Source organism: Urocampus carinirostris, chromosome 6 (assembly GCF_059441175.1).
Source record: "Urocampus carinirostris isolate Australia breed hairy pipefish chromosome 6, RoL_Ucar_1.0, whole genome shotgun sequence".
In the NCBI taxonomy this organism is placed as follows: domain Eukaryota; kingdom Metazoa; phylum Chordata; class Actinopteri; order Syngnathiformes; family Syngnathidae; genus Urocampus; species Urocampus carinirostris.
This window is the reverse complement of record NC_142354.1, coordinates 38,135,939-38,280,117: the sequence shown is the minus strand read 5'-3', so window position 1 is coordinate 38,280,117 and position 144,179 is coordinate 38,135,939. Positions and strand designations below refer to the sequence as shown.

Below are 144,179 nucleotides of genomic sequence, written 5' to 3'. Positions count from 1 at the left end.
TTCCTCATCCCTTCTGCAAGTACTGACCTAGGGGGGGTAAAAAACATTGAATCGATTACCTTAAGGATGAGACTGTTAATTATAATGATCTAAGTGTCGAAAAGAGTTGTTTAGGATTTGCAGGTTTTGGGAAAAACTAATTACCTTAACTCACTTCTATGAACACCGCTTTTAAATGTCTAGCACAATTAAGGCCAAATATAATTCTTTTGAAAGACGATTTGTACCACGGACTGCAAAGGGGTGGTGGGCAGTGTTCCCTCTAAGCTGCGCGCGTGTGCAATTGGGCACTGCTCGCACATTCTCAGCGCACAAGAAAATCTAGCCAGCGCACAAAAATGAGGGCTCAAAATTACTAATTAAGACGCGACTTGAGTCAAAGTTACAGTGCTTGAAGGTAAAAATACACGGGTTCCCCCGACGTTGTGCCCTAAATGCGGTATTTTGAAGTCGAGTCGAAGTAGAACGAAGTTGAGTAAAGTTAGTAGAGTTTGTCGAGAATCGGCATCTTCGGCTCGGCTCACTAAAAGGAACCGGCTTTTTCGGGTCCTAAATGGCTCTTCGGGTTGTTTTTGCTTCTTTAATCCCAACATGACCAAATATAATGTAAAAAAAGGGGGGAATAGAACAAAAAAAATACCAAAATGAAAAAGTAATGAAAAGCTGAGAAAAAAAGAAACAAAAGGAAGAAAAAAAAGAAGGAAACATTTAGAAAAAAGCCAGAAAAAAAGAAAAGAAAGAAATGTAGGAAAAAAGTAAATAGAGAACAAAGAGAAAAACAGCTCGGAAAAAATAAACACAATGAGTAGAAAAAACACCTGGAAAAAAAGAAGAAAAAGTTTGTGCTGCATTCAAATAATTTCCAATTATATCAAGTGAATCTTGTTGCCAACATTGTACTTCCACTAAAAAATGTAAATGAAATGAAATGATCTTCATTTATATAGCGCTTTTCAAGTCAATGACTTCCCAAAGCGCTTTACAATGTGCTCCACATTTCCCAATAGCGGCCTTGCAGCCATGTAAGGCGCTAACCTGCTTATTGGGGGTATCAGGGGTTCAGTGTCTTATCCAAGGACACTTCGACATGTAACACGGACGAGCCGGGATTCGAACTGGGAACTTGATCCCAAGACGAGCTCTCTACCTCCTGAGCTACTGCCGCTGAAGAGCCGTTTAGGACGCGAAAGAGCCGGTTCCTTTTACTGAGCCGAGCCGAAGAAGCCGGTTCTCGACAAACTCTACTAACTTCACTCAAATGTGATTAAGTACAGTTCTGTATCTTGCAACCGACTAAATAAGCCCCCAAAAATGTTAATATTATGCGACAAAATATATCAGGAAACAAAAAGAAATGGATATCTTGTGAAAGAATTGTAAGAACAAACGACGTTTGTAGGCCGTACAACCTTTGCAATAGTACATGAGTCAATTCATTCAAAAGAGAAAAAGAATTTTGCATTGCCGGAAAGTCAGCAAAATGTAACTTGATGTCAAGTTTTGGACATGTTTGATAATTAATTATCTTGCCACACTTGGGATTATGGTTGCTCACTGTTGTTTCAAGCGTTGCTCACCGACTTTGTGTGAACGCTCAGACCCGTGGAAATCTACAGGGAACATTGGTGGTGGGTGGGGTGATAGAATTGGGCATTTCTGAATCCTTACATCCTCACTTTACAACTACAAACTACAAGGATACAACTCATGGTAGGAGGGTTATGGGAAAGGCTAATAGTTTTAAATGAATGTGCTTTTTTTCTCCTGGCCTGATTCGTGACACAAACAGAAGTACCTTTCACTCTTTGTGTACGGGATGGCGGACTTTTGCTTGGTCACTAATGTCCGACACAGGGACCGGTGAAGAAAAGAAGGGAGTGTGTCAGCGATTTAGCTGGTAGAGTTTTGGCACGCTCAGCTGAGTCAGACGACGGGAGGCGCTTTGCAGTGAATTGAGAACTTCGATGGGACAGAAAAATTGGCATTAATCCTTAGTGCAAGCTCCTGCTTTAACCAGCAGTTGCTAGTTTGTTTTTTGTTTGCACCCAACAGCCAAAAATAAGTAAATTAATGACAGACAACCCCCAAAGTATCACCCCAAACAAGAGGGGTCAGAACTAGAAATCATGGCCATGTTGGCTCAAAACACAGACACTTGACAGACTCAAACCCATCTGGAGGGACAAAAAACATATCAGTGAAATAAAAAATCAGACTCATGCAAGCGCTCGTTACTTCCATCTTCCTCTACACTTACGATACATGGACTCTCACAGCAAAGCTGGAAAGTTAATTCCAGGCCATGAAGATGCAATACGACACATAGGCATTAGCCACATAGCCCAAAAGGAAACACCAACAGAGGGCAAATTGGCCCCTACGAAGAATAGAATAGAATATACCTTTATTGTCATTGTCACAAAATGGGTTTACATATTGTGACAACGAAATTGGGAATGACACTCCAGGTTCACACATTCACAGTGAGGTAAAGGAACCAAGAAGATAAGGGACAGAGAGGATAAGGTTATAGTTATAATTTACACAATATTTACACAAAGAAATGATGGCATGTAGGATGTTACATACAATTTGGTATCGTAAGGGTTTGTGCAATATGCATTTGGTGCAAAAATAGTCAACATAGTGCAAAAAAAGGTCAACATTGTGCAAGGTGAGCAGTAAACATAGTGCAAACAACATTGTGCAAGAAACATAGACATGAGTACCATTTTACGTTCGTATGAGGTAGTGTGTTTGCAAGCGTATTCAGTTTCTTGTGCGGTGTGTGTTTAGGGTGGTAATGGCTCTGGGGAAGAAACTGTCTCCGAGTCTGTTTGTTTTTGTGTGACCTGTAGCGCTTGCCGGAAGGCAGCAGGTCAAAGAGGTGGTGGCCGGGGTGAGAAAAGTCCTTGATGATGTTTTCTGCTCCGCTGAGGTAGCGAGAGCAGGCAATGTCCTCTAGACTGGGCAGAGAGCAACCGACGGTTTTCTGGGCTGTTTTGATGACCCTCTGGAGCGTTTTCCTATCTGCTTCTGTGCACCCAGCATACCACACTGTAATGCAGTACGTTAGAATGTTCTCCACTGTGGCTTTGTAAAAGGACACTTGGAACTGCTGTTTTAGATGATTAAGAACTGTTGTCAAATGTGTGCAGACAAAATTTGCATTTGCATCGTCACGTCACAAGATCATCCAAGATCGTTCTCCAGGGCACAGTCCAAGGGGGCAAGCCTCAATATGCCTGAAGCGATTTTGGCAAGAGCATGCAGTTTAGTAGAGATAATGCTGTGTGAGTTTATGTGACAAAACGTCTTTTTTGGCCAGACATGTTTATTTTGACATGCTATCCTCAATAGCAGTCGTCTCCAACGTGGGGCATGCTCACTAAGGACAGCTGAGGTGCCAGCACACCTGTTCTAAAAATAGCTCCTAAATGCTCGGTCTATGTGAATGTTTTAGCAAAATAATTTTTTAGGGATTGACAGAGTCTACGAAACCCTACTTCCAATATTAACCTGGTAATAATGTATCAACAACACAGTAATAACATGATACGTGGCAGTTTTAAAAATGCATGTCAAACTGGGTGCCCTTTACCCTGATAAGTCACAAAAAGAAGCTTGAAAAACGTCGGAGACCACTGCTCTACCGATCAATGAAAATGTCTGGTTCTCTACCCTTTGTCGATCATGAGATGTTTTGTCGACAAATGCTGTACAGTGGAACCTCGGTTTTCGAACGCCTCTCAGTTCGAACAAATCGGAGTCCGACCAAAAATTTCGAGAAATTCTTGCTTCGCTGTTCGGTCAAAAAATCGGAGTTCGAACGCCGGTAATGCGTGAGTGCTGAGCGGCGTACGGGTGGAGATCGTGTAGATCGCCCCCGACCCCTCGTGACTTACTGTTATCGCGTGCGGACGTGCCTCGTTTTGCTTTCGCTTTTAATATAGGTGTACGAAGTGTTTTAGCCCCTAATTATGCCTCAGAAGAAAGTCAGTGCAAGCAGCAAAGTTGCTACAGGTGAAAAAAGAAAAGTAGTGCGTACAACTATTGCATTTGAGAAAGAAATAATAGCAAACTATGAAGGAGGTGTGCGAGCGCCTTCTGCTGACCACCACAAAGGTAAGACATCCTATTCATAATTTTTTTTCTTTTTTCCTTTTTTTTAATTTTCACACGTTCATGTTAGCGTAATCTTTCGTACGGAAGATTACGATAACGCGAACGTACGATTAGCCTGGGTTAGCTTTAGTTTACGTTAAACATTCAGGGTGTTGGAACGGATTAAAACGATTTACATTATTTTTAATGGGAAAAAGGATTTCGGTAATCGAACAAATCGGTTTTCGAACAGGGTTCTGGAACGGATTATGGTCGAGAACCAAGGTTCCACTGTATTACTTAATAAGAAAAGACAACAACATCTGCTCTTAATAATAGCTTGTTTTTGTTCATATATTAGATAACGTCACTCAGTCAGCATCCCTGACATGTGTGAGAAGAAGATAAGTAAAAACTTAAAAAAACATAATAGTTTATGAGCAAACTAAAATATGATCACCCTATTTTCTAGACTATAAATCACATTTTTTTTCATAGATTAGCCAGGGGTGTGATTTATACTCCGGTGAGACTTATATGTAAAATTATTACCACAATATTATATCATCGAGTTTTAAATTGTTCTAACCGGTACTGTATAGAAGAAACTGTAAAGAAGGCGCCCTAGGCCTGCATTGATATTTTCAAACTTGCCCTGTCGTGGGTGGACATTTTTCGAAGTGGAAGGAGGAAGCGAAGCGAATGCCAGCATGTGTAGTCATACTTGATCAGGTTTGACATTAACAAATGTTTGAAGAAGAAAAAATGAAACACCTGATATGCAAGTTACCGTATTTTCCGCACTATAAGGCGCGCCGGGTTATAGGGCGCACCCCGAAAAAATAGTTTTTGGTCCTATATTTGACATACATAAGACACACCGGATTATAAGGCGCTACAATGGGAACGTCGACAAAACAGACAGATAGTTCAGTCCAACTTATTACCCCCTTAACATTCCCGAAGCTTGCAAAGACGCAAATACGTGTCGAGAACACGTGCGGATGCGGTGTCCGTACGATGTCACTCAAATGCATCGTTCCATCATTCGGAAGGTTAAAGTCTTGGGATTGAAGAAATGCCAACCATTCCTTAGTTTCTATTTTCTTTTTCGCTCGCAACTTTACTGTGCATATGACAATAAACACTTGGAATTGAGTTTAATTTAAAAATAGACACTCCATTCCATCCATTATCTGCACCGCTTATCACAGAAACATCTAGTTCAGTCCGAAACAAGATACGGGGAAAATATATAGCCGGAGTAGCTCACTGAAGTCGTTGTGTTCAATAATAATGTGCAGCCATGGTCCTCTTATATCCGTGAGTGTAGTAAATCCAGGAGAATAAAATATTTACAAATACAGAATAGTAAAAAATGCTTTCTCTATGCCGTCAACCACGTGCTATTCACATCTTTTTCGGCCAATTGCAGGCTTTGTTTTGCCGCTTAAGCCTATGCCAGCCTGTAAATGATAAAAAGGATCCGCCCCTTGACCTCCGAATAACTTTAGCCAATAGTTCTCGATTCAAATGATGATTGACACATTAGTTAGCCAATGAAACGCCGGTAAATAAATCCCAGCATACACCGCAGACTACTTGGCGTTCGGGGGAAAATCTAGTCGGCGGCTGCTTGCCTTAGTTGCAAGACTTTGCGACTTAATATTGATCCATAAATAAGGCGCACTGTATTATAAGGCGCATGGTCAGCTTTTGAAAAAAATAAAGGCTTTTAGGTGCGCCTTATGGTGCGGAAAATACGGTACTTGAATTTTACTCTTCTAGGTAATCTCTAGTTTACCAATTCCTTACAAAAAAGAAAAACCAAACAGATTAGCCTACATTTATCTGCAGACATTTTTTTGATTGAGCCATCTAATGTGGTTAGACGATAGTTAAAAAAACCCATGTTATAATTTGGAGGATCCTCAAAGAAAATTGATGTGAAAGGTCCTGTTCATCAATTGATTTTTTAATATGGTTTTCAAATAAACAAATCGATTTTGCGAAAAATTACATAGTCCAGGCATTTTCTGCGATGGGAAACTAGCTAGTTAGCATTCTCTTTTTTGGTTTCAAAATAGCAATTGTTTGCTTAGACCTGGACATTTCTCTTTTTATTAACTCAATATAATAATACTAATTGGTTCTGTTACATTGGCTGACTGGAAATCAATTACCGTATTTTCCGCACTATAAGGCGCACCTAAAAGCCTTTATTTTTTTCAAAAGCTGACCATGCGCCTTATAATACAGTGCGCCTTATATATGGATTAATATTAAGTCGCAAAGTCTTGCAACTAAGGCCAGCAGCCGCCGACTAGATTTTCCCCCGAAGGCGAAGTCGTCCGCGGTGTATGCTGGGATTTATTTACCGGCGTTTCATTTCCTAACCAATGTGTCAATCATCATTTTCATTTGAATCAGTCACTGTTGGCTAAAGTTATTCAGTGGTAAAGGGGGCGGATCCTTTTTATCATTTACAGGCTCGCATAGGCTAAAGGGGCGAAACAAAGCCTGCGATTGGCCGAAAAGATGAATGTGAATCACAGGTTGGGTTGCAGTACGGCGTAGAGAAAACCTTTTTTACTATTCTGTATTTGTAAATATTTTACTCTCCTGGATTTACTACACTCACGGTTGTTAGAAGACCATGGTTACGTATCATTATTGAACGTGATGGCTGCAAGAGAACTTAGGTGAGCTGTGCAGATTTATATTTTCCCGGGATCTTGTTTTAGAACGATCTTGATGTTTCTGTAATGAGTTTATTTTAAAACTAAATTCAATTCAAAGTGTTTATTGTCATATGCACAGTAAAGAACCCCGTTTCCCTGCACAATAAAATTCTTACTTTGCTGTCCACACAGTTGCCAGCAAAAAATTAAATGGAAACTAAGAAATGTTTGTTTGGTGACATCGTACGGACACCGCATCCGCACGTGTCTACGACACGTATTTGCTTCTTTGCAAGCTTAGGGAATGTTAAGGGGGTAATCAGTTGGACTGAACTATCTGACTGTTTTGTCGACGTTCCCATTGTAGCGCCTTATAATCCGGTGCGACTTATGTATGGAAAATATCGGACAAAAGACTATTTTTGGGGGGTGCGCCCTATAACCCGGTGCGCCTTATAGTGCGGAAATGAATGCACTTTAAAAAAATACTTAACTTTAATTATCTTCATTGTTTGAGACTTACATTGCAGAGGAAGGAGATGGCTATGCTATTTTTAATACCTGGACGAAAATAAATGTTATCTGCTAATTAAAGGTATGCTGCGGTGTGGTAAAGACATTAATTGGAAAACCATAGACCGCATCTAGCAATCATTTTTAATGGGCTTGCCCAAATTCAAACAAGACTTGATTATTAATACTCTGTCAGGCTCATTTTACTCAGTAATATTTATTTACCTCATTCCGGACTCTTAATTCAAAGAAAATCTGTTTTTTTTTGTTTTTTGGTGCCCTGCTTTCAATCGACCTGACGATTCTTTCCAACTGCTTAAAGAAAAAAACGATACTGGAACAAAACCCGAGCTCTCCGATTGAGAAAGGCTAGAGACACGCAGATTACGACTTTTTAGGCACACACGACCTTTTGTTGGATTTCGTGCTTTATCTTGCTGTTTCACAAGCTTGGAGAAGAAGCAGTAGAAGAAGAATGGGCTTGAGAAAGCGTCGGTGTGCCTGCTAAACGTGCCAGTTCTCCAAAAAGGGCTACGTTGAGACACTCTCCAATGGCTGTTGCCTTGGCGATAGAAAACCCTGGACCGATTCAAACTCACGAGTTCATGGAACCTGTTTTAAGGCATGTGAAGACATAACCCAAATGTTTGAAGTACTTCAAATACTGTAGGACATGGCAAGGACTGATTTTCGGGGCAAGTACAAATGCTAGATTACAATTCGATAGAGACAATTTCCTTTTTTTTAGGAGAGGACAATTTTGAATTGAATTTGATTAAATACATAATATTCATGATAAAAAAGTCATAATTTAAAACATAAAGTGTAAATCCTTGGAGCTTTCGTTCAACAGATGAATTAAGCCTTTTTATCATAGACTGTACTCCACAAGCAATCAGTTCAATACGTCTCAGCCGGTGTCAAGGGGCGGGGCTAGCTGGATGCCATGACAACCATGCAGGACATGACACAAGCGTTTGCTTGGCACTGGGATTGAGAGGACAGTGGAGTAAATTACCTAAACACTATGACAATACTGTATTTTCATTAGTATGAAGTGCAAACTGGCCTTTGAAGGGATTTTAAATCAATTAATCCATAAACATTGGCACAAACATGCTATATCACTCAGTGTTTACCGGTCTCATTGTTGAAGACGTCATTATAGTTACATACAGGGTTGGGTAGGGTTACTTTAACTCAGGGGTGTCTAACTAATTTTAGCTCGGGGGCCACACGATAGAACAAACATTCTGTTGGGGGCCGGACTAGTAGATTAAAGAGAAAGAAAAAGAGAGATAAAGAAATAAGAGTGAGAGGGAGGGAAAAGGAGAGGGCGGGATAAAGAAAGAAAAAGAGAGAGAGGGAGAGAGCGTGAGAAACAAAAAAGATAAAAAGTCGTGAGAGAGGGGGAAAAGAAAGGGAGAGGAAGAAAGAAATCCAAAGAGAAATAGAAAGACAGAAGGAGAGGAAAGAGAAAAGAAAGCACGAAAGGTAGGAAGAGAGAAAGAGAAAAGAGAGAAAAGGAAAAAAGGAAGTTAGAGCAAAAGAGGTTAAAAGACACAGAGAGAGAAAGAGACAAAGAGCAACAAAGGAAAAGAAAAAGAGAGACATAGAGAGTGAGAGTGACAGAGACAGAGAGTGGGAAAAACAGGGTGGAAAAGAGAGAGCGAGAGTGAGAGAGAGAGAAAGAAATACAAGTACAGTGTCATTGTGAGAGGCACCTGGCTTTGGCAACATCAAGTTGACATATTTCAACCTGCGGGTCGGTTTTCTCTTGCGCTTCTCTGAGTGTTGTCTCACGGGCCGGATTCAATCCCTTAGCGGGCCTGATCTGGCCCAGGGGCCGCCTGTTTGACACCCGTGCTTTAACTGGATTACTTTTAATTACTTTTGGATTACTCCAATACCAAATATGCTGATAAAAGACAAAATTAACTAAAAATGAATAAAATTACTAAGGCTTGGGGAGTAACGGAATACATAGAAAGGCAAAAATGATGTTGGCAAGCTATTTGGATTTATTTTCATTTTGTTTCTGTCGCATTTGATGTTAGTTTTGCCGGAGATCAAAGAGATCAAAGCCAGGAGAGAAAGCTTACCACGTGTTGTGAGTCATCATTGTATTCATATTTAGTTTCTTTTGTCTTTTATTAGCATATTTGGCATTGGAGTAATCCCAAAGTAATTGAAAGTAATCCAGTTAAAGTAACTCTACCCAACTCTGGTTACATAGAACACACTTGTTTCTAATTTTGTAATTGTTTTCTGCACTAGAAAAGGAAATTCACTAAAAAATGATCGAGTCAGAGGCCTAGATACTTCTATTTGTATGCTGCTAAATCACAAAAGACCCTAAAGGCCTACAACTTGCCCACAGAGGATACATGGAAACGACAACCCTTGTATGGGGACCGGAGGAAGGGATCAAATTATACCACTTTTAAAATCACTGTAGGATCAATTTTAAGGTGCTTTTACTTGTTTTAAAATTTCTTGATGGCCTTGGGCGATCCTATCCATCTGATTTGCTTTTATTATATCAGCCCTCGCGGTCCCTGAGGTCCTCTGGTAGGGGCTTGCTGACTGTTCCCAGGGTGAGGACCGAAACCTATAGTAAAGCAGCATTCAGCCACTTTGGTCCTCATCAATGGAACAGTATGCCGGAGGACACCATGTCTGCAGGGACCCTTGCTATGTTTAAGAGGGTGCTCAGTCATTTGTTATTTACAGACCCCGAAACTCAGTACTTTATTAGAATAGAAGAATAGAATAGAATTTACTTTTATTGTCATTCTTTGTAACCATGCACACAGAACGAAATGTCAGTTAAACTGTAGCGAGACGATGCAGCCGCAGCCAAATAGGGCGCCGCCATTTTAGACCCAACTGCTGTGTTGGGAGTCATTAGGTGACCAAACCCCCTAATTCCAACCCTTAATGCCGAGTGCCAAGCAGGGAGGCAATGAGTACCAATGTTGTAAGTCTTAGGTATGACTCGGCCGAGGCTTGAACCAGCGTCCTCGGCAGTGTTTTTTGCCTGGCGTTTCTTGAAAAAAAATGGCGGCAGTAGCTCAGGAGGTAGAGCGCTCATCTTGGGATCAAGGGATCCCAGTTTGAATCCTGGCTCGTCCGTTATATGTTGAAGTGTCCTTGGGTAAGACATTGAACCCCTAATACCCCCAATAAGCAGGTTAGCGCCTTACATGGCTGCAAGGCCGCTATTGGGAAATGTGGAGCACATTGTAAAGTGCTTTGGGAAGTCATTGACTTAAAATGCGCGATATAAATGCAGATCATTTCATTTCATTTATTCTATGATGTCTGCCTTTGCCGGCTTTTGACAATCGCTCGGAAATGCACGAGGCAAATGTCAACATAATGAGCAACAGCTCGACCTGTCAAAACTTTTTATAGGTGATTTTTTTCCCACAAATTCAGCCTAAGTTTGGGCTGGAGGCTGTGTCCTCCACTTTGTCATCCCTGAACGCCTCCTGCACAGCAGTATGTTTTTTCAGATATTTTCTATTATCTGTTCCTTTGTTTCGATGACCAGAAAAAGTATCTTCCTCTTCTTTTTTCCCTGTCCACTTTTCTGCATGTCTTTCGTGGGGTCCATTGTGAATGGTAGCTGTTTGTAGTGAAGGGAACACAAAAAGCATGCTGTGAAAGGGACACGAAGAGAAGGCTGGAATTAACGCATGTGAACCAGTTTGCCAGGTAGAACTCTGGGACTGTAAGTTTGACCTTTTATCCTGAAACACCCTTGTAATTACATGCAATATGTGTCCGTTAGGGTACTCTGTAACCTGACACTTTTCTATGTCGAGAAATTGTAATTAGAGGTACAGCTGAAGCGTCAAAGTCAGATTTGCTGTACCTCAGGGGTCCCTGTGTGTGGACTCTGTGTCGTTGAAGTCAGGATCCCATTTATCTTTGAACCGCAATGAACAATTTTTCCTCCATTTCCCAAAGTTTTTCCATGGCCGTTAGTTTGTTTACTTATGTAATGAAGAAGCGTTCGAAAACATTCACGGTCAAGTAAAAACAATGGTTTTAGTGGACCATTCTCCACACTGATTGAGTATGGCTGATGCCAAAGCAAAGAAAATGTGGTTAAGTAAAGAAAAAATGGTTTGATTCATCCCTCGCTGTGTCTTCCATGGAAGGGGATCCTCGCTTCCCATGTGATAGTTGCACCATCTGACAGGAAATGAAATAACCCACCGTCCATTGTTTGTGAAATGTCTTTCCTCTCTCTGACCTGTAGTTGCTGCTTCAATAAATTTACGAAAAAAAAAAAAACAATCATAGAATAAGCAATTAAAAAGACAACAACAAAGTTGCAAAAAATAAAATACTCGGACTAAAAATAACCATAGTGTCACGAAACGGAGCGGGAAACAGGAAAAAGGACCCATTCTAGTAGACGTACTCACAATTTATTGGGTGAAGGATGAGGAGAATGCGCACACTCGATCCGGGGATCGATGGTCGCGGAGTGGATTAGAAATCCAAACAAAAGACAAGTTGTCAAAAACAAACAAACCGATCAGACCAAAAAAACAAAACAGGATCAAATACGGGCAGATTCACAGAACTAGGCATTCAACAGGTTTTAACAGAAGTCTCACGGAGTTTAACCAGGTTTAACAAACGTTCCAGCAACGCACAGTACAAAGGAGCGCGCTTAAGTACTCCAAGAGCAATCAGTCCAATGCGTCTCAGCCGGTGTCAAGGGGCGGGGCCAGCTGGGCGCCATGACAACCGTGCAGGACATGACACATAGCTGTACATTATCCTTCAAAAACATAAATCCTACTCTCTCATAAACGTGTTTTCCAGGCATTCGAATACCTTCTCATTATGCAACACATGAACAGCTAATCCTATAATTCCAATAACCAAAACATATAAACATGCCTCTGGTGGTTAACAACCGTTCCCGAGCACGGAAGAATTCCGCCAGAATCAGAACAAACTTCTTGTCACTTTGATCCATTGGCAACGTTTTTGAAGGAAAACAACTTAACAAACCTGCGTCAGATGTAAAGTGCCTGGGAATGGCTTCCTGGAAAAAGGCCAAAGTCATAAGCAGCTGAGAGGGATTCAGATTTGTGCAGCTTTAGAAGGTCAAAACAGAGGTCTTATTGTGTGGCTGAACTGAAAAGAGTCATGGATTCATGGAGGGGCCGGCTTTCTCCTATTTTATGTTATTTCAATTGAAATGTGACCTCGCGTAAATTTGGCTAGTTCAGAGGTCAGCTGGTCAGGGACCCTGACGGAACAGCCAGTTAAAACATTTAGACGTGCCTCTGAATTTTCAGTATCCCCCCAGTGATTTAATGCAAACCAGCTAGCTAGATAGATAGATAGATAGATAGAAACTTTATTCATCCCCATAGGGAAATTCACACTTCCAGCAGTCTACCCCGTTGTTTATTAACAGATTAACATGATGCCCTAGGGGTGCTTGTAGCGGAGTGGGTGAGGTTACGCTAGTCCAAAAGTTCGACATCCCTGCGGCAGATGGAAATCCTTTCTTTGTGAAAATCCAGGGATACACCACCTCGTGTTAGCCTCTCCGATTCCCCCCGGCTTTCGTGTCTCTGTATAGTGGCGTTGAGGCCGGATAGCTCCGGGTAGCTCCGGGTGGCTACACGTTAGCGTCCGGAATGCTAAACGTGAGCCACGTTTCCGCAAAACACAGCAACTGCGCTCCCTGTGCGCTTCGATGTTTTCCACCAGCACTCGATGATCTTATTTGGTCGTGAGTCCGCATTTACCATGATTACGGATGGTACCGAAGACTTATAACGCCACTAGCCGCTTAGCTAGCTCTGGCTCTTCTTCCACGATAGGCCCCTTCATCACGCCGGCACGAGAATTCTTCAGGGCAAGGAGTTGATTCCTTGAATACACGCATTTTTGTGCGCTAAAACCCATGTCCATAGGATAGAAGTAATCCATAGTGTAGTTGTCAAAACGGGAAGAAAAAACACAGAAGATAGGAGCAGACAATAAAACAATAGGGCAGCTGCTGGAAAAGGCAGCCGCTCGTGGCAGCGCCGCTTTGATCTTTGAAGAAGAAGAAGAAGAAGAAGCTAATTGAAGAATTTAGGACACCTAGTTTGAAACGAAACGAAATGAACGCAAGCTATGTCAACAGGGGGAGACAGAATGAGAAGGCTGATAGGTCACCAGATTGCTTAGATGAAAGGAAAAGCAAACTGAAGGCCAGGGGAAAAGGAGTGCAACTTCCAACCTATTCTCTTGAGGGGGTAACAGTGTGGGATGTAGAGAGAAAAAACACCTCAGAGTGTTTGATCCTCTTGGCCACAAAACATTTACGGTTGCCTCTGTTAGGTTGGCACATGTGTTCTCAAATACAGTGGAACCTCAGTTCGAACAAATCGGAGTCCGACCAAAAATTTTGAGAAATTCTCGCCCCGCTGTTCGGTCAAAAAATCGGAGTTCGAACGCGGGTTATGCGTGAGTGCGTACGCTAGGGTGCGATGCTGAGCGACGTACGGGTGTAGATCGCTCTGTTCGTGACCAACTGTTATTGCGTGCGGACGTGTTTCGTTTTGCTTTCGCTTTTAATATAGGTGTACCAAGTGTTTTAGCCCCTAATTATGCCTCAGAAGAAAGTCAGTGCAAGCAGCAAAGTTGCTACAGGTAAAAAAAAGAAGAGTAGTGCGTACAACTATTGCATTTAAGAAAGAAATAATAGCAAAATATGAAGAAGGTGTGCTGATCTTGCTAGGGAATACCCCACCGTCCACCTGTGCCTTCTGCTGACCACAACAAAGGTAAGAAATCCTATTCATTATTCTTTATCGTTTTTTTGTTTTTTTTTACACGTTCAGGTTAGCGTAATCTTTCGTACGGAAGATTATGATAACGCTAACGTACGATTAGCCTGGGTTCGCTTTGTTTATGTTAAACATTCAAGTTAAACATTCAGGGTGTTGGAACGGAGCCACCTTTCCAATGAAGCGCTAGCCACTTGTTGTGGAGACCCGGGTGCTAAATGACTTGGAAACGACCTGATTTTTTTATTTTTACACATTCATGTTAGCGTAATCTTTCGTACGGAAGATTACGATAACGCGAACGTACGATTAGCCTGGGTTAGCTTGATGTTTACGTTAAACATTCAGGGTAAACATTCAGGGTGTTGGAACGGATTAAAACGATTTACATTATTTTTAATGGGAAAAATTGTTTCGGTGATCGAACAAATCGGTTTTCGAACAGGGTTCTGGAACGGATTATGGTCGAGAACCGAGGTTCCACTGTACGGTGAAATTTCTGTGCTCTTGTCAGAAAATAGGATTGCCTTTGGTTTGTGAGTCAAACCCAAGTCAAATGATATCAAAATGGCACGCAGATTCATTTCAAATTAATGTTAGAAAGTTCACACAAGTGTACAGAATGTACGTAATAAGGTTGTGTACTGTGAGATTCTTTATTAGTGTGTGTGAAAGAGTTGACATAGCTCAATGAAGCCTGAGAATCCCTGCCACTGTAGCACATTGATGACTTCATACCAGTAAACTTATATGTTTTCCCAGTATTTAAAATGTTTTTCGATTACCGTAAATTCCGGACTATAAGCCGCTACTTTTTTCCCAAACCTTCAACCCTGCGGCTTATTCAGTGATGTGGCCAATTTATGTAATTTTTCTAACAGCCGCCAGCGGCGGTCGAGTACAAAAAGTAAGATTTAGACCGGTGCAATATATGCGCCGAGGAAGACTGCAACTTCTTAGCTTGTGTACAAATTAAATTAGCGCAGACATATCCTCATCATGCAAATTGCAAAAAGAAAGGCACATGACGTAGCTTTTAAGCTAAAAGCAAACGAGCAGTCTGATAAAGAAGGAAACAGAGCCCCTGCATGTAAACTTCAATTTGCGAGCGTGTTTTAAATTAAGGGAGCGTGAGACGACGTCTATATGACAAACAAAGTCTCTTTCCAATACTGGGGAAGATGACTTTGATGACGTCAGTTAGGAGGAGGAGGATGAGGACAGTTTACACAAGTTTCTACAAATACGGTATGTTTTATTTTAACAGACCCGTTTACTGTGTTGCGAGCGTGTTGCTAGTAGCGTTTTGCTACGCTTCACAGACACGGTTTTGGATGAAAGTTATAATATTATAATTAAAGCTTTGAAAACTCTCTCGGTGTACCGTCTTTCTTTGTAAATATTTGTAACTGATGTATAATATGTATTTGCACCTGTATATTTTCGGAATGTATTTATTTGAGACACTTATTCTGATATGTTTTGCGAATTAAAAAAGAGGGGCGGAGCAAACGCGGGCTGATGGGAAGTGGGTAAAGGTGAGTGAGACCTGTTGTCGCGGCGGACAATAATAATAATAATAATAATAATAATAACTTCCTTTGTATTGTCATTCTTTGTAACAATGTACACAGAACGAAATGTCGATACATCTGACCCGTTGTAGCGAGTCGATGCAGCCGCAGCCAGAGGGCGCCGCCATTATACCAATTAGGTATGTCTCGGTCGAGGCGCGAACCAGCGACCTCCCAGTCTCAAAGCGGGCACACTACCATCTAGGCTACTGAGCTGGTAATAGTGGATATATATTTTTCTCCACCCTTACCTTTGGAAATATAGACTTTTTTTCCTTGGATTAGTTTCAACGCGTACCCGGACTCTGCAGGTCTGCATCAAACGTTAAGTACCGGTATCATTTTCGGTTCATTTTGCCGGCTTTGCTTCTTGGACTGTCTACTTTATATTCGGTTACAATCGCGGGACTCAAAGCCAGGTTTGGGCTAATTTTGTGATTGTGTTACATGTTTTAATATGGGCGCATGCGGCTTATATACAGGTGCGGCTTGAGTAAGTACAAAATCGATTTTCCTGTTAAAATGTGGTGACTGTGGCTTATAATCAGGTGCACTCAATAGTGCGGAATTTACGGTAGTTCAAATTATATACGCTGTGTAGCAATTTTGTACATTTTTTTTTAAAGATACCGCTTTGTTTGAGTAACACTAAATTGTTTCTGTAGTGCACATTCACCTAACAGGCAAAAGGTCCCCAGTTCTAGACCAGGTGGAAAGATATGTTGGCCTGGAGAGGGATGGGTGCCATCAGGCTGTACTTGGTCAAGATACACCACAGAAAATGGTGCCCCCACGACCTTAGTGATTATGGGATCAACCAACTGACCAAATAAACTGCAAGTGGGGAATAAACTAAAGTCGTTTTACATAAATTATATGTGGTTTTATTCTACATAGTCTGTCTTGCTGTGAGTAAATAGAAGCCATGTTAATTACAGTGAGGTTTATTAATGTTTAATAAGGGGAATTGCGATCATTAATAAGGGGAGAAGGTAGTTAAGGATCAGATCAGATATGAAATGAAATGATCTGCATTTATATAGCGCTTTTCAAGTCAATGACTTCCCAAAGTGCTTTACAATGTGCTTCACATTTCCCAATAGCGGCCTTGTATTGCAGCCATGTAAGACGCTAACCTGCTTATTGGGGGTATTGGGGGTTCAGTGTCTTACCCAAGGACACTTTGACATGTAACACGGCGGAGCTGGGATTCGAACCTGCGATCCCTTGATCCCCAGACGAGCGCTTTACCTCCTAAGCTAATGCCGCCCGATATACTACCATGTGATATACTTTATTGTCATTCTTGTACACATGTATACAGAACAAAATGTCGATACATCTGACCCGCACAGTTTCCTTGAATATACAGATATGAATATGTAGTATTGAGTTGGAGTATTGAAAAGGGATTTTATGTACAACAGTGCATACAAATAAAAAGTTTGTAGAGTGAAAAACGCAAGTGGGGGGTCATATAATGTACAAAAAAATAATAATATGGATGTGCAATGGTAGGTAAATAATTACAGCTATGAGTACTGTACAGTAGTGCAAAGAGTGCAAGAGGAGCAGCTGAGCAGATGTGCAAAATGGGCAGTCAGGTAAACAAGTCACTATACAATAACAACAACAATGGAGTACGGTAGTGCAGAGGAGAACAGATGTGCAAAGGAGTGGCTAGGTGCAACAGAACTGCTAGTAGTGCAAGGACAAAAAAACAAAACAAACAGATGTACAGATTAGCAGCTGGGTAGGCTTGCTATGTGTGTGATTGACCGTTTAACAGTCTAATGGCCAGGGGGACGAAGCTGTTGCAGAACCTGGTGGTCCTGCCCCGCACACTGCAGTACCTCTTCCCAGAGGCTAGCAGAGTGAACAGTCCATGATGGGGGTGAGAGGGGTCCCTATTGATGTTTTTGGCTCGGTATAGGCAGCGCTTAAGGTTAACAGGTATTTGACTTTAACCAATTTGAATTTCAGATAAGATCAAGACGTAAACATTTAAATGCACCAATCTTGATTTTACAGCCAATCACTTATTCCAAATCATTGAAAAAGTTATTTTCAATGTACAAAAATCCTGATTTTCTGCCATACCCCAATTTGTTTTTTAATAAGATGTTCCATACACCTTCACTGTCTATTCCTCATCTCAGACACAAGTGGAAAAGATTGGTTTGTTTTATAAAGAACCAGACGATTACTAATCCGCCTAATAAAAACAAAAATGGACAGATAAATTGGTGCACCTACTACACTCCTATCTTTCTATCGGTTACAGATAACAAATCGAAAATCAGCAGAGTGTATGGACATATATAGTCCAAGTTATCAGAGTTTTCAGATAACCGTCCAACAACAAATACCCAAAACGATAACCCCTGTTTGCTGCTGCACTTTCAGGTGCAGATGGAAGTGAGCTGTCCGTTTTGACAGGAATGTTTTAGGCTAAGGGCTATCAACTCAATGACCTGCAGAGGCAACTCAAGAGAGCTCTTCAGCTGTGTACATGTGTAACCGCGGTGTACGTGTCCCACCAAAGATCCACATTCACGCTGGACTGGATGATGAGGTTTTTATTATTACAGTTTCTGCAAATGGATGAGTCACAACATTAGCTTTTTCTGCTGGGTTTGATCTCTTTGATCTCTTTGTAGTACTCTGGTTAAACTGACAACAAAGCATATCAAAGAGCTGTCTTTTAACTTTACAGAAAATACATTTTAGAATATCACAATACATTTATAAATCTTTGCATTTTAACAAGATACTTTTAACAAGAGATCGTATAGTGGATTTTTAACGTTTACAATGAATTCAACATGTTTTTCTTTACTCTGAATTTTAACCAACATCATCCTTTTTTAATGTATATGAAAAAATAGGAATAAAAACAATAATGAGTATAAAAATGGGTACAATTTACCTGCAAATGGATGAGTCACAACATTAGCTTTTTCTGCTGGGTTTGATCTCTTTGATCTCTACAAGGGGAATTAATATTTAGTAAAACAGAAACAAAACGAAAATAAATCAAAACAGCTTGACAATATCAATCACATTACTATGCATGGTGAGAGATTTGTCAGCTGGGGTTATAATGTTTAAAATTAACTTATTTTGTGGAGCACCAAAAGATATGTCTTACCTTTGTAGTACTCTGGTTAAACTGACAAAACCCCGCCTCCTGGTCACATGTTAGAAGCCAAAACCAAACCCCACCCCATACCAGCAGATGGCACTGTTGGACTCAGCATTGCAGGACATTTACCAAAAACTATACACATATTTTAGCAGGAATTTCAATAAAATAAAAGTTATTATTACACCCGTTACATACACCCCCCTGAAATTCTGCTAAATATGGGTGTGCTACACTAAACAGAAAAAAAATCACATGCCAAAAAGGCAAATACTGATGAAAAAGAGGACACGAAAACTGGTACAGTATTACAAGGAACAAACTGAAGTGCATGTCAGTTCTAAAACTCTCCCAAAAAGGAGTGTGAAAAGAAAGGAGGCGAGCAAACTCCTAACTAAGCACAGACTCAAAGATGCCTGTTACATCTCTGAAATATCAAACATTGTTCCTGTAGTTGTAAGTGCTCACATAGGCACAATTCTTGTTTCTTACTCAAGCTTTGTTACTCAAACTGAAAGTGCATCTCTACTGAACTTAAACTAGGAACTTGCAGATATTGCGGACAGATGATTGTCACCTACCACATGGTCATTCATCTGACAAATAAGACGACTAGGAGGCCTGATGGACTGGCGGACCCTAAGACCATAACGGTCAGGTTGAGCACAATTAACCTGAGCTTGAAGGTCTGGGACAGTCAAGTCTAAACAGTCAGTATCAGGGGAGTCTGCGTCCGGATGGTCAGGGTTCAATGGGGTCTCGTCTGGGAGACCCATACCCAAAGGGATCATGTTTTCAGAGCACTGTGATGGGCTTTCCGTATTGTCACTTGAAGTATGGTCAACATCTTGTTCGGGGATGTGCTGACTTCCTCGACTGGATGTATCAACACTGCGAGAGTCGGACTGGGCATCAGATCTGCTGTCTAGTGAGTTATCCTCTACCTCTGGATGAACTTGCTCTTCACCTGCCTGTATCACCCAGTTTACTGTACGGACATCAGTGTCTTCAACCGCGTCAGGTAAATCAGGGCATACATCACTTCCATGCATAGCAGCGTCAGACTCTGAGTGTTCAGATTCGCTGGCCAGATCATCCTCTAAGGGCAAGAAGCTAACAGAGAGCAGCAAATTCCTGTGAACTACCTTTTCTTTGCCCGTCAGACAATCCTTGACTCTGTAGACATTGAGATCAGGCTTGACTGATATGACTTCATACGGGGTTGACTCCCACTTATCTGCAACTTTGCGTTTCCCCGGGACACCTCTGTTGGCGATCAACACCCGGTCTCCCACGACGAGAGGTGATCCTTTGGCCCTACGGTTGTACAGCTTGGCATGACGAGTCTGTTCTCTGAGAGTATTCCTCTGTACAATTTGAGCAGCTTCATGTAGATCTTTCTTCAGATGGCGTACAAAGTCAGAGTAGCTGACAACAGCATCATTGGTATTAGCATGTTGGAACATGACATCGACAGGGAGACGAGGGATCCTACCAAACACTAGGTAAAACGGTGCAAACCCTGTTGTCTCATGCTCTGTGCAGTTATAGCAGAATGTGAGCTGCTGCAGCATTTGTGGCCACTTTGCTTTGGGCTGAGGGGGAAGGGTTCTGATCATATCTCCCAATGTTCGGTTGAATCGTTCTGCGATGCCATTTCCCATGGGGTGGTACGGAGTGGTATGGGATTTCTGCACCCCTGCCATCTCTAGAAGCTCTTTGATCAGTTTGCTCTCAAAATTAGCTCCCTGATCAGAGTGGATACGCCGTGGGAAACCATAGACAAGGAAGAAATCCTGCCACAGACGGCGAGCAACTTGTTTGGCGGTTTGATTTCTGCAAGGGAAGGCGTGCGCCATCTTGGAGAAATGATCAGTTACGACCAGGACATCTACAGACTTGTTCTCTTGCTCAGCAGTCCAAAAGTCTATACAAACCAACTCCATAGGCTCAGAGGTGACTATGTTCTTGAGTGGTGCACGGTTGTGTGGTTCCGGTGTTTTCCCTACTACACAGCGCTGACAGGATTTGACATAATTCACAACATCACGTTCCATGCCATTCCAGAAGAATCGTTGCCTCACCAGAGACAAAGTACGGTTCTGGCCTTGGTGACCTGCTGAGTCATGTAAACCTTGAAGGACTTTCTGTTTCAATGAATCAGGCACCACAAACTGGAAGATTTTCTTGGCCATGTGAGGATCTTTCCTTATTTTGTAGAGCATGCCATTCTGTATGGTGAGTCTGCTCCAATGCTTCAGTAGTTTCATCACACTAGGCGACTCGACAGCTCTCTCACGCCTGGTAGGTCTCTTGTGTCTATGCACAAAGTACATGGTCCTGCTTATTGTGTTGTCCTGTTCTTGTAAACCAACAAGCTGACTCTGTGGGAGTGCCGTTGACTGATCTCCCTTCTGCAGAAGATTGACGTTGGCGTCTGTTCCCATCACTTGACCCACGCCACCAGTGGACTGAGCACTGAAGACAGCAGCAACCTCTTCTGATGTCACAGAACCATTGGAGCCTGATGGAATTGCCCTTTTTACTGACTCGTCTGATGTCCCAGCACTCTCGTCTACAACAGCGTGACAATTGTTGGATACTCTGAACACCTCTTGCACAGTACTGTTGTTCACCCTGTTGACTTGGTCCAAGAGCGAAGTATAGGGCTCGGTAACAAGGCGATGACCCACACATGACCGTACAAATGGCTCACGGCTCAGAGCGTCGGCTACGATGTTCTTTGGTCCGGGAATGTACTTCAGGTCAAAATTGTATGCAGCTAGCTTCGCTACCCACCGCTGTTCACACGCATCAAGTCTTGGTTTGGTCAAAATGTATGTAAGTGGGTTATTGTCGGTCCACGTGGTAAAGTGTCTTCCTTTCAACCAATGGCTGAATTTATCACATACCGCCCATTTCAAGGCAAGAAATTCGAGCCTGTGTGCAGGGTAGTTGAGCTGGGAGCGAGAGAGCGTCTTACTTGCAAAGGCGACTGGTCTGGCTACTTTTCCACCAGGTGGCAGCTGTGACAGGACTGCTCCAATCCCATCAAAGGATGCGTCGACAGCCAGAATAAACGGCGCATCAAAATCTGGGTGGGCCAGAGTGACACCTGTCACGAGGTCGTGCTTCAGTGTTTCAAAGGCGTTCTGGCATGCATCGGACCAATCTGCAGGCGTCAGCTTCACTTGACCTTTCTTGCGGGCTCTCTTGCGCTTATGCTTGTCACCAGATTCAGATGTGAGCCTGAACAGAGGTTTTGCCTTCGCAGAACATGCTTCAATGAAGCTTTGGAAATACATCACCATGCCTAGAAAAGATCTGATTTTACTAGGGCATGGCGTCTTGCCATCCGACTCCATTAGATCAGCGACTTGTACGTCATTTATCGCTCTCACTTTCTCGGGGTCAGTCCGAATTCCATCCTCACTGATGACATGCCCAAGAAATTTCACAGTCCGTCTGAGGAAAAAACACTTTTTGGGTGCGAGCTTGAGGTTGTGTTCCTTAAGGCGAGTAAACACCATCTGCAGGCGTTGGAGTGCAACTTCCTCTGTGGGGGCAAACACCATCAGATCGTCGAGGTAACATAATAGGCTCATGAAATTCTGATCACCAAATATTGACATCATCATCCTCATAAATGTTGCTGGGCTGTTGCAAAGTCCCTGAGGGAGCCGGTTGTACTCGTGAAGGCCGAATGGTGAGGAGAATGCCGTGTACTTTTTGTCGTCAGGGTGCAAGGGGACATTGTAGTAGCCTGACGTCAGATCCATTGTGGAGAAAAAGGCATTTCCCCCAAGTGCGGCCAAAGCATCAGCTTGATGCGGTAGTGGGTAGGCATCCTTTATGGTTCTTGCATTAAGCCTTCTGAAATCAGTACATACCCTTAGTTCTCCATTCCGCTTCCATATGAGAACAAGCGCAGATGCATAGTCGCTAGTCGACTTCTGAATAATTCCTTTCTCTTCCATCTCGTTCAGAGTCGTCCTCAGTTTTTCATACTGACTTGGTGGTATACGTCTGTAGGGTAGACGGAACGGCTTATCATCAACAAGGTGGATACGATGTACAAACTCTTTGGCCTCTCCACAGTCCATCTTATGGCGAGAAAAGATTGACTCGAATTGTTCGATGATATGAAGGAGCTTGTCTTTACACTGCAGCGAAACCTCACATGACTTCAGGTCAATGTCTTGCAGTCCCAGAGCTTCCAATGCACGCATCATGTCCTCTTCTGACCTGGGTCGGACCTCTTTGCTCTGTACACTCTGCACGTTGCACTTGACCTCCTCTGCATTGGGCAGGTCTTCCGCTGCGATACAAGGAGACACATCTGCAATTTTCCTGTTTCTTCTCAGCACCACAACTCTGTCCGTGGGATTAAAGACTTTAACAGGCACCCATCCATCTCCCCAGAGTGGAGTAACAACTCGTCCGACAAGGACTTGTCTGGGCGCAGCCTTAGATTGGGTTGGCTCAACGACCACTGTGCTGCCCGCTGATGCCCCGGCCAACTCAGGTAACTTGCCCCAAATAACGTACTCGGTCCGTGGATTCAGCGTCACGCAACTCTTGATCTTAACTGTCCCTACCTTGTCTGGAATGCAATCACCTCTCCATCTCTCTGTGTTGGAAAGCATTGACAGGAATTGACTGTGGTTATCGGACAGACCGTTGTCAGGAGTGGAAACTAATCTCCAATAGCCATCAGTACTTTTCAATTGAGTCAAAATATATTTGATGGCATTGCTGCCAAGGATCATCTGTTCTGTCTGGCCTGGCACCACCATTACTGGTATTATCATTTGGCACCCGTAAACTGTGACGTGAATGTCGTACATATCTCTGGGAGAAACTTGGTGTCCACCGCAGCCTACAATGACATAATCATCGGCCGTGTAACTCATCATATCAGGGAATTGCTGCAGGAGGGACTTAGCCGTGTCCTCACTTACTGTACAAGCCATCGACCCACTGTCCAACAGCGCTCTGAAAGTGGGGCCTTCTTGCACAAGTACAGGTGTGTAAAACAGTTCGTCAGTCTCCGCTATTCTCTGAAACCCCTGAAAGATCAGCTTCTTCGATGGAGGTATCTTGTTGCTATACATCTCATAAATTGATTTATTATCTTGCATGTCAGGCTTCACATTAGTGGTGGGAGGTATACTCAGTTGATCTGCACTGTTCTCCCCTAAGCGCAGATCAGTTAGTTTCCCTGAGGCAGCGGGACAACTTTCGTCACTGGACAATCACGTCGAGAATGTCCTGGGGCATGGCAGTGAAAGCAAAGGTTTTTGTCTCGGCAATGAGAGAGAGCACTGTGGTCGACTTCTTTGCAAATGATACATGGCTTGTCAGTGAAACCATTAATTCTGTCTCCAGGTCGCCTGGTTGGAGCTCGCCTTCTCCCTTGAAACTGGTTTGAGGTAACACGTATCAGAACCTTCTCCAACATACTAATAACGTCCGTTAGAGAGACATACTGTGGGCTCGAAGTCTGAGGTGGCTCGTGCATGAGGGTTGGACCATGGTTCACCTCAGCTTTGTGTACGGCAATTTCCGCTCGATTCGCAGGTTGTTGTAGGGAATCTGCTTTGTAGCTCTTCTCAGCGTGGTATTCATTCAGCACCTCTAGTACCTCACATGCTGACCACTTTTCGATGGTTTTTGATCTGTAAGTGAGTGCCAGTTCCTTGCATGGGCAGTTCCTAATAAACATGCGAGTGACCTCTATTTCAGGGTTGTCAAATGTTTTGCCCTGCTCACTCAAGCACTCAGAGGCAAGGTCAGCTGCTCTGTTTAGTCTCAGCCAGTAGTCATAGGGGTCCTCCTGGTGTTTGGGCAAAGTTGAATAAAAGTCAGCTAAAGGGACAGCAGAGTACTTGGTACAGCTAAAGTGTTTCCTGAGGAGACTATAAATCATGTCAGGGCGGGTATAGACGTCTATATTACTGTTTCTAATGCCAAACCTAACTACATCTTTAGCTTTTCCTCTCAAATGCATTTGGATTTCCTCTGCTTGCTCTTCAAGTCTCACATTACTCTTCTTAATAAATGTCTTCATTAGATCTTCCCACTCATGTAATTTTATTGAGTCTGAGCCATCCCCATTAAATGATGGTGGTTCTTTAACCTTTCTCTGTGTAACCACCTGAACCTGTGTTACATCTGACACATAACCTGGCTTACTCAATGTGTTTGCTACATCTTGTGTGGCAGCAGCGCTAGGAGCTACTGTATTGTGTGACTGTATACGTGAGAAAATGCTATCAGCCAATGTATGTCCTATCTCCTGAATAACATTTGTCATCTGATCAGCTACACCCTCAGAAATGGCACTCGTGCTCTGATTAAACATGTTTCAAATATGTAAATGAGTCAAAATCACAAAATAAATCAGGAGCCTGCGTAACACGTCACTGTATAGCAATTTTAAATACTGTGAGCTGATGGCATCATGAAACAATGTGGCAGGTAGGACAGTCCTCGGTTCGGAGAGTTTGATAGAAGTCACGGGTCACGGCACCAATGTAACCGCGGTGTACGTGTCCCACCAAAGATCCACATTCACGCTGGACTGGATGATGAGGTTTTTATTATTACAGTTTCTGCAAATGGATGAGTCACAACATTAGCTTTTTCTGCTGGGTTTGATCTCTTTGATCTCTTTGTAGTACTCTGGTTAAACTGACAACAAAGCATATCAAAGAGCTGTCTTTTCACTTTACAGAAAATACATTTTAGAATATCACAATACATTTATAAATCTTTGCATTTTAACAAGATACTTTTAACAAGAGATCGTATAGTGGATTTTTAACGTTTACAATGAATTCAACATGTTTTTCTTTACTCTGAATTTTAACCAACATCATCCTTTTTTAATGTATATGAAAAAATAGGAATAAAAACAATAATGAGTATAAAAATGGGTACAATTTACCTGCAAATGGATGAGTCACAACATTAGCTTTTTCTGCTGGGTTTGATCTCTTTGATCTCTACAAGGGGAATTAATATTTAGTAAAACAGAAACAAAACGAAAATAAATCAAAACAGCTTGACAATATCAATCACATTACTATGCATGGTGAGAGATTTGTCAGCTGGGGTTATAATGTTTAAAATTAACTTATTTTGTGGAGCACCAAAAGATATGTCTTACCTTTGTAGTACTCTGGTTAAACTGACAAAACCCCGCCTCCTGGTCACATGTTAGAAGCCAAAACCAAACCCCACCCCATACCAGCAGATGGCACTGTTGGACTCAGCATTGCAGGACATTTACCAAAAACTATACACATATTTTAGCAGGAATTTCAATAAAATAAAAGTTATTATTACACCCGTTACACATGCTCAAATGTAGAGTTGGGTAGGGTTACTTTAACTTGATTACTTTCAACTACTTTTGGATTACTCTAATACCAAATATGCTAACAAAAGACAAAAGAAACTAAATATGAATAAAATTACTAAATTTTGTGCAGGCTTGGGGAGTAACGGAATACAGTGGAACCTCGGTTCTCGACCATAATCCGTTCCAGAACCCTGTTCGAAAACCGATTTGTTCAATCACCAAAATCGTTTTTCCCATTAAAAGTAATGTAAAATTGTTTTAATCCGTTTCAGCACCCTGAATGTTTACCATGAACGTAAACATGAAGCTAACCCAGGCTAATCGTACGTTAGCGTTAGCGTAATATTCCGTACGAAAGATTACACTAACATGAACGTGTAAAAATAAAAAAAAGGATTATGAATAGGATTTCTTACCTTTGTTGTGGACGGTGGGGAGAGAAAAATCATCAAAAGTTTTTCAACCTCATCCAAAACTTGCGGCAGTTGCTTGCTTATAGCGCTAACTTCCTTAGCCGCATCACTCGATTTCACAGCCTCCTTATTCTTTACTGTCGTACTGATAGTAGATTAAGCCATGCTGTATTCACTAGCAAGATCGGAAATTCGTACACCTCTTTCATATTGAGCTATCATGTCTTTCTTAAAGGCAATAGTTGGACGTACAACTTGTCTTTTTTCACCTGTCCTGCTTGCACCTACCTTCTTCGGAGCATAATTAGGGGCTAAGAGGTAAGTATTAGTTTCAGGAGCGAGCAGCAGCAAGTCAACTGCAGGAGAGAGAGTGGGAAAGGTGAGATGGCACAACATTCAGGTAACTTAAAATTAGTTTTACCTGGTTATTTCAGTATGAGAAATTATTTTCCCCCCATTTTCCACTTATTGAAACATAAATTTTTTGTTTGTTTGTTTGTACATGATTCAAATTGAATCGTTTCTTCCGGCGCCGTCACGAATGGCAGCCACTCCAGCAGCTCCCGTGTTATTTTCGATTGTTCTCGATTGTTTGTTCTCAGCTCAGGGATGCTGCTGGAAATGTGAATTTCCCTTCGGGGATGAACAAAGTATCTATCTATCTATCTATCTATCTATCTAAAACACCCGTACGCCGCTCAGCATCGCACCCTAGCGTACCGGCGTTCGAACTCCGATTTTTTGACCAAACAGCGAAGCAAGAATTTCTCGAAATTTTTGGTCGAACACCGATTTGTACGAACTGAGAGGCGTTCGAAAACCGAGGTTCCACTGTACATGGAACGGCAAAAATGATGTTGGCAATCTGTTTGGATTTATTTTCATCTTGTTTCTGTCGCATTTTATGTTAGTTTTGCCGGAGATCAAAGCCAGGAGAGAAAGCTTACCACGTGTTGTGAGTCATAATTTTATTCATATTTAGTTTCTTTTGTCTTTTGTTAGCATATTTGGTATTGGAGTAATCCAAAAGTAATTGAAAGTAATCCAGTTAAAGTAACCCTACCCAAGCCTGCTCATATGCACCAAACATCAAGAAGCCAATACAAATTAAAGGTAACAGAACTACATAAAAGGAGCAGTCGACAAAACGGTGGCAACTTTTAAAATTGTGATATATTCCCAGTACAGTCTGTGCCATTAACTTTACGACAGAAGCAAATTCCAACATGCAAAGTTTAGGTTTGTCAGTGGGCTGTTAGTGTTGACCGGTGAATAATAAGACCTCTTTTCCTATTAGATAGATAGATAGATAGATAGATAGATAGATAGATAGATAGATAGATAGATACTTTATTCATCCCCGCAGGGAAATTCACATTTCCAGCAGCATCCCTGCGCTGAGAACAATACAATAATAAAGCCAAAAGAATACAATATACAACTACCCAATGTGACGTGCTAATACCCACTGTAGCGTGTTATAGAGAGTATCTAGATAGTGCTACACAGAATACATATTGCAGTAAAATTCGGTAATATGAAACGTAGGAGGTGTGGTTTAATGTGGGCCTTTACTCTGCCGGGTGGAGTTAAAGAGCCTCATGGCATGAGGAAGAAAAGATCTCTTCAGTCTGTCCGTGGTACAAGACAGTGAGAGCAGTCTGTCGCTGAAGTTGCTCTTCTGTCTGGATATAATGCTGTGTAGTGGATGTGATGAATTGTCCATGACTGTGTTGGCAGTCCAGTCCAGTTTGTTGTCCAGCTGCACACCCAGGTATTTGTAGGTCTGGACAAATTCTACACATTCTCCTTTGATGGTTACAGGAACCGGGTGAGTTCTTGTTCTCCTGAAGTCCACCACCATCTCCCTGGTCTTGGTGGTGTTTAGGTGCAGGTGGTTTGCGTCGCTCCATTGGACAAAGTCCTCAATGAATTTCCTGTACTCCTCCTCCTGACCACTTCAATTTAGAAGCAAAAACATATAAGTCGCACCTGGAGTAAAAGTCACATTTTGGGGGGGGGGAATCCAAAACCAAAATGCTGTGGCTTGTAATACTGCAGAATCTGATTTTCTTTTCGGTGCCATTTTGGTTCAGCTCTTCTCAGTTGTTTTTATAAATTACGGGCAATGTTGAAATGATCACCACAGGCCGAGACCGCCCTCTTGCGGTTTAGTTTGAAAATTACTTGGGAAGTGATATAATAATGTATTAATGATTTCACACGTAAGGTTTAGTGTGAAAATAACATAAAATTATACAATAATGTCAATGTCATGGACCAGGAACGGAGACGGGACCCAATTGCGTTCGTTTTACTCAGCTTTTATTAAGAAAGAGAACAGTGCTTGCATCCACGATCCGATGATCGTCGGTCACAGGTAGCAGATAGCAGGAACGCGGAAGTGGCACTTCCGTGTCGAGCGAGGGTAGTCATTAGCAGCAAGGAAAACTGGTCGGAGAAACAGGTCCAGAAAATAGACCGGCAACAGGTACCAGGCCGGAAACAGGGCAGGATAGTGTCGGATAGTACAAAAGCTTGCCTAGCTGGGAGGGTAGGTTTGCAGTCGGTCTGACGGGTTCTTTTCGGAAGAAAGGAGTTTAAAAAGAGTCCAACAGCCAATCAGGTCCCATAGCTGTTGGCACCAACGGGGCAGCCACAAATGCCATGAATCAGTAATCATGACAGTCAAACCTTCCTGAGTGGAGTTTGCATGTTCTCCCCATGCTTGCATGGGTTTCCTCCGGGCATTCCGGTTTCCTCCCACATTGCAAAAACATGCATTTCAGGTGAATTGGCCGGTCCAAATTGTCCCTAGGTGTGAATGAGCGAGTGTGTTGTCCGTCTCTGTGTGTGCCCTGCGATTGGCTTGCAACCAGTTCAGGGTGTCCCCTGCCCACTGCCCGAGGCTAGCTGTGATGGGCTCCAGCACCCCCGCGACCCTACTGAGGATAAGCGGTGCAGATAATGGATGGATGGAGGGATATAATAATGTGTTCACCATTTTCCACATAAGTTGCAGTGAGCATTAGCTACACCCCCCGCTGAACTATGAAAAAAACCCTCTTATTTATAGTCCGGAAAATATTGTACATTGCAAACTTTGCAAGTAGAAAAAAAGGATGGAAATATGGCTATTAAAACTGTTTCAGAACGAAATTCAAGAGATTCAAACCAAAAAAGCAGCAATATAACCAAAATATAAATACTGTATAATAATGTCAGCGAGACCACTAATTTACCATTCATTACACAGTATATTAAAAGTAACGTGAGTAATTCAGATAAAGTATCAGTCGCCCATTGGCTTTGTTGCCACAGTGACAAGGGATTCACAGGGTTTGTTCAGGAACAGTAACATAGTCACGTGTTTGATTGCAGCTAAATGAATTTTGCTGGGTTAGCTATTTTCATATGTTTGGGCAAATTTATGGTGTTGCCACCAAAGCAGACAACTTTACCACACAAATTACACCTGGCATTGTACCCTTTTCTGTTGTTCGAAAAAAAAAAAAAAACAGTCCACCTCACGCTGCTGTTTCTGTTTACCACTGGTAGGGGTGGGCACATAGATTTGGCCATGTCTTCTGCCTCGCAGGCAGAATACAGCAGAGGGGCAGTTGGAGAGGGGTGCTGAAAGTTTACCTGTCAGTCACGACTCATGTATAACCCTAGAAAGTGGCCGAGGGAGAGAGAGGCTGCACTATCTACATAGAGAAGCGGCGCTTTGAGGAAATTGGTGGAGGCGCCAAGCAATGTTCCCTGTAATTTTCCACGGGTCTGAGCGTTCACACAAAGTCGGTGAGCAACGCTTGAAACAACAGTGAGCAACCATAATCCCAAGTGTTGCAAGATAATTCATTATCAAACATGACATCAAGTTACATTTTGCTGAGTTTCCGGCAATGCAAAATTATTTTTCTCTTTTGAATGAATTGAGTCATGTACTATTGCAAAAGTTGTACGGCCTACAAACGTCGTTTGTTCTTACAATTCTTTCACAAGATATCCATTTATTTTAATTTCCTGATATATTTTGTCGCATAATATTAACATTTTTGGGGGCTTATTTAGACGGTTGTAAGTTACAGAACTGTACTTAATCACATTTTTTAGTGGAAGTACAACGTTGGCAACACGATTTACTTGATATAATTGGAAATTATTTGAATACAACACAAACTCTTTCTTTTTTTTTCTGTGTTTTTTTCCACTTTTTTTTTAATTCCTTTAAAAAAAATCTCATTGTGTTTATTTTTTTCCGAGCTGTCACTTTTTTCTTTTTGTTCTCTATTTACTTTTTTCCCCTACATTTCTTTTTTCTATTTTTCTGGCTTTTTTTCTAAATGTTTCCTTTTTTTCCTCTTCCTTTTGTTTCTTTTTTTCTCAGCTTTTCACTACTTTTTCATTTTGGTATTTTTTTCTTTTTAGTTCTATTCCCCAATTCCTTTAAGTCATTTTGTGCATAATTTTACATAATATTTGGTCATATAGGGATGAAAGAAGCAAAAACAACCTGAAGAGCAGTTTAGGACCCGAAAGAGACGGTTCCTTTTAGTGAGCCAAGCCGAAAAAGCCGGTTCTCGACAAACTCTACTAACTTTACTCAACTTTGTTCTACTTCGACTCGGCTTCAAAATACCGCATTTAGGACACAACGTCAGGGGAACCTGTGTATTTTTACCTTCATGCACTGTAACTTTGACTTAATTCGCTTCTTAATTAATAATTTTGAGCCCTCATTTTTGTGTGCCGGCTAGATTTTCTTGTGCGCTGAGAATGTGCGAGCAGTGCGCAATTGCGCACGCGCGCAGCTTAGAGGGAACAATGGCGCCAAGTATCGATCCCAGGAGAGTAGTATCAATCCAAATCAAGTACTTGCTTAATATCAAAAATATATACATATATTTGGATGGATCTTCCCACCTTTATCTTCAAAGGCTAAACAAGTCCCAGGACTGTAACCCTCTTTGGGCTACCTGCCACTGTCGCAGAGTCCTCTTCCTCATAGTTTCCGTATCCTTGGTTTTAAGAGAAATCGCACCCCTTAGCCAGGACTCTTGGATCTTGTCTGCTCCTATTCGGAGTGCAGACGTCATTCAGTGTTTTAACAGCCAGTGCTGGGCTTGGCTTGGCACGAATTGCTGCCAACCGATTACATTCCGAATGTTTGGGAAGATGAATGACAGGACGCTCTGTGACCTTGCCCGACCAGACATGCGAGCTGTGAGCCAAGGGAAAAGTCGGGACAAAGAGATGGACTCCTTAATTCTATGCCGGAGAACAAGATCAATTGATCCTCCTCAAAAAGCGCTGTGTTCACAGTAAATTTCTTTCAGGAAACTCTCACTCCGGAGCATGTTAATAAATGTCTCCTTATTATAATGTGGACCAAAAGTATATGGTTCGTTTGGACCACCTGTATCAAAGTCAAGCCCCATGGGCAACATCAGGCCCCTGAGCAGGGTTGGGTAGGGTTACTTTAACTGGATTACTTTCAATTACTTTTGGATTACTCCAATACCAAATATGCTAATAAAAGACAAATGAAACTAAATATGTATACAATTATGACTCACAACACGTGGTAAGCTTTCTCTCCTGGCTTTGATCTCTCTGAGACATCAGTAAAAGCTTTGTGTGGCTTTATTTAGTCCCTGGGTTCTTTGGACATCACGTGAACTCCGAAAGCACAACCTAAACGCCTGAAACATAAAATTCAGTCACATTTGCCTAAAATGCAAAAGGTCCCCTGTTCGAGATGGAAACATTGGTTGGCTTTGAGAGGATGGGAGCCACCAGGCTGTACTTTCCCACGACACACCACAGTAGATGGTGCCCCTACGAGACTAGTGGTTAAGGGAACCACCATCCAACCTTCTGAGTAATATTTTTTCACAATGGTTCACTTTTTTTGGTTAAATTTGGTTCGGAATAGCTAGTGCTCATAGTACACCGCATCAGGGATTGGGGTCAGACTTCGTCGTGTAGATTTGAAGACTTTAATAACTTCAACCTCTATGAAACCTTGTCTGTCCTTTATAAACTAACCGTCATATAATGTAAATAAACTCTTTAACAAAACTCTATTTTGTGTCAACACGTGTGAGATCCCTTGTTTCCGTCACACCGGAACATGAAAGAACAGACCGACAACGTAGAGAAAGCGGAGTCTGGCTCCATAAAGAACTTAAATTTCTTTGTGACAGCACATGGCACACTCACACTGAGAGAATGGGACCCTTGGTTTCTTTATGACTTCACCAGCACGTGCTTACTGAGATCAAAGAACCTGAACAGTGGGGGGTGGTTTGTGTTCAAGTCAATTCCTATTTGTTCGTAAATGGTCTACATTTAAACAGCGCTTTTCAAGTCAATAAAGACTTCCCAAAGCGCTTTACAATGTGCTTCACACTTTCACACACATTCAAATACCAATAGAGGCCGTGCAGCCATGCAAGGCGCCAACCTGCTTATTGGGGGCTTAGGGATTCAGTGTCTTGCCCAAGGACACTTCGACATATAACACGGAGGAGCCGGGAATCGAACCTGCGATCTCTTGATCCCAAGACGAGCGCTCTACCTCCTGTATGGACCTTAATCACAAAAACTCTCAAAGTGCTGTACAAACCACCATTAAAATATCCCCTGATCTGAAAACCTACACGTGGGCAAGGAAAAAGGAAAAAAAACAAACTCATTTTTAGGAAAATTAAAAAACCTTGAGTAGGGGCATATGTGTCAAGTTGGCCGTTTTGGATATGTACATTTCTCAGAATTCAATGCAATGAAAATAACTTGTTTTTATATTCCTTAATATAAAAACAATCTTTCTCACACACACACATAAAGTTACGTTTCAAATATCAGTCTAATTAGATCTTTTATACGTTTAACAATCTTATATTATTTTATTTTGAAGTCGCGTTCATGTGTGTTCCTGTTTCCTGTGTCAATAAAAGGGCTTCCTACCGGAAGTAGCCAGTTCTGTCGAGGACAGTTGGTCAGACGGCCTGCCCGTCAGGGCTCTTCCGCTTGGGAAGTTTTATTTAACTTTATGCTTGTTTTTATTTGAGTAATTTTGCCAACATAGAGTTTATACAAGTTTTAACTTTAACAATATTAGGTAATCCCTCTTCCACGATGACCAGACCGCAATGGATGTTAAAAGGGCATTAACAGATACAAAGTCAAAATCAACATGAAATATTTGTTATAGCAGAAATCATGCAAAAGTCCAGTTGACTGCCACAACAATGGATGGATGGATGGATGGATGGATGGATGGACCTTAACCAGAGTCATAGGGGCACAATTTTCTTGGGTGTGTCTCATCCTTCTCCAGGCCAACCAATGGTTCCACCCGGTCTTGAACTGGGGACCTTTCGCATCAAGCTAGCTGTTTTAAAATTTAGACCCATGCAGCAGATTCTAGAACACAGGTGTCAAACAGGCAGCCCGCGGGCCAGATCAGGCCCGCCAAGGGATTAAATCCGGCCCGCGAGACAACACTCAGAGAAGCGCAAGACAAAAACAAGCTGCAGGTTGAAATATGTCCACTTGATGTTGCCAAAGCCAGGTGCCTCGAACAAAGACACCGTACTTGTATTTATTTCGCTCTCTCTCTCTCTCTTTCTCTGTCTGTGTCTCTCCCTCTCACTCTCTCTATCTTTCTCTCTCTGTCTCTGTATCTCTCTCTTTTCCACCCCCTTTCTCTCTTTCTGTCTCTTTCACTCTCTGTGTCTCTCTTTTTCTCTTCCTTTGTTGATCTTTGGCTCTCTTCTCTCTCTCTTCATACCCTTCGCGCTTTCTTCTCTCTTTTCTCTCCTTCTGTCTTTCTGTCTTTCTATTTCTCTTTGGATTTCTTTCTTCCTCTCCCTTTCTTTTCCTCCTCTCTCATGACTTTTTTATCATTTGTTTCTCATGCTCTCTCCCCCTCTCTCTTTTTCTTTCCTTTTCCCACCCTCTCTTCTTTTCCCTCCCTCTTTCTCTCATTTCTTTATCTCTTTTTCTTTCTCTTTAATCTACTAGTACGGCCCCCGACAGAATGTTTGTTCTATCGTGTGGCCCCCGAGTTACAATGAGTTTGACACCCCTGTTCTAGAATCTGGATGATGCCGTCCCAGGTGCAGGTTTGGTGGTTCAGAATCCATGCAGAGTGAAAGATCCAAGCCCATCCAGCCTTTTGAATAGAACAATAATGTTATGTACATTCTCCTTGAATTTAAGAAGTCTATAATAATCATAAAACTTGAAAACGTTTTTTTTTGTTTCTTTAAAATCTAACACGCCCTTTTGTGGCCTAATTGACCCATATTTGATCACCTCTAGAACAGACACTTTGAAACTGTGGCTGATTTCCCAATAATGACATCCTCGGTAATCGGTACCTTAAATTCCGTATATAAGCGGATATAAACTTTTGACACAGGTTTCAACCCTTCAGCTTGTGCAATAATATGGCTGATTTATGCAGTTTTTCTAACAGCCGCCAGGGGCGCCCAAGCAGTAAAGATAGGAGTGAGACAGGTGGAATATGTGTGTTGAGGAAGACGCATGTTTAATGTAACTTCACGCATTACCACGCATCGCAGCAAGGCATTAGGGCTAGGCTTTGTAGCGTATTATGAACTGACTGATAACGGATAATGGATAATGAATAACGAAGATAGAACAATAACCCTTAAAAATCCCATTTTGCATGAAGTTACGAGTCTGTTTATACGTAAACCAAAATAATATGGCGAAACGAACTGAATACAAAGCAACGTCCAACGAAGCAGAAATGTTTTAGTCGGATTTCTATTCATCTGTAGGCATTATTGTGCTTTTATTTTTTTTACACGGTTGGATTCTATGGATGGACGATCCTTGATTAACAAAGCCATTTTTGTAGACAGTCAAAGAAGTTGAAAACAATCAGGTGAGTTACGCTGGCTTCGTAGTTTTAGGGTATCTTGTTTTAGATTGATTGTGATGTTTGTCTGATGAGTATATTTTAAAATGGTCATCATATCGTAAATCCCACGAGTTTAAGATTTCCAATGATATGTTGCATGACGTATTTCAGTGACTGGTACAGACACGTATTTGTTTATCAAAAGTCCAGTGACCCACCGGCAGACCGGTGGAATTTTAATGAAATGTTATTAAAACTATTTCTCATATTATCTCATGTTTCAATATGGGCACGTGCGTCTTATAGTCAGGTGGGGCTCATGATTGTACCAAATGTTTTGTCCTTTAAAAATGTACTGGCTGCGGCTTATAATCAGGTGCGCTATAGTCCGGAATTTACAGTATATGCGTATAGCCTTCATTCATCAAAGTATTTTGAAAACATCTTATCGGCAGTGACAAGTTCTATTCTGTGCTGATTTCAATTGAAGAATATCACTGCTATGAACCATTTTCGAACTGCCCCACTTGGCAAAGAAATTAGAAAATGTGAACGATGCAATGTAAATTCAGATTAGCAACTTTTAACTCTGGCAGGTAATGAGTAAGTAGTACTGAGTGGTTGGATGTACTGCAGTGACCCCCCCAATGAAAGGATACCTTTGATGCATTTGTGTTTGGCTGGACCAGGACTCAAGCTGAGCAGAAAAAGGAAACAAACCTGTTTGTCTTGGATCAACCCAAGCCCGGAATCTTGGGAGTGTGCAGGTTGGGGAGGGTTAGGTAGGGTTCCTTTAACTTGATTACTTTCAATTACTTTTGGATTACTCCAACACCAAATATGCTAATAAAAGACAAAAGAAACTAAATATGAATAAAATGATGACTCACAACACGTGGTAAGCTTTCTCTCCTGGCTTTGATCTCTTTGATCTCCGGCAAAACTAACATAAAATGCGACAGAAACAAAATGAAAATAAATCCAAACAGCTTGCCAACATCATTTTTGCCGTTCCATGTATTGCTTTACTCCCCAAACCTGCACAAAATTTAGTAATTTTATTCATATTTAGTTTCTTTTGTCTTGTCTAGCATATTTGGTATTGGAGTAATCCAAAAGTAATTGAAAGTAATCAAGTTAAAGTAACCCTACCCAACCCTGAGGTTGCGCATGGCGTGTTTAGATGTATCGCGGAAAAGCTCAAGCCAAGAAAAAAATGTGTATATGACAGGTGGATGACGCAGATGCCCCTTGTCGCATTTTCTCTCATATATTAAAGTCATAATCTCTGAGGATTATTAGGGAGCAAAAGTGAATGGTGAAGTAAGTGGGGTGAAGTTTACAGACAGACCCAAACCCACAATGGTTGATTGCATAATCATAGCGGTCTAGGATTTTGCGTGAGTCAAGCATGGATTCTTGTGTCAAGCAGACAGTAAATATCAACGACAGGTTTAGGACCCGAAAGTGGGTCACTGAAGATAGTAAACAAAACCTTTAACAGGGTTTAATTAAGCAGTGTTCTCGTTTGCCCGCGTCCCTGCGTCTTAGACGCATTATTTTTGCTGGGGACGCATCGTGTCAAATCAAAGTGCGTTTTTTGACACGAAATTGTCATTATAATTTTTTAACAAAGATTTACCGCCCTTCAAACTTTTCGTCAGGCAGATCTGCCATTGTTGTTTTGGTCTCGCGGTTCGAGTTTTTGTCTGCACGCCGATCTCCAGTTCAAGTTGTGTAGTGAAAGTCTGTTTCTTTTTAGAGAACCGGCTTTTTCGGCTTAACTCATTAAAGAGAGCCGGCTCTCAAACGGCTCACTCTCTTTGATGCATTATATTACGAATGATTATGTTGTATTAAGAAGTTAGGAAAAAAAGGAAGTATAAAAGGAGAAAATGAAAAAAGACAGGTTTGTGGGCATCCCTTTTAATCCGTATATTACCAACAATAATTTAATGCACAAAATGAATTCATAATTTGAATAAGAAAATATTTTATTCTACTTAATTATATTTGCATGTATTTGTTCCTTCTACAGTGAACGTCCAAGCGACTTCATTTTTTAACTTTTTTTTACAATAAACCTCATTCATGTCGAGCAACAAAATGTTCATTAACAATATATATGATATAAGGAAACACATGTACAATATAACATGTTAAACTACATAAATAAACATGTTTGAAAAAAAAAAGATTTTTTTTTGTATATTGTAAGGGAAAATACGACAGTTTGTAAGGACATGAAGCACACTAAATTTTGGGGACCCATAGATCTCTGTTGGGACCCATGGATTTTTGATCATGCGAGTCCCCGGGACCCATCACTTTTCACAGGTAAAATGAACACTGATTAAGTTAGCATAGAACAGACATACAACAATTTGTTGTAACAGATATAGTGAAGCAAAAACATGTAACGTTTTCCAAGTCACACAACCAGGATCAGGAGACCATGTGAAAACAAAGTAATGGGGGTGGCTAGCTGTGGTATTCTGAACAATCAGAAGAGACCCTCAAAGGAGGGTCGCTATGGACACTGACAACACATAGCCGGGGAGATTACGTGAGAGGCTGCACGGAGCTCAGGTCCTATTTGCGAGCCAGTCAATCACAGAGGCATGTTGACCCAGCTGATCAGTGGCGAGAAAATTACTTCCGTGTGCATTTAAGTATTGTTCCTTATTTATTGGTATTGAGAGAAGCAAATAATGTATTTGGGGGAGTTGTTTTATATTTAAAAAAATGCTTGGGATCAATGTTCCCTATAATTTTCCACAAGTCTGAGCGTTCAGACAAAGTCGGTGAGCAAGGCTTGAAACAACAGTGAGCAACAGCAATCCCAAGTGTGGCAACTAAGTCATTATCAAACAAGTCCAAAACTTGACATCAAGTTACATTTTTCTGAGTTTCCGGCAATGCAAGAACTTTTTTCACTTTTGAATGAATTGACGAATGTACTGTTGCAAAGCTTGTACGGCCTACAAACGTCATTTGTTTTTATAATTCTTTCACAAGATATCCATTTTTTTTCCTGGTGTCTTTTGTCGCATAATACTAACATTTTTGGGGGCTTATTTAGTCGGTTGCACGATACACAACTGTATTTAATCACATTTTTAGTGGAAGTACAATGTTGGCAACAAGATTGACTTGGTATAATTGGAAATTATTTGAATGCAACACACATTTTTTCTTCCTTTTCCGTTTTTTTTCAATATTTTTTAATTCCTTTAAAATATTCTCATTGTGTTTACTTTTTTTTAGCTGTTCTCTTTTTCCTTTGTTTCTTTCTTTTCTTTTTTTCTGGCTTTTTCAGAATTTTTCCTTCTATTTTCTTTTCCTTTTGTTTCTTTTCTCTCAGCTTTTCACTACTTTTTCATTTTGGTATTTTTTTCTTTTTTGTTCTATTCCCCCTTCCGTTAAGTCATTTTGTGCATAATTTTACATACTGTTTTTTGTGCCGGAATTATTGCCGTTGTTATCACTTTCTGCATTATGTTTCGACTTGTTACTGACACCGAAGAAATTACCAATTTTGTGTTGATTTTCACCTTCCCTCGACGACAACCGCCACAACAATGACGTTATCTCGTTGGCTGAGATCGGCGTGCAGACGAAAACTCGAACCGCGAGACCAAAACAACAATGGCGGATCTGCCTGATGAAAGGTTTGGAGTGCGGTAAACCTTTTTAAAAAGAAAAAAATAATAATCGGTTAATAATGACAATTTTGTGTCAAAAAAGTTGCGTCCCGGGGACGCACGTTGATTTGACACTATGCTTCCCCAGCAAAAATGATGCGTCTAGGACGCAGGGACGCGGGCAAACGAGAACACTGCATGGGCCATAAAATTGTATTTGCATGTAGCGCACTGGCTAATGACTTGCTTGAAAAGGACATGACAAAATGTCCACCAAAGGCGCTTTTAACATCTAAAAAGGCTAAAAAAAGGGTGACGTTGTCTACCTTATTTTATTAGGTTGTATAACATTGACTCTTGTAGTGCTGTTAGAAACAATAATGTGCCACTTTAATTATTGCCAAATAATGCTTTCTATGCCTGGGTCCAATTAAAAGTTTTGAAATCCAAACAATAGAAAGTCAGCTAGCGTCACAGGGGAAAAGATTGCTCTACTTTAAGTTGCGTTCTGAGCATTACAGTCTGGTCGAGCCTTTGTTGGAGAAAAAAAAGACTTGTGTTTCCTTCTTTGCCATTATAATTGTTTTAGTTTCTTTTCAAGTATTTGTATTCGTCCTAGAAATACACACATTTTCCACAGAGGAAAGTAACATTGGTTATAGAATCTCCTTTTTGCCTACTTTGGAAAACTGGAATAGAACAAAGCTTTATCTATTTATTTTTTTGTTAAACAATGGAGGCAACACACTTTGACTACAGGCCTTGTGTTTTCTTCAAGATGTTTATGACGATTCCCTAACGGGGTTTAAATATTAAATAGTTTGTATTTCATTGAATTCGAGCTTAGTAGTTTCAGCCATTCTTGTGCTTATGGTATATTTAATAAATCAGGAAGACATTACAGTTTTTCACAAATTCTTTAGTACGTTACTCTGATCAAAGTGGGAACTCTCAAAACAGTTGGTCATTCCTCAAAACCCATTAAACCAGAAGCAAAACACCATGGTTTACAGACTGTGTCCTACTTACGAACAAGATCTAGTTCTTAAATTGAATGTGTTCGTAAGTTGCTTCAGTGCTATATTTTGTATGTCTAAGGTTAACCTGTATTGTTTTGTACTAAAAAATAAACATCTAATAAAATAACATGCTCTACAAAAATAAATAAAGTTAAGTTAAACTTATTTTTGAAAGATTAGCTTCAACAGTTAGGTGAAAAAAGCGTTCCGGCCATTTTCTCAACCGCATCAAGCTTTCTTATTCCGCTTTCATTTCTAAAGAAACGGCTTGCCTCCTCTTTACACTTTACACCAACCAAACTGAACGGATGTAAGAGATATTAAACAATAAAAATGTCAACGTTCTTAGCGCGCTGGAGATAGTATAGATATTGTATAGACAGTATAGAATGTTCACAAATGAACTAGGAAGAGGAAGCGGATTTCTTTTCTTTAGGGTGAATACTGGGTGACCTCTTAGCACCACTTGCCAGTAGTGGCGGAAAGAAGCACTACAGTAATGTCCTGTACTCGGAAAAAGGTGCACACAATACAAAATCTGATTTACAGCAATATTCGGATATTTTTCAACATCCCGAAGAAAATATTTGTTTCTACCCTTTGACGTAAGTCGAATGGTCATAAGTAGGGGAGCGACTGTATCTGCAAAAGCATTTTTTGAGCAAAATTACTAGTCCATCACTCAAATTAGATAGCTGTGTAAATGAACATGTCAGAATGGCTAGTCAAGATTTTATTGTGTACAGGCATCATGTTCTCAATGTAACAGATACTCTGGTGGAAGGCTTTTATGCTGAATATGGAAATGGTTGATGACAATTGTAAATGACACCTCTGAGTGTGGGAGATTGATTGCAAAAGACTGGACAAAACTCGGTTTATGCTTACAGTTTATACAATTTAGTGACAGATCATGTCATTGGAATATATCAAAATACTGCACAGAATATCCCACCCAAAATGTTTGAATGTGAACATAATTCATCACATCCACTCCACAGCATCATCTCCAAACGGAAGAGCAGCTTCAGCGACAGACTGCTGTCACAGTCTTGTTCCACGGACAGACTGAGGAGATCATTTCTTCCTCATGCCATGAGGCTCTTTAACTCCACCCGGAGGAGTAAAAGCCCACATTAAACAACACCCCCACATTGCATATCACCCTGTTTTTATTACAGTGAGTATTTTATGTAGCACTATTTAAATACTCTATATCAACACGTTACATTGGGTATTTATGTATTATATTCCTTTTACTTATTATTGTTGTATTTTCAACACAAGGATACTGCTGGAAGTGTGAATTTCCCTACAGGGATGAATAAAGTATCTATCTATCTATCTATCTATAAGACAATTGGCACTACTAAACATAGACTTCTGATGAGATTTATCCCATACCTCCCCCCATTTTACAAATCTTCACGGTCATCGTAAATGTTAGGTAACATAACTGTTCTGTTGGTGAAACAACTGAAGGATAAACAACACGGTTCATTCCCCAACATATTGGCTGCACACTTTTATTATAATGAGACATTTACCTGGTAGCAAATTACCAATTCCAGAGAAATTTGGAAAATAAGTTCTGAAAATGATTGACATATTCTAATACATGTTCAACTTTTTTTTGCATGTAAAGGCATATGCAATAAACTATTGACTAAATGTGGCGGGTTGTAAAACGAAACAAGCAGGGAATTTTACTAAAGTATTTGCATGGATATACAAAAACATCTGCATCTTGTTAAAAAAAATCAGAAGTTACAGTGTTGTGAGGTGTGAACAAGTAGTTTTGAGAATGTCAAGTCCGAGTAAAAAAAATGTACTAAAGCAATTGAAAAAAAACTGTATTATATAATTCACTGGCACCTTTGTTGTATTGTATTTAATTATTCAGCCAGTATAAACCATAAACATGATATATACAAGAAATCATTTGACACGCGAACTCTCAATAACGATAATATAATAGATTTAAAAGAATAGAGTAAAAAGGATATTGTAGTGTATAATACAATGTAATTATATAGAATAGTTTAAAAGGAAAGAATATGTAAATAACAAGACTAGAGTATAATAGGTCGGAGGAACGCCGTTGGCATAATAATACTATACATAATAACCTAATCAAGTCCCGTTAAACATACGAATAGCGGAAGGGTAAAAACTATCTTTAAGACGTGTAGTCTTGTTCACAATGGAGCGAAGACGGCGACCTGACGGCAGGTAATCAAAGTACCTGCGAGCAGGGTGACTGGGATCGCCTGTAATTTTTAGTATCCGTTTTCTAGTTCGATCGATGTAGATACTTTGCAGGGACGGGAGGCCAGTACCTATTTTTTCCTCTGCCGTCCTCACAACTGATTCCATCTTTGACAATTGTTTCTGATTGACGCGACCAAACTGTGATTGACCTAGTTAAAACGGATTCAATGATAGCACAATAAAAATTGACTAGAATGGATTGACGGACTTCGAATGATTTGAGTTGACGAGGGAAGTAGAGCCTTTGTCTGGCTGACTTTAGAATATCAATAGCATTGGCAGTCCATGTGGAGCAGCTGACAAGTAAGTACCCAAAAACTTAAATGAATATTATTTATCCTGTGCATAGAAAAAGTAAAATCGCAGATTACTTAAATATAGATGTGAGTATGTTTACCTCGTCTTATTTTAGTGTGTTTTGTGGGGTTGAAAAAGATCATGACTTTTGCATCTATTTTCACGGGGAAACAGAATTTGAGATACAAGCGTGTGTACAGTACAATTGCCAGTGGATTATATAATTGTGTCTCTTGTAAAATGTAATGGAATGTTTTGCATTTATATAGCACTTTTTAAGTCAATGAAGACCTCTCAAAGCCCTTTACAATTTGCTTCCACTTTCCCTTTTTTAAACACGCTAACTAACCCATAGCAGCGTGAGCCATGCTAATGGCTGCTCATTGGAGGCATTAGGGATTCAGTGTTTTGCCCAAGGACACTTCGACATATAACTTGGAGGAGCCGGGAATCAAACCTGCGACCCCTTGATCCCGAGACGAGCGTTTTACCTCCTGAGCTACTGCTACTAAACACATGAAGTACAACTTCAAACCTACTGTCAGAACCGGAACAGATAATAGACCCAAACGCGTAACATTTCACACAAAAGTTTATTGGGGTATCGAGGAAGTCAGGTCTGAGGAAACAAACGGCAGTGATCCGGTGATCGCTGGACAGGAGGAGCAAGCGGGTCACGGGATTGGAGCGTGATCGGAATGCGGAGGTGGATTTGCCGGGGCGGGAGATCGGAGCGTGGTCAAAGGGGCAAAGTGGGTCGATAGCCGGAGCGGGAGATCAGAGCGTGGTCGGTGGTCAAAAACGGGTCGTTAGCTGGAACGGGAGAATAGAGCGTGGTCAAATGGACAAAACGGGTCGATAGCCGGAGCGGGAGGTCAGAGCGTGGTCGTTGGTCAAAAACGGTTCAATAGCCGGAGACAAACGGGTAATCAGGAACAGACGAATAGGATATGAATGACGACGGGACTGATGGGAGTCAAAGTGCTTGCCTTGCGTATGCAGTAGTTCGCTGACGGACTGACAAGGAGTGATTGGAGTACTAAGTCTAAATAGGAGGTGAATCAATCAGGCAACGAACAGCAGCAATGAGTAACACCTAGTGACACCTACTAAATATTGATATAGTATTTTTATTATTTTATACGCTTTTATTGTTTATGACAATTCGCCAAAGGCACTTGTGACTTCAAGATTTGTAATGTTATTCTGAATGAATGGATTCCCACAAACAATCAAACATCTGACAAAATATCATCGTAGATCAGGGGAAATCTAATTCCAAATTTTCATTTCCCCCATTTGTCAGTGCAAATACTTTGGTTTCCCCTCACATTGTTATCTCAACATTTCCAAGGCGGGAGCCACACCTATTTTCTCTATTTGTTTTTCTTTTTAAATGTATAAACCCGTCTAGCATCCATTTACTCAAAACAAAAGGTAGCATGCTGTTTCAGCCCCTTGTGTTTGTTGCTTCAAGGCTTTTGGTAGCAAACATAGCAGATCAGAGTGGAGAATGGGACTGAATCTGGAGCGTCTTTCTAAGGTGGTGAAAGATCAATTGATCCAACATGTGGATACGTTTAATAAGTCATTGTTAGGAGGCTTAAAGGCAAGCGTGGATGCAATAGTCGGATATTGATTGGAAATGTTTTCTATGGCTGCAGAATTTTGGACATTCATGTGATGTCTGCACATCTACAATGACTACCATCTTGCTGCCTACATAGTTTGGAGGGTCAAAAGCAATGTTTACTTTAAGCAATCGCGCACTGCCTGCACATTCTCAGCGCACAAGAAAATCTATCCAGCGCAATGTTCCCTCTAAACTACGTGTGTGCGCAATTGCGCACTACCCAGAGCTTTGCCGCGCACAAGAAAATCTAGCCAGCTCACAAAAATCAGGGCTCGAAATTGCTAATTAAGAAGCGAATTAGGTCAAAGTTACAGGGCATGAAGGTAAAAATACACGGGTTTCCCTGACGCTGTGTTCTAAATGCGGTATTTTGATGTCAATGTCGAAGTAGAACGAAGTTGAGTAAAATCAGTAGAGTTTTTGAGAATCGGCTACTTCGGCTCGGCTCACTAAAAAGAACCGGCTCTTTCGGGTCCCAAAGGGCTCTTCAGGTTGTTTTTGCTTCTTTCATCCCTACACGACCAAATATTATGTAAAATTGTGCACAAAATGACTTAAAGGAAGGGGGGAAACTAGAACAAAAAAGAAAAAAATACCAAAATGAAAAAGTAGTGAAAAGCTGAGAAATAAGAAATGAAAGGAAGAGAAGAAAGAAGGAAATTTTCAGAAAAAAAGCCAGAAAAAAAGAAAAGAATGAAACAAAGGAAAAAAGTAAGTAGAGAACAAAAAGAAAAAACACCTAGGAAAAAAATAAACACAATGAGATTTTTTAAAGGAATTAAAGAAATAGAAAAAAAAACGGAAAAAGAAGAAAAAGTTTGTGTTGCATTCAAATAATTTAGAACAGAATATACCTTTATTGTCATTGTTACAACATGGGATATATTGTGACAACAAAATTGGACGTGGCACTCCAGTCCCACATTTTACAGTGAGGATATAAGGAATTATACCAATTTAATTCAATTATACCAAGTCAATCTTGTTGCCAACTAAAAAATGTGATTAAATACAGTTCTGTATCATGCAACCGACTAAATAAGCCACCCAAAAATGTTAGTATTATGCGACAAAAGACACCAAGGACAAAAAAAAATAGAAATCTTGTGAAAGAATTGTAAAAACAAATGACGTTTGTACGCCGTACAACCTTTGCAATAATACATTAGTCAATTCGTTCAAAAGTGAAACAATTTTATTGTGTTATCGGAAACTCAGCAAAAAGTAACGTGATGTCAAGTTTTGGACATGTTTGATAATGACTCAGTTGCCACACTTGGGATTGCCGTTGCTTACTGTTGTTTCAGGCGTTGATCACCGACTTTGTGTGAACGCGCAGACCCGTGGAAAATTACAGGGAACATTGGTGGAGTAATTTGAATACTTTCTGACAATTCTTTTGACGTACTGTATTTAGAGGTAAGATCGGGCCCAAAAAAAGCACCCGAACCCGACGCAGGCCCGGGGGGTATTAAACCCGACCCGGACCCGGCCCGACTAATTAACTGGATTTGCTGGCCCGGCCCGAGGGGGCCCGAAATGACATATTTTATTTATAAGGAGGGGTGATTTATGATAACAAATTAAACTCTGCCTTTTGTTACAACATCTAGGCCTAAGTTAAATAAAACTGTATAAACATTTACATCTTTTATATTTCTGTGTCTGCACTGCAATCTGTCATTGACGGTTTTTTTTTTGAGGTAGCGAAAACATTTAAAGGCGTCCGTCATTTTGACGACTTGATCATTGGGCCATAATCCACAGCAGCAGTAGTCGTACGCCTTTAAGATTTTAGCGCAGCACTTTCATTGAGAGGGGATGTTGACGTGTTGTGCCGACTCCTATGCAAATCCCCCCCCCCCCTGATCGTATTCTATATAAAACGCTTATTAAAACAATAAAGCGAGCTAATTATAATCATTGGGAGATCCTAGTCTATATAACGCGTTTATTTAAACAATAAAGCGCGATCGTATTCTACAGATTGCGTTTTTTAACGCGGATGAAAATCTCACCAACGTCAATGTACGCTTCCGACAAAAGCGATCGTATTCTATATAATACGCTTTAAAACAAAATAAAGCGAGCTAATTATAATCATTGGGAGATCGCGTTTATTTAAACAATAAAGCGCGATCGTATTTTACAAAATGCGTTTTTTTAACGCGGATGGAAAAGTCACCAACGTCACTGTACGCTATGATTTCCGCAACCACAACTAATTGTACACAAATAATGTTTATTTGATTTACTATAATATCCGTATGTAATGTCTTTTTTATTGTGAATGAAACCCTGGTTGCATTGGATCCCGCGGTGTAAACAAATTGTTGTTTTTTTCATTTAAAATCGGAGGGGGGGGAGGAATTTCCATAGGAGTCGGAAAAATAGCGATTACAGCTCCTTCTCCGTTTTATCCAAATTATTTATTTTATAACAAGTATTCCTTGGTCTAGTATCCATACATGGTTTAAGTATATATTTTTAATGAACATTTAACACATTATTAATTAATTTAAAAAAAAAAAAAAAAAAAAAAAAAAAAAAAAAAAAAAAAAGCAGGACCGAACCCGACCCGACCCGACCGTATGACTGACATTTCAGGGCCCGACCCGGCCCGAAATTGCCTCGGGTTCGGGTTCGGGTTCGGGCTCGGGCCATAAATCTTACCTCTAACTGTATTCATATTTTCGTGTTCTGGGGAGAGAGGGAGGCGGCTTTGAGAGCGGGCCCTCGTGTTATTGGCTGAAAGGGAGGTTGGGCCCCCTTGGGGGCCGAAAAACTCTCCAAGGGGCCGGCCTCCACGTTGCGTCAGCTCCACATACATATTCAACCCAAGCCGGCAGTAGGATGTAGTCGATATCTTCACGTCTCCGAAACAAGGAAAAACAAACGGGATAACCATCGCCACAAAGAGCGCCTACTATCTATTTCTTCCTACCAGGAAGATAAGCGAAGTGAACTGGAACGAAAACTATTTTAATTTTTATTTCGAAGAGTTTGAAAAACATAAAAGAAGGTTTTTTAGGGGCGGTGAAAAATCGCCGTCAACGTCAGTATAAAAAGGACATTCTTGATGTGAGACCTCAACGACGATTTAAAGAGTTTAAGAAGACGAGGACGTGCTTCCTTTTTTTCCTTTTAATAACCAAGAAGACGACGAAATAGCAGACGATAACGTTACCCTGCCTACTCTACCATGGATTCTGGAAAGGTAACTTTAGGGAAACTTACTTGTTTTTTTAACGTGTTTTCTTTCCCCCGAAGCGAGTTCAGTGAGTGCATGACATGAATTGTTCAGGAAGCAGTGATGCTCTTACGCGTGTGTGGTGACAGTCCCTCTCCGCACTTTCGTGTTAAAAAACACAATCTAACAAAAAAATATATATTTTGTTTTATATATTCTGACACGAGTTCTAATAATAAAGTAATGAAAAATAATAGTGCATTGTAATAATAGCGTAATGACAAGTAGTACGATGACATTTAGGCGCAACAAACCCCCCCCCCCCCCCCCCCCAAAGTGGCAATATATTCCATGGCATTGCTATGGAGTTTAACAGATAATAATAATAAGAAGCGTTTTAAACATACCATATCTTTCCAAAGCATCATTTCACAAAAAAAGACCTTTTTCTTTGTTTATGTTGGTTTGTACACATGCATTTTGTCTGTCACCTGATTCGACACAGTCAGTAAAACGTAGTCCTGATGGTAATTCCAGCTTGTTTTAGAGACCTGGCTCTTTCCACTCGGGTCACTAAAGAGCCGACTCTTTCGTCTCCGAACGGGCCTTCAGCTTATGTTTGTTTCTTTGATCAGTTTATTAAACTTGATTATGTCATGCTGACGGGGTTTAAAGCAGAAAAGGAAACACAAGACGAAACGATAGTACAAGAGAGAACATTTAGGTAATTAAATTGTCTGTGTTGTCATTGATATCAGCAACCTCAGTGGAAATGTTTAAATCTAAGCTTAAAACTCACTTCTACTCTATAGCATATGAATAACCTATACTTTTCGTGGTCAATATCTCTGTATTATTTGTGATTGCAACATCCTTTGCTGTCTGGTAATCCTGGAAGGGGGATACCGCATGTGCGGTCCCTTTTCAAGGTTTCTTCATTTTCCTGATGTTGAGGTTTTTGAGTTTTTCCTTGCCCTCATGTTGGTTCCAGATCAGGGGTTGGTGTAATAATAGTCTGAAAAAATAGTCTGTGTAATAACCTGTGAAGCCTTTTGAGATTAAGGGCTATACAAATAAAAATGACTTGACTTGACTTGAAACATTGTATGCAAGGAGACTAGTAATATCATTCCAGTGTAAACATGTAATAAACACTATAAAGAGAAAAAATATAAATGACTAAGGATAAATCGTCAAGAATATTTACAAGGTAGTGCTTAGAGCAGGGATTGGCACCTTTATGACTCAGAGAGCCATTAAAGCAAAATATTTTGATGTCATTTTTGGAAAGAGCCACACCATATGTTTTGAGACAGAATTCCATACCTGTCAATCTCCAGGGCTCCATGCCCTTACAAAATGTTATATTTTCCCTTACAAAATGATCTTACACCATATTTTATTTTCAAACGGGTTTATTTATGTAGTTTAACACGTTATATTGTACATGTGTTTCGTTATATCATATATATTGTTAGTTAACATTTTGTCGTGAGATACTGAGTTGCTCAACACAAATTTGAGGTTTATTATAAAAAAAGTTCAAAGATTAAGTAGCTTGGACGTTCACTGTAGAAGGAAAAAATACATGCAAATATAATTAGGTAGAATAATACATTTTCTTATTCGAATTATTAATTCATTTTCTGCATTTAATTATTGTTGGTAATATACTGATTAAAGGGATCACCACAAACCTGTCTCTTTTCATTTTCTCCTTTTATACTTTCTTTTTTTCTTATGTTCTTTATACAACAATAACGATTCGTAATATAATGCATCAAAGCAAGTGAGCCGTTTCAGAGCCGTCTCTCTTTAATGAGTTTAGCCAAAAAAGCCGGTCCTTTAAAAAGAGACGGACCTCCTTTCACGACAGAACTACCACATGAAATCCGAGGCCGCAGATGCATGCACACAGTAGCATTAAACCGCTCGCTTCGTTTGCAACGGGAAAAAAAACATACCGAGATAGAGGGAACCGCGGCAAACTCGTTTGACTTGATTGATTTGCCGTTTTGTCATAGTCGGTGTATACCGGATGGTACGCATAATCGACAAATTTGCGTTTTTCTGTACAGATTTTCTTGTACGTCGTACACGTCTTAAAATGCATAATAAACGTACTTTGTACGGCAAAAACTTACAGGTTGACCGGTATGGAATTCAACAAAACCGCTAAACCCACTCTCAAGACAAAACTTTATTTTTCAGCACATTTTATTTCATGTGTGATAATATGTATGAAATAAGAATGATGCCAGAGCCTGTGTCCACAATGTCAACTGAAATACCACTTTTAAACTTGTCTCCCTCCCGCAATTACTTAAGATTGTTGAAACTCATTTTGACCTTCATTTTTTTCATAAATAATGGCTTCAAAACAAGTGGTAAGCAGTTATTTTGTAAAAAAAACGCCCTAAAATCTTTCAAACAAAGATCCCGGCGTTTTTACTTACTTGTCTCTCTCCCGCAATTATTTAAGATTGTTGAAGCTCATTTTGACCTTCATTTTTTTTCATAAATAATGTCTTCAAAACAAGTGGTAAGCAGTTATTTTGTAAAAAAACGCCCTAAAATCTTTCAAACAAAGATCCTGGCGTTTTTACTTTCGGCGCAGGCTTTCTGCAGGGCGAGAGACAGGAGGGAGCGCTTGCTTTATTTGGTTAGCTCCACCCATCCGTACCGCTCACCCAGTCAAATTAGACTGGGTGCTCATCTCGTGTTATGGGGTATTTGCAGTGGATTTTCATCATAAGGTGTCTCAAAAGTCTCATCTCATCTCATCAGCTGCACCGCTTATCCTCAGTAGGGTCGCGGGGGTGCTGGAGCCCATCCCAGCAATCATCGGGCAGTGGGCAGGGGACACCCTGAACTGGTTGCCAGCCAATCTCAGGGCACACGGGGACAGACAACTCACTCGCTCAGTCACACCTAGGGACAATTTGGACCGGCCAATTCACCTGAAATGCATGTCTTTGGAATGTGGGAGGAAACCGGAGTGCCCGGAGGAAACCCACGCAAGCACGGGGAGAACATACAAACTCCGCACAGTAAGGTCGGGAGCTGGATTTGAACCCACGCAGGAGGTTCCACGACCTCAGAACTGTGCCGCACACGCGCTAACCACTGCGCCGCCGTGCTGCCCTGTCTCAAAAGTGAGCATGGATTATCATATGATCTTCCATATAAAGGATTCCTTCGCCATGTAAAGCCAAAATACGTTTTTTTTGGTGTGACACCTTGAGTAAGTTGTAGTTTAAAATCTACCCTCTATATACTTACTGTACAGTACCGTACTCCAACATAGGTTTTGCGACGCGTGAACATCATTAGGCTCCGATCAATCGAGTTTGGAACAATATGTAGAAAGTTTGATTGCTGTTCATTTTTCTCTGAGCCATACATACTCATAAAAAGAGCCATGTTTGGCTCCCGGACCATGGGTTTCCGACTGACACAAGTTCTAATAATAGTGCAATGAAAAACAATAGTATTTTATAATCAGGGTTGGGTAGGGTTACTTTAACTTGATTACTTTCAATTACTTTTGGATTACTTCAATACCAAATATGCTAATAAAAGACAAAATAAACTAAATATGAATAAAATTATGACTCACAACACGTGGTAAGCTGTCTCTCCTGGCTTTGATCTCCTTGATCTCCGGCAAAACTCACAAAAAATGCGACAGAAACAAAATGAAAATAAATCCAAACAGCTTGCCAACATCATTTTTGCCGTTCCATGTACTCCGTTACTCCCCAAGCCTGCACAAAATTTAGTAATTTTATTCATATTTAGTTTCTTTTGTCTTTTCTTAGCATATTTGGTATTGGAGTAATCCAAAAGTAATTGAAAGTAATCCAGTTAAAGTAACCCTACCCAACCCTGTTTGTAATAATAGGGCAATGACAAGAAGTACGATGACATTTAGGGGCAACAAAAAAAAATCCCCCCCAAAAGTAGCAAGGTATATATTTTTACAGTTCTGTAGCAGGGGATAAAATAAAAATAAAAGTAAAAAGCTAACACAGTGGAATATATTTTTACAGTATTATTTAACCAGTTTTTCTCGCAAAATAAGGAAAAACTATCCATCTACCTTGGTCTTATCCCTCAAGAGGGGTGACCGACAGCAAGACAAACACATACAAAAATTAAGAGAATTTATAAAAGTAGCAAAAAACACATACAAAATTTTTTAGACCATGGCCAACCCAAATACCCAAACACCCATACAAGTTAAGCACCTTGGCACCAGTACACCAGACCAGGTCTCAAGGCCAGACTAGTTGAGAAACACTGAACCGAAGACTCTGCAAGAGTTGGGTATCATTGATGTCATCCATCTTTTGGACTTTTTTTCTTTCTCAATTTTGTAAATTGAGATGAATCTTTTTTACATCACAGCAACATTTGCAAGGAATCCGGATTTAAATTCTTTCATGGATATATCACCAATGGTGATCCAACATGATTCCAAAAATTAAGTACATTTAAAAAAATCCATCATTTCTCTACACTAAACTCACATTTAATTTTTCACTCTACTGTCAGCTTTTAACTACTTTTAGAACCTTTTTCATATCAAGCAACTCCAAAGTTAAGAGACTCAAAATCTCTCACAGTCAACTTTTAACCACTTTAAATTTATAACCTTTTAATACTAAGCAACTCCAAAGCAACTCAGAATGTCCCAAAAACAAAATGTCAAGAACAGATGAGGTGCTGGCAGACCGGTTCTGAAAATATCTTACCAGTTTTGGATAGTCTTAATTTTCTTGTGAAATTACTCCTTTAGTGCGTGACTGAGTCTATTTAACGCTACTTCCAATAATTGACCTAGTAATAACATAGTAATAACATAATGTTACTTGTTACTTTAGAAATGCAATCAAACAGGGTGCCCTTTGCGTTGATTAGTCACGAAAAGCAGCTCTCAGCATAAAAAAGGTTTGAGACCCAAGTTCTATACCTGGCAGAAAGTGAGGTTCTATTCGTAATAACGAGATCAAACGAACAAAGAAAATGAGTTTTTATTGGTGGAAAGACTGAGAATAATATATTGTGGCAGGGTTGAGTTTGTCATGAGTGTAACGTTTTTATAGATAGATAGATAAATAGATACTTTATTCATCCCCACAGGGAAATTCACATTTCCAGCAGCATCCCTGTGCTGAGAACAATACAATAATAAAGCAAAAAGAATACAATATACAAATACCCACTTTATGATGACAATCAAAGGAAACATGAGAAAAATAAGGATTGTAAAGTCCGCACGACTATATGTGTGTTAGAAAGCTTATATAACTTGGATATTTGGAGTTCTTCACATGAAATGCATTGGACTTACATTCTGTTAATGTCTGGGTGCATTTTAATGTTGTTTGTCTGTTTCCTAATCTTTTTTATACTGCTTAAGAATTATGTCATATTATAAAATGAAAAACTCGTATCCCTTAAATATGATTTCTGGATAATTTAGTGTTGACATTGTTGACCTGTCAAGCCGTGTCCTGTTCATTTTTGTGAAACTAGCTGCATCTTGATGCACTTGAAAGCATTGTTATGTTTTGCATTTACAAGTCTATCATTTGTGTTGAATAGTGTTTTTTTTAATAGTTGTTGCTGACCCAGCATTTTTGCATTTGAACAGATCCCAGCTCACGGCTTGTTGCACCACCAGAGATTCACTTGCGCTATGTGACCTTTTTTTTTTCTGTTGGGAATTCAAATGCCGAAACTATTTTTACTTCTGGAGAAACCATAAAATCGGCTAATATTATTACCACAGAATGTTGTTCATCCAAACTACAAGGAAGAGCCTCTCAACTGTAGTCATAGTGCTTTATACGTTCAGGCTTGACATGCTGCTTGACTGGGAGATGTGGCTCTCCCAATCAGTGAATGTAACGCATGCACATAACTGCTTAGGTCTCCAAACAGGGGCGCTGAAGGGGAATGTGCAACGGTAGTGTGAATATTGTACATAATTGAATCCTGGACAATGAAGAGCTCTTCCAAAATAAAATAAAAAACGATTTGACAATCGCAAAATTGTATCTTCTGAAATGAGAATTTCAGTTTCAAAATGTGTATTCACTCTTTCCACTTCATTCCGGAAACTAGGAATTACACATGCCGATTCTATGGCATGCTATGGGAGTTTAACACTTAATAATAATAATCAGTTAATCAACTTCACTTGATGCTGAGGGTTTTCTGTTTGTTAATACTGAATTGTAATCAGAATCATCATTTAGAATTTCACTTGCTGAAGTTTCCAACTATTTTCCATACAAAGAAACACTCAAACAAACGCAAAATAGACAGGCTAAAGATCAGTTCAACTTCATATTTTGAAAAATAAAACGCGATATACTTAACTAGGAGTGTGGTGTAATGCAGTATGAATACAGGGGCAGTACAGATTCTGGTTGGCATAATGAAATGAAATGTGAAATGATCTGCATTTATATAGCGCTTTTCAAGTCACTTCCCAAAGCGCTTCACATTTCCCAATTGCGGCCGTGCAGCCATGTAAGGCGCTAACCTGCTTATTGGGGGTATTAGGGGTTCAGTGTCTTACCCAAGGACACTTCGACATGTAACACGGAGGAGCCGGCATTCGAACTGCGATCTCTTGATCCCAAGGCAAGCGCTCTACCTCCTGAGCCACTGCCACCCCGCATAAAAGGTTAGCAGAATCATCCCATTGCTCAGCAGTCTCATTCAACCCTTTGAATCTCTCCAGCATTTATTCACGAGCTAGAGCGTCGATCATTAGTGTTTTCAAAACATTTTTTCCTGGGCCACTTGGGAGCTCCAGTGTCTAAAAATTGTTCGAGCATAGGCTATGAGTCCAGCCCTTAGTACATAGAAAGCAGTTGTGTCCAAGTAGGGCAGTTCGATCTCCAATAAAACATTTTTAACATTATTAGGGTTATTAGGTCAATATTTTGATAGCGCATTCATTTTAACAACTCTGACTCCATGTATAGGCTTTAAGAAAGAAAAAAAAAGGTTCAAGGAGAACATGTGAGGTCTTATTTACAGTAGACTCTACACACTAAAGAATTGTTCTCCTAATTGTTTTGAAACGAAACAGCACTTTATCTGGTGTCAGATAATATTGTCTCCTCTTAAACAGAAAACCTTGTCGCCTCTGTTGAAACCGCTTGACAAGAAATGCGATGGGATATCAGATTTTTTTTGTGTGTGTCTAGCAAAGCAGACCCCCTCAAGATCAGAATTGACATTCATAAATGATTTGCCATCATTTAAACCCCTAGAGTAGAGGTCGGGAACCTTTTTTACTCAAAGAATATTTGAATTTTTTTTTTTTTAACGAATGCCATACAATATTTTTTAAGGCAAAATTCAGCTAAACAGCCGAACCCGCTCTCCAGTAAAAAGCTAACTCTTCAGCACAATTTTTTTCACTGTGTAAAGTTTGATGATTTAAATGTAAAATCTATGAAATAATGATAATGCAAGAGCCTGTGTCCCATGTCAATAAAAATATCCCACTTAAATTTAGTCTCCCACCTGCAGTTATTTATGCGTATTGAGGCTCATTTTGACTGCCATTTTTGTCCTAAATAATGGTTTCAAAACAAGTTGCAAGCAAAGTTCTTTTTTAAAAATGTCACAAAATACTGCAAACGGTGAGGCAAAAAGAAAGAGTGCGCTCCCTGTGTATAGCTCTGTCAATTCCTGCCGCGCGGCTTATCAAACTGCTCTAGATTATTTTCTAGAGCTTTTAGGTAAAGATTGTTTAGTGGCTTCTCATCATAAAGTGTCTCAACAATGAATATGGATTGTTAAATGTGCTTCCCCATAAAGGGTTGTTTAGCGATTTACAGCCACAACAGGGTGTGTTGGTGTGACACGTTGACTGTAAACTGTAATTAAAATTGTGTCTTATATATACTGGACTAAAACATTAGTACATTAGTATTGTGTGTCAATTGTCTCTATATGTACCAATATAACAAATAACTGCAAAAGTTTATTTGATTTCTGAGCCAGAAAAAAGCCATATAGGGCTCGGGAGCCATAGGTTCCCGACCCCTGCCCTAGAGGCTATGGAAAAATACTAGAACGAAACACTAAAGGAAAGAAGGTAAAACCTCGAAGGCTAAAGTTGTGCTACTCAAAAAATGCCATTATAGTGATGAAACAGTGTGAAAGTTCCTTCAATAGGATCGCAAGAAGATTTCTTCGAAAATTTGATTTCTCCTTGGCAACAGCTATGCCAAAGTGGCCTACCTCAGATCTTTGCATCATCTATACTTCTAACTTTCATTGTACTGGAATCTGAGATAAATGTTTTTTTAGCTGCTGTTTCTTTAGCCTTCTGCCCTTTTCTCCTGTGAGCCCCTTGAGCTCCCACACTTCTTGTCCTCATCTGTTGGAAGAATGGGAGTGATGGGAATTTTGGCTCCCAGTTACCACACACCAGCCCAATCAGAGGTCGTACAGTAGTACATAATCCATAAAGCAAAAGCTGATGCTTTTTCAAACCACCTACGATGCAGAAATGCTGATCTGCGGCCTTTGCTTTTTCCACGCAGAAACTTTAATTTATAGTGGTAGGTGGATCGATCCACATATCAATATTATCAATACCAAACAATTACCGTAAAATCCGGACTATAGAGCGCACCTGATTATAAGCCGCACGCACCACATTTTGCGGACATTATTGGTTTTGTCCTTACGCAAGCCGCACCTGTATATAAGCCGCACGCGCCAACATTTAAACATGTAACACAGTCACAAGTTTATCCCAAACCTGACTTTAGGTGCTGCGATTGTAACTTTTTTTTTGGTTTGAACAAATTTATTGACACTAATAACAGCAAACAAACAATGTGAGGTTTGAACAGCCCCTCTCGACAATCTTAACAGCAATCAAGCATATTCACAATTTCGTTATGTCTGACAATATGACGTTTTAACATTTTTTTCTGACATTTTTAACATCTTTGTTAGTGTCAATAGATCTGTCCAGGCCAAAGTCCCGCGATTGCTTTTTGATTGTAACAGCAAATATAGTACACAATCCATCCATCACAATTGGCAACATGAACGGAAAATGATACTGGTAGTTAGAATTTAATGAGAACCTTTAAAGTCCAGGTTCAGTTGAAAGTAATCCAATGAAAAAAATGTATATATCCAAAGTTAAGGGTGGGAAAAATATATATCCACTATTGTCCGCTGCAACAACAAAGAGATTTAACTTAGCTTTACTGCTCTACCCGTCAGCCCGCGTTTGCTCCGCCCCTTCTTTTTGATTTGCTCGTAGAAAACATCACAAAAGTCTACAAATAAATACATTACAAAAATATACAGTTGCAAATACATATTATACATGGTTACACATATTTACAAAGAAAGACGGTACACCGAGAGAGTTTTCAAAGCTTTAATAATAATATAACTCATCCCAATCCGTGCCTGTAAAAGGTACCACCACTCTACTCGTAACACGCTCGCAACGCACAAAGCGTAGCAGTTAAAAAAAGCCGTACCGCTATTGCGAAATTCACGGTAAACCGTCCTCCTTCTCCTCATAACTGTCGCCATCAAGGGCGTCTTCCTCATAATTGGAACGAACCTCTGTCCTCTGTCATACGGACAATTCGAACATAAACTGAGAGGATGCAGTCTACCTCGGCGCACAATTCCACCGGTCTAAATTTTACCTTCTGTACTCGAGTGCCGCTGGTGGCCGTTAGAAAAATTACATAAATTGGCCGCTTCACTGAATAAGCCGCAGGGCTGAACATTTGGGGGAAAAGTAGCGGCTTATAGTCCGGAATTTACGGTATTCAGAACGGATCAATACTATTGTCTGTTATCGATACTATCCTCCTCCACCAATTTCCTAAAAGCGCCATGGTGATTTTTACTACCCGCACTTGGCCACTAACTAAGTTTATACTTTTGAAACATGACTGAAGTCCAAATCTTTGTTCTCAACCCCGCCAGAAGCTAAAAACAACAGAGGAAAACAATAAGCGTAGCACAGTGTGAACTTTTTTATTCCAACTACAGAAGAGGACAATGGTAAACTGTACTGCTATTGTGGCAACACCACAAATTCACATAAACGCATGGAAACACTCTGTGGACAGCTACAAGCTGCAACCAAAAAATGTAAACATGCTACTGTTACAGAACGAAACCATGTGAATCTGTTGTCACAACGAAAACAGAGCAAATGTGAGACTCTTGACACTTTTTGCATTAGTTATTATTTTTGAAATGTTATGCAATTTAAGGTATTTTAGTTGTGTAGTTGACATTGAGGACATACAATTAAGGGAAAGCGAAAGTGTTTTCAAACCACAGAAGTTGCTGAGATGCTTCGCTGTGGCCCTTGCATCTTATGCAGGGAAACTTGTTATATATTGATTTCAGTAAGGATTTGGCAAGTGTAACTTGGCATCTGTTGGTTTGTTGATGTGTGTTGTTCTAAATGTAAGCGTTCAACACAACCAACTTACTCGCCACCGCTAATGAGCTGCACGTTGCAGGCTTCAGAGCTTAACTCTGAACAACGCTTTGTTTGTGCGCCCCTTTTGCAAAGAATAAAAATGCTTACTGTGGTTAAACGAAGCATCGACTCGGCTTATTTCAACGGGAAACTCGTGTGAGCTTTGGCTCGGTAGCTCACGTTTTTTGACATTCTGCACATGCTTGGAAAGGCCATTGTCCAGCACCACTGGTGTTTTCACTAAGTTAAATTTGTCAACTGAGTCAGTAAATCATGAGGGGACAAATAGAACCCCCTGACTTGTCACATGTACAAGATTTATTTTAAGATGAACATTATAACCAAGTTCTTGATGTATGCTGTAATGACTCCTATCAAGAAATATGACTTTTTGAGTTTATTTTTTGGTCCTTATTTGGAGCATTTGGCATATTGGAGGATTTAATCACCTTTTTAGTATACAGCGGTATCGCTTCATCCAAGTTTAATTCATTCCAGGATTGTGCTTGTAGCTCAAATTGCTTGTGTAATGAGAGTATTTTGCCCATATGAAATACAGCACTTAGAAAATAATTTGTCCGTTCCCAACCTCCTCAAAGCATCTAAGTTAGCCCTAAATATCGATAAAAAAACACATCTTTCCGATCACTGAAACATTCAAACAGTCATATAAATGAATAAATAGAGTAACAGTGTGCATTTTACCCCTGAAAAGTGATGGGTCCCGGGGACTCGCTTGCTAAAAAATCTATGGGTCCCAACAGAGATCTATGGGTCCCCAAAATTTAGTGTTATCGGGGTTGAAATTGTAAATCGGCGACAAATGTATAAATAAATATATAAGTCTATATATTCATTAAGTTTTGATCATCACAGATAATTGGTAATACAAAGCAGTTATCACTTCAGATTTTTCATTTCACAAAAATATTGTACATTTTACAAAGAAATATTGCTGAAATATTGTGTATATATTCATGCAGTTTGAATCACTTCAGATTTTTCAGTTCATATATTCTTTGTGGTTTGCTGTCCCGCCACAGTTGTAATGCCTTCTCAAGGTCCAATTGCAGCAACGGAATTTACATAGCTAATTTGTGGTTTTCATGTCGTTGTGCCGATCTAATGTGTTTTCTGAAAGTTTGTATTGCGAAATGATTTATGCAATCCATTTTTTTTTGGTCACGCTGGGTGCACGCATCACAGCACATGTAGCCTCCATTATCATCCTCATCGTAGCGTAAACAGGAGTATAATTTAGTCAATTTTGGCAGAAAAATCCTTTTCTTGTTAGGAGTATTCTTTTGTTTATTATCTTTCGTTGAATCGTTCGCTTCAAAACACGTGTTTTCCTTGCCTTCGCGGTCTTATGAAGAATTTCTCCGCTGTTTTTTCGTGCCGGAATTATTGCCGTTGTTACCAATTTCTGTATTATGTTTCGACTTATTATCGACACTGAAGAAATTACCAATTTTTTGTTGATTTGCACCTCATACCAATGTTTTTTTTGGAGGCATACTTCTCTTTCACTCGACAACCACCAAAACACTGACGTCATCTCGAAGCAACGAGATCTTGTTTGCCGAGATCGGCGCGAGACCAAAACAACAATGGCGGATATACCTGACGAAAAGTTTGGAGTGCGGGAAATCTTTGTTAAAAAAAAAAAAAGTAATCGGGTAATAATGACAATTTGGTGTCAAAAAAGTTGTGTCCCGGGGACGCACGTTGATTTGACACAATGCGTCCCCAGGAAAAATGATGCGTCTAGGACGCAGGGACGCGGGCAAATGAGAACACTGCATTATTGCAGTTGATTATAAGGGGGGTGCGGTTGTGATAGAGATGAGACTGTGATACGTAAGTACTTATTGTACACTTAAAATTAAAGCTATTAAAACTTTAAGAACGTACACATAAGTATTTTTTAAAGTACAGTGGAACCTCGGTTCTCGACCATAATCCGTTCCATTTCTTTGTACGAAAACTGATTTGTACGATCACCGAAGCCGTTTTTTCCCATTAAAAGTCATGTAAAATTGTTTTAATCCGTTCCAACACATGTTTATCTTGAATCTTTAATGTAAAGCTAACCCAGGCTAATCGTACGTTCGTGTTAGCGTAATCTTCCGTACGAAAGATTACCCTAACATGAATGTGTAAAAATAAAAAAATCAGGTCGTTTACACGTCATTTAGCACCAAGGTCTCCACAACAAGTGGTGAGCGGTTAAAGGAGAAAGAAAAGAATTATAATTAGGATTTCTTACCGGTCGGCAGAAGGCATGCTGTATTCCTGAAAGAAGGGAAACTCGCACACCTTCTTCATATTTTGCTATTCTTTCTTTCTTAAATGCAATAGTTGTACGCACTACTCCTCTTTTTTCACCTGTAGCAACTTTGCTGCTTGCACCAACCTTCTTCCGAGGCATAATTAGGGGTTAAAACACTCCCTTCACCGCTTTTGAAAAACGAAAACAGAAAAGGAGTGCGCGTTGCCGTGACAACAGTTCTTCACGAGGAGTGGGGGCAATCTACACTCGTACGCCGCTCAGCGTCGCCCCTAACGTACCGGCGTTCGAACTCCGATTTTTTTGAACGCAAAGCGAAGCAAGAATTTCTCGAAATTTTTGGTCGAGAACCGATTTGTTCGAACTGAGAGCCGTTCGAAAACCGAGGTTCCACTGTATACATTTCTTTTTTCCTGTTTCAGTTTGTATTTATCTTTTTGCTCTGCCCTATGAGCTGTACCCATAACGCTTTTAATTACTAAAGGTTGTTTAAAGAAAAGCTTAACTAAGGAGATTTGCAAATATGTAGTATCACTAAAAAGAGTAGTTCGAGCAGTCTCTAGGAATGGGCGTGACTTTGATTTTTCATCATATGTGGAGCAAATAAATCTCGTGCTTAGAGGTGCTCATACATAGAGGTATGACGGTATAAAGACATCCATCGTAAATGTGTTAATGGTCATTAGGGTTGTTTAAGCAGACTTTTTTTTTTACCTCAGTTTTAGTCTAAGTTTCTCTGGAGTATAATTAGTTTTAAAAGGGACTGTCTATTATTTAGCACCCCCTGGTTGTAAAATAATCGTAATTATAAAGAAAGCACAATATTGATACAAATAATAAGCAAAAGACATGAGCATTTTTAGAATGCAGTACTTTTAGGCATAGAAATTTGCATTAATTTTCCATAACATGAGATTTCACATACTGGGAGCTGACATAATTGACCCCAATCAAATGCAATGGGTCCCCCCAAACCATAAAACCTGAGGAAAGGGTGTCTTAAAAAAAAGAAAAAAATAGACAAAAAGGGTTCGGTTTGGTCACTTTGAGTCATCTGAGGCTGTACTCTTGTTTGTCTTTTTCAGCACTCATTTTCGGTTGCACTGAACAATACAGTGATATATAATAGTCAAATATTCTTTCTTTATTTTAATATAAAATTGTATTTGTGTACCAAACACTCAATATTTAAGTCTGATTTTCATAAAAAAAAAAAAATCATGTTTCACTTTAGAGTATCGTCCGCTGGTCCACCTAACATTTTCTTTATTTTCTTGTATTTATGTATTTATTTTCTTTTTAATCTAGTACAATGTTAGTGGATAAATTGTTAAACGATTGTTTTGTCTATTTGGACCCCAAAAAAATATATATATATTTATGTCCTGTTTTTTTAAATTTATGAATTCAAATGCCGATCGATTTAAATCCTTACCTAATACAGTTAACTACTTTTCATCTTCAACTGTTATCAAATTAAATTGTGTATTGATGAAAATATTTTCATTTAGTTTTTGGTAATGGAGTTTCTAACTACCACTAAATGTTGGAGCCAATGACAAATGCAAACAAATAATAAAGGCGACCCATGATGAACTGGACAGGATCTTCTTTATAGCTACGAGTTTTTATCAAAAAGTAACACAAAGGTAAACCTGACTGCAATCACTATGCATTCATGTGCCTCACATTTTCCAATAGTGGCCGTGCAGCCATGTAAGGCGCTAACCTGCTTATTGGGGGCATTAGGGGTTCAGTGTCTTACCCAAGGACACTTCGATATGTAACACGGAGGAGCCGGGATTCGAACTGCGATCTCTTGATCCCAAGACGAGCGCTCTACCTCCTGAGCTATTGATTTTGTTGTTAAAATTCTTCGTTTGTTCTAGGTGTGTCCGCTTCAAATGTTGCAATTTGAAACATATAGCTGGTATATGGCAATTGAAGAAGCTAATCTTTTATAGAGAGGTAATAAAAGCAAAACATGCAGAAATGTGGCCACACAAGTGCACACACCCTCTCTCGAGTGATAATGCGGCTGCTCAGAATTTCCCAATCGCATTTGTGGCTAAGCACATGTTGAAGAGCCTCTGATTTAACCTAAAAACATTTCAGAGTGTCGACTATTCTTCTTTGTGTTCTACAGGGTTCATATGGGTGCATGAAATCCTTGAAAATGCTTACATTTTAATGTTGTATTTTCCAGGAATAAAAAGTATTTGAATTTTGGTTGAAGTGGCTGTAGATGCTTCAAATTGTTTCTATTTTTCTCAACAAGTCTGCTTGAAAATGGTAATGCTCTCCGTAGACTGCTTTGCCATTACATTTCTTCTTCCCTTGTGCTTAACGGCAGCTGACATTAGTTTGTATGGTGTTTTAATGCGGAGCATTATCAGCCATACGTGTTGCGCCCAAGAGGACATGCTATACCTAAGTGAGGCACTATGAAGTGTTCATTAGTGCAAGGATTACGCATCAAATATAGACATTTATAATTGGCGATGCAAGAAATTAACTTCCTACAACTGAACATGTAATTAACGCAACGCCTATAGAGGGAGATTTGTCTAAAAAATATTTACACACATATTGTTCGGATCCAAAAAGATCCAAGAATCCTATGTCCTGATAAATGCACACTCAAGATAAAAAAAAATCGGATATGTAAATCACAGATGTATTTGTGGCTCTGCAAAATACCTGATTTACACCAAATTTCTTCATATGAGGGTACCCGAGAAATTAGAAATAATTTCTTCATATAAGGGTACCCGAGAAATTAGAAAATTGGCTTCGAAAGTCTTTAAAAAGTACTTGATTTGGGAGATGAAAAAGGGTCACGAGTAGAAGCCTGAAATGCACTTATTTATGCGAGCTCTTATTTTGAATATATGATAAATAAAGAATAGAAATCCTCCATCTAGTTTGACAAAAAATATGGACCCAAAGCATAAAAATCCCCCAACTGTGGGGCATTTCCCAATTGTACAAATTTCTTTTGTTGACGATGTTGTGTCATTCGTGCCAACATTTCCTTTTGGAAGGTATGTTCCAGTTTTAATACCAGTGATCGCTGGTTAATAATGAGCACAGCCACATTGTGCAAATGATTTCATTGAGTTACTTTGTAAGTGACACACTTGTTGGATTTGTACAGTTTATAGACCACATTTATTTTGCAAAAAGAGCTGAGCTGCTTTATCTTAAAGTATTTATCTTCAATGAACATGAAAGTGTAAGACTTGTACATTGTACATGTTTGGAAGGACAGATTTGGTAGCCAATGGACTTGTGTATTTAAAGCCGAAGTCAACCAAAGAAATTTCCTAAAAATAAAATTTTATGGACCCCTAATATTCTAAAAGCGTTGTTTTGATTAATATTATATTTTAAGAATATTAGACAAAACCCTCTTTGTTTTTATAGATCCCTGGGGCCAGCTAATTTGTGGAAGCTCTTGAATGAAGATGGCGTCACAGTTTCTCAGGCTTCAGCTAATGACAAATTTTGTTCCACCTACTTTCTGAAGAAGAGCCCTGATTGTTTTTTTTATAAAAACAAGTCAGGTCAAATCATGTTTATTTGTATAGCCATTAATCACGGGGGGGTCTCAAAGAAAGGGCTCCACAGACTGTGATGCAAACTACAGGCTATTATTACACCATCCCCTGATCTAAAACCTATATGAGGGCAAGGAAAAACTCAAAACCTCTGCATAAGGAAAATGAAAAGACCTTGAGAAGGGACCGCACATGAGGTAATCCTTCTTCCAGGCTGCAATAGACCTTGCATTAACAAACAATACACAGACATTGTCAACATTAAATATAGAATATGAGCGTAGTTTGAACCTAGATTTTAATAGTTCCACTGAGGTTGCAGATTGAATCTCAGAGGGAAAGCATTCCACAGCACTGGGGCCCGAATGGAGAGCGCTCTTGAACCTGCGGATCTCTTCTTGGCTCTTGGGATCACTAGTAGGCCAGCATTTTCAGAGCAAAGGCTCCAGACAGAGCCATAGGGTGAAATCTGAAAGTTATGAGGGAGCAAGTCCATGCATAATTTTGTACAATACCAACAGAACCTTAAAATCACGTCTTAAGCTGCCAGGGAGCCAATGCAGGATAGCTAAAATCAGGGTAATGCGATCAAACCTTCTTGTCTTAGTTGAAACCCTCGCTGCGGCTCATGATGCTGGACTTTGGGAGACCGGAGAGCAGTACAATACAGTTATTCCAGACGGGGGTAACATACTCATGAATTATAATCTCTGCTTTTTTTGCAACGTTACGAAGATTACATTTGTCAATGTTCAGAGCAGTGTTTGAGAACAAGTCACGGCATTTAGATGGACCAATAATTGAAATTTCAGTCTTTTCAGATGAATATTTTTTCTAAACTCATAGTATACTAAGAAAAACCTCTTTAGACTCATACATGAATACAACACCACAATGACATGCAACCAGGGTAGGTAGGTGAGGCTGTGCCTCAGCTGTCTTCATGGGCGAATGAAATTCAAACTATATTTATCTGTTCTAGTTATTCATGGTTTTTTCAAATTTAACTTCACAATTCTTGGATTTTCCTTTTTCAAAATTGCTGAATTTTCACATTATTTTATGAATGTTATTAATACAATTAGCATCGGCTCGCTACAACGGGTCAGGTGTATCGACATTTCGTTCTTACAAAGAATGACAATACAAAGGAAATTATTATTATTATTATTATTAACTTAGTACAGTGCTGAGCGTCTTGCCTCATGGCAGAGGGTGATGGCGAAACCAAGGATTCCTATTTGGTGCACAGGGTTGGGTAGGGTTACTTTAACTTGATTACTTTCAATTACTTTTGGATGACTCCAATACCAAATATGCTAATAAAAGACAAAAGAAACTAAATATGAATCAAATGATGACTCACAAAACGTGGTAAGTTTTCTCTCCTGGCTTTGATCTCTTTGATCTCCGGCAAAACTAACATAAAATGCGACAGAAACAAAATGAAAATAAATCCAAATAGCTTGCCAACATCATTTTTGCCGTTCCATGTGTTCTGTTACTCCCCAAGCCTGCACAAAATTTAGTCATTTTATTCATATTTAGTTTTGTTTTGTCTTTTATTAGCATATTTGGTATTGGAGTAATCCAAGAGTATTTGAAAGTAATCAAGTTAAAGTAACCCTACCCAACCCTTTGGTGCACACCTCAGCCCCAACGTGATAGTATTGGCACGCTAACTGCAAGTCAACCTGTCCAGTATTTTTTTTCTTCTTGCATAGACATTTTTCATAATGAGGGATAACTTATCTATTGATGCTTTGGTTCAAATGGAGCAGCGCCTAGACTTCATTCACAAGTTAATGTAAGATTAAAAAAAACGTTTTTTTCTACACTAGTGTTTACCGTAAATTCCGGACTATAGAGCGCACCTGATTATAAGCCGCACCCACCACTTTTTAAGAGGAAAACCGATTTTGTACATACACAAGCCGCACCTTTATATAAGCCGCATGAGCCCACATTAAACATGTAACACAAACACAAAATTAACCCAAAACCGACTTCAAGTCCCGCGATTGAAACTAAATGTCCTTCATTAAAGTCCACAGTTCAAAAATCACAGCCGGCAAAATGAACGGAAAATGAAACCGGTACTTAAGGTTTGATGCAGACCTGCAGAGTCCGGGTACCCGTTGAAAGTAATCCAAGGAAAAAAGTGTATATTTCCAAAGGTAAGGGTGGGAAAAATATATCAGATGAACACATTTACTCACGCAACTCGCTTTTCTTTAACCAACTTTTTACCCCCTCTTCTTTCCTTGTCTGTCCCTCACCTTTAGCGGTCCCCACTTAAACTCGGCACCCCGCGTTTGTTCCGCCCCTTATTTTTCGTTCACCCGTGCAAAACATATCAGAATAAGTGTCTAAAATAATTACAAATAAATACATTACAAAATTATACAGTTGCAAATACATATTATACATGGGTTACACATATTTACAAAGAAAGACGGTACACCGAGAGAGTTTTCAAAGCTTTAATAATAATAATATAGCTTTGACAGGGCAGTTAATGGTAGAAACACTCGAGCGCCGCTAGCGGCCGTTAGAAAAATTACATAAATTGGCCGCATCACTGAATAAGCCGCAGGGTTGAAAGTTAGGGAAGAAAGTAGCGGCTTATAGTCCGGAATTTACAGTATATATATTTCCTGCCCTGCCAATCAATTTGAAGGTTAATTTATTCGTACATCTGATTTATGCCTCCCCAGACACAAACCCAGCTGAAGGTCACTGCAACATCATATTGTTAGCCACTTTAAAAAATGAAAAAAAAAAAAAAACAAGCTTGTGTCTTTTGCCATTGTAAGTGTCGCAGCAAGTAAATGGGAGAGTTGTGTGCTGAAGGGGAAGTACACGTTTTAAAGGAGGGTTCTGACGGTCGAAGGAGATCTGATGGTTATAAATAGTACTTTGCAAATTGTGTTTATGCTGTATATATAAAATGACCACTTGTCTTTATTGTGTTCAAGTGTTGCCCAAATTGGTCATAAATCTGCAAGCTGATGATCCAAAGCTTGCCACATGCCAAAGTAATTGAGTGTGCAGAAATGCAGGTCACAAGGATGAGTTCTGAGCTTAGTGTAATTGCAGGGGATCATATATTAGGTTCACAGCCAAAGTGTAAACTGAGATCGCGGAAGTCCTGTCATCTAAGGTACTCCTAATGAGGGCTACCAGCTAAAGTTCAGTGCAAATAAAGCATCTGTTAAGAGATTTCATTTCTGTCCTTGTGTTTTAACATTTTTAGATCATTAAAACAATTTTAAACAAACATTTTAGAAACTGTGCACTCCCAGCATTTCGACTGATGGGAAAATCAGCATGATTTGTTTATTTCTATATGCCTGCACCAAGCTTTTTTTCTTTTTAAATCCAAACAAATATTTAGAAATTTGTAGACTCTAAATAAAATGCCCTTTTGCCTGCATCTCCGAAGGCACTGGCACGTTAGAAATGAGGTACAAATTCCACACAAATGTCAAACCTTAGGTGTGTTTGTGTTGGGATGCCATTTGCAAAATGTCTTTTGTGACATTAATATTAAGAAAAATGTGGGTGGGCATGATTCACAATTAATTGTGCTAAAAGCACAGAAAAACAGCCTTTTTTGTCTAGGTTTTTAGATAGTTTCATTATTTTCCAGAACTCGTTTTTCATTCTGTGTTTTCTGCAGTATAAGCCACCTTATAAGTCTTAAGTCAAACACAACAAAGGAACAATACATGTTTATATGATTAGGCTCTAACAGCATTTTACTCTACATGTATTCAGTTTCTTAAACCTAAAGAAAACAGAAACTGGAGGAGGAAGTAGATCAACCATAAAAGTTTCAGTTTATCCATAATGCATAGTGAGGTCCTCGAGGCCCACTTTCCAGTCTGTTCCAACAAGGCGAACACCATACCCGGAAACCCTAAATAGAGCTAAATACTTTTTCTACTCACAAAAATATTTTTCTTCTCTCGATACATTTTTGAATAAGTGTGAAAATAAAAGTCTAACCTTAAAAAGTCAGGTGCTTGAATTCAAGCTGCAAAAACACTACATGCTATATATACAATAAATCTACAGTTTTGCATATTCTAAACACGAATTCTACATATTAAACTGAAAACAATCTAATAATAATTAGTCTCGTTTAAAGAAACTGTTTGTTAGCATCCCTTAACCACTAGGGTCATAGGGGCACCATTTCCTCTGGTGTATCTTGGGCAAGTACAGCCTGGTGGCGCCCATCCGTCTCTAGGCCAACATATGTTTCCACACGTTCTCGAACTGGGGACCTTTTGCGTGTCGGGTGAATGTTACTTTTCTCTGTTACTTTTTTTTCCTTTGTTTCTTTCTTTTGTTTTTTATGACTTTTTTCTGAATTTTTCCTTCTTTTTTCTCTTCCTTTTGTTTCTTTTTTCTCAGCTTTTCACTACTTTTTCATTTTGGTATTTTTCATTTTTTGTTCCATTTTCCCCCCATTCCTTTAGAATAGAATAGAAGAATAGAATATACCTTTATTGTCATTGTTACAAATGGGCTAACATATTGTGACAACGAAATTGGGCATTTAAGTCATTTTGTGCACAATTTTACATAATATTTGGTCATGTTGGGATTAAAGAAGCAAAAACATCCCGAAGAGCCGTTTAGGACCCGAAAGAGCCGGTTCCTTTTAGTAAGCCGAGCCGAAGAAGCCGGTTCGCGACAAACTCTACAAACTTTACTCAACTTTGTTCTACTTCGACTCGACTTCAAAATACCGCATTTAGGACACAACGTCAGGGGAACCCGTGTATTTTTACCTTCATGCACTGTTACTTTGACTTAAGCCGCTTCTTAATTAGTAATTTTGAGCCTTCGTTTTTGTGCGCTGGCTAGATTTTCTTGCGCGCAGCTTAGAGGGAACACTGATTATAATGATCAAATGCAATCATACTAAAAGATAAAAACCAATGATTTGTGGCTATATTCAAAGTACGTCTTTGAGGTCCGTTGTGATTAAAACGAACGCTGACTTCCTTTTTGACAACAAAGATTACAAACTTGCATCGAGGGTGTTGACTTTTTTCTTTCACTGACAATTAAATGTCATCATGGATATGTGGCCAACTTGCATAGAGAGCATGAAGACATTATATTTGCTGCCTCACTCGTGACATTTAAAAGGAACACAGCAAAAGTTTGGAGTTAGAATTAAGCACAGTCATGCTACATTGACAGTGTTACTTTCCTCACTTGGGAACGCCTGCATATGTTCTCTTGTATTGCTAGGGACGCTTACATTTCCTCTCCAGAACATTGCTCACCGCATGCCAGAAAGATTTAAAGGTTCGCATAGTCTTGGTATGTCTGTAAAAGATGTCATTCTTCTCCATCTTGGCTAATACTCTTGCACAGAAGAACGTTTTGTGCATATTGCCATTACTTTCCCATGCAAGGCAGATTTTCAGTGTGTGTGATCGATTGCATCTCCCAATGACAAGATTTCTTCGTTTACGGTTAAAAAGCAGCTCTTTAAAACTGTATTATAGAACAGTGGACCTCTGCCACTTTCATGTCTGTTTTTATAAGCACATACCTAAAAATCCTTTTGCAGCACATCCTTGTTGGCTGGCATCAATTTTTTATAGCGTGCATGCCTCATGCTTGATTTTTGTCTTTCCTCGCCATGGCCCAAATAAAGTCACGGAAATTCCACTGTCACAAATAATGGATTTCCAAAATTATCCTGGTTGCCTTAGTCTATTAGTAATATGAATTCAAATTTTGATGTGTCACGGGTGCAGAAAAAAAGCAAATGGGCTGCAGTGTCCCCCTGATTTCTTCAAATCTTTTATCTACAAATAGCTAGAAAAGCACAAAACCTAATCAACTTCAAATGCGCCTAAAGCTGTTGTTTGCCAGTCTTACCTGAAGGAAATTAACTTGCTCCTCATTGGTTTTATTGTAGGGTACGAGGACAATATCCTCTAAGCCCCTCAGCTCCAAGGGGCCCTGATTTTGGGAAAGGATCCAATAACATACATAGTAGATAAGTCTGGAGGTTCTCCTTGGAGTTTTTCACATCAATCCCTTCGTGCGTTCCACCTCTCAGTTCGTGACAAATGCACCGAGTGCTAGAATACTTTTTTTAGGTGTTTCATAAAGTGATGCATTTATAAATTAATATTCGATTAATAAAAAAAATAGTTTATTGTGATTTTGTTTGTTTGGACTGGACAATGTTTTTACTTGGTAATACAAAAAAAATGTCGTATAAATCAAGTTAAAAAAAAAAATAGACTAACAGCAGAAATCAAAAGCACTGTTTTACATGAACAGAGGACATCCAGAGATTACATGTAACTAGGCCATATGCATGATTATTTGATGACTCCACCTTTGTGATTGTTTTGTTTTGTAAATGTATTCTCTGCAAATTGTGTGGGTGGAGGGGTGGGTGGATTCCTTGTAGGGGCACCATTTCTTGTAGTCTGTTTTGGGCAAGTACGGCCAGGTGGCAACCATCCTAAACAGTAATGCACCATCCACAAGTCAAGTCATGTTTATTTGTATAGCCCTTATTCACAAGGAGCCTCAGAGGGCTGCACAGACCACAGATTATTGCAAACTATAAAGTACAATAGTTTTGGTAATGTTTTCTGACTCATCACGCTGCAATTTAGTTTTTTTTGTGTTTTTTTTAATTGTGTCAGTCAACACAAAAGATCTCTTTAAACTATTAATGGCTATTAGCTACTCCAAGAACTGCATTTGTTGTTTGTAGAGTTTGAGTTTATTATTTTTTTGTACAATTTTAAACCTATTTTTCTATCAAAATATGTAATAATAAAATACAAATCTTTAAAAATGATTTTCGTAACAGATAAAAATAGTTTATTGGGTTTATTTTGTTTATTTTTACTGTAAATTTTTATTTTGAAATGAGCAGAATTAACTATATCAGGTTTTGCAACCCTGGTTATTTAAACCAGCATGAGGGGCACATGTAGGCAGTAGCTCAGGAGGTGGAGCGCTCGTCTTGGGATCAAGGGATCCCAGTTCGAATCCCGGCTTGTCCGTGTTACATGTCGAAGTGTCCTTGGGTAAGACACTGAACCCCTAATACCCCCAGCAGGTTAGCGTCTTACATGGCTGCAATACAAGGCCGCTATTGGGAAATGTGAAGCACACTGTAAAGCGCTTTGGGAAGTCATTGACTTGAAAAGCGCTATATAAATGCAGATCATTTCATTTCATTTAACTTTCAATTTTTAGCAGTAAAAACAAGTTCCAAACAACAATTTATTGTATAAATACATCTTAAAGTAATTATAAATATAGTAAAGTAAGAAGAAAATCAAAAGGAACCATCCATCCATTATCTGCACCGCTTATCCTCAGTAGGGTCGCGGGGGTGCTGGAGCCCATCCCAGCTATCTTCGGGCAGTGGGCAGGGGACACCCTGAGCTGGTTGCCAGCCAATCGCAGGGCACACACGGACAGACAATTCACTCGCTTATTCACACCTAGGGACAATTTTGACCAGCCAATTAACCTGACATGCATGTTTTTGGAATGTGGGAGGAAACCGGAGTGCCCGCAGGAAACCCACGCAAGCACGGGGAGAACATGCAAACTCCGCACAGGAAGGTTGGTAGCTGGATTTGAACCCATGACCACAGAACTGTGCCGCACACGCGCTAACCTACGTTATTCATTATTCAGTTTAAGGACTTGTTATGGTCCGGCTCATTTCTGAAGCACAGGAGAAGACTTTACACCAATAAAAACGATGACCCAATGATGAAGGTGCTGTATCTGCATCTGATCAAAAGCCTTCTGCTACTAGTAACGATGGAAACCAGTTCTATCTGTTTCATGTGTGAGAGCAAATCCCTACCCCAAAAAACGACCTAGTGAGAGATGGGCATCAGTGTATAGAAGATAATATCGATTTTACGTGTACGAAATGGAAAACCTCTCGAAATTGATTTATACTGTGAATAAAATGTCTATTGTATTGTTTTCTAATTTTAAACTATTGACCTGTTTCTCTCTCCATGCAGCAAATCACCTTGCCATTAATGGTGTGCGTTGGTACTGCCGTCATTGGATCCCTGCAGTTTGGATACAACACAGGTGTCATCAATGCACCCCAAAAGGTAAAAATATTATGATCGATGGATGTAGAAATAGCAGAAATCCAAAATATTTTGAGTCTTGCCTGTTACGTGCTAAACTCAGAGTGGAAAAAGGGGCTGGGCTCAGCGGGGGGGATAAAAATAGCAGCATTGAGGCTTATACGCTCCAAGGACATCTATATTAACAGAGCACGGGGCAAATTCTGTGTAAATAAGTGCCCTAAAATGGACGGACAGACAGCGGGCCAGGGAGGATTATTGCAGGAAATGAAAAGGCGCCAGTTCCCAGGGCGACATTCTCGAATCAATTTGAAGAGTATTAAATAGGAAAGTAATAAAGAATCCAATTTCCAGGAGTATGTATTAGGAGAAGGACTTTTTGTAAACACAACTTCAGTCTGTAGCCCGCGGTTAAAGCGCACAGGGTCTCAGGTGTGTCACAAGACAGGCCCAACCTCTTTGCCGATCATTATTTACCTTTTGTTTCACAGGATCCGCAGCTGTTTGCTGTGTTGCAACAGACATTATTTGGTGACTGATTTGCTCATACAACTTTAAATGGGTCCTTATGGGCATACCCTTTCAAAGAGGAAGTCAACTTCCCAAATTCTTTACGATATTATATTCAATGTTCTAGTGTAGGGATGTCAAACATACTTAGACGAATGGTTACATGATCTAATTCAACCGCCACACATTTCTGAGTATGTCAAAAAAGAAGCAAGACGAGGCCATTTCTATCAAAATATATTTTTTAAATAAATGCAAACTTCCTTCTGGCTGCTAGAGAGCAGTTAAGGACACATTCTCAGCTTTACCAGGCCCAGCATAGTATTTTGATTTGATAGTCTAATCTTTTTGCCAATGCAACATTTATTTTGTATTTATTTTTGATTAATTTCAAACCATCCATCCATCCATCTATTATCTGCACCGCTTATCCTAAGTAGGGTCGCGGGGGTGCTGGAACCCATCCCAGCCATCTTCAGGCAGTGGGCAGGGGACACCCTGAACTAGTTGCCAGCCAATCGCTGGGCACACAGGGACAGACAACATGCTCGTTCATTCACACCTAGGGACTGGCCGATTCACCTGAGATGCATGTTTTTGGAATGTGGGAGGAAACCGGAGTGCCCGGAGGAAACCCACACAAGCACAGGGAGAACATACAAACTCCGCACAGGAAGTCCGGTAGCTGGATTTGAACCCATGACCTCAGAACTGTGCCGCACACGCGCTAACCTACATCATTCAATATTCAGTTTAAGGACATGTAATGGTCCGGCTCATTTCTGAAGCACAGGAAAAGACTTTACACCAATAAAAACGGTGACCTAATGATTAAGGTGCTGTATCTGCATCTGATCAAAAGCCTTCTGCTACTTCCTCAGAACTGTGCTGCACAGGCGCTAAACACTGCGTCGCCGTGCTGCCCAATTTCAAACCAGTAAAACAATAAAAGCAAAAACTATTTTTTTTCCAGAGTTTGCACTTGAGTTTGTATAGCAAAGTGAGTTGGTTCAGGTGTGAAACAAAATTTGCTCAAACAGTTAACGCAATCAATGCCAAACTTAAATATCATTTTTCAGATGGTGTTATGCTTGTAAAATATCGTTTTTCATCCATTATTTTAATAGGCTACTAATGTACAATGAATGATAAAGCATAAGCTAAATATACTTACCTGAAACGCTTTTACTTATAATTACCTGCCTGATAAGAGAAAGTTTGGATCTAGAGTTTGAAATCCCTGTTCTCATGTAAACCTTGTATTGTGATCAGTGACTATTGCACTTGTGGGATTTAAATCAAGCAGTAAAATGAACACACGTTTTTCCTTCTCGGCCAAGTACAAAATGACAACCGAGTTTCTCAGGTTACGGCCAATCTCGCCTTACCTGTTTTTTTAAGTCGGGTGTTATGACGCTTGCAAGCAAACCCTACGATTGGTCAAAAAAACACACAACACGTGGTAAGCTCTCTCTCCGTGCTTTGATCTCTTTGATCTCCAGCAAAACTAACATAAAATGCGACAGAAACAAAATGAAATTAAATCCAAACAGCTTGCCAACATCATTTTTGCCGTTCCATGTATTCCGTTACTCCCCAAGCCTGCACAAAATTTAGTCATTTTATCCATATTTAGTTTCTTTTGTCTTTTGTTAGCATATTTGGTATTGGAGTAATCCAAAAGTAATTGAAAGTAATCAAGTTAAAGTAACCCTACCCAACCCTGAATATACTTGTATTTACATCCTAAATAAAATGATGAATTTGGATTCAGTGTTTCGGGAAATTATTCCGTACAGTAAATCTGTTTTTAATATTATGATATTATTTTAAATACATTCGAAATACATATCAATTTTGCATTTAACAAAGCTACGCATTCATTTTTAATACTGTTTTATAAAGTTATGCAATAAACTCTTACTGAGTGAAAGCTGCAGTTGCAACTTGGAATGTTGTTGCCCAACCGGCTCTACGATACATTTAATTCATACATTGTAATATAATGAAGTACATTTTTTTTGTTGCGTGTTTTTAAGTTTTATTTTCATTATTTTTTGTAACTTATTTTTCTTTTTTCTTTTAGACTTTTTTCGGGGAAAAAAATACAAAAGAAATCTGCTCCATATAATGTATTTCATTTTAAGAATTATCAGTCTATATGTTAATGAATAAATTAATATTGAGCAATACAATAAGAAAATATTTTTTTTTTTTTTGCCTATTTCACTAGACATATACAGTTCCACGTTCGCGGATTCAGAGCTTCGCGGGTCTAAAAAATAATCTCATCTCATCTCATCAGCCGTACCGCTTATCCTCATTAGGGTCGCGGGGGGGGCTGGAGCCCATCCCAGCCATCTCCGGGCAGTGGGCAGGGGACACCCTGAACTGGTTGCCAGCCAATCGCAGGGCACACGGGGACAGACAACTCACTCACTCAGTCACACCTAGGGACAATTTGGACCGGCCAATTCACCTGAAATGCATGTTTTTGGAACGTGGGAGGAAACCGGAGTGCCAGGAGGAAACCCACGCAAGCACGGGGAGAACATACAAACTCCGCACAGGAAGTCTGGAGCTGGATTTGAACCCACTACAGGTTCCCATGACATGAACTGTGCCGCACAAGCGCTAACCACTGCGCCGCCGTGCTGCCCTAAAAAATCATAATAAATAAAATAATAATATATATAATATATATATATATATATATATATATATATATATATATATATATATTTTTTTTTTTTAAGCATTTTTGAAGGAGCGTCGCTACTTCGCGGACTTTCACTTTTTGCGGGTGGTTTTGGTCCCCATTAACTGCGATAACCGAGGGATTACTGTACTATAAATACTAGTAAATGAAAATAAGCAACTTCCTCCCGTTTTACTTTGTTTTTATCTTATGTCTGTATTCTGTTTGTATTTTTGTGTTTATTGGTGTTAATAATAAAATGTGTTATTATTATTATTTCCAGCTAATGGGATATTTTTTGTATTTTATTTTTTGCAGTGAAAGTTTTCCCAATGCGTTGTTAAAATATTTTCTCTCGTGGTGATGTGAATCAATATTTAGCTCCTCTTGTCTCGTGATGTTTATTTTAATTCTAATTAGAGTACACCAACAACCTCAATATGTTGTAAAAATATTAACTTAACCATATTTGGACATGCTGGATTTCTTCCGACATTGATAGTTTGTTCTGTGTCATGGATTTGCAACCGTAGTTTTAGTCCTGTTTAGATTTTAGTTGCCAGACACATCAGCTCTCGGACACATTTTCCATTTCCAGAGACTTTTCACTCTATTGCTTCTAAATACATGTGTCTTTCATTTTTATTCTAAAGAGTCACCGAGTTTTTCCTGTCCAGAGCAGTAGGACCTCTTTTAGTCATCAGGGTAGAAAGAATTTAGTGGCAAAAAAAACAAAACACAAAAAAATGCAAGGAAATCCAATGAGAGTGCTAGTAAGTTGACTGGGTGAGAAAAGCGATTAATTCAGTGTGTTTTGTACTCACCCGCACACATGCACTTTTAAGCTAGTCACGTGAAGTGTGCAAAGCTTCAAAACATTCACTACTAAGCCTTACATTTTAATAACCAAGTAAGAGGATACAGTTTTGCATTCCAACCACAATTTCATTAAAACGTTGGCAAGTCCCGTATACGTAGATCTTTTCTTCCTCATGCCATGAGGCTCTTCAACTCCACCCGGCGGAGTAAAGACCCACATTAAACCACACCCCCTACATTGCATATTACCGTATTTTATTGCAATGTGTATTCTGTGTAGCACTATCTAGATACTCTATATAACTCGCTACAGTGGGTATTAGCACGTCACATTGGGTATTTGTATATTGTATTCTTTTTGCTTTATTATTGTATTGTTCTCAGCGCAGGGATGCTGCTGGAAATGTGAATTTCCTTGTGGGGATGAATAAAGTATCTATCTATCTCTCTATCTATCTATGGGACAAACTTTTTTCTTGCAATGAACAGGTCATAGTTCTTACATAGACATGATTAATTTACATTTCAAAGTGAATAGCCTTCTGAGTAAAAAAATAATTCTTTGATTATTTTCCAAAAATAATGAAATTGTTTACTTTTAAATAATTTTACCTTTTTTTTTCAAATCTCAAATAACTCCTGGAGTTCATTTAGATTCTTGCAAGAGTCCACAAACTCCAATTTGAGATATACAGTAATCCCTCCCTGTATCACTGTTTACTTTTCGCCGTTTCGCTACTTGGCGGTTTTCTGCTTTGTAGATTTTCATTGTGGCTTCCGTTCTGCATTCTGATTGGCTTAAGAGTTAACTCCTTTTCTGGCTTTGCGTCCATAATATTGCTGTTCAAGTTGTACATGCACATAAAACAACTTAACAACCTACATTATCTACGTGAAAATATTTTTCAATTTAAGTTTCTCTAAAAGCTATCATGTGGCTGTGGATCAACAAAAGGCACTAACATTCAGGGGAAGATGCTTTCTATAAAGTGTGCTCTCAACAGGGAAAAAGTTAAAATGTAAAGTGACCGTAGTGTAACATAGCAACAATACTATTTAAAAATTATAATGTGAGTTTTATGTAAAAAGAAAAAAAACGCTTATAAAGTATAGTACTTCTATTAATTAAATAAATACTTGAGGCTGTAAATATGTTTTTCTTTGGTTTGAATAGAATAGAATATACCTTTATTGTCATTGTTACAAAATGGGTTAACATATTGTGACAACGAAATTGGGCATGGCACTCCAGTTTCACACATTCAAAGTGAGGTAAAGATACCAAGAAGATAAAGAACAGAGAAGATAAGGTTATGAAACAAGGAGGATAAGGTTATAGTTATAATTTACACAGAGAAATGACGGCATGTTGGATTTTACGTACAGGTGGTATTGTAAACGTTTGTGCAATATGCATTTGGTGCAAAAATAGTCAACATCGTGCAAAAAAAATAGTCAACATTGTGCAAGGTGAGCAGTAAACATAGTGCTGTTAACATTGTGCAAGAAACATAGACATGAGTACCATTTTACGTTCGTATGAGGTAGTGTGTTTGCAAGAGTTTTCAGTTTTTTGTGTGGTGTGTGTTTAGGGTGGTAATGTAATGTAATGTATTTAATAAATGTTTATATTTAGTGGATTTTGACACTTGCGGGTCTTTTTAGAGAAGTAATTCAGCACAAAGCTTGGGATTTCTGTACTACAAACTAACAATTTAATTTTTGCAGGGAGGGTGTGTTGTGTACACCACATTGCTCACATTTAGTGCAGGCTGGCGCAACGCCAATCGAAAGCATGAATGCAAAGCCTGTATTCAGGTGGTGCGCTTTCCGTTGCCAGCTGCTGAACGGGCCTTCTCTTCAAAAGTAACACTGGCCCGGGTCATTCAGGACATTTGCGTGCAGTTCGGCGCAGACACGACAGAGGAATGTTCATCTCCACTACCATGAGTGGCGATCTGGGTCTCTTGAGCCTCCTAGAATTCCTGGATTCAATATGCTAAAACGGAGGTTGCGGCTGAACACAAATTACTGTTTTGGAAGTAGTAAAGATGTGAAATCAAGAACGCATTGAGCACAAAACTTGAGGAATGAGAATGACTGCAAATTGCATAAGTGAGGCCAATTCTATTCCCAGAGGGCATCAAGTCAACACTGTTCTTGCAGCCAATTTGAAATTTGTGGAGGAGAATTGTGTTTGCATGGAAGTCTCCAAGGTTCTTCCCTTTCTCTGTGGCTCAAAGATACCTTGTTCTTTTTGTAACATGAAAATGTCAAGTACACTTTGAGATGTTCCACCATGCAACTTTTACAAAAGTGGCTTTCCACAATCACTTCCCGTTAATACCGGACTACAGAGATCACCTGATTAAAAGCTAACGTACTAACGGCACCGGACTTAAAGAACCATAAAAATGAACCATGTTGTACATTTTAAGCCCCACACATGTCTTGCCCAATCACACGGGGAATTTGGCATCGACGCCTTTGATTGCAGAATGCCAACGGCATTGTGTCGCCTCACATTTGACACACCTTCTCATATTTTCTGTTCTGCTACAAGTTGTTTACGTCACTTTTTGGATCATGTGATCATTCAAAATGGTGATTACAGAGAAGAGCACATATTTACTCCTGAAAACGCGAACAAGGGCCGAGTCCAATGTTCCCCCTAAGCTGCGTGTATGCGCAATTGCGCACTACCCAGAGCTTTTCTGTGCACAAGAAAATCTCGCCAGATCACAAAAATCAGGGCTCGAAATTGCTAATTAAGAAGCAAATTAAGTCAAAGTTACAGTGCATGAAGGTAAAAATACAAGGGTTCCCCTGATGTTGTGTTCTAAATGCGGTATTTTGAAGTCAAGGTCGAAGTAGAACGAAGTTGAGTAAAGTCAGAGTTTTTTGAGAACCGGCTTCTTTGGCTCGGCTCACTAAAAAGAACCGGCTCTTTTGGGTTCTAAACGGCTCTTCAGGTTGTTTTGCTTCTTTCATTCCTATATGACCAAAGATTATGTAAAGTTATGCACAAAATGACTTAAAGAAAGGAGGATAGAAGAAAAAAAGAAAAAAAAAACCAAAATGAAAAGTGAAAAGCTGAGAAAAAAACAAAAGGAAGAGAAAAAAGAAGGAAAATTTCAGAAAAGAAAGAAACAAAGGAAAAAGGAAATAGAGAACAAAAAGAAAAAAAGTAACAGCTAGTAAAAAATAAACACAATGAGATTTTTTTAAAAGAATTTAAAAAAATTAGAAAAAAACAGGGAAAAAGAAGAATAAGTTTGTGTTGCATTCAAATAATTTCCATTTATATCAAGCCAATATTGTTGCCAACATTGTACTTCCACTAAAAAAATGTAATTAAATACAGTTCTGTATCGTGAAACCGACTCAATAAGCCCTCCAAAATGTTAGTTTATGCAACAAAAGATACCAGGAAAAAAAAAGAAATGGAAATCTTGTGAAAGAATTGTTAAAACAAATGACGTTAGAAGGCCGTACAAGCTTTGCAATAGTACATGAGTCAATTCATTTAAAAGTGAAAAATAATTTAGCATTGCTGGAAACTCAGCAAAATACAACGTGATGTCAAGTTTTGGACATGTTTGATAATGACTTAGTTGCCACACTTGGGATTGCTGTTGCTCACTGTTTTTTTCAAGCGTTGCTCACCGACTTTCTGTGAACGCTCAGACCCGTGGAAAATTACAGGGAACATTGGCCTAGTCGCATAAAATTTGGATCCTATATTTCCAGAAGACAGCCCTAGGGCGACAACAGGTGGGGTATAGTGTCAGATTGCAACACAAATGTTTAAGTGATCTTTTTATGTTGTCATTGGGGGTAGCCGGGGAACTGGAACAAATTGCATCCACTTGTTATCGTTCCTTAACGATTAAAGGAAACTAGAGCAACCTGACATTGACGCTGATAATGTGGACAGAGAAGTGTAACATTTTTGATTACTTCCATTGCTGTTCCATTCTGATGCTGCGCTCCTAGAGTCTTGCCTGATCATGTTGCTATTTTTGTCGTTTTTTTCGAATGTTTTTAAGTACACACGCACATAGCCAACTATGTAAAGTCAAGTCGAGTGGGGGAGTGTTCTTGTGTTTATTTGTTTGTGTACATATCCTAGGCTGTCAATGTTCCGCATATGCACTTGTTAAGAAAAAAAGTACAAGGTATTTTAATTGTAATTATGATTACCGTATTTTCCGCACTATAAGGCGCACCTAAAAGCCTTTATTTTTTTCAAAAGCTGACCATGCGCCTTATAATAAAAGTGCGCCTTATTTATGGATCAATATTAAATCGCAAAGTTTTCCAACTAACTTGCACCTGCCGACTAGATTTTCCCCCGAACGCCAAGTAGTATGCGGTGTATGCTGGGATTTATTTACCGGCGTTTCATTGGCTAACCAATGTGTCAATCATCATTTGAATCGATCACTATTGGCTTAAGTTATTCGGAGGTCAAGGGGCGGATCCTTTTTATCATTTACAGGCTGGCATAGGCTTAAACGGCAAAACAAAGCCTGCAATTGGCCAAAAAAGATGAATGTGTATAGCACGTGGCTGACGCCATAGACAAAACATTTTTTTCTATTCTGTATTTGTAAATATTTTATTCTCCTGGATTTACTACCCTCACGGATATAAGAGGACATTGGCTGCACATTATTATGAACACAACGACTTCGGTAAGCTACTCTGGGTTTTATATTGTCCCTGTATCTTGTTTCAGACTGAACTCGATGTTTCTGTGATAAGCGGTGCAGATAATGGATGGAATGGAGTGTCTATTTTTAAATTAAACTCAATTCCAAGTGTTTATTGTCATATGCACAGTAAAGTTGCGAGCGAAAAAGAAAATAGAAACTAAGGAATGGTTGGCATTTCTTGAATCCCAAGACTTTAACCTTCCGAATGATGGAACGATGCATTTGAGTGACATCGTACGGACACCGCATCCGCACGTGTTCTCGACACGTATTTGCAAGCTTCGGGAATGTTAAGGGGGTAATAAGTTTGACTGAACTATCTGACTGTTTTGTCGACGTTCCCATTGTAGCTCCTTATAATCCGGTGCGTCTTATGTATGTCAAAAATAGGACCAAAAACTATTTTTTCGGGGTGCGCCCTATAACCCGGTGCGCCTTATAGTGCGGAAAATACGGTACTTGCTGTGAAAACAAATAATAAAATAATAGTAAAAAAGGAAAGCAGCGATTCAGAGAGGTCAGTTTTTTAGATCAGAAAAAAACCCTGGGAAAATAAACATACTGTAAGTCTACGTTTATAATGTTAAACACTTTGAAAATGATTAATATGTAAAATCAACTTAAACTGGTAACAAATGAATACAGTGGGAAATAATAGATCTGTTTCATGTTTGCAAATAATGTTGACATCACAAGATAAGTACCTGAAGCACATATAAACCCAGTTAAAGCTTGTTGATAATGAAATGACCTTCCCCATATCGCCTTAGGCTAGAAGTCTAACAAGTGAACCTTACCAGATATGAATTTAGCTCTGTGAAGACGTGTGTCCTTACCACACACGGCACTGACTGAGAACAGTATCTTTGTCTTGTTTCAGAAAAACACTGTGGTGATATTGCTTCAAATATGTGGCCATAGCGACACTGCTACACAGCTTTCTTTTGCTGACACGGGATTACCAATTCATCCACTGAATTTCTGTATCTGACTGAGAAGCCAAAATGCACCATGATTTAAATGATGCAGGAGGTTTCTAAAGCACTTCCGTTCCTTCATTCGCCATGAACACTCTTGCGTGAGATTTGCACACGCGCCCTAAACATTGCATTTATTTTCTTAAAGCAATCACAAATCACGTGGGTTTCCAAAACATAGACGTTAATCCGAATGGGTCACACAGGTCTGTGATCATCCATTGCACCACCAGTACAGAAGCTGTTCTCAACATTTTGTATTAAAAAATCTCGAGGATCAAGACTCCATCTAAATCAGTTAAAAACAATTCCTGCCAAAATTGTATTGTTTTTTTTGTGTGTGTGTGTGTGCGTTTTGAAATCTTACATTATAATGTTGCCATAATTGAGAGAATAACGTTTTTCTTTTAATGGTCACTGTGGTTTAGGACTAAATACAGGTTATTCTTTTTCTTTAATGTTGTAATTTGGGATTTTATTATATGTGCATACTGAATAATCATAATTGTATGGTATATTGGGAAAAAAAGCAGTGATATTAAACAATTGGATGCTTTTTCTGGGGGAAAAAAGGATCAAATTGGGGAACTTACAGCGACACACTATACAATGTGTCACAGCACACTAATGTGTCCCGGCAGACTGGTTAAAAAACACTGTACAGTAATCCCTTGCAATCATGCAGTTAACCTCTGACGGATTTGCATTTTCATTGTTTTAACATTCCTTAAGAGAGTAGCTATTGGTAAACAATAAATAAATCAATGTTTACAGCTACAGAATGCAGTAATCTTGCAGACTCTGCCAGGCGTACGAACGAGTTAGGTTCCGGACGATCCTTCATAAATTGAATTTGTTCGAAAGTTGCTACAGAGCTAAATTTTGTATGTTTAAGGTTTATATACGTATATATATAAGGCTTGTATAAGTAACCTGTATTGTTTTTTACAAAAAAAAATAAACATTTCATGAAATAATATGTTCTATAAAGATAAATAAAGTGAGTTTTAAGTTACCTTTGGGAGATCGGTTCAGGTGATCCCGGGAGACTGGTTAAAAAACACTGTACAGTAATCCCTCGCTATAATGCAATTAACCTCTAAAAGATTTTAATCATGCATTGTGTTTTGCATTTTCATTGGCTTAACAGTCCTCAACAGAGTAGTTATTGGTAAACAATAAATAAATCAATGTTTACAAGTACAGAATGCAGTACTTTTAAGGACTCTGCCCGACTTACGAATCCTTCGTAAATTGAATTTGTTTGTAAGTTGCTTTAGTGCTATACTTTGTATGTTTAAGGTTTATATAAGTACATTTAAGGATTGTATAAGTAACCTGTATTGTTTTTTACAAATCTTTTTTAACATTTCATGAAATAAGATGTTCTATAAAGATAAATAAAGTGAGTTTTAAGTTACCTTTGGGAGATCGGTTCAGGAGGTGATCCTGCGTGGTAGAAAGTGGCCAAAAAAAAGCGTTCCGACCATTTTCTCAGACCATTTTCTCAACCGCATTAAGCTTCCTTTTTTCACTTCCATTTCAAAAGAAACTGTTCGCCTCTCCTTTACAACAACCATGTTGAATGGATGCACGAGATATTAAGTTGGAGATAATGTCGGTGTAGGATTTGAGGTGCGCATGAATGATGACAGCTGGGCGACGAATGTCGCGAGACTGTGAGGGAGCGCGAGAGCTTAGTTTTGGAGAGTTCGGTGTGTTTTATTAGACGGGTGCTGACGGTTGTCGCTCTCCAAAGAGACCGTAAGTGTTTGTGAGTATTTTTTCATGAACAAGGAGTAATCCATTACCCACACAAAACGACACGCTACATTAGTGGCGGCGGTGGGATTACGAGCCGGTGAAGAAGAGATGTTTACATACGAAGTAGGAAGAGGAAGTGGATTTTTTTTACTTCCGGTTGGATTCTGGGTGACCTCACAGCGCCACCCGCCGTTAGCGGCGGCAAGAAACACCACAGTAATGTCCTGTACCCGGAAAAAGGTGCACACACTCCAAAATCTAATTTACCGTAAATTCTGGACTATAGAGCGCACCTGATTATAAGCCGCACCCACCACATTTTAAGAGGATAACCGCTTTTGTACTTACACAAGCCGCACCTGTATATAAGCCTCATGCGCCCACATTAAAATATGTAACACAATCACAAAATTAACCCAAACCCTACTTTGAGTCCCGCGATTTAAACTGAACGCAAAGTTCACAGTTCAAAAACCACAGCCGGCAAATTGAACGGAAAATGATGAGTTAAGATTTGATGCAGACCTGCAGAGCCCGGGTCCCGTTAAAAGTAATCCAAGGAAAAAAAGTGTATATTTCCAAAGGTAAGGGTAGGAAAAATATATATCCACTATTGTCTGCCGTCTCCACAAACACTCACCTTTACCGGTCCCCACTTCCCTTCATCCCCCGCGTCTGTTACGCCTCTTCTTTTTAATTGGTCAGTGCAAGCCTTATCAGAATAAGTGTCCAAAATAAATACAAATAAATACATTACAAAAATATACAGTTGCAAATACATATTATACATGGTTACACATATTTACAAAGGAAGACGGTACACCGAGAGAGCTTTCAAAGCTTTAATAATAATATTATAACTTTCATCCCAAACCGTGCTTGTGAAGGGTAGCAAAATGATACTAACAACACGCTCGCTATGCAGTTGACGGTTCTGTTAAAAAAAACATACCGTACATGTAGAAATCACGCTATTTAATTGCTGTTAAAAGTGTCGAAAAAATTTGTTAATACGTCGTATAACAAAATTGTGAACATGCTTAATTGCTGTTAAGATTGTCGAGAAAAATTGTTCAAACCTCAAATTTTTAATTTGATGTTACTAGTGTCAATAAAATTGTTCAAACCACGGTAAACCGTTCTCATCTTCCTCCCTATAACTGACGTCATCAAAATTTTCCTCCTTTAGTATGGGAAAGAGACTTTGACATACATACGTCGTCCAACGCTCCCTTATTCTAAAACATGTTAGCAACACGCTCGCAAGGGAAAGTTTGCGTGCAGTAGCTCTGTTTCCTTCTTTATCGGACTCCTCGATTGCGTTTAGCTTGTAAGCTGCGTCATGTGCCTTGTTGAACTCGAGCGCCTTAAATTGGCCGCATCACTGAATAAGCCGCAGGGTTGAACCTTTGGGAAAAAAGAAGCGGCTTATAGTCCGGAATTTACGGTACAGCAGTGTGCGGATATTTTTCCAAAATCCCGAAAAAAGTTGAATGGTCGTAAGTAGGGGAGCGTCTGTATTCGTAAGCAAACGCTCGGAGTTTTAAAAAGTTTCTGAGAATTAAATGTCAACTGTAGTACAGGTATTTCATGTGATGAAAATAATCATAAACGAAATTACTATCTACTTCACGAATTTGGTCCATCGTGGCTTCTCTTCGGAACATAACTCCTGTGTTCAATGAGGGGTCACTGTATTGGAGACAAACTGAAGCTTGAGGGTAATAAGAAAACTGCTAGTCTATTGAAAAATGTGAGAAAGTCGATAGTCTGCACAGGTGCAATAATACTAGGCTGCAGAAAGATATTAGGACACTTACTTTAAGCATGCAAATAAATAGTTTTGTTTCTTGTCAGTGCTCAACACTAACTTTACAACTTGTCGTACCTGTGCAACTCCTTTTTTTATTGGTTGCACCTTACATAACTTTTCCATTGTTTACATTTATCTTTTTCTTTTTTTGAAAACTTACAATGACTAATCACTGAACCAGTCTATAGATTAACCAGATGGTTTTTGGTGTGTGCAGGGCACTAGTGCATTAACCGTGGTTCCCGCTGATTAATGAAGTCTGAAATGGCATTGACTCATCTCATCTCATCTCATTAGCCGTACCGCTTATCCTCATTAGGGTCGCGGGGGGGCTGGAGCCCATCCCAGCCATCTCCGGGCAGTGGGCAGGGGACACCCTGAACTGGTTGCCAGCCAATCGCAGGGCATTGACTCATTATTCTAAATATAAGCCATTGAAAGGTCTTAAATTCTATTTTGGAAAGTCTTAAAAATGTGATTTATATTTGCTTTAACTAAAAATATTTTCTTTCGATGTTGCCCCATCGAGTGATCACATTAGCAGGACTATAAAAACGGTGATGTGGTTTCAGTTGGGCCTTTCAAAACAGCCGCGTGTCTTTGTTCTATCCACAATACACGTAGCAACTTTAGACATCACGTTTACTTTGGACCATGGAACAGTGCAAACATTTTTTAAGAAGGGTCTGTCAGACGATAAAGGCACAATGAAAGTATTGTGGGTTTTTTATTTCATTTCAAATTTTATTTCAAAAAGTATTGCAAGTCTTGAATTTAACCCGCCTTTAGCTGGAGGAACCCTGATTAACGTATTTCCAGGGTTGGGTAGGGTTACTTTAACTGGATTACTTTCAATTACTTTTGGATTACTCCAATGCCAAATATGCTAATAAAAGACAAAAGAAACTAAATATGAATACAATTACTAAATTTTGTGCAGGCTCGGGGAGTAACGGAATACATGGAACGGCAAAAATGATGTTGGCAAGCTGTTTGGATTTATTTTCATTTTGTTTCTGTCGCATTTTATGTTAGTTTTGCCGGAGATCAAAGAGATCAAAGCCAGGAGAGAAAGCTTACCACATGTTGTGAGTCATAACTTTATTCATATTTAGTTTCTTTTGTCTTTTATTAGCATATTTGGTATTGGAGTAGGGGCAGCACGGCGGCGCAGTGGTTAGCGCTTGTGCGGCACAGTTCATGTCATGGGAACCTGTCGTGGGTTCAAATCCAGCTCCAGACTTCCTTTGCGGAGTTTGTATGTTCTCCCCGTGGGTTTCCTTCGGGCACTCCGGTTTCCTCCCACGTTCCAAAAACATGCATTTCAGGTGAATTGGCCGGTCCAAATTGTCCCTAGGTGTGGATGAGCATGAGTTGTCTGTCCCTGTGTGCCCTGCGATTGGCTGGCAACCAGTTCAGCGTGTCCCCTGCCCACTGTCCGGAGATGGCTGGGATGGGCTCCAGCCCCCCCGCGACCCCAATGAGGATAAGCGGTACGGCTAATGAGAGATGAGAGAGATGGGTATTGGAGTAATACAAAAGTAATTGAAAGTAATCCAGTTAAAGTAACCCTACCCAACCCTGCATATTTCACAGCCAATACACACTAATAAACTAAGTATTTTGCACACCCTCGTACTTCCTTCTCTGACTTTCTTGTCGGGCTGGACTGATTGTCAATTATTTTCTGCATCACCGACTCCGGAAGTTCCTGTCGAAATCGTAGCTAACAATTTTTAAGGGTGTTGATTCATCAACTTGAATAAACAAAACATGTCTGCAAAGATTTTAGTTATGAAGGTCGTGAGCAGAGGGAAGCTATGAGATAAAGATTATCTCTCAACAAGGGGTGTGTGATAAGCGTGTTCTCTGCTAAGAGAAGGGATAAGACAGGCCCTCACATGGATGTCAAGAGAACTTAATTTAGAGTTGTTTTAACTTCTTCTGGTGTTAGCTTTCGGGTAACACGCCCTATGTTAGCGGGTTGAGGGCGACCCGTGTCTTAAATCAGCTTTAAAATGCACAAAAACAATAAACCATGATCCATTTTTTCAACTCTTGGTTACTTTGTTAGGCTTTCTTATCCATTAAAATAATGTTTTTTTATTTATTTAAGTATTTTTTGAAGTAGGTCTCTGGGCTTTTTTTCCAGTATACCCCTTAATTTCAAAATGTTAAAACAGACCTCAAAAGAATTATAAAAATAAATACCTATTTTCAGGGTTATTACAACCAGTGTTCCCTCTAAGCTGCGCACGCGCGCAATTGCGCACTGCTCGCACATTCTCAGCGCACAAGAAAAAATGAGGGCTCAAAATTACTAATTAAGAAGCGACTTAAGTCAAAGTTACAGTGCATGAAGGTAAAAATACACCGGTTTCCCCGACGTTGTGTCCTAAATGCGGAATTTTGAAGTCGAGTCAGAGTAGAACGAAGATTAAGGGATCCCAGTTCGAATCCCGGCTTGTCCGTGGTACATGTCGAAGTGTCCTTGGGTAAGACATTGAACCCTCAATTACCCCCAATAAGCAGGTTAGCGCCTTACATGGCTGCACAGATCACGGCCGCTATTGGGAAATGTGAAGCACAATGTAAAGCGCTTTGGGAAGTCATTGACTTGAAAAGCGCTATATAAATGCAGATCATTTCATTTCATTTCATTTCATTGAGTAATGTTAGTAGAGTTGGTCGAGAACCGGCTTCTTTGGCTCGGCTCACTAAAAGGAACCGGCTCTTTTGGGTCCTAAACGGCTCTTCGGGTTGTTTTTGTTTCTTTAATCCCAACATGACCAAATATTATGTAAAACTATGCACAAAATGACTTAAAAGAAGGCGGTAATAGAACAAAAAAGAAAAAAATTACCAAAATGAAAAAGTAGTGAAAAGCTGAGAAAAAAAGAAACAAAAGAAAGAGGAAAAAAAGAAGGAAAAATGTGGAAAAAAGCCAGAAAAAAAAAAAGAAAGAAATGTAGGAAAATTGTAAACAGAGAACAAAAAGAAAAAAGGAACAGCTCGGAAAAAAATAAACACAATGAGATTTTTTTTAAAGGAATTTTTAAAAACATAGAAAAAAACACGGAAAAAGAAGAAAAAGTTTGTGTTCCATTCAAATAATTTCCAATTATATCAAGTGAATCTTGTTGCCAACATTGTACTTTCACTAAAATATGTGATTAAGTACAGTTCTGTATCTTACAACCGACTCAATAAGCCCCCAAAAATGTTAATATTAAATGACAAAATATATCGGGAAATAAAAAGAAATGGATATCTCGTGAAAGAATTGTAAGAACAAACGGCGTTTGTAGGCCGTACAACCTTTGCAATAGTACATGAGTCAATTCATTCAAAAGAGAAAAAAAATTTTGCATTGCTGTAAACTCCGCAAAATGCAACTTTATGTCAAGTTTTGGACATGTTTGATAATTAATTATCTTGCCACACTTGGGATTATGTTTGCTCACTGTTGTTTCAAGCGTTGCTCACCGACTGTGTGAACGCTCAGACCCGTGGAAAATTACAGGGAACATTGATTACAACACAACTACAAGATGAAAAGTATTATTTTTATTATTCATAGTCTTAACTGTAAAAACATCCATGGGGTTACGTTCAGTTTTGACGCATACTTTTTGACATCAGGAAAATTATAAGCTAGAGTACCAATATTTTTTTTCTGTCACATAACCTAAATATAAAATAAAAAGCAGAACTAAGTGTGTGAACTCTACAAATGACCACCCCTGTACAGAATTGACCTCACATGTCTGGGAATGACTGGTTTGTTCTTGTGCTGATATGTTGGATAACATGGCAAAAGGAGAATCCCCTGAAGCTAATATGTGTGTGGGAGGAGCTGGCTGTCACTGTGTTTTGACAGGCCACTTATGATTTCAGTTTTGGCTGGAGTTGGTGCTTAAAATCCTGTTTTTATAGCCGGGATAAAACCGACCTTACCAGTTATATGTGAAAATGTATTACCGTAAATTCCGGACTATAAGCCGCTACTTTTTTCCCAAACTTTCAACCCTGCGGCTTATTCAGTGATGCGGCCAATTTATGTAATTTTTCTAACGGCCGCCAGCGGCGCTCGAGTGTTGCTACCATTAACTGCCCTGTCAAAGCTATATTATTATTATTAAAGCTTTGAAAACTCTCTCGGTGTACTGTCTTTCTTTTTAAATATGTGTAACCCATGTATAATATGTATTTGCAACTGTATATTTTTGTAATTTATTTATTTGTATTTATTTTAGACACTTATTCTGATATGTTTTGCACGTGTGAACGAAAAATGAGGGGCGGAACAAACGCGGGGTGCCGAGTTTAAGTGGGGACCGCTAAAGATGAGGGACAGACAAGGAAAGGAGAGGGGGTAAAAAGTTGGTTAAAGTAAAAGGAGTTGCGTGAGTAAATGTGTTCATCTAATATATTTTTCCCACCCTTACCTTTGGAAATATACCCTTTTTTTCCTTGGATTATTTTCAACGGGTACCCAGACTCTGCAGGTCTGCATCAAACCTTAAGTACCGGTATCATTTTCCGTTCATTTTGCCGGCTGTGATTTTTGGACTGTGGACATTTAGTTTCAATCGCGGGAAGTGCAGTCGGGTTTGGGTTAATTTTGTTTTTGTGTTACATGTTTAAATGTGGGCGCATGCGGCTTATATACAGGTGCGGCTTGTGTATGTACAAAATCGGTTTACCTCTTAAAATGTGGTGGGCGCGGCTTATAATCAGGTGCGCTCTATAGTCTGGAATTTACGGTATTATTAGTATTTTTAAACTTTATTTTGTTAAAATAATCGTCCCTGACAAAGTCGAGAGGCTTTCATACGACAAACAAATGTGTGTGTTTATCTGATTCATTTCATATACAAAACGGGTCGGTAGCCACCCTCATGCAAGTGGAGGGTTAAAAACATAATGAATAGTTTTTCTTCTTCATTTCATGACTATTTGCTCTACTGTATATTTATAAATATAGACGTAAAGTTTGGGAAGGCCTGCACTCGTCCATCGGAGTTGGCCTTTGAAACAAACACTCGACCCGGACGCCAGGCATGTCCTGGCAGGTCAAGCGACATACTGACCGATCCACACTAAGAGCTTCAGCATTTGGGCAATCATGTGAGCGGCTGCTGCTGTGACATAAGACAGGCACAGGCGGTGTCATTTAACTGCTGCTAGTCGCTTGCCAGGGTGTGTTTGTCAACACACTCTCGATGGAGGAGGGGAGTCCAGTTAGCAGGCGGGGCAATGCCATTGACTGCACTCTGCTACATTCTGATGGCCACGTACAAGCAGCTCATTTACTTGTACTTGGAAAGCATGGGATTTGGACTTAAAACCAGACAAAAACTTAGTCTAGTTCAACAATGTTTTAAAATATCTATCTAGACCAGGGGATTCTATCCAGCCCACGAGACAACACTCAGAGAAGCGCAAGAGGAAAAAAGAGGGGCAGGTTGAAATATAACCACTTGATGTTGCCAATGCCAGGTGCTTCTTACAAATGCTGTACTTGTTTTTTTTCCTTCTCTCTCTCTTCCTTTTTCTCCCATTTTCTATCTCTCTCTTTCTTCCTCCCATTTTCTCTCACTTTCTATCTCTCTCTTTTTCTTTTTTGTTCCTTTTTGTCTTGGGTTCTGATACTAGTATCATCTGTCATCACAGGTACCTTAAAAAGGCTAGTACAGCATTGATACCATTGCATGTTACTTGCCAATCCCCACTCCAAATATTTTTTTCTTTAAAAATCGCAATTTTAAGAATTTACTATTTAAAGTAACGTGAAAAATATGTGAGCAGATTATTTCATGTGTGAAATTGATAATTTTACTCTTTCTTTTTTCTTTTTTTTGCACTTGGACTTGGCACCACAACACTTTTTGCTATTTTTTTCCATCTATTGACAAAGGAGAATATTATAAGAGGCAGCACACATACCATATTTATTTGTTCATAGCGCACTTGTGTATAAAGACCACCCGTAATTGTGCTTATAGCGCACACTTGTGTATAAAGCGCACCCCTAATTGTTTTTTTTTTTTTTCAAAATCGGTATAAAATCTTGTTTCTCTTCTTCTCAGCTCAAACTATTAAATGTGGCAATTGTTGAGTACGTGTGGCTGTGCTTAAAATCATTTATTGATGACATAAACTATAAGCACTATCAACATACAATTTAAAATGTATTTATTTAATATCCTTCAAAATCCGATTCATCACCAGCTCCACGTTTCTCTCATTCTGCTTTTTTTGCGTTTATATGTTTCTGGATAACTCCATTCTATAACATTTGTCCCTGGTACCATGAATGAAATGATGCGATAATGTGATAAAAGTGAACACGTTTTTTTGTAGGGTATGGTTTGTTCTAGTGATTAGAATTCAGTGCTCCCACTGCCACAACCCAGGTCCAATGGTTGGCGTTTGTGGTCAGCGATATATTATGCTATATCAATCATTGCAAAAATACAGTAAGATACTACCGTAAAACTTTCTGAATAATGTGCACCAAAACGTCCTCCTTCAGTAAAAAAAGCACTTTATAAAAGAATAAATACGGTTCTTAAAATCGGTACAAATTTAGCAAAATACAGTATTATTAATTTGCTCTCGCTTATTCAAGTCAAGTCACATTTATTTATATAGCCCTTAATCACAAAAATGTCTCCAAGGACTGCACAGGATTACAATGACACAATTACCTGATCCTAAACCAACATGCGGGCAAGGAACAACTCAAAACCTCAGCGTGAGGAAAAAGAAAAACCTTGAGAAAGGACCTCACAAGTGGTAATCCCCCTTCCAGTATGACCAGGGTGAATCACAATTAGCATTACTATACACAAGCATAGTAAACACTAGGTAACATGTTGAAAATTTGTCCGGAAAGTGTATGAAAGCAGCGACACCCCCAGCCTGTAAAATAGTCCAGAAAGTTTATGACGGCCACAACGCAGTTTCCCATCTCTGCCAGCTGGTCCATGCAGGCGTTCACATGCTTCAGGTCAAACGCTGGTCCGCTGACTCATCTCCAAATTGTCCTTCTCCTTCGTATCACCACCAGGCAGGCAGTCGGAAAAAGACAGGACAATATAGAAAATGAGGTGGGCATCAATCATAAGCTTTGGAATAAAAGTGTGTCTTAAGCCTCGATTTAAAAACTTCCATTGAGGTTGCAGATCTTATCTCCGGAGGCAGGGCATTCCATATGGAGAACGCTCTTGAGCTTGCAGACTTCTTGGCTCTTATTGGCTTCTTGGCTTATTGTAACATAGACAATTCCCTGCAGCACACCACTTTGAGAAACAGTTTTGTAGGAAATTTAAAAGATCACAAGTAACATTTGAGGCTTGAAAAATGTGAAGAAAACCTAAAAAAGTGATTGTGTTGACCGTTGAACACCCTTCTCTTTCTTTTGTCTCCAGATCATTGAAAACTTCATCAACACTACATGGGCCACGCGCTATGAGACAGAGATATCAGACAACACACTTAAAGCCATTTGGTCTATCGCCGTTGCCATCTTCTCCGTCGGTGGCATCTTTGGCTCCTTCTCTGTTGGCCTTTTTGTCAACCGCTTCGGAAGGTAACTGAACAACACGCTTAACATTAATTGTGGACATGGTTGGGTAGGGTTACTTTAACTTGATTACTTTCAATTACTTTTGGATTACCAGCTCGGTGGCCTTGGGGGCACGGCGCCCGCCCCGAGACTGGGAGGTTGTGGTTCAAGCCTCGGCCGAGTCATACCTAAGACTTAAACATTGGTACCCGTTGCCTCCCTGCTCAGCATTAGGGGTTGCAATTGGGGGGTTTGGTCACCTAATGACTCCCAACACCTCAGTTGGGTTGAGCGAGGGGGCTGGGAATCCCCTCCTCTGAATCAATATCCCAAAAAGAGTCAGAAATGACTCTAGCCACCTCCCACTAGGGGGATATGGCTGTGGTGTATAATATAATAATAAAACTTTTGGATTACTCCAATACCAAATATGCTAATAAAAGAGAGCTCCATGTATTCCGTTACTCCCCAAGCCTGCATGAAATTTTGTAATTTTATTCATATTTAGTTTCTTTTGTCTTTTATTAGCATATTTGGTATCGGAGTAATCCAAAAGTAATTGAAAATAATCAAGTTAAAGTAACCCTATCCAACCCTGATTGTGGATGCCAATTATTAACTCCACCCTTTTCTGGCAATGTAACAAATAGCCTCAAGCAATTTTAACTTCAACTATGACTTTTTGGTTCCCCCGTTGAGACAAGGGAAGAAGTATCAGTGATGGTCTATATAAGATGATAGTGGAATCCCACAGGGTATACCTGGATTTGTATTCATTTATTTAGGCTCATGGAAGCAGAGCCTCGACTTACATGTTAAATACTGCTTATGGACAGAGTTTGGGGCTATCAATAGGGCCTATCTATTTCATTTTATAAGCTTGGGGATGTGGAAAAGCTAAGAATTAATTAAATAAGACAACAGGATGATTTTTTTTAATCAATATCTATCTATCTATCTATCTACCTTGGTCTTATCCCTCAAGAGGGTTGACCGACAGCAAGACAAACACATACAATAATAAAGAAAAAAAAAAGAGGAAAAAACTCACACAAAAGTTTTTGGACCATGGCCAACCCAATTGCCCAAACACCCAAACAAGTTAAGCACCTCGGTACCCAAGTTGGTCAGTTGGTCATGCTTTAGTCCCTCCAGATGAAATGGGACACCAGAAAGCGGCCATGTTTCTCGGGTCAGGGTGACACAACACACTCTTTTGTTCAACAGCAGGGCCCGACAGCTTTCACTGGTTTACCCCTGCCGCATCATATGGGTGCCCAGCCCATCCTTAAGAACGTGTCCACAATCCCACTATCCTTTCACAACACCTCTCCACTCCTTCCTATCACCAACAAGAGCTAATCAATATAACTTTTTTAATCCATAGGGATTGGGTGAGGTTCATAAATCGTAAATGCCCAGACTGACTTATAAAATCATGTATTTGTATTTGCATACTACTAATAATCAACCAGAGAACATTGAGTAAACCCATCCCGGTGTTACTTTACTAAAAATAAAAGTCAGGGACACACAGTGAAAGGCAATACAGACAATCCAAAATGAAAAGAAAATAGCATCTGGGTCATTGAAGAAGTTTACAGGAGCTTTTTCTGATAAATATGAAATCCAACAGCCAAGTTCCCGTATGCAGGTACACTATTTCGAAGATAACAAAAAGCAGAAAGACTTTTACGTCATTCACCAGCTCATTTAATGCTTCTATGCTATTTTTGTCCCTTTCCAGTCTGCATGAGTTTCCCTGAGTTAAACGAACTGCAGCAGAAATGAATCGTTTTTATAATCAAATTCTACATTCCTGAATCCCAATTTAAGTGTAAACCTCCGAAAAGACCCCCAGCAAACTTTTCATTGCCTTTATTTAGTATTTCGCCCCCCCAAACTAGAATGAATTTGAAACCCGTGGTATAGGTTTTTACTAGGAACTGGAGATGAAACGTTTGGAATTGCCTTTGGTTTGCCGTTTTCAGGAGGAACTCCATGCTTATGGCGAACGTCCTGGCCCTAATCTCTTCGGCCCTAATGGGTTTCTCCAAAACCGCGTCCTCTTTCGAGATGCTTATCATCGGTCGCTTTGTGGTGGGCTACTACTCGGGCCTCTCTACTGGTTTTGTGCCGATGTACGTGGGTGAGGTGTCACCTACGTCGCTTCGCGGGGCCCTGGGGACCCTTCACCAGCTCGGCATCGTCGTCGGGATCCTCATTGCTCAGGTAGGGTCCGTTTTTTGTTGTATCAGCTTCTCTTAATGTCACTCATTTAAGACTGCCAACTGATTTCAGGTGTTCGGTTTGGAGGTCATCCTGGGCAATAGTGAACTGTGGCCGCTCCTCTTGGGCTTTATCTTCATCCCGTCTGTAATACAGTGCATCTTGCTTCCTTTCTGCCCTGAAAGTCCGCGTTTCCTGCTCATCAATAAAAACGAGGAGAACAAAGCCAAGAATGGTATGCAGCAAAAGACAACAAGATAACCGAAAACTATAAAGATGGCGATGAATGAATGTCCGCGAAAATGGCTTTGTTACATTAAGGGCAATTCATACAATTCAACTGTCCAAAATATTTACCGTAAATTCCGGACTATAGAGCGCACCTGATTATAAGCCGCACCCACCACATTTTAAGAGGATAACCGATTTTGTACATACACAAGCCACACCTGTATATAAGCCGCATGCGCCCACATTTAAACATGTAACACAAACACAAAATTAACCCAAACCCGACTTCAAGTCCTGCGATTGAAACTAAATGTCCTTCATTAAAGTACACAGTCCAAAAATCACAGGCGGCAAAATGAACGGAAAATGATACCGGTACTTAAGGTTTGATGCAGAACTGCAGTGTCGGGTCCCGTTGAAAGTAATCCGAGGAAAAAAGTGTATATTTCCAAAGGTAAGGGTGGGAAAAATATATCAGATGAACACATTTACTTACGCAACTCCTTTTTCTTTAACCAACTTTTTACCCCCTCTTCTTTCCTTGTTTGTCCCTTACCTTTCGCGGTCCCCACTTAAACTCGGCAACCCGCGTTTGTTCCGGCCCTCATTTTTCGTTCACCCGTGCAAAACATATCAGAATAAGTGTCTAAAATAAATACAAATAAATACATTACAAAAATATACAGTTGCAAATACATATTATACATGGATTACACATATTTACAAAGAAAGACGGTACACCGAGAGAGTTTTCAAAGTTTTAATAATAATAATAATAATATAGATTTGACAGGGCAGTTAATGGTAGCAACACTCGAGCGGCCCTAGCGGCCGTTAGAAAAATTACATAAATTGGCCGCATCACTGAATAAGCCGCAGGGTTGAAAGTTATGGAAAAAAGTAGCGGCTTATAGTCCGGAATTTACGGTACTCCATAACACACAATAATGCCAACAGATGAATGGAAATCCGCCTTAAACATTTCTGCTTTGTCGGACATTGCTTCTTTTAATCCGTTCACAAATAAACAGACTTGATGATAAAAGATTGAGAACACTTGTCTTCTCAGTGCTGAAGAAGCTGAGGGGAACCAGCGACGTGAGTGCCGACATGCAGGAAATGAAGGAGGAGAGCCGGCAGATGATGAAGGAGAAGAAGGTCACCATTGCCGAGCTGTTCCGCTCGCCGCTCTACCGACAACCACTCCTGGTTGCCGTCGTGCTGCAGCTTTCCCAGCAGCTCTCAGGCATTAATGCTGTGCGTTGAGCAGCTCTTTTTTGGGTCACACAAGCTCCAAATAATGTTAAATTGATGTCCCACTAGGTCTTCTACTACTCCACAAGCATCTTCGAGCAGGCTGGAGTGGCGCAGCCCGTTTATGCCACCATTGGAGCTGGCGTGGTTAACACAGCGTTCACTGTGGTTTCGGTGAGGATTTTAAAGCCCATTCGAAAGATACGAAATTGAGACGAACAAAATGCTTTAAAACCAGGGTTGGGTAGGGTTACTTTAACTGGATTACTTTCAATTCCTTTTGGATTACTCCGATACTAAATATGCTAATAAAAGACAAAAGAAACAAAATATGAATAAAATGATGACTCACAACACGTGGTAAGCTTTCTCTCCTGGCTTTGATCTCTTTGAGCTCCGGCAAAACGAACATAAAATGCGACAGAAACAAAATGAAAATAAATCCAAACAGCTTCCCAACATCATTTTTGCCGTTACTCCCCAAGCCTGCACAAAATTTGGTAATTTTTTTGGTAAGTTTCTTTTGTCTTTTTTAGCATATTTGGTATTGGAGTAATCCAAAAGTAATTGAAAGTAATCAAGTTAAAGTAACCCTACCCAACCCTATTTAAAACAATTACAACTCCAAAACCATTGAAGGTGCTCCAAAATACTACGAATCTTCCTCAGTTTTATATGCCAAAGTACGATAAAAAATTATGCAAACAGAAAAAAAAACCTCAAGCAATGCTCATTTTCGTATTGACTATGTTGATTGTTCTTTGGTAATTATGGTGCATTAGTGCCTCCTGCTGGATATTCTCAGAAACTGCAGGTTTGGTCGACAGTTTATTTTCTTTCGACTAAAAAAAATGGGGCTTTTAACTGCTACAACAAAAATATTTTCGAAATCCTAAATTTCTCCTAGTTCATTCTGAAATATGATTTTCAATACTTAGGGTACTTAAACCTAAAGGAATATGAAATTTGGACATTAATGGGGCCATTTACCGCAGCACACTGTAAAAAAAATGAATTATTGTTTCCCTGGCAGATAATTAAGCTTCTTTTTTTTTAATTTCGATTAAAAAAATATATTTTTCTTGTTTTTCTACTTCATTTTTTTACTTGTTTTTCTATTAGAAATAGGAAAAGATACTTTAAATGGATAAAATGATCTGATATACCCAGTAATATAACCAGTGTTGATTTAACATTCTGTAGATAAGGACGCCATGTATGAGGTAGTGTTTACTCTTTAAGTGTTAATTTAATGCTGTTCATTTTTCAGTACTGTAACACTGTTCATTTAACAAGTAAATAGTAAACTTGTAACTGTAACAAGGGATGCACAGCAGCTGTGTGGTTAGTGCAGTTTGCATGTTCTCCTCGTGCCTGCGTGGGTTTCCTCCGGGCACTCCGATTTCCTCCCACATTGCAAAAAAAAAATTAAAAGCCCATGCATGGTAATTGGCTGGTCCAAATTGTCCCTAGGTGTGAATAAGCGAGCAAATTGTCTGTCTCTGTGTGCGACTGTCTGGCAACCAGTTCAGGGTGTCCTTTGCCCACTGCCCGAAGATATCTGGGATGGGCTCCACCACCCCCGCGACCCGACTGAGGGTAAGCGAGATAGAAAATGGATAGATGGATGGGATAACTGTAACAATTAAGCAGTAAATGTTTAATTGTAACAAGTCAATGGTAAACGATTAACTGTAACAAGAAAATAGTAAACATAACTGTAATGAGGGAATAGTGAACATTTAATTGTTAAATAAATACTATTACTGAATACCATAATGTAACATTTAAGAAGTTAAAAGGGCACCATTTACCAGTTAACTTCTAAGAATACCTAGATAAACACTTGTTATTTTACACTGTGATAGACGAAAGATCATATTGTTCAATTAGTTATTTTATTTTATTCCAACTAAGTATTCGAATAAATCTTAAAATGTAAAATATTATTTAAATTTGCAAAATAATCTGCCAGTTTGACCAGAGGATTTTACTTTTTGTTCTGCATGGTCCCTTGAACATGCAGAATCCTAAAAACATTTTATACAGTTTGCAGTGTTTTTGAATTCTGAATCCAAAGATTGAAACTAAGCATTCATATTTTTAAAATTCACATTATTAACATTTGAATCGTATTTTTAGGGGGGAAATAATTTAACTTTTGGCTATTTTGTGTTGTCTTTGTCGTGTAGGTTTACCGGTATTTTGTAAATAAAACACAAAAATGAATAGAATATAGAATAGAATAGAATATACCTTTATTGTCATTGTTACAAAATGGGTTAACATATTGTGACAACAAAATTGGGCATGACACTCCAGTTTCACACATTCACAGTGAGGTAAAAAGCCAAGAAGATAAAGGAACAGAGAAGATAAGGTTATAAAACATGGAGGATAAGGCTATAGTTATGATTTACATGATATTTACACAAGAAATGTCGGAATGTAGGATGTTACATACACTTGGTATCGTAATACAGTTGGTATCGTAAGGGTTTGTGGAATTTTCATGAATCAAAATGGCTGTTTCCTCTTATCTATCTGTATGAGGAATTTTAGAAAAAAAGGTTGAGACCCTTGTTGTCTAAAAGTAAGATCATTTTGACATGATACGCAATCATGAAACTACAGAAAGAAATAACTCCTCTTTAATTCCTCCGAAAGTAAATGTTCTAAGTGCTGCTGTTCTGGTGAGAAACTTTGTTTAAATGAGCTTAACTGCATATTTGTGTTCCTTGCTCCAGTTATTTGTGGTCGAGCGTGCGGGTCGTAGGTCTCTCCACCTTCTTGGGCTGCTGGGAATGGCCTGTTCTGCTCTCCTGATGACCATTGCCATGGCGCTGCTGGTACGTCAGCTCCTCCTAAACAGGATCAGTGTGCACAAAACCTGGTTCCGATCCATGACTTTTGTGTCAACCCTGCAGGAGAAAATCAAATGGATGTCGTACCTGAGCATCGTGGCCATATTCGCCTTTGTGGCCTTTTTTGAGATCGGGCCGGGTCCCATCCCCTGGTTCATCGTGGCTGAATTGTTCTCGCAAGGACCGAGGCCTTCAGCTATGGCCGTGGCTGGTTTCTCCAACTGGACTGCCAATTTCATTGTCGGAATGGGTTTCCAATATTTAGCTGTGAGTACACAACACATGGGTTTACAAACAGCTTTTATATATTTAGCACTTAAAGGCACAGTGTGTATTATTTCACCACTAGATGTTGTATTGTGTAGTGCTACCTAGAACGAGTACTCAATATACTCAGGGAAATTTCTAGATAGCATACCATTTTATTGAGCTAGTGGGTAATTGCCAGGCTTAATCTCTTAACAAGTGTTTGTGTAACCTTTTTTTTCTTATAATTTCTTTCACGTCTTCATAATACACCATATAAAGCTGTTGTTCGGCGACCGTAAAAGACGATGGGTGATCCGTGATTCTTAGATCGATCCTGGGATTCTATTTAAAGATACCGTGAACAAACATGTATCCTCTATACAGCAGGCTTGACCTTTCACCCTGGTTCGCGCCGTGCAGACTACTTACCTGTCAACCTTAGCCAAATTCTCCCCTTATAATGATTGCAATCAATGTTCCCTCTAAGCTGCGTGTGTGCGCAATTGCACACCACCCAGAGCTTTTCTGCGCAAACGAAAATCTAGCCAGCTCACAAAAATCAGGGCTCAAAATTGCTAATTAAGAAGCGAATTAAGTCAAAGTTACAGTACATGATGGTAAAAATACACGGGTTCCCTGTGAAGCTGTGTTCTAAATGCGGTATTTTGAAGTCAAATCGAAGTAGAACGAAGTTGAGTAAAGTCAGTAGAGTTTTTCGAGAACTGGCTTCTTTGGCTCAGCTCACTAAAATAAACCGGCTCTTTCGGGTCCCAAACGGCTCTTCAGGTTGTTTTTGCTTCTTTCTTCCCTACACGACCAAATATTATGTAAAATTGTGCACAAAATGACTTAAAGAACAAAAATAGAACAAAAAAGAAAAAAATACCAAAATGAAAAAGTAGTGAAAAGCTGACAAAAAAGAAACAAAAGGAAGAGAAAAAAGCAGAAAAAAAGAAAAGAAGGAAACAAAGGAAAAATGTAAACAGAGAACAAAAAGAAAAAAGTAACAGCTAGGAAAAGATAAACACAATGAGATTTGTTTAAAGGAATAAAAAATATAGAAAAAAGAGGGAAAAAGAATAAAAGTTTGTGTTGCATTCAAATCATTTCCAATTATACCAAGTCAATCTTGTTGCCAACATTGTACTTCTACCAAAAAAATGTGATTAAATACAGTTCTGTATCGTGCAACCGACTAAATAAGCCCCATAATTTATGCACAAGCCAAGAAGTTGCAGTCTTCCTCGGCGCATATATTCCACCGGTCTAAATCTTACCTTTTGTACTCGAGTGCCGCTGGCGGCCGTTAGAAAAATTACATAAATTGGCCGCATCACTGAATAAGCCGCAGGGTTGAAAGTTTGGGGAAAAAGTAGCGGCTTATAGTCCGGAATTTACGGTATGTGTTTTTTTTGGGAGATGTAAACAATCCAGATATGGGAACATTCACCCCCAATTGATGACACCATGCATCAATATAAATTTAACTGATTATCATATCTCCCATGAGTCCCACAAAACAAACGTCCCTGTGTCCCTTGTTTGCAGTCTGCTTGCGGCCCCTACGTCTTTGTCATCTTCATTCTGCTGCTGCTCTTCTTCTTCATCTTCACCTACTTCAAAGTCCCCGAGACCAAAGGCCGGACATTCGATCAGATCGCGTCCGGCTTCCGCCAGAGCTCCATGCCGGGCGGCGAGAAGAACGAGGAACTCAACTACCTTGGCGCCGACTCTCAGCTCTGAAGCACCCAAGACCCCCACCCGCTCCCAGGTGATGGGAAAAACACTTAAATATGGCGAGAATGTGGCCGGGTAGGGGTTAGGACGGGTGGGGGGAGGTTTGGAGGGATCTGTTTACTAGAGGGGTCCGGGCGAAAAGGAATATTCTCACTGTCACTACATTTCAGTTGACCTCCCTGCGTGTGATCCTCTGTTACGTTTTCTGTTGCCCAGCTCTCACGTTACTCAAAACAATCGACGGGCAGCCCGTGGCCCGGGAGATGTGAAAGAGGCGTGTCGGAGGGTTTTTGATATTTCAAAGAGAAAAGACCACCTTTTTACTCTTGGTTTGTTTTAGAGATCTACTTTTTCACTGAGCAATCATACTGTAAAGAAAAGCTGTATGAAACACTGTAGACCCTCGCACTGTAGCTGCTTGCACAGCTTTCACCACCAGATGGCGCACTTTTCCCACGAGATCACCGCCCCTAATAAGTTACTGAGGAAAACGTGATTTTGCTTATGTCTTGTTACAGCTTATCTGATCGAAATGTACCGTTATCTTACTAATTGACTGGAGTGATAATATTTATCCTTTTTATCTTATCTTTGTTTTAGATCAAATAGAGTTACAGTAAATCATATTACTGCAAAGGTGATTAAGGCCACACTGTAAACAACACTAGAAAGTTAAAGTCAGCTTATGAAATGACATCTTGTATGTTATAAATTTGTAGTCAGAATTTGAGGACCCTCGTCCCAATTTAAATGTGAGAGTTTCTAACATATTAGCACAATATATCAGAACTATTATAGTTGTGACTTTCTATTTTTGTGAATTTGATCCCTGATATATTAATACATGTTCAATGAATTTATTTCAATATTTTATTAATGGATTGCCAATATTCAATGTATGATATTTTAAAAAAACTAAAATTGTGTTCTTGGTTTCATGGCTACATATACCGTATTTTCCGCACTATATGGTACACCGTATTATAAGGCGCACCCCCAAAAACCTTGCCGTATACAGGGGGCTCCAAACGTCTTGGTCAAATTTTGATATTGAGTGTCTCGGAAATTTTAAAGGAAATGGAAACACATCGGGTAAATTCAGGAAGTTTGAAATCTCAATTTTTACACAAAATAATACTCCATTTAAGCACCATTGGTCACACGACATTTATCAAGCCAGTTTTTGTACATTCGAGCGCACAAAACGCCCTTTCTGGTTAAGTAAATGCTATTAATGGGTTTAGAAATAATTAGAAAAATCCTTACTAAGGAAATGTAATTCGCTTTAAAATGGCTCAACTTTTTCCTTACTCAGTTAAGGTGATATAAGGACTTCAGATTTGCCCGAGACTTTTGGAACACCCCCTGTATTTTCCATATATAAGGCGCACTGAAAAATAAGAAGAATGGATTTAAAACTGCAATCATAGCTACCTTATTTATTCATGTAAAACTGTTGCACATTTTATATACTCGAGGTATATAATGGTGCAATAATTTATCTGTCAAAAATTTAAATGACCCAAATTGCAAAATACTATGCAATGGGAATCCAATCCGGGTTGCGGCGGTGAGAACGCTGAAACCCAAGCACTAGACCACTAGTGATACAGATGACGGATGAAAAGGCATTCCATTTTATATCACACTATTTTACGGTGGCAGAAACAAATGTTGGAGAATGAAGAAAGCAGAAAGTCATCCCTAAAAGATATAAATTAACGGAAAAATCAGGGACGAGGAACCAACTCTTTGGTGTATCAGATGATGATTCAGATTTTGAATTTATTTACAGCTTTCAGGATGAAAATTTCTGTTTTCTCTATTCTCTGACACTCCTTTATGGCACCGTGAGTAAATATAGTGTGATAAGGACATAATTTTAATGCCTTTTTAGTATGTCATCAGTATCACTGGTAGTGGTTAAGAATCGGCACACGCACCACCGTGACCTAGGTTCTATTTCCGTTGCATACAATGCCTCGCGATTATGGTTGGAAATGTTTTTCGATTGATCAATGATTGCACAAATACGGTTCTAGAACCTCGTTTCGTAAAACACGTATAAATAATGCATGCATTTCCAATTTTATCAGACATATTTTGCTATTTTATAAATATATATATTATATATATATATATATATATGGCACAATTTGCGGTTTTTAGCTGCGTCTATAGTCTGGAAAATACGGTACTTTTTAATTCTGCCAGAGCATCACCCGCGTGCAAAAGGATTGTTTTTAAAGTAAAATTTAGTGAGAGAAAAGAAAAAGGACCAAAAATAAGAGTCGGCCTTATTATCCTGCCTTGAATCAATTTTCCAGGCTTTTGTATGCGTATGGAAGCATTGCTATGAGAGGCAGTTGGTGAAGTAAATTGTTCCTGCTCTCACAAATAACCTCATACTCTATCACATGCACAACCATACCCTTTAAACAGACAGTCATACTCATACACAAACACAACTATACACTCTTATACACGTTACTATACTCTCTCACACATACTACTATACTTTCATACACATACTACTATGCTTTCACACACACTATATGCCTCTATGCTGTCACACACAAACTTCTATACTCACATATATTACTACATTACTCTCTCACATACTATTTACTCTCATACACAAGGGTTACATCCTGGAGCAAGAGATTGAGAGAGTATAATAGTGTGTAAGATCATTTGTTAGTATGTGAACGAGTAGAGTAGTACATGTGTGGTAGAGTATAATAGTAAGTGTGTGACATTATTGTAGTATGTGTATGATAGTTTGGTAGAGCATGTGAGAGAGTATAGTAGTATGTATCTGTTCACACATACCACTATACTCTCATACACATATTACTATGCTTTGACACACACTATATGCCTCTATGCTGTCACACACAAACTTCTATACTCACATATATTACTACATTACTCTCTCTCACATACTATTTACTCTCATACACAAGGGTTACATCCTGGAGCAAGAGATTGAGAGAGTATAATAGTGTGTAAGATCATTTGTTTGTATGTGAACGAGTAGAGTAGTACATGTGTGGTAGAGTATAATAGTAAGTGTGTGACACCGTTGTAGTATGTGTATGAGCGTTTAGTATGTGTATGAGCGTAGCATGTGAGAGAGTATAGTAGTATGTATCTGTGTGACGAAATGGAAGTGTATTTGGATGATAGTATAGTAATGTGTGTAAGAGACTATAGTAGGGTGTCTATTTGAGTATAGTAATATTGTGACAGAGTATAGTTGTGTGTATATGAGAATATGGTAATACGTGTAAGAGAGAATAGGAGTGTGTGTACATGAGAGTATACTGGTATGTGTAAGAGTATAGTAGCGTGTGTATGAGCATATAGTCATAGGCCGTGTTCCCTCTAAGCTGCGCGCGTGCTCAATTGCGCACTGCTCGCATATTCTCAGCGCACAAGAAAATCTAGCCAGCGCACAAAAATGAGGGCTCAAAATTACTAATTAAGATGCGACTCAAGTCAAAGTTACAGTACATGAAGGTAAAAATACACGGGTTACCCTGACCTTGTGTCCGGAATGCGGTATTTTGAAGTCGAGTCGAAGTACAACGAAGTTGAGTAAAGTTAGTAGAGTGTGTCGGGGAACCGGCTTCTTCGGCTCGGCTGACTAAAAGGAACCGGCGTTTTCGGGTCCCAAATGGCTCTACGGGTTGTTTTTGCTTCTTTAATCCCAATATGACCAAATATTATGTAAAATTATGCACAAAATGACTTAAAGGAAGGGGGGAATAGAACAAAAAAGAAAAAAATACCAAAATGAAAAAGTAGTGAAAAGCTGAGAAAAAAAGAAACTAAAGGAAGAGAAAAAAAGGACAAATTTAGAAAAAAAAGCCAGAAAAAAAGAAAAGAAAGAAATGTAGGAAAAAAGTAAATAGAGAACAAAAAGAAAAAAGTAACAGCTCGGAAAAAATAAACACAATGAGATTTTTTTAAAGGAATTTAAAAAAAGTTGAAAAAAAACACGGAAAAAAGAAGAAAAAGTTTGTGTTGCATTCAAATAATTTCCAATTATATAAAGTGAATCTTGTTGCCATTATTGTACTTCCACTAAAAATGTGATTAAGTACAGTTCTGTATCTTACAACCGACTAAATAAGCCCCCAAAAATGTTAATATTATGCGACAAAATATATCAGGGAATAAAAAGAAATGGATATCTCGTGAAAGAATTGTAAGAACAAACGACGTTTGTAGGCCGTACAAGCTTTGCAATAGTACATGAGTCAATTCATTCAAAAGAGAAAAATAATTTTGCATTGCCGGAAACTCAGCAAAATGTCAAGTTTTGGACATGTTTGATAATTAATTATGTTGCCACACTTGGGATTATGGTTGCTCACTGTCGTTTCAAGCGCTGCTCACCGACTTTGTGTGAACTGAACGCTCAGACCCGTGGAAAATTAGAGGGAACATTGGTCGTAGGTGTGATAGAGTATAGTAGTTTTTGTGCTTGGGTGTGACTGTTTCTACGAGAGTATAGTTGTGCACGCGTGAGAGTATGATGTTACGTGTGAGCGCAAGTACAATTGACTTTTCTAACGGCCTCTCATACTAGGCTGCTGTGTATCGGAGTATTGTTGAGCTTGGTTACTCAGCCTTGCCGTCTACTTCTGCTGTTTCGCTGTTCTCGTCTCTTCTGTTTAAGAAACAAAATAGAAACACGATAATCATAAGGAAACGTGTAACAGCACTTTAACATTCAGATTTGATTTTATTTAAAGACAACAACTCAATTCTCGATTCCAGTGGAGAGCGACTGATGGATGGTGTTTTTAGATGGGAATGTGTCATAGTTGCAAAACATTTTGTTTTGTGATTATTAAAGATTGTTTTTGTTGTTTTTTTTGTTTGTTTGCTGCTCTTATAAGGTCAGCCTTCTTGTTAGCACTGTTTTATCATCAAATCAGGACCTCATTTATGATTGTAACCATTCCATAAATTATTCGAATAATGTTGCTGTCCAGTAAAATGTAAATGTTTGTATAAAAATGGTAAAAAAAAGATTTAGCAGGAAAAAAAGACTCGATACTCGATACAAAGAATTGTGTGCATGACTTACTGTTTGATTCAAAGCGGGGTTGTCAAACACACAGCCCACCGGGCATATCAGGCCCGCCAAAGGACTTATTTCGGCCCGCGAGCTAGTGCTGAAAGAAGCACGAGAGAAAAAAGAAACCTCTTCACGTCAACTAATGACCTGCAGTTATAAATCTCGTCACTTGCGAAATAAACCATCCGCTGTGTCTGTATGTACTGATGACCATTTATCAACCAGAGAACATTTAAAACAGTGAAGATCCAAAATTCAGGCAAACATTTTCAAAAAGGTGAACAATGCAGCATCAAAAATACACCACTGCTTTGAAATGGTTCAGTCCTTCTGATACCTAGCGCCGCTCTTGCCCCACTGCCGCTGCCTGCTCCTTTTTTGCTCGGCTAGTGTCACTTGCAACAGAGTCTGTGAAGGCTTAAGTGTCTAACAGTGAGAGTATGTTATATCATCCATACATCCATTATCTGCACCGCTTATCCTCAGTAGGGTCGCGGGGATGCTGGAGCCCATCTTAGCTAACTTCGGGCAGTGGGCAGGGGACTCCCTGAACTGATTGCCAGCCAATCGTAGGGCACACAGAGACAGACAACATGCTCGTTCATTCACACCTAGGGACAATTTGGACCGGCCGATTCACCTGAGATGCATGTTTTTGGAATGTGGGAGGAAACTGGAGTGCCCGGAGAAAACCCACGCAAGCACGGGGAGAACATGCAAATTTTCCTGGGTGTAAAGTCTTACACTCAAATAAGTGTAAACTTACACTTAAAAAGCAGGGATCAGAATGGAGATTTTCATTTTCAGCTGAAATAGCCAGGGGCCGCAGGCCCCGGCCAGGTCCAGGGCTTCGCCCCCCTGTAGCCAACAGCATTTATCTTATTTGCTATGTAAAAATTGCACTAGAATGAATTAAATCCAACAAAACAGAAACCATGTATTATATATATATATATATATATATATATATATATATATATATATATAAATTAAAAAAATAATTATATATTGACATTAAAAGCATTTGTAATATTGAACATGATCATGATGATACAAAATAATTTATTTTAATCATGTTTATAACACATTTTAAATTTTGTTTATCCTGTTCTAAATATTGTATAAACACAAAAGATAAAATCATTTCATAAATAAATAGATTTATAAATACCTCGGATTGGGATTTTCTGTCACACAGGGGAACCAGTGGTTGATTGCTGCTAGTATTTGAAGTGGAAGGATTTGGAACGGCCAATAATGTTGAACCGGTGGTGTTACTGTTAGTTTCACTGCCGATTTTAAATGCGGATCCGAGTGCATAATTTGATCGCCGGCAAGCTATTTTTGCTTTGTGCTTGTTCATTTTAGCATGATCGATCAGTGCCACACAACCTCGCGTACCATAATTGATCAGATCGACACAGTATAGACACTTTGCTTTCCCTGGAACATCACACTTTGCGATGAACTGGCTCAAAGTTTCTGTAACTTCCTCGATCTTTGCGCCGATTTTAACGTTTACTGTGACAGTCTTCTCCAGCCATGACCACTTAAATTTATTCTTGATTCCTTTATCAATCTCGGAGACAAAAGCCTCGTCTTCTTTTCTTAGTATTTTCATATTTACTTTTTCAAACACTCATTTCACCGTTTGAAAAGACCGGAAGGAGCGCCATGTTTGAGAAAGCCAATGCTCTGAACAAAAGCTCCGCTGATTGGTTATCAGCGAACCTATCAACCAATGGTCTAAATGCTAACTTGGGGTGATGAAACAGTCACGTATCATACCTCACCCCCCCAAAATATTTTCTCATCGAATTTAGACGATTTACGGGAATGACCTTTGGGGTTCAAAAACAGCGGAAATCTGCGGATCCGCGGAAAATTCTGATCCCTGAAAAAGTCACCTTTTAAAGGCATGACAGCGAACATATAGTCCTTACCATCTGCGTTTCAAATTAACACTAGTAAATTTACAGTGCAACTTTGCTGGACAGCAACTCTATTCTAAATGCCGTTTTGGTGCCATTGAATTCGTGCCTTTCAAATGACCTTCAAGTGCACTCCATTAACACACTCCCACAATAAAATCCAAACAACTGAAAGCCTTTTAACTATCACCTTGTAAATAAAAACGTCACAGCCACTACAGAATTCCACAGATATGTATTCCTGGTTGTTACTGCGAAAATGGACTGTACTTTACAAAAATATATATTTTAGCCTTCACATACTTTTATTCAATCATGTTACATATTTTGAAGGAGTGAAAAGTGTTCTCAGTCTAGGGCACAAAAAATATTGTAGTGTTTTCATAATTAAGGATAAAAAAATGTGTGTTTTTGTTTTCCGGGAAAGTGAATCTCGTTGATGTCAAGGGCAATGTTGACAACTTGTCCGGATTGTTAAAATTGTCTGAATAAAGAAAATGATGCACACAGTTTTTGTGTTTTCTGTCTTTTTTTGTGGGGTTAATGTGGGGATAATGGATTTTGCATTGTAGGAAAAAATACATCTATAAAAATATTGATATTATTAAAAAGCGACCCTGCATTAAGTATTTGAACATCCATCCATCCATTAACTGCACCGCTTATCCTCAGTAGGGTCTCTGGGGTGTTGGAGCCTATCCCAGCTATCTATGGGCAGTGGGGAGGGGACACCCTGAATTGGTTGCCAGCCAATCGCAGGGCACACAGGGACAGACAACTCACTCGCTCATTCACACCTAGGGACAATTTGGATTGGCCAATTAAACTGACCTGCATGTTTTTAGAATGTGGGAGGAAACCGGAGTGCCCGGAGGAAACCCCCACAAGCACGGGGAGAACATGCAAACTCCACACAGGAAGGTTCAAACTCATGACCTCGGAACTGTGCCGCACACGCGTTAACCAATTCACTGTCGTGCTGCCCCTATATAAACATCTCATCTCATCTCATTAGCTGCACCGCTTATCCTCAGTAGGGCCATGGGGGTGTTTGAGCCCATCCCAGCTATCTTCGGGCAGTGGGCAGGGGACACCCTGAATTGGTTGCCAGCCAATCGCAGGGCACACAGGGACAGACAACTCATTCGCTCATTCACACCTAGGGACAATTTGGATTGGCCAATTAAACTGACCTGCATGTTTTTGGAATGTGGGAGGAAACCGGAGTGCCCGGAGGAAACCCCCCCAAGCACGGGGAGAACATACAAACTCCGCACAGTAAGTCCGGTAGCTGGATTTAAACCCACACAGTGGGTTCCCAAGACCTTAGAACTGTGCCGCACACGTGCTAACCACTGCGCTGCTGTGCTGCCCCGTACAGAAACTTTTAGTGGTCGAACAATACATGCCGTCACTTTAAGAAATAATGCAGTTGAAACAGGTTCCTGTTAAATGTGTCTAAACCAGGGATGTCAAACTCAATTGCACAAGGGGCCAAAATTCAAAACACACTTAAGGTCGCGGGCCAACCTGGATAAACATTTATTGCACACACTTAAACTGAATGTTTTTGGAACATAAATATGAATAAAAACAGACAAGAATATTAAATTTAAACCTTAAAATACTTAAACAGTATTTATTATTTTGCTGTAAATAAAAATTGTCTTGTTAAATTATACAACTTAGAAGTTAACTTAAACAACTTAACATAAAAATAACATTCAAATTCATTTGCTCCTATCTCAATGAATATATTCAAAAAAACTTAAATATCCCTAAAGATTTTGCTCTACTTTATATATCTCCTGTCAAAAGTAAAAATATGAAAATGCTACACAAATTATATTGTAAAAACGCCACAACATTCTGAGAACAGGGAGCCTGATGTGCTTACCTTTGGCGCAGACGGAGTAGGGCGAGGGATGGGAGGGAGTGCTTGCACTTTTTGCATAGCTTCACCCATCCCTCCCACTCACCCAATCAAATAACTTTAAGTTCTCATCCGGTGTTTTGGCGTATTTACAATTTGTTCCGTGGATTCATCAAAAAGTATCTGAACACTGAACACAGATTATATAGTGAGCTTTTATATAAAGGATTCTTTAGCGTTGTACAAGTAGTTTTTTGTGTCACCTTGACTAAATCGTAGTGAAAACGTGCCCTATATATTCTGAAAAGTACTGCTTTTTAATTCAGCTTTGGTTCGGCTTTGCGTGTATCTGAACAGGATTAATGGCTCAAGTTTTGAACGAGATGGAGAAAATTTGCATGCATTTCAATTTGTCTCTGAGCCATAGGTACTCATAGAAAGAGCCATATCTGGCTCGTGAGCCATAGGTTACCGACCCCTGGTATATAGTATATAGGGTTGGGTAGGGTTACTTTAACTGGATTACTTTCAATTACTTTTGGATTACTCCAATAGCAAATATGCTAATAAAAGACAAAATAAACTAAATATGATGACTCACAACATGTGGTAAGCTTTCTCTCCTGGCTTTGATCTCCGGCAAAACGAACATAAAATGCGACAGAAACAAAATGAAAATAAATCCAAACAGCTTGCCAACATCATTTTTGCCGTTCCATGTATTCCGTTACTCCCCAAGCCTGCACAAAATTTAGTCATTTTATTCATATTTAGTTTCTTGTCTTTTATTAGCATATTTGGTATTGGAGTAATCCAAAAGTAATTGAAAGTAATCCAGTTAAAGTAACCCTACCCAACCCTGTTGATAGTATAGTGAATAGCATTAACACCCAGCGTTGACTAAAAAGCAGCTAGCATTAACAGATAGTGGCGCTCATTAGTTATGCAGCAGGGTCAAAATATACAAATCAAACGACTTCATTTTTTTAATTTTTGAGAAAATAAAATGTATTTATTCTTTTATTTATTTATTTCTGGTTACAGCGTTTTGATTTTTAATTTCTGAAGAATTGCCGAAGAATTGCGGAAGCCACATATTGAAGTTTTGATTATGAGTTTGTCACCTTGTAAAGACGAATAACGCTGTTTGGATCCAGTACTTTCATGTCAATGTTGACTCACAACATGTGGAAAGCTTTCTCTCCTGGCTTTGATCTCTTTGATCTACTTCAAAACGAACATAAGATGCGACAGAAACAAAATGAAAATAAAACCAAACAGCTTGCCAACATCATTTTTGCCGTTCCATGTATTCTGTTACTCCCCAAGCTTGCACAAAATTTAGTCATTTTATTCATATTTAGTTTTTTTTGTCTTTTATTAGCATATTTGGTATTGGAGTAATCCAAAAGTAATTGAAAGTAATCAAGTTAAAGTAACCCTACCCAACCCTGTTCAGGAGTTATCAGGTACTGATTCGGGGCGGCAGTAGCTCAGGAGGTAGAGCGCTCGTCTTGGGATCAAGGGATCCCAGTTCGAATCCCGGCTCGTCCGTGTTACATGTCGAAGTGTCCTTGGGTAAGACACTGAACCCCTAATACCCCCAATAAGCAGGTAAATTGGGAAATGTGGAGCACATTGTAAAGCGCTTTGGGAAGTCATTGACTTAAAAAACGCTACATAAATGCAGATCATTTCATTTCTCAAAAGAAACTAAATATGAATCAAATGATGACTCACAACATGTGGTAAGCTTTCTCTCCTGGCTTTGAACTCTTTGATCCCTGGCAAAATTAACATAAAATGCGACAGAAACTAAATGTAAATAAATCCAAACAGCTTGCCAACATCATTTTTGCCGTTCCATGTATTCTGTTACTCCCCAAGCCTGCACAAAATTGAGTAATTTTTATTCATATTTAGTTTCTTTTGTCTTTTATTAGCATATTTGGTACTGGAGTAATCCAAAAGTAATTGAAAGTAATCCAGTTAAAGTAACCCTACCCAACCCTGTTCAGGAGTTATCAGGTACTGATTCGGGGCGGCAGTAGCTCAGGAGGTAGAGCGCTCGTCTTGGGATCAAGGGATCCCAGTTCGAATCCCGGCTCGTCCGTGTTACATGTCGAAGTGTCCTTGGGTAAGACACTGAACCCCTAATACCCCCAATAAGCAGGTAAATTGGGAAATGTGGAGCACATTGTAAAGCGCTTTGGGAAGTCATTGACTTGAAAAGCGCTATATAAATGCAGATCATTTCATTTCACAAAAGAAACTAAATATGAATCAAATGATGACTCACAACACGTGGTAAGTTTTCTCTCCTGGCTTTGAACTCTTTGATCCCTGGCAAAACTAACATAAAATGCAACAGAAACAAAATGAAAATCAATCCAAACAGCTTGCCAACATCATTTTTGCCGTTCCATGTATTCCGTTACTCCCCAAGCCTGCACAGTTTCTTTTGTATTTTGTTAGCATATTTGGTACTGGAGTAATCCAAAAGTAATTGAAAGTAATCAAGTTAAAGTAACCCTACCCAACCCTGTTCAGGAGTTATCAGGTACTGATTCGGGGCGGCAGTAGCTCAGGAGGTAGAGCGCTCGTCTTGGGATCAAGGGATCCCAGTTCGAATCCCGGCTCGTCCGTGTTACATGTCGAAGTGTCCTTGGGTAAGACACTGAACCCCTAATACCCCCAATAAGCAGGTTGGCGCCTTACATGGCTGCACGGCCGCTATTGGGAAATGTGGAGCACATTGTAAAGCGCTTTGGGAAGTCATTAACTTGAAAAGCGCTATATAAATGCAGATCATTTCATTTCACAAAAGAAACTAAATATGAATCAAATGATGACTCACAACACGTGGTAAGCTTTCTCTCCTGGCTTTGAACTCTTTGATCCCTGGCAAAACTAACATAAAATGCGACAGAAACAAAATGAAAATAAATCCAAACAGCTTGCCAACATCATTTTTGCCGTTCCATGTATTCCGTTACTCCCCAAGCCTGCACAAAATTTAGTCATTTTATTCATATTTAGTTTCTTTTGTCTTTTATTAGCATATTTGGTACTGGAGTAATCCAAAAGTAATTGAAAGTAATCCAGTTAAAGTAACCCTACCCAACCCTGTTCAGGAGTTATCAGCCAACCAGATGTTTCCAGTGGGCCCCCAAACTCCTCCTGTGTATCCCCAAGCACCTCCTGCCAACCTAATAAAATAAATAACACTTAATAGTAGGGAGTCGGGGGTCTAAGTGTTTGAACTGGTGATCCTCTTTATCCATTCAGCAGCAGGAGGGGATTTTAAACTCCCCTTGAGGTCACATTGCAAATGCTACACGGTATCTCATTAGTGCACGTGCTCGCTCATGGGCGACCTTGAGAATGCTTTTAAATCAGCGAGACCTCAGACAGTTTTTTCTTTGAAGGGCAACGTTCACCAGTACGCCGAGTTAATATTCGCAATAGACGGCGGCGTAATAAGAGACCATGATCTCATCCGGCTCAAGGTGATCACCAGGGTCATTGTTCGTACTACATTTTCATGAACCCTTGCTACGGGTCGGTAAGGGTTATGAGAGAATTAGCTGGCCAGGCGAATTGATTAGGAGAAGTTGGAGGAAATGTAATAGTGGTCTTGGGGTACGGTATTTTCCGCACTATAAGGCGCACCTAAAAGTCTTAATTTTTTTCAAAAGCTGACCATGCGCCTTATAACACAGTGCGCCTTATATATGGCTCAATATTAAATTCGCAAGGTCTCGCAACTTACTCCACAGCTGCCGACTCGATTTTACCCCGAACGTGGAGTAGTCCGCGGTGTATGCTGGGATTTATATACCGGCGTTTCATTGGCTAACCAATGTGTCAATCATCATTTGAATCGATCACTATTGGCTGAAGTTATTCGGAGCCTCGGATTGGCTAGATGGCCAAAACAAACCCTGCAATCGGCCGAGTTTAGCAATGGCGTAGCAAGTCTGCGGTGTATGCTGGGATTTATATACCGGCGTTTCATTGGCTAACCAATGTGTCAATCATCATTTGAATCGATCACTATTGGCTGAAGTTATTCGGAGCTTCGGATTGGCTAGATGGCCAAAACAAACCCTGCAATCGGCCGGGTTTAGCAATGGCGTAGCAAGCTTGCTAAAGTACCGGTACGCCATAAAGAAACATGTTTCATTAGTCTGTATTTGTAAATATTCTACTCTCCTGGATTTACTTCACTCACGGTTGTAAGAAGACCATGATTGTGTATCATTATTGAACGTGAGAACTTAGGTGAGTTATGCGGCTTTAATTTTCCCGGTATCTTGTTTTACAACGATCTTGATGTTGCTGTGATGAGTTGAGTGAATTAAACTCAATTCCAAGTGTTTATTGTCATATGCACAGTAAAGTTGTGAGCGAAAAAGAAAATAGAAACTAAGGAATGGTTGGCATTTCTTGAATCCCAAGACCTTCCGAATGATATTTGAAATGACGCATTTAAGTGACATCGTACGGACACCGCATCCGCACGTGTCTACGACAAGTATTTGCTTCTTTGCAAGCTTTGGGAATGTTAAGGGGGTAATTAGTTGGACTGAACTATCTGTCTGTTTTGTCGACGTTCCCATTGTAGCGCCTTATAATCCGGTGCGCCTTATCTATGGAAGATACAGGGCCAAAAACTATTTTTTGGGGGTGCGCCCTATAGTGCGGAAAATACGGTAGATCGAAACATGTCAAAATGTTACTAAAGGAAATGGATTTCATTTCCCTTGTGGTCCAATTTATACTGTTACAGTGGAACCTCGGTTTTTGAACGCCTCTCAGTTCGAACGAATCGGAGTCCGACCAAAAATTTCCAGAAATTCTTGCTTCGTTGTTGGGTCAAAAATCGGAGTTCGAACGCCGGTAATGCGTGAGTGCGTACGCTAGGGTGCGATGCTGAGCAGCGTAAGGGTGTTTTAGCCCCTTATTATGCCTCTGAAGAAAGTCAGTGCAAGCAGCAAAGAAATAATAGGAAAATATGAAGGAGGTGTGCGAGCGTCTTCTGCTGACCACCAAAAAGGTAAGAAATCCTATGCATAATTCTTTTCTTTATCCTTTAATTTTTTTATTTTTACACGTTCATGTTAGCGTAACCTTTCGTACGGAAGATTATGATAACGCGAACGTACGATTAGCCTGGGTTAGCTTTATGTTCCCGTTAAACATTCAAGGTAAACATTCAGGGTGTTGGAACGGAGCCCAACATTGAGGGTGTTGGAACGGAGCCCCCTTTCCAATGAACCGCTCACCACTTGTTGTGGAGACCCGGGTGCTAAATGGCTTGTAATCGACCTGATTTTTTTATTTTTACACGTTCATGTTAGCGTAACCTTTCGTACGGAAGATTACGATAACGCAAACGTACAAATAGCCTGGGTTAGCTTTATGTTTACATTGAACATTCAAGGTAAACATTCAGGGTGTTGGAACGGAGCCCAACATTCAGGGTGTTGGAACGGAGCCCCCTTTCCAATGAACCGCTCACCACTTGTTGTGGAGACCCGGGTGCTAAATGGCTTGTAATCGACCTGATTTTTTTATTTTTACACGTTCATGTTAGCGTAACCTTTCGTACGGAAGATTACGATAACGCAAACGTACAAATAGCCTGGGTTAGCTTTATGTTTACATTGAACATTCAAGGTAAACATTCAGGGTGTTGGAACGGAGCCCAACATTCAGGGTGTTGGAACGGAGCCCCCTTTCCAATGAACCGCTCACCACTTGTTGTGGAGACCCGGGTGCTAAATGGCTTGTAATCGACCTGATTTTTTTATTTTTACACGTTCATGTTAGCGTAACCTTTCGTACGGAAGATTATGATAACGCAAACGTACGATTAGCCTGGGTTAGCTTTATGTTCCCGTTAAACATTCAAGGTAAACATTCAGGGTGTTGGAACGGAGCCCAACATTGAGGGTGTTGGAACGGAGCCCCCTTTCCAATGAACCGCTCACCACTTGTTGTGGAGACCCGGGTGCTAAATGACTTGTAATCGACCTGATTTTCTTATTTTTACACGTACAAACATTCAGGGTGTTGGAACGGATTAAAACGATTTACATTATTTTTAATGGGAAAAATGATTTCGGTGATCGAACAAATCGGTTTTCGAACAGGGTTCTGGAACCGATTATGGTCGAGAAAAGAGGTTCCACTGTATTTGCTCCCAGGAGATAATCCAGTGAGAAGTTGAGTATCGTGGTCCTCTCCAAGCACCCAGTCGTAAATATGTGGCCAAACTAGTTCGTAACTTTGTCCCTGTTACTTTTGTTTAGACCACATGTGTCAAACTCCCGGCCCGCGGGCCACGTCCGGCCCGCAAGACCATTTTACATTATTGTAAAGGCCCGTCAATATGAACAACGCCGTCTCATCCCTGGACATCATATTCTGACGTTTTAGTCACTTTACCTATTCCTTCATATATGACGTATACTATACTATCAGGGTTGGGTAGGGTTACTTTAACTGGATTACTTTCAATTACTTTTGGATTACTCCAATACCAAATATGCTAATAAACGACAAAAGAAACTAAATATGAATAAAATGACAACATTTTGTGCAGGATTGGGGAGTAACGGAACACATGGAACGGCAAAAATGATGTTGGCAAGCTGTTTGGATTTATTTTCATTTTGTTTCTGTCGCATTTTATGTTAGTTTTGCCGGAGATCAAAGAGATCAAAGCCAGGAGAGAAAGCTTACCACGTGTTGTGAGTCATCATTTTATTCATATTTAGTTTCTTTTGTCTTTTATTAGCATATTTGCTATTGGAGTAATCCAAAAGTAATTGAAAGTAATCAAGTTAAAGTAACCCTACCCAACCCTGTCAATAAATACGTCTACTGAAACCGGATGTAGTCAGAACGGCCCGGGCAGCCAAACAAGATGGCTGGCGGGCAGAGCTCCTACATTTGAGCAGTAGTTTTAACCCTTTTTTATGCCTTTATCTGAATACTTTTGTCAGCAATGAGTTTATATCTTTATAAACTCCTAAAGAAAATAATGCTCAGAATTAAAAAATAAAACTGAGAAGCAATTACAAACATAAAGCCGTGGGCTGGATCCGGTCACCGGATAATTCAATCTGGCCCACCTTACATTTCTGAGTAATGACGCTCCCCTCATTACGAACAGTTGAGAAAAACGCTATATAGGAACCTTCTTTTTTCGGGATGATGAAAAAAATCCGGACATCGCTGTAATCTAAATTTTGTATTGTGCACCTTTTTCCGAGTACAGGACAGTACTGTAGTGCTTCCTTCCGCCACTACCGAGGTGTGGCGCTGTGAGAGCTCACCCAGCATCCACCGGCTTCCTCTTCCTGTCACATCCCCAAATCTTGTGTAAACAAACTGTACTGTATCTGCAGCGCACTAAGCTACGTTCTGATTGGCTGAAAACAAGCGCTGTCAGATTTATTAATTATGATGTGGCTCATGCTATTTAAAATAAGTACAAATTTCTCAACACACAGTTGTTTAAATAATGCATTCCTATACCCATTATATATTTCTTTTGCTCAGCAACCTGCGGCTCTAAAGTGCTTCCCTAGTGAGGGTGGGAAATATATTTGTACATGTATTTTTTGTGTGTGATGGTTTTATTTCGAATAAATATTACATATTGAATGATTACCTAGTACAGGGGTGTCAAACTCATTTGAACTCGGGGGCCACACTAAAGAACAAACAATCTCTCGGGGGCCGGACTAGTAGATTAAAGAGAAAGTAAATGAGAAAGTGCAAAATAGAGGGCGAGAAAAAGAGGAGGGTGGGACAAAAGAGAGAGGAAGGGAGAAAAAGAGAGAGAGAAGGAGAGAGATAAAAAAGAGAGAACGTGAGAAACATAAAAGATAAAAAGAGAAATAGTGAGAGGGGGAGAAAGAGAAAGACAGAAATCCGAGGAGAAATAGAAAGAGAGAAGGAAAACAAGAAACTGAGAGAAAGAGAGCAGGGGAGAAAGAGAGAAGGGGAAAGCAAAAGAGAGAGAAAGAGAGAAGGGGAGAGCAAAAGAGAGAGAGAAAGAGAGAAAAAAGAGAAAAGGAAGAGAGAGCAAAATAAAGTAAAAAGACAGAAAGAGAAAAAGAGAGACAGGGGGAGTGAAAGAGAGAGATAATGGTTGAGAGAAAAAGGGAGGAAGAGAGAGAAAGAAATACAAGTACAGCGTTTGTGAGAGCCACCTGGCTTTGGCAACATCAAGTTGACATATTTCAACCTGCAGCTTGTTTCTCTCTTGCGCTTTTCTGAGTCTTGTCTCGCGGGCCGAATTCAATCCCTTAGCGGGCCTGATCTGGCCCACGGGCCGCCTGTTTGACACCTGTGACCTAGTATGTACAAAAGACCTTTTTATAAGGCTTTTGAAGGGCAGCACGGCGGGGCAGTGGTTAGCGCGTGTGCGGCACAGTTCTGAGGTCATGAGATGGAACCTCCTGTTTGGAGTTTGCATGTTCTCCCCGTGCTTGAGTGGGTTTCCTCCGGGCACTCCAGTTTCCACCCACATTCCAAAAACATGCATGTTGGGTTAATTAGTCGGTCCAAATTGTCCCTAGGTGTGAATGAGCGAGCGAATTGTCTGTCCCTGTGTGGCCTGCGACTGGCTGGCAACCAGTTCAGGGTGTCCCCAAAGATAGCTGGGGTGGGCTCCAACACCCCCGCGACCCTACTGAGGATAAGCGGCGCAGATAATGGAAACAAAAATAAAGCTTTTGATTTTTCTGATTTGTGTCTGTTGTTGATTTTTGGTCTGTTGTGGCTCCTTCAAAATGGTGGTTTGGTGATCCCTGATTTGAATCAGTACTTTTATTTTTTAATGATGAATTAAGTTTTTTTTTTTACCTCAAGGAGTCAGTAAATAACATACGCCATCCTTTTAAGGGGTACATTATTACCTCCTCTCATCTCATCAGCTACAACGCTTATCCTCAGTAGGGTCGCGGGGGTGCTGGAGCCCATCCCAGCAATCATCGGGCAGTGGGCAGGGGGCACCCTGAACTGGATGCCAGCCAATCGCAGGGCACATGGGGACAGACAACTCACTCGCTCATTCACACCTAGGGACAATTTGGACCGGCCAATTCACCTGAAATGCATGTTTTTGGAATGTGGGAGGAAACCGGAGTGCCTGGAGCAAACCCACGCAATCACGGGGAGAACATACAAACTCCGCACAGGAAGTCTGGAGCTGGATTTGAACCCACGCAGGAGGTTCCCAAGACATGAACTGTGCCACACATGCGCTAACCACTGCGCCGCCGTGCTGCCCCACATTATTTTAACATTATTACCTATTACCTAAAGTTAATTTGGTTTTGTTATTCAAAACAACTTGAATATTTTCCACTATATATTATTTAAACTGCTTGATCTTTTCATTCTATACATTTGAAAAGTGGTGTTTGTTTCCTTATTTGAGTTGCAGATCGTAATAAAGGTAATATGGTAGGTTCTGAAGTCAGTTGAGAATCGCTGTTCTAAATGAGAAAGACAAAAAAACAACAGAGCCGCAATTTTCTCTTGGATTTGTCTCGGATTATGTGCAGTGTAATTGCTGTGGCCCGGTTTGATTGCTTTATTTACATAAGCTTGTCTGGTTGGCAACTGTTAAATTAACCATTATAACATTGCAAGCTATACTAAACTGCTACACAATGCACAAATGCAGAAGAGGTTTGACTCGACGTTTATAAGGGTCTCTGTTTGAATTGAACATTGTAGATTGTTGAAAGTAGAAACATCGAAACCTGTTTTTCCCTGGTTAATTTCTTGAGTTGGTTTTCCCGGGCCAGCAAGGAGAATTGATCAGGGCAGGTTTGAGGAGATATCTGGATGACTAACCCACTTCATTATCGGCCTGGTTTAATTGCTTAATTTGCATGGGCTTTTCCTGTTGGCAACCATTAAATTGAAATATTGCAAGCTATAATAAAAGCAGTGTTCTCGTTTGCCCGCGTCTCTGCGTCCTAGACAAAGTGCGGACGCGACTTTTTTGACACAAAATTGTCATTATTATTTTTTACCAAAGATTTACTGCACTCCAAACTTTTCGTGAGGCGGATCCGCCATTGTTGTTTTGGTCTCGCGGTTCGAGTTTTCGTCTGCATGCCGATCTCCAGTTCGAGTTGTGTAGTGAAAGTCCGTTTCTTTTTAGAGAACCGGCTTTTTCGGCTCAACTCATTCAAGAGAGCCGGCTCTCAAACGGCTCACTTGCTTTGATGCATTATATTATGAATGATTATGTTGTATAAAGAAGTTAAGAAAAAAAGGAAGTATAAAAGGAGAAAATGAAAAAAGACAGGTTTGAGGTGATCCCTTTAATCAGTATATTACCAACAATAATTTAATGCAGAAAATGAATTAATAATTTGAATAAGAAAATTATATATAATTATATTTGCATGTATTTTTTCCTTCTACAGTGAACGTCCAAGCGACTTAATTTTTGAACTTTTTTTATAATAAACCTCATTCATGTCGAGCAACTCAGTGTCTCGCAACGACATGTTCATTAACAATATATATGATATAAGGAAACACATGTACAATATAACATGTTAAACTACATAAATAAACATGTTTGAAAAAAAAAATAAGATTTTTTTTGTATTTTGTAAGGGAAAACACAACAGTTTGTAAGGGCATGGAGCACACTACATTTTGGGGACCCATAGATCTCTGTTGGGACCCATAGATTTTTGAGCATGCGAGTCCCCGGGACCCATCACTTTTCACAGGTAAAATGAACACTGATAAAAGTGATGTTAAAACGGTAAAATGGTGCACAAATGCATAGGGTTTCAAAATTCATAGGGTCTTTGTTTGAATTGAACATTGTAAACAAAGCAAAAACATGGAATCCCTGGTTACTGTATTGCGTTACATCGGGTGAATGCTATCGTTTCCCAAGCCAGCGAGAAGACTTGATCAGGATAGGATTGAGAAGTTAACCGGATAACCAAGCAATTTCAGCAGGCACACTCAACGTCAAGGATCAGTAGTTGAGTCCTTCTGACCACCTGAGCTTCTCACTCCATCTCTAATAGAGAACTATATTCCTAATCCAACTGATTATCTCCTGCTCCATGATGTCCAAACACCTGGAAAAAAAAACTCGGGGTACCTAACTCTTCTACTCACGCCAGGGTTGAATCTTCAACCCTAAGCAGACACTCAACCAGTTTATGACCAAGGACCATGGTCTCATATATGGAGATGTGGAGGTTAATAATAATTGCTTTCCACTTGGCGATTAACTGGCTCATTGAGATTCAGAGGTTGGGGCCCGAAGATACCAATAACAGTATCACATTTGTCAAAAGCACAGCAACTATAATTGAGCAGGGGTGGGAAAACTACGGCCCGTCAACCTTTCTACTCCAGCCGGCCAAACAAAAATGGTCGAAATGGATGATCAAATATTGTCACACTAAAAACATTAGTGCACAAAATTTAAAACATTGAGGTTTTTGCCTGACTCTTCATCATCTTATTTCAGATAATAAAACAAAAGCAAACTTACCTTTCCTCCGTACGAAAGATTACGATAACGCGAACGTACGATTAGCCTGGGTTAGCTTTATGTTTACGTTAAACATTCAAGGTAAACATTCAGGGTGTTGGAACGAATTAAAACAATTTACATTATTTCTAATGGGAAAAATGATTTCGGTGATCGAACAAATCGGTTTTCGAACAGGGTTCTGGAACGGATTATGGTCGAGAACCGAGGTTCCACTGTATCATATATATTGTTAATTAACATTTTGTTGTGAGATACTGAGTTTCTCGACATGAATGAGGTTTATAAAAAAAGTTCCAAAATGAAGTCGCTTGGACGTTCACTGTAGAAGGAAAAAATACATGCCAATATAATAAAGTAGAATTTTCTTATTCAAATGATCAATTCATTTTCTGCATTAAATTATTATTTAAAATATACTGATTAAAGGGATAACCACAAACCTGTCTTTTTTCATTTTCCCCTTTTATACTTCCTTTTTTTCTTAACTTCTTTATACAACATCATAATTCATAATATAATGCATCAAAGCAAGTGAGCCGTTTGAGAGCCGGCTCTCTTTAACGAGTTGAGCCGGAAAAGCCGGTTTTCTAAAAAGAGCCGGACTTCCTTTCACTACACAACTCTCACGGAATGATGCATGATGGGAAATCCCCAGGCGGCAGACGCATGCGCACGGTAGCATCAAACCGCTCGCTTCGTTTACGACGAAAAAAAACGATACCGAGATAGAGGCTACCGCGGCGAACTCGTTTGACTTGTATGATTTGCCATTTCGTGATAGTCGGTGTATAACCGGATGGTACCCATAATTGATGTAAAGTTGGCCGGTTTTGGGAATGTGCATTTCTCATAATTCAATACAATGAAAATAACTTGTTTTTATATTCCTAAATATAAAAACAATCTTTCTCACACACACACACATAAAGTAACGTTTCAATCATCAGTGTAATTACATCTTTTGTACGTTTATCAATCTTATATTCTTTTATTGTGAAGTCGTGCTCATGTGTGTTCATTTTCCTGTTATCACTGACGAATAATAAACCACGCCTACTGTTTGGGAGGTCTGTTCTCCAAGAGATTCAGCCTCGTGAGGTAGGGGCAGCAGCTATCACGAAGCCCTATTGTTTTATTGTCTGCTCCTATGTTCGGTGTTTTTCTTCCCGTTTTGACAACTACACTATGGATTACTTCTATCCTATGGACATGGGTTTTAGCGCACAAAAATGCATCTATTCAAGGAATCAACTCCTTGCCCTGAAGAATTCTCGTGCCGGCGTGATGAAGGGGCCTATCGAGGAAGAAGAGCCGGAGCTAGCTAAGCGGCTAGCAACGTTATAAGTATTCGGTACCATCCGTAATCATGGTAAATGCGGACTCACGACCAAATAAGATCATCGAGTGCTGGTGGAAAACATCAAAGCGCAAAGGGAGCGCAGTTGCTGTGTTTTGCGGAAACGTGGCTCACGTTTAGCATTCCGGACGCTAACGTGTAGCCACCCGGAGCTACCTGGAGCTTCAACGCCGCTATACAGAGACACGAAAGCCGGGGGGAGTCGGAGAGGAGGCGGACTTGCTAACACGAGGTGGTGTATCCCTGGATTTTCACAAAGAAAAGATTTCCATCTGCCGCAGGGATGTCGAACTTTTGGACTAGCGTGACGTCATCCACTCCGCTACAAGCACCCTTAGGGCATCATGTTCATCTGTTAATAAACAACGGGGTAGACTGCTGGAAGTGTGAATTTCCCTACGGGGATGAATAAAGTATCTATCTATCTATCTATCTATCTATCTATCTATCTATCTATCTATCTATCTATCTATCTATCTATCTATCTATCTATCTATCTGTCTGTCTGTCTGTCTGTCTGTCTGTCTGTCTGTCTGTCTGTCTGTCTGTCTGTCTGTCTGTCTGTCTGTCTGTCTGTCTGTCTGTCTGTCTGTCTGTCTGTCTGTCTGTCTGTCTGTCTGTCTGTCTGTCTGTGTGTCTATCTATCTATCTATCTATCTATCTATCTATCTATCTATCTATCTATCTATCTATCTATCTATCTATCTATCTATCTATCTATCTATCTATCTATCTATCTATCTATCTATCTATCCGTCCATCTATCTTTTTTATAGCTTAATATCTGTATTTTACTTGTGTAATACAGCCACCAAAGAGTCTTTGTAATGACTAACTTTAACAATTGACAAATTTGCGTTTTTCCGTACGGATTTTCTTGTACGTCGTACACGTCTTAAAATGCATAATAAATGTACTTCGTACGGCAAAATCGTACAGGTTGACAGGTATGCAAATGCCATTCAAGAGTCAACTTCCTGCCTTTCAGCAAGACTGCTTGACCCCAATTTGCTGCAGCTAGATCTAAGAGGGTAGGAAAGGGATTCAGGGGAGGAATGTTTTTTTTTGTAGTTGCGGCCAAGCGCTGCAGACTGCACTTTTACAGGAGAGTGAACATCAAGCGGTTTGGACTGCGACAAGCACAGAGAAGTCTCCCTGGAGACACGTGGCCGTCAGGTTGAGGGACGGCGTGAAAAATAGGAAAGTGAAGTTGCCGTCATAAGGGGAGCAAGCATAGAAGACGAGGTCAGTGCTGCGAAGTACTTCCTTTTGTATCAATGTTGTGGTTTTCCCATCTTTGGAATATCTTAATAATCACAGTTTTGATCAGAAAAAGGCTACACCGTCCTTTTCAAATTCTGGGTTTCTGTCATACAAAATACCGTATTTTCCGCACTATAAGGCGCACCTAAAAGCCTTCATTTTTTTCAAAAGCTGACCATGCGACTTATAATACAGTGCGCCTTACATGTGAATCCATATTGAGTGACAAGGTCTCGCAACTAAGGCAAGCAGCCGCCGACTAGATTTTCCCCCAAAGGCAAAGTAGTCCGAGGTGTATGCTGGGATAGTTATACCGGCGTTTCATTTCCTAACCAATGTGTCAATCATTTGAATGAGTCACTATTGGCTAAAGTTATTCGAAGGTAAAGGGGGCGGATCCTTTTTATCATTTACAGGCTCGCATAGGCTAAAGGGGCGAAACAAAGTCTGCAATTGGCCGAAAAAGATAATTGTGAATCACACGTTGGGTTGCAGTACGGCATAGAGAAAACCTTTTTTACTATTCTGTATTTGTAAATATTTTACTCTCCTGGATTTACTACACTCACGGTTGTTAGAAGACCATGGTTACGTATCATTATTGAACGTGATGGCTGCAAGAGAACTTAGGTGAGCTTTGCGGCTTTATATTTTCCCGGTATCTTGTTTTTGAACGATCTTGATGTTTCTGTGATGAGTCTATTTTTAAACTAAATTCAATTCAAAGTGTTTATTGGCATATGCACAGTAAAGAACCCCGTTTCCCTCCACAATAAAATTCTTACTTTGCTGTCCACACAGTTGCCAGCAAAAAATAAAATGGAGACTAAGAAGTGTTTGGCATTTCTTGAATCCCAAGACTTTAACCTTCCGAATGATATTTGGAACGATGCATTTGAGTGATTGGTGACATCGTACAGACACTGTTTCTGTTCATGTCTGAGACACGTATTTGATTCTTTGCAAGCTTTGGGAATGTTAAGGGGGTAATAAGTTGGACTGAACTATCTGACTGTTTTGTCGACGTTCCCATTGTAGCGCCTTATAATCCGGTGCGCCTTATGTATGGAAAATATAGGACCAAAAACTATTTTTGGGGGGTGCGCCCGATAACCCGGTGCGTCTTATAGTGCGGAAAATACGGTAAGGTAAAGATATAGATCACTTCAACATTTGAAATTAACCGATGTGTCATAAACCAGGACAGAATTTCGGACCCAATTGCGTTTGCGTCAAAGGAATCTTTATTAGAGAGAGTTGTCGGAACTGGCTTTGGACGCCGGCGTTTGTCGGTCATCAGCCGCTTCGGACGGAATGGCAGTTCCGTGACAGGTAGGTGGAATCGGTACAGCTTAGCAGGCAGGTCGATGGCCAGGGCGGGAGAGCAGGTCGAAAACGTGGAAAGGAAACAGGTCAAAAACAGAAGGCAGGCAGGAGTCAAGCAAGAGTAGTCTTCGGTACTTAGTAATCTGGCAAAACACATAGGAATACAGAAGTACGGTCTGACGTCCTCCTCTGCTGACCGCTTAAGAGGAAAACGTCAGCCAATCAGAGAGCGCGCCCAACGATGGCCCCCAGGTGACTTCACTTTGGCAATTGTGACACGATGTGTTTTTTCTGTTTGTTTCCGGTTTATTATCAAATGCATGCAAAGGAGATTGGATGAGATGCCACGGTTGTTAGTTGTTTTGACTAGTATTTCTCACTGTTGTTTGTTATTTTGACGATTATGATTGTCTCGCCCTTTAAAGTAGATTTACTGTTTGTAAGGTGGGCGATGTAATTAAAAGAAAGGGCTCAGAGGAGTATCTTTAAAACGGATTTTGAATTTTGCACCGTGCTGTTTTATTTTTGCACAGATCTCTCCTGTTCTCCTTGCTAGTTTAAACGTCATTGATGACTTTTCTCATTTTTGTGAGGGTCTACTATAATATAAACTTACTAATTACATGTCAAGTCAAGTCATTTTTATTTGTATAGCCCTTAATCACAAAGTGTCTCAAAGGGCTGCACAGGGTATTGCACAGACTATTATTTCAGACTATTATTACACCATCCCCTGATCTGGAACCAACATGAGGGCAAGGAAAAACTCAAAAACCTCAACATGAGGAAAATGAAGAAAGCTTGAGAAAGGACCGCACATGTGGTATCCCCCTTTCAGGATTACCAGGCAAAGGATGTTACAGAGATATTGTCCACCAAAAGTATAGGTTTTTCATATGCTATAGAGTAGAAGTGTGTTTTAAGCTTAGATTTAAACATTTCCACTGAGGTTGCAGATCGGATCTCAGGGGGAAGAGCATTCCACAGCACCGGTGCCCGGATGGAGAACACTCTCGAACCTGCGGAACACTTCTTGGCTCTTGGGATCACTAGTAGACCTGCGTTTTTTTTGTCATTCTGGGTGAAAAAGTAAACAAAAAAACAAAAACAACACTGCGACAATACACATGTTCACGGCATTATAACTGAAATTTACAACAAGCCATTTTTTCCTCTCCAGAAACTCAAATTGCACATTCTAAATTGTACTGTTTTGGGAAAACAGCTCAAAAGACCATACGGATTTGCTCATGATTTGCATTTACAGGTCAATAATTGTGAATTCATCTTGCATCTCCTTGCCAGTGAATCTCATTTTAAGTTAAACTTAACATGCACAGATGCGTCTGTGTTTCCCTGCCGGATAAGTGAGATTTCCTTGGCTGAGGTCAGCACTAATAAAAAAAAACAACAGCCGTCATGGGGCAACACCATTCCCTGGAGCCCAGGGGAACATGTTTAGAATACAGTAGGTGTTTTTCTAGATGATGCATTAAGTACATTATTAGATTCTAACCGGTGAGTACATTTCCAGCAAGGCCTGGAGTCTTAAAAATCGTGTGCTGTCAACATTCTTTCCAACGGTCTATTCAAAAAAGAACCAACTGAGAACGAGGGACGGGCAATGTTCCCTGTAATTTTCCACGGGTCTGAGCGTTCACACAAAGTCGGTGAGCAACGCTTGAAACAACAGTGAGCAACAGCAATCCCAAGTGTGGCAACTAAGTCATTATCAAACATGTCCAAAACTTGACATCAAGTTACATTTTGATGAGTTTGGGGAATGCAAAAAAAAAATCACTTTTGAATGAATTGACTCATGTATTTTTGCAAAGGTTGTACGGCCTACAAACGTCGTTTGTTTTTACAACAATTCTTTCACAAGATTTTCATTTTTTTTTTCCTGGTATCTTTTGTCGCATAATAATAACTTTTTTGGGGGCTCATTTAGTCGGTTGCACGATACACAACTGTATTTAATCATATTTTTTAGGGGAAGTACAATGTTGGCAACAAGATTGACTTGGTATAATTAGAAATTATTTGAATGAGACACAAACTTTTTCTTCTTTTTCCCCTGTTTTTTCTATTTTTTTAAATTCATTTAAAAAAATCTCATTGTGTTTATTTTTTCCTAGCCGTTAGTTTTTATTTTTGTTCTCTATTTACTCTTTTTCCTTCGTTTCTTTCATTTCTTTCTTTCCAGGCATTTTTCTGAATTTTTCCTTCTTTTTTCCTTTCCGTTTGTTTCTTTTTTCCTCCGCTTTTCACTACTTTTTCATTAAGGTATTTTGTTCTTTTTTGTTCTATTCCCCCTCCCTTTAAGTCATTTTGTGCATAAATTTACATAATGTGTGGTCATATAGGGATGAAAGAAGCAAAAACAACCTGAAGAGCCGTTTAGGACCCGAAAGAGCCGGTTCCTTTTAGTGAGCCTAGCTGAAGAAGACGGTTCTCGAAAAACTCTACTGACTTTACTCAACTTCGTTCTACTTCGACCTTGACTTCCAAATACCGCATTTAGAACACAACGTTGGGGGAAGCCGTGTATTTTTACCTTCATGCACTGTAACTTTGACTTAATTCGCTTCTTAATTAGCAATTTCGAGCCCTAATTTTTGTGAGCTGGCTAGATTTTCTTGTGCGCAGAAAAGCTCTGGGTAGTGCGCAATTGCGCACACTCGCAGCTCAGAGGGAACATTGCGCTGGATAGATTTTCCCGTGTGCTGAGAATGTGCGGGCAGTGCGCGATTGCGCATGCGCACAGCATAGAGGGAACAATGGGCGGGTAAGGCCTTTTCTCACCTGCCGTCATGGAAAAACAGAATTTAATAAATCTATTAAATGGTTATATTCATTCAGTGTTAAAGTTCTCCAAGTTGTTCTATCTATCTTCTTTAACTTCACAATTTTGGAATTTTCTTTTTCCAAATCGCTGAATTTTTACATTATATTATAGATAGTATTAATATAGTGCTGAGCATCTGCAGACGCAAACCTTAGCAAACATCATTGCTAGGAATCAACTAATGGTAGGGGTACAAACATCAATATTATGGATACTAAGCAAGTACTTGGTTTAGACAATACTCTTTACCTGGATCGATACTTACCTCCTCCACCAATTTCCTCAAAGCGCCAATCCTCCCGTAGATAGCGAAGCCCTTGTCTATCTCATCCAGTGCCCTTGGCCACTCTCTAAGTTCAAGACTGAGGTTAACTGACAGGCATACGTTTATCACCTTTCTCTACCTGGCCTGCTGCTGACTACCACAAAGGTAAGAAATCCTATTCATAATTCTTTTCTTTATCCTTTTTTTTATTTTTACACGTTCATGTTAGCGTAATCCAATGAATTCATTAAAAATAAAACATGTTTAGTCCCTGAAATTTTTGTGTTGTGTTTATCGAAATTATAAACTAACCTGTGGGGGGACGATTCAATTATTCAATGATCATGACATTTCCTAGCATAAAAAGACTGGTATTGTTTGATATTACCATGAATTTCTTGGATCGGATCGATATTAAAACTCCTAGTGTCGCCCTCCCCTAACTGATGGGCAATCTTCTTTCTCCATTCTCCTCTAGTTAGGTTCTGAGTGGTCTATTTTCTCATATGTCTGAGTATTTCAGTGTCCATTGTGATTCTTATATCAAGTGTGGCTCCTCTGGGATAGCTGGTTGATGCAAACGCCAGCACGTTGTGGCATTGTCATTTCATTATTTATGATCCCACATCGCCCTGGAGAGCATCCAGCGACCAGACGTCCAAAGATCTCCATGAACACAACCTTAATCTGTCTCCAGTGAGGGAAACGAAGGTAAACGGGGACTGTCGCTTGAATGAGCATTACGGCTGTGTTTATATACCGCATATGTGAGCAAATTTTTAAGGCAAAATGGTTGAAATGAGGTATTTTCTTCCTCCGTTTCAATTAATAGTACCTTTGCAATTTTTCCCTTCTGCTGTGCATTATTTATGGAATTTATTTTCCTTGTTTCATTTTTTAAAAGGAAACTCTCAGAAGGGCGAAAACTATAGCTTAGGAAAAGCTTTAGGTAGGAATGCTTTGTTGCCTATGAACATATAGAAATAACGTATAGATATTAGAGTCCCACAGAAAAGTATTGCCTCCTGATTTAAAATGGCTGAACTAAAGAAGGGGGGCTCTTTTTTGTTGTAATTTCGAACATCAATAAAAGAAACCTATTCCTCATGGCTCTTGTTTGCATGGTAGAGATTCAACAACACTCTAGTAGTTAAAACAATCCTTTTTAATTAGCCTTTAAAATTTCAGTTTATATAATATACAGTTTTATATTTTGGCTAACCTGCATTGGCTCCCTGTTAGCCTAAGATGTGATTTCAAGGTTCTCTTTGTATTATACAAAATCATACATGGACTTGCTCCCGCATATCTTTCAGATCTGAATTCCCCCTATGTTCCGGTCCGAAGCCTTCGTTCTGAGAGCGCCGGTCTTCTGGTGAGCCCAAGAGCCAAGAAGTGTTCCGCAGGTTTGACAGCATTCTCCATCCGGGCAGCGGTGCTGTGGAATGCTCTTCCCCCTGAGATCCATTCTGCAACCTCAGTGGAAATGTTTAAATCTAAGCTTAAAACCCACTTCTACTCTATAGTATATGAAAAACCTATACATTTCTTGGACAATATCTCTGTATTATTTGTGATTGCAACATCCTTTGCTATCTGGTATTCCTGAAAGGGGGATACCACATGTGCGGTCCCTTCTCAAGGTTCCTTTATTTTCCTCATGTACAGGTTTTTGAGTTTTTCCTTGCCCTCATGTTCCAGATCAGGGGATGGTGTAATAATAGTCTGAAATAATAGTCTGTGCAATAACCTGTGCAGCCCTTTGAGACTCTTTGTGATTAAGGGCTATACAAATAAAAATGACTTGACTTGACATGTAATTGGTAAGTTTATATTTTAGTAGACCCTCACAAAAATGAGAAAAGACATCAATGACGTTTAAACTAGCAAGGAGAACAGGAGAGATCTGTGCAAAAATAAAACAGCACGGTGCAAAATTCAAAATCCGTTTTAAAAATACTCCTCTGAGCCCTTTCTTTTAATTACATTGCCCACCTTGCAAGTTCAGAACCTATTGGTGTATTCAGTCTTTTTCTGAGTGTCTACTGATGTTAAAACTTATCATGGGTTAAATGACAATTTCGGGCAACAAATCTCTATCTTTATTTAGAAATTGTCATCTGTTCGCCTTTTTTAGTCCCCTTCACCCCCCCCACTTCTTCTGTTGCACAAAGTGATGGTCAGTTGCGAAGGAGCAGTGTGGCCGCTCCTTTGAGAATTCTGCATTCATCATTAACCAGGTGAGGTCCCGAGGAAAACTAATTTATTAGATATATATATTGACAAATTGTCACGGACCAGAAACAGACACAGGAGCCAATAGCGCTCGTTTTCTCAGTTTTTATTAATAAAGAGGGAGAGTAGGGCTTGCTTCCACGATCCGATGGTTGACGGACAAGAGTAGCAGAAGAGGCGGGAATGGCACTTCCGTGTCGAGCGAGGATGGTCGAAGACAGGCAGGAAATACAAGTCGTTAGCCGGGACGGGAGATCAAGGACGGTGTCAAGTTCGGAAATGAGGTCAGCAACGGGTGTCAGGCAGGTAGCGGGTCAAAACAGGATAACGGGAAGGCAGAACGGGGCAGAGTCAGGTCCGGAAACAGGTTTGCAATGAGGATCAGGCAGAGAAAACAGGGCAGAACATGATGGCTTGCCGAGCTGGGAGCAACGGTTCGCATAGTGATCTGACAGGGATCTCTTGACAGCCGGGGGTTTAAAAGGAGTTCATCAGCCAATCAGCTCTCAGTGTCACGGTCGCCATGGCGACAAGTCTGCCGCGCCCCCGAACTCAAGCTGGAGCAGATCAGCTGATTGCTGGTCTGCTACTTAAGGCTGGGTTGTGGGTTTGGCGAGCGCTGGCTCATTACACATTCCCCGGTCTGTTATGCCTTGTCCTGTTTTAGTTTAAAACATTGTCCGTTCTGTTATGCCTTGTCCTGTTTAGTTGAGTTGGAAGAAACAACTGTTTGTTTTGTCATGTCCCAGAGTTTTGGACAACTTTTATTTTGTTAAATAAAACTTTTGGATCGTTACGCAATTGAGTTCTCCCTTCCTTCCTCCTGCCTCCGTTACGGTCCGGTCACCCCTTCCACTCCACCACGCCTCGTGACAGCCCCCTTCCACTCCGCTCCGTGACACTCAGGGCTGTTAGCGCCAATTGGGCAGTCACAGGTGCTCTGAATCGGCAATCATGACACAAATATTTATTATACAAAATCTTTGTTTAAATTAATATTGTATAGCCCACTTGGCGGCAATTGCTACCTGGTTGTGATAAAGGCTTTAATTAAACGGGCATTAAACCAGTTTTTTTAATCAAACAATAGGATTTCGCAACCCTTGCCCGGCCACATGATGGCTCGCACACTAAACAAACGTCAACCAAGAGCAACTCTCCTGACAGCGAGTATTAGAAAGCAACCTTGCTGCCCTTGGTCCAAAAAGGAGGTTCTAAATTTGTCTGACCTCGTCGTACAAATTGTGTGCAGAAAAAGGATCAGCTGCCGCTTCAGGGAACACTTGTTCCTTCCAAATGTCAAGTTTGCGTTTCAGTTGCCACACACACTCCACACACAATTCCAGCTGCACATGTCCACCAGCGAACTGAACGCCGCTAATTACAATTAGGTCCTCATCGGAATTCACGGGGGGCCTACCTGGAGGACGTGTGTATGCCTGGTTAGCGGACTCCCCTGGTAGGGGAAGTTCTCACAGGTGACAGATTGGACTGGCTCTGAGTCCGTAACTCGAAGTTGACCAGACGAGGTCTGGCTTGGATGTCTGCTGCTGTCACATTTGATGCATCATGTCACAATTTCCCAGGAATAGAACTTGCTCTTAGGGGTTGTCTTGGAAGTTTTGTTTTGAAGCCGGTCACTAAGATTATTTCATTACTTTGCTTCTCTTGTTGGTTTACCCTCCAATGTGTTTGCTATTATTTTTAGGGTAAGGAGTCTTGGCTTTATATTTAATTCCATAAATATTCCATTATCTATCTATGTCTATCATCTGTCTGTCTATTCATGTTTCTCTCTATTTTGATAGGGTGAGGAGAATGTTGGTAAATTAAGAGATTGGAGATGAACTGCTTCTCAAGAGGTTTTTGTTGGCAGAATATATTCTGGAGACCACCGCAATACAAGTCTTTAATCGGACTATCCTAGCAATAGTCTCTTAACGATATTTTGAAGCAAGATTTGTATACCTTTTATGAGGCGATGTTTGGGTCAACAGCAGCAATTGCGCACTGCTCGCACATTCTCAGCGCACAAGAAAACACAAAAATGAGGGCTGAAAATTACTAATTAAGAAGCGACTCAAGTCAAAGTTACAGTGCATGAGGGTAGAAATTCACAGCTTCCCCTGACGTTGTGTCCTAAATGCGGTATTTTGAAGTCGAGTCGAAGGAGAATGAAGTTGAGTAGTTAGTAGAGTTTGTCGGGGAACCGGCTTACAATACCAAAATGAAAAAGTAGTAAAAAAAGCTGAGAAAAAAAGAAAAGAAAAAAGAAGGAGCAATTTAGAAAAAAAGCCATAAAAAAAGAATAGAAAGAAATGTAGGAAAAAAGTAGAGAACAAAGAGAAAAAAGTAACAGCTCAGAAAAAATAAACACAATGATATTTTTTTAAAGGAATTAAAAAAAAAGTAGAAAAAAAAACACGGAAAAAAGAAGAAAAAGTTTGTGTTACATTCAAATGATTTCCAATTGTATCAAGTGAATCTTGTTGCCAACATTGTTCTTCCACTAAAAAATGTGAGTAAGTACAGTTCTGTATCTTACAACCGACTAAATAAGCCCCCAAAAATGTTAATATTATGCGACAAAATATATCAGGAAATAAAAAGAAATGGATATCTTGTGAAAGAATTGTAAGAACAAACGACGTTTGTAGGCCGTACAACCTTTGCAATGGTACATGAGTCAATTCATTCAAAAGAGAAAAATAACTCTGAATTGCCGGAAACTCAGCAAAATGTAACTTGATGTCAAGTTTTGGACATGTTTGATGATTAATTATCTTGCCACACTTGGGATTATGGTTGCTCACTGTTGTTTCAAGCATTGCTCACCGACTTTGTGTGAATGCTCAGACCCGTGGAAAATTACAGGGAACATTGGTCAACAGTAAACACAGTTTTCTGCTTGCCATCGTTTGCACAATTTTGTGTTATCAGCCAATTCTCAAAGTTTCAGTTACCCCATTCCCTCTTTGCTCGTTGGTTTCGTGGTTTCCTGACATCAAACTGAACTTTGTTATTTCGTTTAAAGTTCCTGACATGAGTTTGGACTTGTAGTTTGCATTAAGAACATCCATTTATAACAAAAGCTGATATACTCCATGTACACTCGGTCTACAATAGATAGATAGATAGATAAAGATAATGTTTTTTTAACCGTGTCATTTCATCTGAACCCTCCTTTGCATTTCCTCAAGTAAAAAAATCCTGAGATGAGAGTGCCAGATGTTTTTAACTTTCAATTTTCTTTATCTTTTTTGTCCATTACCCATCCGTCTTTCAGCTGACAACCAGCTCAGTAGCCTAGATGGTAAGGCGCCCGCTTTGAGACTGGGAGGTCGCTGGTTCGCGCCTCGGCCGAGTCATACCTAAGACTTATAACATTGGTAAAAATGGCGGCGCCCTCTGTTGGCTGCGGCTGCATCGGCTCGCTACAACGGGTCAGGTGTATCGACATTTCGTTCTGTGTACATTGTTACAAAGAATGACAATACAAAGGAAATTATTATTATTATGTCATGTTATCAAAATGGCATTTTAAATTCTAATGTCATTGAATAGCTGTCGCTTTAATTCGTCACTGATGTGAACATGACTCACTTATTGTACTGTTCTGTATTTTCCACATTTTTTCCCCCAGAAATGTGAAGCATCACGATGTAGCGAACGGGAAAATGATGATGACGATGATCAAAATGACAGCCGCCTTGTGACTAAAGCCTTTTTTCGGATGTGGCGACCCTGACAGCTTTTCTCTCTGTAGAAAGCCTCCTGGCGTGTGCCCACGAAGTTATTTGAAAGCGTACCAGGCTCTCCGCCCAAGCCTTGCACTCCTTGCATATCAGTTGAGTAATCCCGCCCAAAGCTTAAATTTGTGTCATTGAAGAGAAAATGTAAAAGGATGAACGCGAAATGTGTTGAGCTAAAATCAAAAACGTGTTCTTTGATCCCAATTTGAAATCAATAGAATTGCGGTCCTATGTATCAATTTCACCCTCACATACATAAAATATATGTATTTTTTGTAACTAAAGAGCTATTTATGAGCCCAAATTTAAAAAAAATGCAGTATTATTGCAAAGGTTGTACGGCCTACAAACATCATTTGTTTTTACAACAATTCTTTCACAAGATTTCCTTTTTATTTTTCTACCTGGTATCTTTTGTCGCACAACACTTATTTAGTCGGTTGCACGATACAGAACTGTATTTAATCACATTTTTAGTGGAAATACAATGTTGGCAACAAGATTGACTTGGTATAATCGGAAATTATTTGAATGCAACACAAACTTTTTCTTCTTTTTCCCTTGTTTTTTTCAATTTTTTTTAATTCCTTTAAAAAAATCTCATTGTGTTTATTTTTTCATAGCTGTTACATTTTTTCTTTTTGATCTCTATTTGCCTTTTTTCCTTTGTTTCTTTTTCTTTTTTTTCTCGCTTTTTTTCTGAAATTTTCCTTCTTTTTTTCTCTTCCTTTTGTTTCTTTTTTTTCTCAGCTTTTCACTACTTTTTCATTTTGCTATTGTTTTCTTTTTTGCCCTATTTCCTTTAAGTCATTTTGTGCACAATTTTACATAATATTTGGTCGTGTAGGGATTAAAGAAGCAAAAACAATCTGATGAGCCGTTTGGGACCCGAAAGAGCCGGTTCTTTTTAATGAACCGAGCCGAAATAGCCGGTTCTCGAAAAACTCTACTGACTTTACTCAACTTCGTGACTTCAAAATACCGCATTCAGAACACAGCGTCAGGGAAACCCGGTATTTTTACCTTCATGCCCTGTAACTTTGACTTATTTCACTTCTTAATTAGCAATTCTGAGCCCTCATTTTTGTGAGCTGGCTAGATTTTCTTGTGCGCGGAAAAGCTCTGGGTAGTGCGCAATTGTGAACACACACAGCTTAGAGGGAACATTGGATGTGAATGCAGTATTTTATAGTAGAGGAGAATACTTTATGTTGTTCGTCTATCATTTTTTTTACCTATATACAATGGCAACTGGAGTGCATCCCTTATTTCGTTGTAGCAACACAATGATAACAAAGGTGATTCTGATTAAGGAAAGCCGAATACAACCCAAAATGATTCCATTACATTGTGTTTTTTGGGCTCATATTCCTCGAAATATGGTACTTTGTGTTTGTCGCATTATGAACAAGCAAAACGTAGGAGTTTTTATCCATCTCTGGGCGTGACCATTTCGAGGGTTTTATGGTAAGGTATATTGACATTGATGTTGCTCAGGCTTCAGCTAATCACCAATCATGGATCCTGCTTTAGAAAGCAGATGAACCGTGATTGGTTGTTAGCTGAGCCCTGAGCATCATCAGTCATCATTTATGTTATAATGTGTACATATGGATACGGTTGGTCGGGGATAGGGTTTGCACAATTTACAGGCATCGTATGAATAGGATAGAATATATGCAAACATTCACTGTACCGCTTATCTGTTTACCATTGGCGGAGCTTGCAGTTTACAACTACGCCTTAACTCCAGTCTGGAATAGTGATAAGTTGAGATGGTTTGTTCGTAAATGCCACTTTTCGTTCCTCAGAGATTCAGTGTTGTTGACTTTAAATGTGTTGAGTATAAAAAAGTATAAACAATTTTTTTGGGTACATCTGTAAATATTTTAGTTTCCTCTGTTTTTCATTGAATGTGTTTTACATAACAAAGGTAAAGTTTGTTATTCTATTACATAGTTTATTTGTTTTTGCACTGAACAGTCAGTATTTTTAATTGAAATTTTGTTGTGTGTTTTTCGGGGGTTCTGAGTTGCTTGACTTTGAAAAAGTTTAAACACAGTGCAGTCTTGTGGTAGAATACAAACATAACTCTGACATTTTCACCTCTTCCCTCACACAAACATAACTTCTACTATATCTATCTATCTATCTATCTATCTATCTATCTATCTATCTATCTATCTATCTATCTATCTATCTATCTATCTATCTATCTATCTATCTATCTATCTATCTATCTATCTATCTATCTATCTATCTATCTATCTATCTATCTATCTATCTATCTATCTATCTATCTATCTATCTATCTATCTATCTATCTATCTATCTATCTATCTATATACAGGGTTGGGTAGGGTTACTTTAACTTGATTACTTTCAATTACTTTTGGATTACTCCAATACCAAATATGCTAATAAAAGACAAAAGAAACTAAATATGAATAAAATGACCAAATTTTGTGCAGGCTTGGGGAGTAACGGAATACATGGAACAAAAAATGATGTTGGCAAGCTGTTTGGATCTATTTTCATTTAGTTTCTGTTGCATTTTATGTTGGTTTTGCCAGAGATCAAAGCCAGGAGAGAAAGCTTACCACGTGTTGTGAGTCATAATTTTATTCATATTTAGTTTCTTTTGTCTTTTATTAGCATATTTGGTATCCAAAAGTAATTGAAAGTAATCAAGTTAAAGTAACCCTACCCAACCCTGTATATATATATATATATATATATATATATATATATATATATATATATATATATATATATATATATATATATATATATATATATATATATATATACCGTAAATTCCGGACTATAGAGCACATCTGATTGTAAGCCGCACCCACCACATTTTAACAGGTAAACCGATTTTGTACATACACAAGCCGCACCTGTATATAAACCGCATGCGCCCACATTCAAACATGTAACACAAACACAAAATTAACCCAAACCCGACTGCACGTCCCGCGATTGAAACTAAATGTCCTTCATTAAAGTTCACAGTCCAAAAATCACAGCCGGCAAAATGAATGGAAAATGATACCGGTACTTAAGGTTTGATGCAGACCTGCAGAGTCCGGGTCCCGTTAAAAGTAATCCAAGGAAAAAGTGTATATTTCTAAAGGTAAGGGTGGGAAAAATATATCAGACAAACACATTTACTGATGCAACTCCTTTTTCTTTAACCAACTTTTTATCCCCTCTTCTTTCCTTGTCTGTCCCTCACCTTTAGCGGTCCCCACTTAAACTCGGCACCCCGCGTTTGTTCCGGCCCTCATTTTTCGTTCACCCGTGCAAAACATATCAGAATAAGAGTCTAAAATAAATAAAAATAAATACATTACAAAAATATACAGTTGCAAATACATATTATACATGGGTTACACATATTTACAAAGAAAGATGGGACACCGAGAGAGTTTTCAAAGCTTTAATAATAATAATATAGCTTTGACAGGGCAGTTAATGGTAGCAACACTCGAGCGCCGCTGGCGGCCGTCAGAAAAATTTCATAAATCGGCCGCATCACTAAAAAAGCCGCAGGGTTGAAAGTTAGGGAAAAAAGTAGCGGCTTATAGACCGGAATTTACGGTATATATATATATATATATATATATATATATATATATATATATATATAGATAATTGCTCCATCCTGGGCCGGTCGCCATTCAATCACAGTCATGTGATTGTTTTCTCTCCAAATCAAGTCGCTGTCGGTTTTGCTTCGATTCACTGGTGCTGTTTAGTGGGTGGAATCGCATTCTTGCACCGTTGGGCCACCTATTTGTTTTCTGATTTTCATTAATGTGCACTGGCTGAAACCCAATATAAACAACCACCCTTTGTACATCTATAATTTAGTGTTATTATTGTTATTTGTGTTATGGTCTTTCTCATGGGGAGGCTTGAAAGGAAGACAGCTGACTGACTGGCTGAGCATTTGAGCAATTATGAGAAATTAGTGTGCAGTCATGCAAAAAACATAAAACAATAGTTTTTCCATGCTCTAAAAAAATGTATACACAGTGTAGCTTAAAGGAACAGTGTGTATTATTTAGCACCTCCTAGTGGTAAAAAATAATGAGAAAATATAAGGATTCAAATAAGCAAAAAGACATGAAGTATACATACATACATAGATACATACATACATACATACATACATACATACATACATACACATTTATTTTGCATAACATGGGCTTCACCTAGAGGTAGCTAACATAATCATTGGCCATCTTGCTGCGACAGGTGACCTGAAAAAAATTGCTAAAGGTTTGTTAAAAAAAGTGAGAAGAAACATGGTGCAGTTTGGTCACTTTGATTGTTTAATAGTCTCCATAGTTTGTATTCTTCCTTACACTTTTTAGCACTCATTTTTGGTTGCACTACCTAATAGAAGAATCATAAATAATCCGCACAACTGTCAAAAGTGTCATGGTGTGATGCCATTTTCTTAGTTATACCTGTCATGATTGCTAACCCTGGTCACCTGGAGCAATCATGTGGGCGCCTTCTGATTGGCTGACGCTTCGTTCTTTAGCGCGTTGCGCCCAGACCTCTTCGTCAGAGTATTACGATTGTAATTCTGTGTGACTCTCCTGATTGCCCGTTTCGTCTAGAACTCTGTTTACCTGTTTCTGCCTGCCTCCGAACCTACCTGCCTCCGTCCCACGCTACGATCTTCTCTCCAGTCCCGGTAAACTCGACCTGCTTGCCTTTCGCCCTCCGATTGGCCACCCGATCCGAAGCCTTCTTTCCGGCTCCGCTGTTGACGGCTGACAGACATCTCGTCTCCCGCAAGCCCTGATCGCTACCCTAAATAAATTACTGAAACGAATGCTCTGGGGTTTCCTGGTCTGTTCTGGTCTCCTGATAATACCGGGATGTATTATATTTCATTTAGTCTATAAAGTTCATGTATTTGTCAATGAATTGTTTTACTTTACGCTAACATTTAACACATTCACAGACGTGCACACACACTCCTGCTCATGTGCTTGTCATTTAACGAAAGGTTTTTGGTAGTTGACAGAGTCTATTTAACAACTACCAATAATTAACCTGGTATAGATATAGAAAAAACATGATACATATTTGGTTTTTAAATGCATATCAACCTGGGTGCCATTTGTGCTAATTAGTAACAAAAACTAACTCTCAACAAACTCTGAGTACAGAACGCTAAATTTCTCCTGTTGCAGATATCTCCCAGTCGTATATACTTGTTAGGTTAACCCCAACACCTATAATAAAACCTGCACTCAAAGAAGACACAGAGACGTGAGTATAACTTTACTTGCAAGGAGAAATTACCAGAGACTGCCCTTACAGTCTACCAAAGTCACACTGAAAAAGTCTCTTTCGTCCTTGCCTTTTTATTGTATTAGGAACGCCCTAGTTTACAAAAAAAGTTTTCACAACAACATATTATCGTATCAACAATATTTCTACTATTGAACTAGGCGAGAATGGCACACTAAGCAAGAATAGTATGCAACAGTAGAATAACATTTTTACAGTTTAAATCCATCAATACTACTATCTGAGCCAAATTTACTACTATAAAAAAGAAAATACTGAAATCAAGGGTTCAGCTTATACGCTGAGTATGTAGCTTATACTAGACAACAAACCAACGGTAAATCAATGAGGCAAACGCAACAACAGAATTCACAGTAAAATTCTGCAGATTTGAACCCATAACCTCAGAACTGTGCCGCAAGCGCACTAACCTCTCACCTGCCATTCTGCCCTGTCAGTGTACATGTTTTCTTTTATTCTATGGCATTTTAAAAGCGGTTTTAGGGGGTTAGCTTTTATGCAAGAATTTGTAACTAGATAGTTATTAGCAAATCATAAGGAATTTCGGTTTTTCAGCAATGCACTTACACTGCTTGCAAGTATATGACCAAATGGGCTACTGTCTGAGTAGATACAGTAATCCCTCGGTTTTCGCGGTTAATGGGGGCCGAGACCACCCGTGAAAACTGAAAATCCGCGAAGTAGCGGCGCCCCTTCAAAAATGCTAAAAAAAACGTATACAGGTAAATAGCATACCCCCCCGCCATTAAACCGAAGTGATCGCTGGCATGATGGCAAGGAGTTATTGGGTGACTCATCCAGAACTCTTCACACTGGAACTGAATGTACCAAAACATGACCCACAAGTTTAGCCAGGTCTTACATAATCAATTTACACGGAATAGGACTGCGGCGAAACCACTACGAACCATTCAGTATGATTGTATTAACCGCTCTCAACCACATGCAGCCATCGCAGTTTTTTTCGCTTGTTAACACTACCGGTTACATATTGAAAATAAAAACAGTGAAAACGTGATATTTGATGAGTGTTTGTGAAGCATTTTGGGAAACAACAGTTCAAAAAATGGTCTGTGTTCATTTTAATGAAAGTGAAAGAGCTACCTTCGGACAATAACAACATACTTTAGCTAGAGGCATCCAACAGCTTTTGCAACAAATACACGAAACCACACTTAATTAGCCGTGTTCAGGTAGTACAAACAACCGCTCGCTTTTGGTATAATAAAGTCAAACTTGATAAAATGGGAAAGAAGAGAATATACTTACGTCGCGTCGCCGAGTTCCCTCCTTGATAAACTGAGCGCCACATAAGAAGTGGGTGAGGTGGGAGGAGTTGAAGGAGGTGGGGGGGATGAGCGAAGCGGCTATGACTAAGCATTGTGTCAGGGCCTCCCCCCCCCCTTCACAATTTGAGTGTCCACACCGTGTCCTCAGTTGACATTAGCTCGCGCTCAATGGCGTCAAGTCAATAAATGCTTTTATTGAGAAGGTAAGATATATTTTTTAGACCCACGAAGCTCTGAACCCGCAAAAGTGGAACCGCGAACTAGCGAGGTGCCACTGTATACATGTATGGAAGCGCACACACATGGAAAACCATCGCAGGGTTTTTGTTTAAATCCACTAATTCTGTCATAATTACTTGCATAGCCTGAATAGGAAAGATAAGCCGTCAAATGCCAGGAGATGTATAGTATGACCCCAAACACTGATGCGTGTGTTTAGGCCAGCACAGGCAAACAAACACAACAACCCAATCATTATCACGTTTTAAAACACTTTTTCATCCACACTGAGTTCAGTTTCTTTGCAAAGCCTCAAGGCCAAATGGATAACCCCTGCGTCGCACCTAAATTGATGACCCTAATCATCAGTTCACATCTTTTGACCCTTCTACACCATACACGCTCATTGCTCTCCCGTTGTTTTTGTCAACAGATCAATCGTCAAGCGTGCGTGTTTTTGTGTGTTTGTCTTTTTTTCTCCCGGGCAATGGTGCAGCAGTAATACCAAAGCTTATTACGCCGACGCCCGGATTAGAGCGCTATGTATCGATCCCGGGCTCGGCGGACCACCTGCTGCGCATCACCCAGAATGTAATAAGAGGGAAAAGGGAAGGACGGTGCTTGTCAACTGGACAGCAGAAATCCAGGGAGATATTGGAGATTGAAGACTTTTTGTACAGCAGCTTTGTTTGCGGCGTCAATTGACTTTTCATCGCAAGGTTTGACGTTTTTCTATTCCACTTGTCAGTTTGTTCGGAACAAGAGCGCCCTCGGGCTTAAAAGCTGAGGACTCTTGATGGTTTAGAAAAATAAATCTTTTTTTTTTTTGACATCCCTGCACAGGTATAAGATTTTTTTCTTCCAACTGCAGTAAAAATGAGCTGTAACACCTCTTTTAAACTCCACCATTGTATCAGAACCCGAACAGACGGTGGACCTAGACGCGGAACGTTTTCACACAAGCTTTATTTTACGGGAAGAGGGGCAGTCGTGCGCGGGAACACAAACGCTGGGTAGAAGAGATCGGAACCGGTCAGGACGGACGGGATCAATACCAGATACACGAACAGATACTAGACACGACGGAACGGACGGGATCGATACATGAGCAAGATACCGGACAGGACGGGACAGATTGGATTGATACCGGATACAGGATACCGGATACAACAGCAAGATACCGGACAGGACTGGACAAATGGGATCGATACCGGATACTGGTTAAACGAGCAAGATACCAGACAGGACAGGACAGACGGGATCGATACCGGATACCGGACAGGACAGATGTGACCAATACCAGATACACAAGCAAGATACCGGACAGGACGGGACAGATGGGATCAATACTGGATACACGTGCAAGATACCGGAACAGGGCAGGACAGACAGAATCGATACCGGATACACAAGCAAGGTATCGGACAGGACGGGACAGACAAGACAGACGGGATACTGGAGTCTGGAGCAAGATACCGGACAGGACGAGACAGTCAGGATCAATATGGGATACTGGAGACTAAAAAAAGATACTAGAAAGGACGAGACAGACGGGATCGATACCGGATACTGTAGACTGGAACAAGATACTGGACAGGACAACACATACGGGATCGATACCGGATACTGGAGACTGGAGCAAGATACCGAACAGGACGAGACAGGCGGGATCAATACCTGATACTGGAGCAAGATACCGGACAGGGCGAGAAAGGCGGGATCGATACCGGATACTGGATACACGAGCAGGATACCAGACAAAGTCAAAACACAAGTATTGCAAGTGCAGAGGTTCGTTGACAGACTGACCAGGAGTGAATGAGAGCACTGAGTTTAAATAAGAGTGTTCTAAATGTGGTATTTGGAAGTCAAGGTTGAAGTAGAACGAAGTTGAGTAAAGTCGGTAGAGTTTTTTGAGAACTGGCTTCTTCGGCTCGGCTCAGTAAAAGGAACCTAAACGGCTCTTCAGGCTGATTTTGCTTCTTTCATCCGTATATGACCCATTATTATGTAAAATTATGCACAAAATGAATTAAAGGAAGGGGGGACAGAACAAAAAAGAAAAATATACCAAAATGAAAAAGTAGTGAAAAGCTGAGAAAAAAAGAAACAAAAGGAAGAGAAAATAGAAGAAAAAAATCAGAAAAAAAGCCAGAAAAAAAAAGAAAAGAAAGAAATAAAAGACAAAAATAAATAGAGAACAAAAAGAAAAAAGTAACAGCTAGGAAAAAATAAACACAATGAGATTTTTTTTTCAAGGAATTAAAAAAATAGAAAAAAACAGGGAAAAAGAAGAAAAGGTTTGTGTTGCATTCAAATAATTTCCAATTATACCAA

The 144,179-nt window shown here is 39.7% G+C and overlaps 1 protein-coding gene across 2 annotated transcripts; it reads left to right on the top strand.

Annotated features, from left to right (window-relative positions):
• Positions 1–47,221: 47,221 nt before the first annotated feature.
• Positions 47,222–109,017, top strand: slc2a1b (solute carrier family 2 member 1b). 2 transcript variants are annotated; one of them, XM_088338951.1, is made up of 10 exons: positions 47,222–47,591; positions 71,973–72,068; positions 92,783–92,943; positions 94,911–95,151; positions 95,221–95,383; positions 96,449–96,636; positions 96,703–96,807; positions 99,381–99,482; positions 99,561–99,764; positions 101,295–109,017. In XM_088338951.1, exons 1-10 carry the CDS (start codon positions 47,577–47,579, stop codon positions 101,487–101,489), a joined length of 1,470 nt encoding a protein of 489 aa, XP_088195077.1. In that variant the 5' UTR covers positions 47,222–47,576; the 3' UTR covers positions 101,490–109,017. The 2 variants fall into 2 exon arrangements, with proteins under 2 accessions (XP_088195077.1, XP_088195076.1); XM_088338950.1 differs by having other exon boundaries at positions 99,381–99,764.
• The last annotated feature ends 35,162 nt before the right edge of the window (positions 109,018–144,179 follow it).

Excerpts from the sequence above, each read along its gene's own strand:
- slc2a1b (XM_088338950.1), top strand. Across the intron at positions 95,152-95,220 it reads TCGGGATCCTCATTGCTCAG|GTGTTCGGTTTGGAGGTCAT; the intron begins GTAGGGTCCGTT and ends AACTGATTTCAG. Across the intron at positions 96,808-99,380 it reads CAGCGTTCACTGTGGTTTCG|TTATTTGTGGTCGAGCGTGC; the intron begins GTGAGGATTTTA and ends TCCTTGCTCCAG.